General features: G+C 40.6%; 1 protein-coding gene across 1 annotated transcript; it reads left to right on the top strand.

The window, feature by feature from the left end:
* Positions 1-41,800: 41,800 nt before the first annotated feature.
* On the top strand, positions 41,801-102,299 carry COL2A1 (collagen type II alpha 1 chain). Its single transcript, XM_083169497.1, has 54 exons — positions 41,801-42,146; positions 45,055-45,264; positions 46,360-46,376; positions 47,792-47,824; positions 47,944-47,976; positions 48,067-48,120; positions 49,014-49,106; positions 55,344-55,421; positions 55,981-56,025; positions 56,111-56,164; positions 57,123-57,176; positions 57,921-57,974; positions 59,033-59,086; positions 59,406-59,459; positions 59,579-59,623; positions 60,234-60,287; positions 66,114-66,158; positions 66,530-66,583; positions 69,703-69,801; positions 71,138-71,182; positions 71,485-71,583; positions 71,954-72,007; positions 73,257-73,364; positions 74,630-74,683; positions 74,935-75,033; positions 76,634-76,687; positions 76,899-76,997; positions 77,760-77,813; positions 78,190-78,243; positions 78,723-78,776; positions 78,904-78,957; positions 80,397-80,441; positions 80,676-80,774; positions 80,864-80,971; positions 82,067-82,120; positions 83,930-83,983; positions 85,515-85,568; positions 86,039-86,092; positions 86,770-86,877; positions 87,210-87,263; positions 87,765-87,818; positions 89,192-89,353; positions 90,166-90,273; positions 91,317-91,424; positions 92,749-92,802; positions 93,141-93,248; positions 93,596-93,649; positions 94,966-95,073; positions 97,029-97,082; positions 97,176-97,283; positions 97,454-97,742; positions 99,103-99,290; positions 99,462-99,704; positions 100,417-102,299. The coding sequence occupies exons 1-54, from the start codon at positions 42,053-42,055 to the stop codon at positions 100,561-100,563; spliced, it is 4,467 nt and encodes a 1,488-aa protein (XP_083025623.1). The 5' UTR covers positions 41,801-42,052; the 3' UTR covers positions 100,564-102,299.
* Positions 102,300-105,966: the final 3,667 nt, after the last annotated feature.

Raw genomic sequence — 105,966 nt, forward strand, 5'->3', positions numbered from 1 at the left:
AAAGGGTTTTTTTTGCCAGCTGATAGCGGAGCCTCTGGGTTATGCTGCTGCACAGGATGGCTGCCAGGCCACGCCCCCTCGGAAGACGGATTATATCACAGTTGAGCTTTATTATGAGGGAGAGACAGAGACACCACTTAAATTAGCCTAAATTAGTCTTCTCTTCAGGCTGGGAAACGTGCTAGGCACCATTGATCAACAGGCAATTCTGAGAACCTGGTACACAACTATATGACCACTATCCCTTAAGCCATTGGGCACCGTAGCAACAGCATCCACTGCACTCTTATAGCTATGCCCATGGGTCTTCTTCTAAATGGAATTTCACCCCTACAATCAATTATTGCTGGACTCATTTTCCTAGCAAAGGTTCTTGTGCTGCTGCTGTGGCGGCGGCTGCTTTGTTCTGTCAGTCCCGACATTGGTTGCTTGTATTTTACATAGTCCGGCCCTTCAGACCATTGGCTTTTGACAGAACTACCACATGGTCCAGCCCTGATGATGGCTTTTGAGTAGGGAAAATCTTTATAGACAATTACAAAGCCCAGACATCACAGAGGGTATAAAAAAACTACCATTAAATTCAGCTGGAAGACCAGAATAATGTATAATACATTGTTTATTTATATAGTATACAGTTTACAGAAAGTCAGTGGCCTTGTATTATATATGCAAAATATAAGTATTGATTTTACCAGGGGAAAAAAAAATATTTTTATCTCTTTTAATAGCAATACAATAGCATTCATTTTATATACAGTATTTAATCAGTACCATGGACAGAGGAACAATATTCAATTAAAAACAAATGTTATACAGCTGCAGTATGCTGTACCATATACATGCTTGTGCATTTATGGCAATGTGTAGCCTATGCAGTATGAAGCTCAATTATTAATATGGTTAAAATGATTAACATGTATTTATATAGTCCAACCATATTCCTTTATGCTTTACAATTAAAGCACTTTGCACTATACAAGTATACTATATACTATAATTCTGTCACCAAAAAAAAAAGTACTTGTGCCCAGCAGTATTTCCGCAGCAAGAATAGATCAGGTGCCCATATTGACACCCAACCAGAGGCAAAACTACCATCGGTGCAGTGCACCAGGGCCCCTGAGGATTAAGGGGACCACTACTGCTCCTGTTACCCTATTCCATGTATCCCAGTGTTTTTACCTGTCACTCTCTGCCTCCCCCTGCCTCTACCTGTCACCCTTTGCCTCTCCCTGTTACCCACTGCAATGTTACATATTGTGAACTTGGGTTGGGGAGGAGGAGGGGAGCCCAAATTAAATTTTGGCATCTGGGCTCACCGCCCACAAGTTCCGCCACTGCACCCAACAATAGCTTACAGATGTGGGTTGACAGTACTAGTATATGTGAAAGTCTAACACAATAAAAGTAATGAAGTGCTACACAAGGGGGGAAGAAAGTCATAATATATAATATATAATATATTAAAGTTGCATTTTCTCTGTAAAAATGAATGTTCTTTCATGAAGCAGTCCAGTTACAAATTACAAATAAGTTATCCAAATGGTCGCTGTAACTTGACATACTGCACTGTAATACAGCTGAAGCTATATTCACTAATGAATAAGGTCAGATGTAGGGGTCACTATGTAAGCAATACACTAGAAGTGTTTTTTTTTTTCCAAAATATATTTTATTGAACCTCAAAAATCAGAGATATTAACAAATACATAATTTAAGAGCATAGTATATTGTGATTAAGGAACAATCCACCATTTTCCAATATTTTCCAATATTTCTCATCAATATACTGTAGAGTGATCAAGAAAAAATTAAATAAAGTGACTGCCGCTGTCAAACATTAATAAAGAAGTGAGTGCCCAAAAAGGTTAACTCCTATAGGGATTCGATTACATGGAGTAAAAGGGGGTTTAAATATCACAGCGAGACCACTACTAAACAGCAGCTATGAATAATAAAATCAAAGAGATAATCAGTAAATGGTATTGGTCAGAGCAGTAATGGGCACTAGATAGTTTTGTTAGTATCATTACTGTAAGTTGTCTTCCCATTTGTGACTTTACACTTATGTGAATAGCCCCTCTTTTCAAACAGTTTGCTCATCTTCCCAAATTCCACCTCCCAGCACAGTAGGACCTTCAATGACATGTACCAATGTAAACATAGACTCATTATCAAAGATTTAAAAATTGTAAAGATTATGAATAACAGAGAAATTTCAGTTCAAATGCAGTTTATTTTTTAAATGACTCTCCTTTTACTTAAATACACTTCTCCCATTGGGGCAGATGTATTAAGCCTTAACAAGAGATAAATGCAAGGCTGATAAAGAGAGATAAATGTCCAGCCAATCAGCTCTTTACTGACTTTTTTCAAACACAGGCTGTAACATGGCAGTTAGCAGGTGATTGGCTGGATGTTTATCTCTCTTTATCACTTCTGAATTTATCTCTTGTTAAGGCTTAATACATCTGCCCCATTGATAAACCAACCTATTGACTTCATACAGAAAATAGTATGCTGATTTGTCCTCAAACCAGTTCTGTACAGCATTCATGACATTGTCATCAGACACAATGGCCCTTATTCTGCATCGGACGGTACGGCCCGCGTGCGGCCGTACCGCCGATGTTTTTAGTCTGCACATGCGCAGAGGTCAATCTGCGCATGTGCAGCCCCATTCGCCGCAGACGTATTTCGTCCGCCGCAAAGGGGGCGTATAGGGGCGTGAGGGGCTTCATACCCTCATTTCCCTATGTATACGCCCCGCGTTTCATGGGCGTTCCCATGCAAACGCGGGGCGTATGCATGGTAATGAGGGTATGACGCCACTGATGGGGGCGGAAAGCTGACGTCGCCGGATGTCAGCTCTCAGCCCCCATACAAGCTATCACACGGACGATTGTCCGTGTGGTCTCAGCTTGCGGGAGCTGCTGTGGCGTGCGGCCCTGCCTTCGATGGTCGACGACCATCGAATGCAGGGGGCAGCTCCCACCATGGTGGAGGCGTACGCCCCACCATTTTTATGCGGATCGCCAGCCGTCCGTGTACGGACGGCCGTGGCGATCCGTCTCGTGGGCGGGGATTGGTTTGTGCGGCCGGAGCACCGTGTGCGGCTCCGGCCGCACCAACCAGAATAAGGGCCAATGTTTTGTCTTTTTATCTCTGGATCCAAATGGGGAATTCACATCTTGTCCATTGGCAAGAATTATTTCAAAATCCGGTTGAATTTGCACGATAGGTGGCCAAAAGACATTCACAAGTCATCATCTTTCGCTTCTAGAGTTAATTTTGTTGGGAGCCAATTAGCCTACCTGTATATTTTTGGATTGTGGGAGGAAACCGAAGTGCCCAGAGGAAACCCACGCAAGTAGGAGGAGAATATACAAACTCCGCACAGTTAGGGCCACGGTGGGAATTAAACCCATGACCTCAGTACTGTGAGGCAGTAATGCTAACCATTACACCATCCATACTGCCGTACTGACGTGCTGGGCAGCTCCAATTTTTCAATGTTCCATTCATTATTCTATATCTGCAAAAATAGAAAAAGAATTGTGCTATCATTTTCCACAATACTTAAATAAATAACAGTAACTAAGACATCTAGTACACACTGTAATAAGGTTAAAGGAACTGGTACCATCTCCTGGAGTAGATGGCAGGGCACAGAAGCAGATATATCACACAAGTCCAAGGTTTCTGTGCAAACCAGTTTTATTAAGCAGCAAAAATAAAATAAAAAGCAACACAAAATACCTTGCTGTCTGGTAATAACTAAACACAAGTCATTCCTATATCAGTACAAAAAACAAAACACAAAACGTTTCACTAAGCATAGCTTACTTGTTTCCAATAGCAGGTTTCTCTCTCAGGGGAAGATTAATTAAGCCTGTTAAAGTGATAAAATGGCTGGAACGTTATCACTGGCCATTCAGTGTTACCGCCTGGATTTTAAAAATGTCAGTTAGGAGCCGATTGACCGGTGGTAAAGTAGCATCCACTTTATCACTTCAACAGGCTGAATAAATCTGCCCCTCAGAGACTCAGCAGTCTCCATTTTCCCAGGTAGTGTGAGAGAACTAGTGATGGTACTTGTTTAGTATCACGGCCACAGCATGGCTGCGTGTCTGAGTCCCCTTGCGGGGCTGGCTACGCCCGCCCAAGCTATGGGCTTGGTGGCTCTCTGCGCTCGCCACACTATCTAAAATCAACTCCATGCCAACGTGGTTAGTGGGGGTATGAACTATCCACGTTGGCATGGAGTTAATTTAGTTTATTTTAGACAGTTTGGCGAGCGTCGAACCTGGAAGTAGCGCGCGGCCATGCTGCCGCCGTGAAATGAAACAAGTACCCTAGTGATCATGCTGCCAGCCTTATAACGCTCTCATGCAGCTGACATCACTAATTATCGTCTGTGAAGATGGATACATTAGCTCAATGGGGGAAGATATAAGGGAGGAGAAGTGAGCCAGAGGAGAGGTGGCCCATGGCAACCAACCAGCTGCTCTGTATAATTTTATATTATGCAAATTATAGATGTTACTTCAGTGCTGATTGGTTGCCATGGGCCACTTCTCCTCCGGCTCACTTCTCCTCCCTTATCACTGCTGCATACATCTGCCCCTCAGTCATTGTACACAGTGGCTATGGAAAAATATGCTCATGTCACCGGAGACATTTGTGTAAATAGACCCTCTTTCTCGCTTCTGTGCTCCTCTGCTGCGTCAGAAGATGCAGCATTGGATCATTACTATGAACATAGAACATCTGAGTAATCCTGGTATTACACAGATGGCCAATGTTCTCCTTAAATGCAGCTTCACTGGCTCCAGCACAATTAGAAACTAAAGCTATGTACACACACTTCGTTTTGCTTTAGATTCGATGTTAGATTTGTTTTTCTATTAGATCTTCCCATTCAATTTGGCATTAGATCTGTCCTTTTGCATTTGATATCGATTTCGATATTGAATTCGATTTACATTCATTGTACATTGTACACATTCCATTTGCTGGATCGAATTCAGTATTTCCTTGGCTGCACAGTCTATTTTTCTTTTCGATTTTGAGAAAACGGAAGCGCGCATCGAATCGAATGCAGATCGAAAGTGGGGGCCGGCGCCACCACTAGGCAGCCTTAGGCATTTGCCTAGGGCGCCGACCACTAGAGGGCGGTACTGAGCAGAAGTAGCAGCAAAACTCCCGCGGAGGAGAGCAGGAAGAAGCAGCTGGGAGCAGGTGAGTGTTTGACTGGCCCACAGGGGTACAAGGAAACCCAGGGGGAAGGGGGGGGGGATCAACCTGCCTGGGAGCCTACCTTCTCTTTGGACTATAGTGTATTGTACATTTCCATTATTAATGTAGTAAATGATCATGCATGCATTAACAGCATTTATTATATATATATATATTTATCAAGAGTCTCAGACCATGCACTCACTAATGATTATCCTGGAGACTGGCTACACCCCTAAGTAAGGAGTGATGCCAGTCTCCAGAAGGGATGTGGTCATTCCTCGGTGGGCTCTTCATGCCCCAGCTAGACACTAATCTTACTACAGCCCCTTCCCCACCCCTGAATGGCCATAGCAAGTCAATTAGGTTGTGAGATCTATCTATATATACTTGCAAACTTCTTCAAATTGAATTTTAAGTATGTCTTTCCCTTTCATCCACAGTTCAGTGATCCTCAAGTAAATCCAAGAACAGAAAGAACAGAAGCTTCACAATGTCTTCAAAGAAAAAAGCAGAATCTATTCAGAGTGGGACTCATTGTGGAATGAGAGACATCAAGTAAGCGGAAATAGGACACATAATATGACATAAATAACTCCCCCACCTGTTACCTTATCAGATCATGGCATACAATGCTGTGCTTCATCTTACAGGAAATGATGATGAAGATAGGTTGTATGGATATAATAAAAAAAAAGTTTTTGTAGAATACTATTAAAACAAACTAGTGGGATGTATCAAATGTAGTAAAAACTGAAATTGTGTCTATTCACACATTCTATGGTTAATATATTTATATAATCATTATCAGTTATTTATATAGCAAACACATATTTTACACTGCGGTACAGAGAATACAGTATTTGCCCATTTACATCAATCACTGTTTATGTTTGGATTATAGGAGGAAACAGGAGTGCCTAAAGGAAACCCACTCAAGCATGTGGAGGACATAATTGCTACGGGCAACTTCTCTACTTATTCTGAATAATTAGAGAGCGCACTGGATTAAACAAACAATGGTATTTATTAAAAAATAACAATTAAAAATGTACTCAAATCACTTATTGGTATTGTATAATATAGTATCCAAATGGAGATAGATGAAATGATTGATAGTACAATCCTGGCAATGGCAGATGGAATCCTCAGGTGATACTGTATATATGGGCTCAACCGGCGTGGAGCTTAAAATACTCCACCACCGGGAGCAGGTTGATGGCAAGCAGCAGTGAGGCTATAGATTGATCGGATAGCGTCTCATCAACCGGCGTGGCACAGATGAAAGAATTTTTTTCAAACATTACACAATAGTGGCCAATATAAATCATATTATGATAGACACAAATATTAAAAATAACCTTTTTTTTGTGTCTGTCATAATACTGTATGATTAAACCTAGCCACCCAATTCACTTTCACAATCCACTGTGCATCTATTGAGACCAACATTCCAATAGGCTATATCTACATATTCGTTTTGTAGGTAAATAAAAACAAGTGTTATCAATATATTCTTATAAATGTTTAATGGAATTTGGCACACACAATAAAGTGTTTCTGATTGTTATGTCGACAGTGTCTACGTTGACAGTCAATAGATCAAACACTATTGGTTGACACGCAAAAGGTCGACATGGTCAACTGGTTGACGTGCACTAGGTCGAAATTGGCGAGTGGTAGACACAAGCAATAGGACTAACATGGCAATGGTCGAACATGAAAAGGTCGACATGAGTCGATATTTTATTGCAAATTGTGGTTGCACGTCTGTAATGCGAATGCTACACACACGCAGTTGTTTGATAATCGGATGGATGCAAATTCTCTAATTAGCAATCCATGCTGAATTAGCCTCATAATACGCAGCATCCTGCAAAATTCTGCAAAAGATATACACTGCATCCCACTGTAGATGAACACATTACTTTTAGATACATATAGGGGGGTATTCAATGTAGGGTCACAACTGCTGGGCTGGCCCGACTGCTGTGACCCTGTCCCGTTCTCGGTCTGCTCGACTGAATGTCCCGCCTGCCGAGCGCTGAGAAGGGGATGTGGTCGTGAGAAAAATATAGAACAAATAGCACTTTAAGCACCTCCCTCACCACACTGCAGCCCATAACAATACAGCATACAGTATGTTAGGGTAAGAAGAGATTCTGCCATTTTTGACATGTAATGGGGGCCCCTACATAAGACCTGGTCCTGGGTACCACTGGGGGCCCCCACTATGTATCTACAATCAGATCCATAAATATTGGGACATCAACACATTTCTCATATTTTGGACTCTATACAACACGGCAATGGATTTGAAATGAACCAAACAAGATGTGCTTTAACTGCAGACGTTCAACTTTAATTTTAGGGTATTTACATCCAAATCAGGTGAACAGTATAGGAATTACAATGGACCAAAAGTAATGGGACAATCGACTCAAAAGCTATTTCATGGACAGGTGTGGGCTATTCCCTTATTATTTCATCATCAATTAAGCAGGTAAAAGGTCTGGAGTTGATTCCAGGTGTGACATTTGCATTCGGAATCTGTTGCTGTCGACTCTCAATATGAGATCCAAAGAGCTGTCACTATCAGTGAAGCAAACCAACATTAGGCTGAAAAATCAAAACAAACCCATCAGAGTGATAGCAAGAACGTGGCCATATCAACTGTTTGGAACATTCGTAAAAAAGAAAGAATGTACCAGAGAGCTCAGCAACACCAAAAGACCCGGAAGACCATGGAAAGCAACCATGGTGGGTGACAGAAGAATTACTACCCTGGTGAAGAAAAACCCTTTCACAACAGTTGGCCAGATCCAGATCCAGGATGTAGGATGTTACACCAAAAGGTGATACACAAATGGAGTAATACAGTTACCACCTTGAGGGGTTAATTTTCATATAATATTTGCTTGTCCAGTAGCTCTATAAATGTAAAAGAGAGCAAGAATAGTGCAGCATGTCTTAAACATATAACAATTTAATGAGATTTTGCACTTACAAACATGGACACAAATAAAGCATTCAAAAGGTTTCTCCAAGGCAAAGCAGCAACAATCCAGTGAGTCCCAGATGAAATTAGGGCAGCAGTTCTCGGTCCGGACCAAGGGGTTGCTGTCACCAGGAAGCAGCAGAGTCACCAAGGAGTCCAACAAATAAAAAACGGAGGCACACTTAACGCGTTTCTGAACTTCAGTTCCTTCATCAGAAGTGTGCTGGATTAGCCTCCTAAACATGTATATATAGCTAAAATACATCTGTGTGTAATTAGCGTTAACTTCCTGGCCAGGTCTCCGTGGCCGGAAGTTGTAAAATGAACTTTCACATAGACAAAGAACCTGATAGGGTAGAATCCGGTCATGTGGTCGCACTGCCGCGTCATCTGACATGGCCGTGCGTTCCACGCAGCCGGAAAGCTTACAGACCATATGCTGAACAAATCAAGTGTAGATTTCCGATCATATGACCGCGCGATGTGTCATCACTAATGGCTGTGCGTTCCACACAGCCCGGACACAGCGCGGAGGGGGGCAGATTTTAATGGCTGTGCGTTCCACAGCATTACGCTGTGTGACACGCACAGTCATAACTACAACCCATCGGAGCCGGCCAAACGATCTGCAAATACAAAGAAGATATAATCATACAGAATTGGATATATTACAGAGCTTTTTATCCCTTCATATGATGGTGATTATCCATTCTTAAAGTGCACTGAGTCATTGTGCAAATTCATGCATTAATGTGCAAAAAACGCTACATATCACAAAAGTGCATATTGTTTACAAAAAACAGATTCACCAAATACTGTACAAAAAGGAGATTCACCATATACAAAAAAGAAAACACCCAAACAGTAAATTTAATAAAAACAAGGTATTATTAAATTTACTGTTTGGGTGTTTTCTTTTTTGTATATGGTGAATCTCCTTTTTGTACAGTACGGTATTTGGTGAATCTGTTTTTTTGTAAACAATATGCACTTTTGTGATATGTAGCGTTGTTTGCACATTAATCCATGAATTTGCACAATGACTCAGTGCACTTTAAGAATGGATAATCACCATCATATGAAGGGCTAAAAAGCTCTGTAATATATCCAATTCTGTATGATTATATCTTCTTTGTATTTGCAGATCGTTTGGCCGGCTCCGATGGGTTGTAGTTATGACTGTGCGTGTCACACAGCGTAATGCTGTGGAACGCACAGCCATTAAAATCTGCCCCCCTCCGCGCTGTGTCCGGGCTGTGTGGAACGCACAGCCATTAGTGATGACACATCGCGCGGTCATATGATCGGAAATCTACACTTGATTTGTTCAGCATATGGTCTGTAAGCTTTCCGGCTGCGTGGAACGCACGGCCATGTCAGATGACGCGGCGGTGCGACCACATGACCGGATTCTACCCTATCAGGTTCTTTGTCTATGTGAAAGTTCATTTTACAACTTCCGGCCACGGAGACCTGGCCAGGAAGTTAACGCTAATTACACACAGATGTATTTTAGCTATATATACATGTTTAGGAGGCTAATCCAGCACACTTCTGATGAAGGAACTGAAGTTCAGAAACGCGTTAAGTGTGCCTCCGTTTTTTATTTGTTGGACTCCTTGGTGACTCTGCTGCTTCCTGGTGACAGCAACCCCTTGGTCCGGACCGAGAACTGCTGCCCTAATTTTATCTGGGACTCACTGGATTGTTGCTGCTTTGCCTTGGAGAAACCTTTTGAATGCCTTATTTGTGTCCATGTTTGTAAGTGCAAAATCTCATTAAATTGTTATATGTTTAAGACATGCTGCACTATTCTTGCTCTCTTTTACATTTATAGAGCTACTGGACAAGCAAATATTATATGAAAATTAACCCTTCAAGGTGGTAACTGTATTACTCCTTTTGGTGTAACATTTGTCTGACAAACACCATTTAGCGCTTAGAGCCATATTTTTTCTTCAATCTGTATACAATTTAAGTGAAAGTGGGAGTTCACTTTATATGTTGCACTGAGCTGCTTGTGGTTATATAATTTGCGCACTAAACCCTAAGATATCTTCCGTCTCCAGGATGTAGGATGTGTCAAAGTCAACAATCAAGAGAAAACTTCACAAGAGGGAATATAGAGGGTTCACCACAAGATGAAAACCATTGGTGAGCCTCAAAAACAGGCAGACCAGATTAGAGTTTGCCAAACACCTAAAAAAAGCCTTTATAGTTCTGGAACAGCATCCTATGGACAGTGCAACTGGAAAAGAACAGTGTTGATGGTGCTTGACTCCGTGCTCATAAAGGGGATGTTGAATGTTGTTCAAGTGTTTGACGTAATGTTCAGAAAAAATTACCATAAACAAAGTGTAAGAATATTGAAAATATATAATGTGAATGAACAAAGAAAAGGGGGTTACTGCGTACCGAACTCACACTCTTAGATGTGAGATCCCGTGCATAAAGGTATCTTTTAAGGATACACCACCAGTGTCGATTGAAAAAATGTGTACGTGCAGCTGCGTACCAACTCACAGCAATAGCAATGAGTGGAATCCTATAACGGTTTCTTTAAAAACTTGTGACGGATCTATATTCTGTATCTGTGATTTAAAATCACTGTGCCCATAGCGTGGCAAGCACAGCGAGCCCACAAGGGGCTTAGTTGCACTCCCCCCGTTGTCTGAGTCCAGGCAGTCGTGAATCGGACACTGGGCTAATGACTGTTGGAATTACAACTGTCGTAGTGTTATACCACACCCTTCCAAAACATACCACCTCTTCAGTGAAGCATGGTGGTGGTGGTAGTGTGTATGGGCATGTATGGCTGCCAATGGAACTGGTTCCCTTGTATTTATTGATAATGTGACTGCTGACAAAAGCAGCAGGATAAATTCTGGTGTTCAGGCAATATTATCTGTTCATATTCAGTCAAATGCTTCAGAAGTCATTGGACGACTCTTCACAGTGAAGATGGACAATAACCCGAAGTATACTGAACAGCAACCAAAGAGTTTTTTAAGGCAAATAAGTGGAACGTTATGCAATGGGCAAGTCAATCACCTGACCTGAATCCAATTGAGCATCCATTTCACTTGAAAAGGACAAAACTGAAGTTTTCTTGAAATGCCCCAAGAACAAACAGGAACTGAAGACATTTGAAGTAGAGGCCTGGCATCACCAGGGATGAAACCCAGCCTCTGGTGATGTCTATGCGTTCCAGACTTCAGGCTGTAATTGACTGCAAAGGACTTGCAACAAAGTATTAAAAAGTGAAAGTTTGAAAAAAAAAAAAGTGGGAGGCACATAGAACATAGAAACCTTTGTAATTCCTACACCGTTCACCTGATATGGATGTAAATACCCTCAAATTAAAGCTGAAAGTCTGCAGTTTAATCACATATTGTTTGGTTCTTTTCAAATCCATTGTGGTGGTGCATAGAGCCCAAAATATGAGAATTGTGTTGAAGTCCCAGTATTTATGGACCTTCCTGTAATTCATCCAGCCCTGACCACCTGATTTACCTAGTTGGCGATACACTGACCCATCTACTTACTGTGTCCACATACAACTTTGCTATTTTTCTCAATTTGGCACAACATGCAAAACAAGGCTTAGCTGTTTTTCCAAATGTAGCAAGTAGACGGATTCTAATTATTTTTTGAAGTATTAGAAATTGTATAAAGTATTAGATAAGAAGCACATTTTTAGAAAAATCACAAAGCCTGACTTTTGCAGAGTCCAAGGTGTGCCAAATTGTGCCATACTGTACATGGCACAATAAAACAAAGATGTATGTGGACACATCTTTATCAGCTCTTTTGTGTGAACTGTGCAATGTTTTATTTGATTTGAAAATGTGTCATTTTCAGCTTTATAGAAGTGTTTATATTTCCAGAAATTGCATTCGATGTTCTTTATATGTGGCTTCCATATTAGGTGCCTTATTATTTGTGTCTATCATGTTTAATGTTGAGATAATTTTCATTTATTTTGAAAAAGTTATTGCATGTTTTAGAAATTGCAAAAAGAATGAACAAATCTCTACAAATAAATCACATCAACTTTTACAATTCTATTTACAACTACAGGCCAGATTAACGTGTGGGGACCTCAGACGGAGAACCTTGTGCTGCTGAAGGAGAAGCTGACCGCGACACCCTGTGTCATCGCACCTGTCAGTGTGTGTCCCACACCAGTGTGTACACCTGCCTGTGACAGTGCTGTCTACAAGGTTGCTTGAGCTAGTGGATCACCAGTGCCAGTTGGAGGGGGTGGGGCACCTTAGCTCTTTCTGGCACCGAGCTGCCAATTACATTTTTTTTCCACGAATAGGTTGGAAGGGGCCCCAGAGCATTGCTTTGCCTGGGGGCCTGCACTTCTGTTAACACGGCCCTGGGGAAATGTGAACCTTTCGCTAATCTGTGACTGAGACAGGCTGAACAAGGCCAGAAATGATGTCAGAGACCCTCACTGGGAAAACATGTGTTTTTTGCGACACTCCCAGAAAACGGCAAGTTACCACCCCTTGTGCAAGCCTGGTGCTATAAATAGGCAGTTTAATGCAATGTCATCAAATTCAAGGGTAGGAGAATGGGATAACATTGGCACCAGCTGATTCTTAATATTCAAAGAGTACCCAGATTTCCTACAATGCCTATAAATTCCATATCATGTCATAGACAATAATATTTTAATGACCTTCTAGTGCAGCAGAAAAGAGACAGTCATTTCCCTCTTCTTCTTGCAGTTGTAGTAATGCAGTGTCGACATGGTTCAAACTATCCTATCTTCACTGGGGAAAGAATTAGGGGCCTTGTGGTGAATTCCATAATTAGGAGCCACGTCCAGAATTTTGATCATCTCCGTCCCTCTCCTGGGAATTGATGTTGTGTGCAAGCACTTCAGGACACAGCACACTGCATGTGGGACAGTGGGACACAGACCAAAAGAATGGGAATGTCCTGCTGAAATCGGGACGGTTGGGAGATATGATGTACAGTATGGGCCTGAGCATTAAACAGCCATCTCTTTTGCAATGGGCCAGTCTAACAAAGATTAGTCTGTTCAGCGTGGGGTACATTTATAAACTTTTCTGAAAATAAAATGTTGAGGGGCACATCACAACCAATCAGAGACTATCTATCATTTTCTAAATGTATTAAAAACCTAGAAACAATGGGTCTGATTCAGAGTTGATGGCAAATGCAAAATCTTTCTTAAATGGGCAAACCAGGTGAGGCAGATGTAACATGTGCAGAGAGAGTTAGATTTATGTAAGTTATTTTGTTTCTGTGCAGGGCAAATACTGGCTGCTTTATTTTACACTGCAATTTAGATTTCAGTTTGAACACACCCCACCCACATGTACCTTTCTCTTTTTGCACATGGCGCCCGATTCAGACCGGATTGCTGGACTGCGAGTCTTTGCAGCCCAGGGATCATGTAAACACCACTTGCGAATTCCCGTCCATGTGTACGACTGCGAATTCATATGCAGCCGTGCACATGAGGGGAAAACCATTTGCAATCACTCACTAACAAATGCTTTTCCCCTCTGTTCGTAGCGCCAAGTAAGCCAGGACGCTGTGATGGCTGTGGGGAAAAGGAGCCATCGCTGACTGTCTTCACGCGGTTGGCTCACGCATGCGCACAGTGTACCATGCACATGCGCCGCCCATTGATAATCTTTGACCTGTAAATTCACAGCTCAGCGAGCTGGTCTGAATCAGGCTCTTGTTACATCTGCCCCACCTGCAGTGCAACATTGTTTTGCCCATTGAGAAAGATTTTGTATTTGTATCAGGTCTGAATCCGGCCCAAAAACTTTCCTTGGTATCACACATTTATCTGCAGTCCTTATAAACTCATGAAACATTTTATTGGTCATTGGTAACAATCATACTGTAGGTGCTGATTCTGTGGGTGCTCAAGGGCCCGAGCACCCAGGGAAATTGTTGAGCACCCACAGGCCCGAGTCCCGCTGCTGGGCCGCCATATTAACTTGCTAATTTGCAGCTCCAGCACCCACATTGCCGGACCTGCCACCTGGGAAACAGTATGCCGGGAAAAGTGTATTCTGTCCACGGAGTACCTGCATTGTGGGGGCATTTATGGATGTGGAACTCTGTTGCTGTAATTTGAATATTGGAGACAACTGTGCTCCGTAAAATATAAATTGGTATTATTTTGTGGTCACACCCCATCCCCATGAAGCCTCTCCTCTTTATTTTTGGCATGAGCACCCACCAGCAAAAATATAAATCGGCACCTATGGGAACAATACATTTGCTACAGTAGTTAATTGTTGGTGACAGTGAGAATGATATTATACTGGGTCATAGAGACAACTGCGAAAATAGACAGTAAACACTGAGAACACAACACAAAGTTGGGCAGAACACATGTGTGAGAGAGAGAGAGAGGTCTTTCAAACACTAGAAGAGGATATCTAAAATAGCTTGGGAAGAAAAGCTGGAGAATCATAACACAGACAGCAACATATGGTCAGCAAGCTTACACTACTGGTGGAATGTCAAATCTTCACAGGTGCCATCACTTTCAAATGTCACTTAGAAGAAGACTAACATTCCACGCAGCACTCCATCTGCACTTACCAGAGAGTTTGGGTGGACGTTGTATGACCTCCATGTGCCATCTTCCCATGGGGGGATTAAAGCATGCCATAAGCACAGTATGCAGAAGTTATGGGCAAGCAGCGCCTGTTTGTTTCCTCGTGCATAAGAGGATGTTTACGTTGTTTTTCAATGGAACCCATAGTGACATACTGCACGCCATTTTGTAGGTTTGTGTTTCTAAATCAGGAATATTCAACTTTTGGATTCCAACTGCTGTGGGGCTACACATCACAGAATGGGTTTGACTGTGTTCGGTGGTCGGGGGGGGAGGTTAGGATTAGGCTTCAGGGAAGTAGGGTTAGGCACTTAGCTGGGGGGTTAATGGGGGGGTTAATGTTAACAGTACGGATGGTGTAATGGTTAGCATTACTACCTCACAGCGCTCATAGGTTCAATACCCACCATGGCTCTAACTGTGCGGAGTTTGTATATTCTCCCCGTACTTGCGTGGGTTTCCTCCGGGTACTCCAGTTTCCTCCCACAATCCTCAAAAATATACTGGTAGGCTAATTGGCTCCCAGCAAATTAACCCTAGAATATTTGTGTGTGCGTGTACATGTGGTAAGGAATATAGATGGTAAGCTCCACTGGGGCAGGGACTGATGTGAATGTTCAAATATTCTTTGTAAATCGCTGTGGAATATGTGTGCACTATATAAGAAACTGTTAATAAAAAAATAAAATAAATAACCTACGGGCACTAGGGTAAGGATTAAGATGTGGGGTACAAAGGGTTCGACTGTGGGTTATGGGGTTAGAGTTAGGATGAAGGAAGGGAGGGTTAGAGTTAGTGGCAGGCAGGGAGAAGGTAAACATACTTTACATACAGGTATTCTTACTGCTGTCATCTCTCATCTCATCCACCCGTCATACAGATATTTTCCTTCCAAAGAATGTCAAAAAGGGAAAAAGGCTTGTTTTTACATAAAGGCACAAAATAAGGTCCAGTGGTCATTCACAAGTTCTTACTCTATTCATAAAAAAGGAAGCATTTGGAAAAACATGTATCTTATGTCTCAAAACATCAGTTGAGTTGTAGGTTTACATTATTTACATGGTCGCAAATCTACGCTTTGGAGTATTATCTAGGTCAGACAATATACTTCTCATACCCCTTTCACATAGGCCCTTATTCTGGTTGGTGCGGTCAGAGCCGCACACGGGGCTCCGACCGCACAAACCAAGGGCCGCCCACCCGACGGATCGCCACGGCCGTCCGTACACGGACGGCTGGCGATCCGCACAAAAATGGTGGAGGCTACGCCTCCACCATGGTGGGAGCTGCCCCCTGCCTTCGATGGTCGACGACCATCGAAGGCAGGCCCGCACGCCGCGGCAGCTCCCGCAAGCTCAGACCACACGGACAATCGTCCGTGTGGGAGCTTGAAAGGGGGCTGAAAGCTGACATCCGGCGACGTCAGCTTTCCGCCCCCATGTCATGGTAATGAGGGCGTCATGCCCTCATTACCATGCACACGCCCCGCGTTTGCATGGGAACGCCCATGAAACGCGGGGCGTACACATAGGGTAATGAGGGGCTGAAGCCCCTCACGCCCCTATACGCCCCCTTTGCGGCGGACGAAATCCGTCTGCGGCGAAGGGGGCTGCACATGCGCAGAATGACCTCTGCGCATGTGCAGAACAAAAACATCGGCGGTACGGCCGCACGCGGGCCGTACCGAGCCGATTAGAATAAGGGCCATTGCGAGGATGTAGTGATATCCTATAGATTGTAAGCTTGCAGCAGGGCCCTCCTACCTCCAAGTAGGGATGTGCACCGGCCACTTTTTGGGTTTTGGGTTTTGATTACCTTGAGGTTTTGGGTTCTAATGGGTTTTGCTAAAACACCACCTAAATGTTTTGTGTTTGGATTTTTAGGTTTAGGTTCTGATTTTTTTTTTTTTAAAGCATAAAAACAGCTAAAATCGCAGAATTTTTTTTTTTTTTTTTTGCTCCTACGCTATATTAACCTCAAGAACATTCATTTCCACTCATTTCCAGTCTATTCTGGACGCCTCACAATATTGTTTTTTTATTAAATTCTATATAGCAGCCTAGTATGTAGTTGTACTAGGTAGGTACACTTAGGCAGTAGCACTGCCAGTGGCAATTAATACTGGCAACCTCTATTCACAGTATTCAGTCAGTGAAGGCAGCACCAGTGGACTATATATAATTTAATTAATTAAATATTAATAATATAGCAGCCTAGTAGGTAGAGAAACTAAACTAATAGGTAGGTAGGCAGTAGCACTGCCAGTGGCCACCACAAAAGGTAGTTACACAGCACCAGTAGCAGACTATAATGCACCAGCAGAATTTATAATAATTAATTTTATAATTAGGTACTGCTTGGCACTCAGTGGCACACGTCAGTGCACCAGCAGCATGGAATTATTTTTTACAGTCACAATCAGCACAGGTATTATTTTTTAATTAAATTATATATAGCAGCCTAGTATGTACTAGGTAGGTACACTAGGTAGGCAGTAGCACTGCCAGTGGCAACAGTACAGGCAGCACCAGTGGACTATATATAATATAATTAATTATGAATATAATATATAATATCACAGCACAGCACCAGAGGTAGGCCCCAGCACAGAGGAGACAGTAGTACTACAAGTACACAGTTAGACTGTTCTCCTTGCTAGGGAGATCCCACCCTAAGCCAAAAGGAGAACAGAGTACACAGCAGCACTGAGACAGCCCCAGCGAATAAAATATTGCGTTCAAGGTCAAGCTCAAGTTTAAGCCCCAGCAGCAGCACCAACACACCCTCTCCCAACCCACTACTAGACTGGAGTGAAGATGGCAGGTGCGGCAGCCGCTATTAAAAGCCGCGCAAAATCCGGCGCCAGGCGATGACGTTCTGCCCACACAGACGGACCCGAGTCAGGCGGGATTCTCAGAGCGCTGCTCGGAACCGGGCTCGGAATGATGACGTCCGTGGGGGCTCGGATCTCTGGAATCCGAGTCTGCACATCTCTACCTCCAAGTCTGTCTGTTGTTACCCAGTTTGTTTTATCGCTGTCTACAATTGTAAAGCGCAACGGAATCTCCTGCGCTATATAAGAAACTGTAAATAAATAAATATCACCGATGACATCTGCATGTGTGTATTCAATTTTTTTTTTATTTGCTTGGATTTGTTCCAATAAATGTAATAAAACAATGTGTTATGCGGATATTTAATCACTCACAGGAGATAATTGTTCTTGTGTGCAGTACATGTTTATTTGACAACCCCTTTTGTTGGGTAGAAGGGTTCAGCATTGCATGTACATATTTTGTAATACATCACACTTAGGGGTTTATTTACTAAGATGGGAGTTCTATTGAAGATGGGATGTTACAATGGACAACCAATTAAATTCTATCTATTATCTTCTAGAAGGTGCTAAACAGGGCCGTTGCTAGGGTGTCCGGCGCCCTCCTGCAAACCATACATTTTGCGCCCTTTCACATTGCCATTGCAACAAGCTGCAGTCCGATTGTGGGAGTGTATGCAACATGCGATCCTATGGAGGATCTCGGGTGCATGTACATGTATGCATACACCATCTCAGTGCTGTGTCCGCAAAATATTGCAAGCATAAAGGTGCCCATACACACTGCGAGAATCGCATACGTTATGGGCTAGATCGCATTGCATGCATGCAATGTGTGTGCGATGTGATGCGAAAGCAGTACAAAAAGTATGTGCAGCACTCGTGACTGAGGGGGAAAGGAGGGGAGAGAAGGAGGAGATGGAAAAAGAGGGGAGGAGATAGAGGGCAGGCGGAGTGTTGAGGACTGGCAACGGCACTGGCACAGCACACTGAGAAGAGGGAAGGAAGGGGAGGCAGCACTGCTGCCTTTTGGTCATTTGATTGACAGCTGACAGGCGCAGGGAGCAATGGGTAGGGGGCAGATCCGGACATGACATGTCAACCAGGCATTCACAGACAGCACTAGATGCCTCAGCGCAAGTGTCTGTGAGGAAGAGGGGGCAGGTCACAGGAGGAGGACAGTGTGTGCGCGGTGCAGTGAGCTGCTCAGCCTCTCTATACTGTCACCCCCGCTGTCATACAGGCACTGAGGGCGGCATGCAGGCTGTGTGCACTCGCAGTGCAGGGAGCAGCTCTTTATACTGCCACCCGCCGGCTGTCAGACAGGCGCTGCGGGCGGCGTGCAGGAGGCAGTGACAGTGGGGGCTGAGGCAGCTTTAGCAGAGCAGGGAGGGAGACAGCGCCTTTTCAGCATGGCACCTCCCTGCTTTGCAGGAGCTGCTGAGTGGGTAGCGCCGGCCCTGGTGCTAAATAAACAAGAAGTGGATTCTGATTGGTTGTTATCGGCAACATGCCATCTTAAATAGAACTCTCATGTTAGTAAATAAACCCCTTTTAACTCATGCCAGAGGTAGGGATTTTGACATTAACTCATATGTTCAGAGACCTTATATCATCATCATTATAATCATCATCATTATCATCATCATCATCATACAGAGAGAACAGAATAGAACAAGGTCAAATATGGGTGAGACATATTAATGTTATTCAATAATTGTAGCGTGACAAATTATTATTAATTTGTATTCAGAATTTAAGATAATTATAATTTTTAGGCAAATCTGAGCCTTAAGTCTTTCATGACCCACTGCATTCATGCACCACTCAAATCATCTTATCTAAAATAACGACTCGGACAACTGAAATGTGGTGAATGGGGTCGTCTTTTTATTTTTCTGAAAGAGGGCGGCCTATTTGATCTAACTATGATATTTAAATTTAACTATCTATGGTGGCGAGGTCAGAACAGCTTTAAATAAAGATTTCTTGGGCCGACTGCCCAAAGGACAAGAACTGGCCTCCTGCCACATCCCTGTCCTTAAAATACAATTTAAAATTATTCAAAAATAAAATTCAGGCCACCTGCCTGAACGATCTAAATATTCCCCATCAGGTCACAACTCAACTAAAGTGACATCAGGGGCCCACCTGGATCGGTGATGCCCCTGAAGGAAAAACTGTTGCCATGCCAAAGTCACTTTCTCCAAAGGAGTTGCCCCTCAAGGGAAATGAATCCCAAAAGGTGTTAATGTACAAAATAACCTAGCCACCGTTCTGAGACCGGCCTCTCACTAAAAGACGACAAATACAACTAAAACTGACTTACTACCTTACACTAAGGGCGGGAGGGCGGGCAACGTTTGAAATCAAAGAGGCAGAATATTCTAGAATCTCCCATGATCCTAACCTTAATCCCCACCCATAACAAATCCTAACCAATAACAGCCTGATATAAAGCAGCCAATCCGACCTTCAGAAAAACAAAACACCCCATCCCCTGTTGCCGAGAGCTCCTGGAATACATTTCATGCATAGGCCATAAAACTTATGTCACTTCATGCGCACAAGGTGCACTCCATGATCTTAAGTCTTTCATGACCCACTGCATTCATGCACCACTCAAATCATCTTATCTAAAATAACGACTCGGACAACTGAAATGTGGTGAATGGGGTCGTCTTTTTATTTTTCTGAAAGAGGGCGGCCTATTTGATCTAACTATGATATTTAAATTTAACTATCTATGGTGGCGAGGTCAGAACAGCTTTAAATAAAGATTTCTTGGGCCGACTGCCCAAAGGACAAGAACTGGCCTCCTGCCACATCCCTGTCCTTAAAATACAATTTAAAATGATTCAAAAATAAAATTCAGGCCACCTGCCTGAACGATCTAAATATTCCCCATCAGGTCACAACTCAACTAAAGTGACATCAGGGGCCCACCTGGATCGGTGATGCCCCTGAAGGAAAAACTGTTGCCATGCCAAAGTCACTTTCTCCAAAGGAGTTGCCCCTCAAGGGAAATGAATCCCAAAAGGTGTTAATGTACAAAATAACCTAGCCACCGTTCTGAGACCGGCCTCTCACTAAAAGACGACAAATACAACTAAAACTGACTTACTACCTTACACTAAGGGCGGGAGGGCGGGCAACGTTTGAAATCAAAGAGGCAGAATATTCTAGAATCTCCCATGATCCTAACCTTAATCCCCACCCATAACAAATCCTAACCAATAACAGCCTGATATAAAGCAGCCAATCCGACCTTCAGAAAAACAAAACACCCCATCCCCTGTTGCCGAGAGCTCCTGGAATACATTTCATGCATAGGCCATAAAACTTATGTCACTTCATGCACACAAGGTGCACTCCATGATCTTAAGTCTTTCATGACCCACTGCATTCATGCACCACTCAAATCATCTTATCTAAAATAACGACTCGGACAACTGAAATGTGGTGAATGGGGTCGTCTTTTTATTTTTCTGAAAGAGGGCGGCCTATTTGATCTAACTATGATATTTAAATTTAACTATCTATGGTGGCGAGGTCAGAACAGCTTTAAATAAAGATTTCTTGGGCCGACTGCCCAAAGGACAAGAACTGGCCTCCTGCCACATCCCTGTCCTTAAAATACAATTTAAAATTATTCAAAAATAAAATTCAGGCCACCTGCCTGAACGATCTAAATATTCCCCATCAGGTCACAACTCAACTAAAGTGACATCAGGGGCCCACCTGGATCGGTGATGCCCCTGAAGGAAAAACTGTTGCCATGCCAAAGTCACTTTCTCCAAAGGAGTTGCCCCTCAAGGGAAATGAATCCCAAAAGGTGTTAATGTACAAAATAACCTAGCCACCGTTCTGAGACCGGCCACCTGCCGAGATCTCCCGATCCGGCACCGCCACCATAGACTAAAACTACATAGCCCTCAAACTCTCTAAAATATCCCTAAGGAACAGGGCCATACCCTCCTCTGAAAGGTGTACTCCGTCACTCCTGTAAATCTCTGATCGCGGAAGGTGATACCCGCATGCGGTATCGAGTATCCGCCATGCTGACAGACAGCTCGACCCACTACTGAGTTCACCCTCCGTCTTACCAGGTCAATTGCACCAGGGTTAAGAGCACCCCTCCAATTCTGCCTTGGTATAATGTCCGACCAAAAGACTCTGCAAAAGGGGAAACGCTGCAATATATCTAATAATTCATTTCTGATCTCGAATCTAACCTCCAGACAGGTTCTGGATGTTAAATCATTACCCCCCAAGTGTACTATTAAAAATAGCGGGTAACCGAACCTATCCACTGCCTCTTCAAATGTCCGCCTAAATTGTGAAAACCTTAACCCACGATGCCCTAGCCATCTAAACAGATTCAGTTCTGGATACTGTGAGTAATCCAGAGCATTTGGGGATACTGATAGCCAGTAAACGAAGGAATGACCCAACAACCAGATAAATTGCGGATCAATCCGCATGCCTGAAAAAAAGAATTTTAGAAAAATTAGTAGGATTTTTGAATTAGTTTAATTTTAAGATAGAATAATTCCTGACATTGGGCTTGGGGGGGGGGGGAGGGGATTTGGGTCGCCCCAATTTGACTTGAGGCAAAAAACACACCCACCAGCCGGCAGAAGCCGTAATTAAAACTGATGGCAATAAAAAATTCCTCAAGGCCCCCCAAACACTAAAGCGTGTTTGAGCGAGCGGCTAATCCTCAAAGGGGGCGCACTGACAGATCAAGGTCTGATGTAACGTCTAAACGCACCAGACCTCCATCTACCCAGTGCTCGAATAGATCTATCGGACCAACCCGCCGAAGCGGCGCCGATGCGAAAAGAGTGTGTCCCATACATCTCCGGTGAAAGACCCAGATGCAGAATGCCCCGTTTTAAAACCAAATTAAATTGATAACGAGTCAGGGGAGACCCATCAATGTGAATTAGCCATCCCCCAGGCATATTAGGACGCAAGGACGAATAAGCCCCTGCCACAACCAACGGACAAATCCGCCGATCCGGACAGGAACCCATACGAACCCAACGCCCCTTGCCAACTACATCAGTTTTGGACCGTTGTACTCTGCACCATAACCCGTCGGGGGCAACGACGACATGGGTTGCCAGCATAGGTGAAGCCGATGACCGAGATGGTGCCACCAGTTCACCTACCCTGAACGCTTTATGAAAGGCCATCACGAAGGCCATAGCAAACAGTTTGGCCTCATACTGAGACGTGCAAACTGTTTTCAAGGCGCGTACCAACTTCCCCAACAGGTGACCATCAATCGGCCGTCGCCTATCGGGGATAGGTGGTTCTAATCTCGCCCAGCCCTTAAGCATTCTCTGCAGGAAAAAGGACTTTGTAATGTCCTTTTTCCCTTTCAACGCAGGAAGTAAGAAATGCCAGCTAAGGCCTTACCCACTGCGCCACGAGACTTCCCGGCTACATAGAAACGCCAAGCAAAGGCAAGAATTAATGATTTTAAACTCTTACCTCTGTTGCCCCTTTCCAATAAGAATTGGCTCCAACCAGGGACGGATTTAAGTGACTGGCCGCCCCTAGGCACCCCATTATTTGCTCCCCCCCCCCCACGCACGCACCTATTATAGGGAGATAGGGAGAAAGGGTGGGAGTGAGAGGTGGGGTAGCCACCCACAGGGTGCTTACCTAGGCTCAATAGATGGCTGTCTGAGAGGCCCCTCCGCGGACTGCTCCCATCCTCCAGCGGGTCCTGGCATCTTCAGCGGCACTTCTCCCCGACATCCACCGCTGTCTTCAACTGCAGGAGGGTTCACTGCAGCCGTCTCCCTCTCTGTCAGCGGCTCACAGCGTCTTCAGTGTAGCGCGCAGCCTGGAAGCTACACCCGTGGCCGGCTGCCATCTTCACTTAATCTCTCGGGTATGTCGGCAGGTCCCAGGATCCCTCCTCCATCAGCCACTGGTGTCTCTCTTCCGCCAGCCACCTGGAAGCTGCAGCTGTGGCCGTCGCCATCTTTGCTGGTCTCTCAGAGCCTAGGGACATCAGCAGCTACGGTATCTCTTCTCCGCTAGCCACCAGGTCTGTCACTCTACCAGGGGCAGATGTAGACCCCCTGTTTATGTCCCTGGTCTTCAGCAGCTGTCAAACCCGCAACAGGGTTTTAAAAGAAAAAAAAAATAACGGCACTGCTTGCCGCCCCCAGCAGGTGCCGCCCATAGACCCGTGCCTCACGGGCCTAGTGGGAAATCCGGCCCTGGCTCCAACTCTGCCACGCCGTCAAATATGCGGCAAACGTAGCCGGTGCTAAAGAGCTAAGAGCTAGCCCCTCCATTCCGGGTGTATTACCTGCCATACATAAAAAGGGCAAATGTCACCCGTTAAACGTGCAGTAGGTGCCAGATGTCTAAAACGCTGCCATTCAAAGCGCGAAAGGGCATCAGCTATTCCGTTATGTACGCCGGGGACGTGTTTGGCTCTCAACGTTATATTGTTAACCAGACATGTAAGCACAATCTGACCAATTACCCTGAGAACCTCTAAGGAAGTAGATTTTTGTCTGTTAATAGCGTAAACAACCCCTAGGTTGTCACACCAAAAAAAACACTTCCTTATTTTTTAAGAATTCATGCCAGAGCTCAATAGCGACCATTATGGAAACACTTCTAATAGAAGCATGTTCCTCGTGAACCCCTTCTCAACCCAGTCTGCAGGCCAGGGTTCCGAACACCATCTACCGGCAAAGAAAGCGCCAAAGCCAGTGGCACCCGCTGCGTCGGTATATAGCTCCAGAACAGAATTACAAATGGGCGCCTCCTGCCATATGCAAATTCCATTAAATTGGGACAAAAAGGCATCCCAAATCCCCAGGTCACGCCGCATTTCACTTGTGAGCCTCAGGAAATGATGAGGCCTCCTTATTCCCACAGTAGCCCTTTCTAATTTCCTCATGAAAAACCTACCCATGGGTATCACTCGGCAGGCGAAGTTAAACACACCCAACAACGATTGGTCCTGTTTAAGCGTCAACTTTCCTGCTGCACGGACAAACAAGATTTCATCATGTAAGCGATTAATCTTGTCTCTTGGGAGCCTACATTGACCCTGTACTGTGTCCACTTCAATACCTAGAAAAGTTAATACTGTAGTTGAGCCCTCAGTTTTATCATCCGCTATCGGTACTCCAAACGACTTAAAAAGTGTCTGGGTACTAACTAATAGGGCCAAACATCTATCCGAGTTGGATGGACCAACTAACAGAAAATCACCTAGATAATGCGCTATTCCGGACTCCCCAGAAACCTCATGCAAACACCATTGCAAAAAGGTGCTGAAACGCTCGAAATATGCGCAGGAAATGGAACAACCCATGGGAAGGCATCTATCAAAGTAAAACCCATCATCCAATTTAAAACCCATATATTTAAAAGCTGATGGGTGCAGGGGCAATAACCTGAAAGCTGACTCAACATCTATCTTGCACAGCAAAGCCCCTTTTCCAAATGACCTCACTAATGCAATGGCCTCATCAAAAGATTGATAAACCACGCTACATAATTCATCAGGGATGGCATCATTCACTGATGCACCCTTTGGGCTGGATAGATGCTGAATCAGCCTAAATTTTCCCTCTGCTTTTTTAGGGACTACTCCTACCGGAGAAAGGATCATGCCCTGAATTGGAGGCTCTTCAAAAGGACCCACCATCCTTCCTAAATTCACCTCGGCAATAACCTTCTGCTTAACAATTAAAGGAAACTGATATGCCGAACGCAAATTCCTCACAGACCCTTGATTAATGTTACCCGAGATTGGTAAGGCAAACCCCCCAGAGAATCCGTTTTTTAATGAATTCTGCCTCCTCTCTAAAGGGGTACCTATCCAACCACGGCAACATAGCCTGCAGCTGGACAGGGGATGGCGCTTTAAGCATGATTTGGTTCCGCTGGACCGCGGATTTGCTTGTTGCCAGAGGCTCCACCCTGTCCCTGAGCTGGTTTGCTGCATTCCTTAATGGGATGATTGCCTCCACACCTGATACAGGAGTGCCGAAAACGACACTTCTGTCCCAGGGTACACGTGTTGTTGTTGTAAGCAAAACATTTCCCATGACCTACTCTGTTAGCACGGCCCCCTGAAGCCTGTCCCCCTTGTTTCTTATTCCAAGGTTTCAAAGAAGCCTCACCCATTGGCACAGCAGAATTCGTGACCTCGACATAAAGCTCAATGTCTTTTCTGCCGAAGTCATAAACCTCCTTCCCGTGTTGCTTGCGCCAGAATTCCTCATCATACGTGCGCCATCCGTAACCGCGGTATGATGTGTATAAGTTGTGAATTAGATACTGATATCGTATCAAACTCATGTACTCATCAGACCTAGACTCCATATAACAAGCCGCGAAGACCAGCATTCCTCGCACCCAGTTATTGTAAGTCATTAACGCTTCCTCACTGTCTGCACCTTTCTTTCGCGCAGCAATCAGCGCTTTCTGGCTTTTGCTAGTAAGAGCAAATATGTTAACATACTTGCCCTTTCTAATCCTATCCCGCATCCTTGGACGCAAACCCCGCATTACGGCGGTGTTTGCACACTGGACAGAGTCGGATTCAACTGTAAGTATTGAATCCTCACTGGGAGATCGCCTAGTTCGTCTCCTCTTCTTCCTGGATCTCCGCACCCCGTCATCCGACGAGGAGGGTGATTCCGAAGAAGTGGAGGCCAATGAACTGTCAGAGTGCCTGCGCCTACGCTTCTTCCCTGATCGCTTACCGTGCTTAGCTTTTGTATGCCTCCCCCCTCCTGATGAGCTAGACCCATCGGTGTCAGAGTTACCCGTACCTGACCCGCATGAATTAACCCAATCAGGGTCAGAAGGCAGCTCACCCCCGGAATGCGAAGATCCTCCGGACCTGCTGCCACCACCTCGCCGGCGTCCCGCTGTTGTTCTGTCCATGATTCCCGAAGTGCCTGCTACTGCGGGCACAAAAGGGACATTTGTCTCAGCCAACGAATCATTTGTCACAGCTGACCCTGCCGACATATTGCTGGTGGCACCCAGGGCAGAGGAAATGGCTGGCACCATGACCTGAGTCAGTGCTGCAGCGTCTAATGGACGCTGACCGCCAGCACCCTGTCCACCTGGACCGGTGGTTAACAGGGGCACGATGGCGGATACCACTGCTGCACAGATCGTGGATAGCGAGGCCATGTTCCCTGTGGGGGCACCCCCCCGAACCACCTCCGCATAGGTACGGTGGGACCCAGCACGATTACCCCTACCTCCAGTTGGAACCAAAGCCAGAACATTTTGCTCTCCCACGGACCCAGAGGATGAGCCTCCATCCTCTGTTCCATCAGCTGGCACAACAAACTGCTGTGCCCTCCTATTTCTCCTCCTTGTTCTGGCATTGCCCCCAACTGGAGCATAGCTATCCACATCCCCCTCATATTGCCGGGGAGTTATATTATCCTCCCCAGCATCTATTAAAACACCGCCAGAGGGCAGCCCTGCGCGGCTTCTGACACGCGCAGGCCTGCCCCCCCTATCAGAAGCAGGGCGCCTGGGCTGACGCTGCCGCCCTGCATTGCCACCAGGAACCCCTGATGCCACATTTACTGCAGTGCGTTCCCCACGCTGCCGTAGCGCAGCTCCCGGCACCCCAGCTGACCCCTGACCCCCGCCAGCCCGACGCGAACGTACAGCGCCGGGCGGGCGGTGCAGGGATTCCTCCGCCACCTGAGCGCGGCTTCTCCTATTACCCGGAGCCTCGTTCACCTCCGGCCGCCCGCGAGCTGTACTAGCCGTGGGCTGCCATGCTCCTGAGCGACGCCCGCGAGCTGACTGAGCGCCAGCCGCGGGCGTCCCCCTGCTACCCCGGCGCCCGCGAGCAGGTTGAATCACAACTGCGGGCGCCATTACCATTCGCCCATCAGCAGACCGCCTGTCTGCTTCAGGGCCAGTCTCCCTCCGCCGCCCGCGCGCTGACTGGGAATCAGCAGCGGGTGACAGGAGACCACCGGATGGAGCGGGAGAGCCGGACAGGCCTCTCACCGCGTCCCTACCTGGTGGTCGGGTCCGTACGCGGGCGGGGGCAGTGGCAGGACCGGAACCTGCTGGCTCCCTAGCCCTCGCCCTCCCTCTCGCCCCTGAGGTTGCAGGCATCCCTGCTCTCTGAAGGAAGCGAGCAGGGACACCAGCCTCCCTCCTTGGCCTGACCCCAGACATATTTAGTGACAGAAAATAGAAGCAAGAAAAAGATAGACTAGCTATTTAAGAGATGACAGGAAGGATTGAAAACAGGTGAAGTAGATTAGCAGAATGAAAAGAATAATAAAAGAAAGAGTAGAAAGTAAAAACCGGGTATAAATCTCTGAATTCAACCACAGTACTTATCAGTCCAACGTTTGAAATTAAAGAGGCAGAATATTCTAGAATCTCCCATGATCCTAACCTTAATCCCCACCCATAACAAATCCTAACCAATAACAGCCTGATATAAAGCAGCCAATCCGACCTTCAGAAAAACAAAACACCCCATCCCCTGTTGCCGAGAGCTCCTGGAATACATTTCATGCATAGGCCATAAAACTTATGTCACTTCATGCACACAAGGTGCACTCCATGATCTTTCTTTGATCTATCCAATGCAATAATTTCATTGGATAGATCAATTGTTCTATAAAGTCAACTATAAAGTCAAGAGCAGCGGAATACCCTGTAATTGCATTTTATATCACATGTATTCAACTCCAATGGTGCCCAAGTCTTTAACAAAGACATTTTGTCTGAGCTACGTAATTCTCTATGTATTCTCATTTTGTGTTCTTCAACACAGCTATAGTTACAGATTACTTGACATTTATATTTTTTATATAAAATGTATCCGAATGGAAATGAAAATGTGTTGTAGGTCATTTAATTGGAAAATGACATAACCACAATGACATTACCATTTGTTATAAGACAATGTACCAGCTGTGTGTGCTGGTTCTGTTCCCTCATGCTCATTGGTAGAGGTAGACAATACAGTGAATTGTCTGGGTAACGGTGACCTGGGAATGGCATTATGGTGTGGGCACTTTGTACCATTTAACTTACACTTGAGACTTTTGTAGAGCTGAATGTCTAGGAGATGACATCAGAGAGCAGTTATAGTAAGCATGCTCCCAAAGCTTAACAGGCAAAAGAAAAGTACAAAGTATGATGATAAAACACTTATTAAACAAAACATAGACGTAAGAACAGAATCACTTTCAGATATTGCGAGCACCTGGACAAAGACCTATCAATAGATGTCACTTATAAGCAGTACTATTTTTCTGGAAAAATAGGTCCAGGAACTCCAGGTCTGGGGGCGGATCAATTAAATTAAAAAAATATATATATAATAGAGAGAGGGAGAGAGATAGATCTATATATTGTATTTAGAAACAAAGGCACTCACAGGTGACTCTAAAATACAACTTATCTTATGGAAAGTAGATTTTCAGTTCCTGATGATGTCATATTTAATTAGAGGTTCAGGAACTGAGTTCCTGCTGGTTCCTGCTGAAAAATAGCACTGCTTATAAGGGTATCACATAAGCAATGTACTGGATCTGCAGCTAATTTGGTTGTGAAGGTGGACCCAAGTGAATAGACACTGTGGGCGAAATGTAATGGGAGGCGTTTTTTTTTTGTTGTTTTCCACAAAACATGCCGTTTTCGGGCATTTCCCGAAAATCGCATATTTTATAGGGTGCGATTTGCGGCAAAAATCGCATTTTTTAAATGTGCGATTTTTAGTTAGACTACAAATCGCATCCAGATGTTTTCCCATTAAAAAGGATAGAACTCGCATATTTAATCGGTTGCGATTTTTAGTAAAGGTTACTAAAAATCGCAAAAAAAATAGACTAGGTTCTGCCTGGCGATTTTTATCAGAAACATGCACAGATCATTGAGATCTGTGCATGGTTCTGTTGTAAAACAATAGTAAAAACAAAAAAAAACAAAAAAAAACGGCGTGCGGTCCCCCCTCCTAAGCATAACCAGCCCCGGGCTCAAAAAGCCGGTGCTGGTATCATAAAATCAGAGGGACAAACAAATAGGGGTTCCCTTGATTTAATGAAACCAGCACCAGGCTCAAGGTCCAGCGCTGGTTCCCAAAATACGGGGGACAAAATGACTAGGGGTCCCCCGTATTTTAAGAACCAGCACCAGGCCCAACCAGCCAGAAGGGTAATGCCACAGCCGGGGGACACTTATTATATAAGGTCCCGCGGCCAAAGCATTATCCCCGTGGCTGGTCAGCATAGGCAGGGGTCCTGGGGAAGTGGGGACCCCCCCCAATGAAGGGGTCCCCCCCCTCCAGGACTTACCAGCCCATGCTGAAAGTCCAGGGCTGTCCCTGATGCCCCTGGGCGGTGGGCATCGGGCTGATGGAAAGTGTAAAAAAAAGAATACTTAACTGCGTGGGAGATCTGGGAAGTGGGTTCCGGCATGGGCACAGCACTTCAGGTCCCTCCCTGTGGCTGATGGATGCAGGGCAGTGGGGAGGCAGCGGGGTGGGGTCCATTTGGGATCCGGGCAGTCCCTGGGGCTGATGGTAACTAGTAGTTCCCACTATGCGCATGTATAATGAGCGCCGTGCATATAAATGAGCCGCTCATTACATATGCGCATATGTAATGAGTTGCTCATTTAAATGCACAGCGCTCATTACATATGCGCATAGTGGGAACTACTAGTTACCATCAGCCCCAGGGACTGCCCGGATCCCAAATGGACCCCACCCCGCTGCCTCCCCAGTGCCCTGCATCCATCAGCCACAGAGAGGGACCTGAAGTGCTGTGCCCATGCCGGACCCCGCTGCCCGGATCCCCCCGCAAGTAAGTGCCAGGGGAGGGGGTGGGTGCAGTGCAGGTACCAGGGGAGGGAGGGGGGTCCAGGAAAGGTACCAGAGGAGGCGGAAGTAGTGTGGGATTTTAAATACCGTTTAAGAGGCATTCCCACTGCCTTAAAAACGGTATTTAAACGTGTAGGACTTTTTAAACGGTTTGAAATACCGGTTAACTTTACCGGTATTTCAACTCTGGCGCTTTCCCACTGCAGACTTAAACGGTAAATTGCATACAGTATGTTGAGACAGAATAATGTGTACTTAAATATACCAGGTGTCATACATGAGGGTGTCCACATAGAGTCAGCACCAGGGATGGTACTTACATGTTACCAAGCACTAGTATACATTCCCATGCGCATACTAAAATGCGCAATGAATGCAAGGGGGTGTGTCTTGTTGGATAGGGCGTGACTTTTTACAAGACTATGTGGCATGTGCGTGACTTTGCAGGATGCCTCTGGGCGGGAGGGGGATGGGGGTGACTGGCATTTTGTTTTCACCCTCTGGAGGGGTGACACCATTGTAGGGTCAGATGAAGCCTTGAGACCTTCCAACAAATCACATTTCAGAAAGGACAAAATGCTCTCTACCTGGACTGCTCAAATTCTGGGGCCTCTTACTGTGCTGGGTATTAGTCTCCAGACTATTGTGGTAGCGAGAGTGTGCGTATGCATCAAGTGTGATCATGCAAAAACATTGCAGGCCTAGATGCAGGGGGATTAATGTGTAAATTACCTCATCTGTTGTGAACCTAAAAATCCTAGCATGTCTTGTCAAGGTTTGGAAAACCCTAGGTTCCTTTCTCAATCTGTAGTGGAACCATAGACTCCAGTATGTCCTGCTATACAAACACCCCCACCCCAGGTTCCCAGCTCCCATTATCTTCAGGTTGGAAGTTATCTGCAGAGCCTACTCCTTGGTGGTCACTTACCAGCAGAGCAGCACCAGCAGGGGCCTGTGCAGTGGGTCCCTGGTCAGGGATTTAGAACCGCTAGTGGCCAACCAGCATACACTCCTCCCCTTTGTGAGCTATTGGCTGGCTCCTCTGCATGCATATTACCTTTTGATTTTGCATTATTTGGAGAATTATGCAAGACTCTAATCAAGTTGGAACTAACCCACAGCAGGATTAATCCTAACTCACTAACACCCAATGTGATGTTTATGTTTTTATTTTAATCTCTGGGTTTATTCCCAGTACCCCAGTAGAATTTATTTTATTTACATTATTAATGTTTGGTATCGGCCGGTACCATATGAGATCCATTTCTGATATTTTACTGTATAATAATATTTCTTGTGTGTTTATTTTTGTGTGTTTATAAATATTATATGTTTAAAAAATTTAAACTGGCTACTTTTGACTGTTGACTTAAGCACTGTCGACCTAATGACCCGAAGCCCCTTAACATTGCAAACATTTCTGACTAAATCCATCAATTAAAGGATTTTAATATGCCTGTGGTCCCCAAAATGTCTTGAATCAATGTGCTCTATAGCAGTGGTTCTCAACCTAGGTCCTCAGTGCACATATTCAGGTGCAGGTGCCCAGGAGCACTCATTAGTCACTGACATATTTTAAAAGATCACAGGTGGAGCTAATTATTTCACCTGTGATTCTGTGTGGAGACATGGAAAACATGCACTGTTGGGAGTCCTTGACGACAGAGGTTGAGAACCACTATTCTATAGTATCAGCATCTTGTTCATAGCACTAACTAGACTCAAATGCTATACTCAAATGCGGACAATCACACATCCTTCCTCCTAAGAGGATGTGTGGTTGTCCGGTAGCATTTGAGTTGCACAATTCCTGATGATGGTCCATTGAGGACCGAAACATCACGTCGACCATGCCTTTTTTGATTAGCCATGAAAATACCTGATTAACGGCGACTTTGGGGAGTGCCCATCTTTTTTATTTTTCAATATTCTATGGATGGATCTTCATCTTATGGAGCACCCTATGCTATAATATTTCTTTAGAGTGCGGACAGTCTGGATATATATAAATATAAATATATATATATTCTAAGAAAAGCACATGAGGAGAGCGGGCCCTGCTCGTGAGAGCTGACTATAATTAGATTTAGTTATAGTCCACCACCTGCAAGTGCCCTGTGGTACTGTACCATTGCCCTCATTTTGGGAACTACTCCCATATGCTATTGATACTGCATGAGTACCCTAAGGGGGTATGCAATCTGGGGTCACGGCTCTCGATCCCCGCCGACAGCCGTGATCCTTGCCCGTTTGCGGTCAGATCCACCCAATGTCCCGCCTGCCGATGGGCGCAAAGGGGGCATGGCCGCAAAAACGGCCATGGATTGTCGATCTGCGGCCCAGATAATGACAATCCACGGCCGTTATCGGCAGAATGGGCCCGACAGCTTCTGAAGTCGGGCCCGTGCTGCCGTGATCCCGCATCAATGCTGTCGTTAATGACAGCATTGAATAGGGAGCCGCCGCTATTTCCCACGTCAGAAATAGCGGCGGCACATTGCATAGCCCCCTATATGTACTAAAATCAGTATACAGTATATGCTTTAAAAGTCAGAAAACTGGGCATGAGAATATTTGTAACACTTGTGAGTCATTGCTTTTAATGATGAGGGAAATACAGAACAAATGTGTGCATTCATTGCTAAATGCAGGAACTCTCCAGTAGCCGCCATAAAAAAAATATAGAAAATGCCCTAAAAATGTATGTCTGCTTCAGAACGTACCAAACTATGCTTCTGTTTCTTCAGACATTGGCTGTGTATGCTTCCCACCAAATGTGCACCACTTATGAATGACACTGTAGTTATAATATAATGCAGCATACAATTATGCTACATACTGTAATGTGAGGGGTCTTTTTTTCTTAATATACATTTAGAGGAGTAAGATTAAAAAACAAATTATTTATTGGAAATACCAAAAAAATTTTAGACTTTATTTTATTATATATTTTATTGTGGTTACAAGGTGTGTTATAACCAAACATCCTATTTAAGTTCATATGATTAGTGTTAGTAAATTAAATTCATTCTTCAAAACTAGATACTAACAATAGCATAGATGTCATGGAAAGAGAGTAACCCTTTAATTGCCAACATCTCTGTGAGAGTTAAACACTTAAAATGCCGGCGTCGTTCACATTTATTATACAAATTCAAATAAAAAATGTAGCGCAAAAATATTATATTTCCCATATAAGGTAAACATTACAGGTCATTATGATGAAAAAAAAAAAAGTTTACTTGCCAATTTTAACACCTATTTTGACAGATTCACTTGGCACTCAAGGGTTAAGTATCAGTCAGCCTGCTGCTGTCATGTCATAGGCTCTGTTTGAAAAATAACTGGAGCTTATTGGTTGGTAATTTATCTCTGTTTTGATTGTACTTTGGTCATACAATTGGACCTCCATTCATGTGTCTCACATGCTTTATATTGTCAAGGGACCCCTGTCCGGAGCACATTGACATCACTAGCTTTCCCTCTTATGCAGCAGCAGAATCAGAAAGACAGGATGTGAGCAGGACAGTATGCAGTGCAGGCAGAGACACAGAAGTGAGTAGAGGGTTTTTTTGTTCACTAGAGAGAAGTGAACTAAAGAGAGAAAGAAGCTTTGTGGGCGCACTCTTATTGTTAGTAAATATGATATTAATTTAAAATTTAACTTTTATTGAGATCCTTGTTAAGATAGAGTAACAAAAGTCGTTACATAGAATAGAGAGACAGATAGATTAAATGGAGAGAAGATTACTTTATTATATAATGTAGTGTGCTAGCGCTAATTGCTTATTCACACGTTAATCTCCATTCAGCGCATTAGTTCCTTGTCATCATTGGTATATATACACAATGTGATTTGTAGGCGAAGTTGAATGGTTTGTATCCCTCAATTGGATGGCTGGAATTGCCTTGTGGGATATTAGTTGCCCCAGCAGCAGAGCTTTTAAGGTATTTATAGCTTGTATTGCTCATGCAGTAGGCGTATCCAGTGCAATCAAATTTAGGAATCAAACTTGTCCAAATTTTAGATACCACACCAGTGTTTCTTCAGGGGTCTCCCACTTAAATACTGAACTGGCCCTTCACTGCTTTGCTTCCAAGTTCGGGAAGTTTTTGGGCAGTTCCAGTGAGGTATGGTGGTACACTTAGGACCGAATTCCAATTCAGCAATTGCCTGGTTAACTGCAGTTAGAGCATTTATAGCTATCTATATACCATGTATTTTTCTGAAATCATGAGGACCAGTAATGGTAAATTACAGCTGTATAAAGAGACAGGGATTTACCTTTGTTGTAAACCGTAGGTGCCCTTAACGCCACAGAAATAATTAACAAGTAGAGAAAAAAATGTATAAACGTGGAAGAGATAAGGTGGGGGTGGGGGGGGGGGGGGGTTGCGAGAGATGAAGAGGAGGATGAAGATTTGAGGAAGAGGGGAGGAAAGAGGTTGAGTGAGAAACAAAAAAAAGGGGAGAGGGGGGAAGTAAATCAAGACGTTTAGAGTTTAGTCACTAAACTCTAAACGTCTTGATTTACTTCCCCCCTCTCCCCTTTTTTTTTAAATTAATATCATATTTACTAACAATAAGAGTGCGCCCACAAAAGCTTCTTTCTCTCTTTAGTTCACTTCTCTCTAGTGAACAAAAAAACCCTCTACTCAGTTATAATACTGAATTTTGGGGCGCACCACCAATCAATGACTATCAGAATCCACTATAGATAGTCCTCCATATTGGTTTCTTGATTACACCCTCCCATATCTTTCAGTCTGTGCGGGTTCAACCACACCCTTCCTACAGAGACACAGAAGTAACAGGTTTCATGAGCTTCCACTGAGTTTTTTGACCAGATGACAGATAGGAGGGTACAGCTGCTATGGGGCCCAGAACTGAGAGGGGCCCACCTTCCCTGTCAACGTGAAATGTGCTAAATACATTTTTCACCATTGGAATATACATGGGGCCCTTACAAACTTTTGCTATAGAGCCTACAAGTCTGGAACAGCCGGAGAGTAGACTGTCTGCAGCAGTTCCAGTGGCGAGGCCGAAGCTTGACATCATTAAACTGCACAGTGAGTAGCATGATTTGCGGCTCTTTGAGGAGGAGGTGCTAAAATGACACGGTTTGCCGGGATTTGACCGATGGATGCTGTGGGTGGCAGCTTCAACGTAAATGAGTGAGGCTTGCCCACACTCCCTAGGGGCCGGTAGGGGGTCCCAAATTTCATGAGCCTCCCGGCCATTCTGAGAGGGTAGGCAAGTATGCTACAAGTATCTAGTTGAGCATCTAGTTCCCTTAGCTAGCGTCAGAGAGCGCTTCATCTGATGGGGACATGCGAACATCTCACAGGCACGTCCCCATAAACATGGCAACGGGGAGCGCTTTCCCTGCCAGTTTCCGCTTCAGGGCGATGGTCAGGGGTCGAGGGGGGTTGGGGGCAACTTGGGGGTTGCAGGGGGCAGGAGCTGCAGCGTGTGGCGGAGGGTTCCATCGGAACGAGGTGTGCACGCCTCTCATGCGCGAACGCCCCCTTCCGGCAGCTGGCTGTGGTTGCCAATTTAAACATCAGGAGGAGCTCCGACGGCAGCTGCTCCATTTGTATACTTCCCAACACGACCCACTCCCGGAGGGACAAAATGCTGTCTACCTGGATTTACTTCTTATGATTGCCATTCCCTGTGCTGCACCACCTTTCTTTCAAATAAATAGTTCAACAAAGATGTTTCCAATCATATACATACAAACATATATATGAGGGAAGTCAAGGCAGAGAGCATTTTGTCTCTCCTGGAATGGGTCATGTTGGGAGGTATGCAAAATTTAATCTTCAGCTCCCCCTTTAACTGAGGCCCCCTGTATACAGTGCCATGGGCACCCCAATGCTTAATTCAGTACAAGATGGCCATGGCTACAGACAGCGCTAATTAACAGTGAAGGAGCTGAGATTCAATACTTTAATTAATGACATAGAATAAAGGCCCCCATACACTATGCAATTTGGGCCTGATTTCACACCCCCGCCCCCTTCTCCGCCCCCCTCACGCCGCCATGGGTGCGTGCACCCTACGTCTGCACATGCGCAGAAACGCACCTGCGCAGACACGCAACATCGGTCCTCCATGCGTTTGCACGGAGGACCAAACAAATGTGAATAACCCCCAAGATCTCTTGGTCGGACCCCCTCCCAGTGGCAGATTAGATTACTTGGTATGAAACACCAATTTCAATGTTTTGAATAATAATAATAAATTTCCCCATTGATTATCAATGAAAATTGTTCCATAAATGGATTAATGTTTTATTTTTGTGGGTCAGACATCAAACTCACTATGCACAATGCTTAAAATTAAATGTATAATATACCTAACATAATGTAGCATGTGTCTTAGTATATATACCTAAGTAGGCTCCATGGAATAATGTAGCATTAGGAAAGTCTTCTCATCCATCAGAGTAACATCATGTATATACATCTTGTGTCTATTACTTAAGGAAATGTTTCAATTAATAAAAGTTTTTTTCACATCTTTAGAAAAGACAGTTTGCCCATTGATGTCACTGCTGGACTGCTGCTGCTGCTGCTGCGTCGGCTGCTGCTGCTGGAAATCTGGCTGCAGATCATTCACTCCTGTTAGCTGAGCACAGTGCTGCATTGTTTGGGCACATTCCAGGAAGCGTTTGCCAGACTGCATTTGGTAGGGAGCAGAATGTGACATCATGCTGCATGAATAGCCAATAGAATACCAATAATTAAGCCAATACAGACCAATAAATTACCTATGGTTGCAAATCGAAAAGTGCTTATGCAGCAGCCGTGGTTTTCCTACCATGACCAGTATATTTTATTTCAAATAACTGAAGGTGTAAAATCATCTGAAAATAAGACACAATTGTACAGTTCCTTATGCACATCACAAGGGCCAACTCAGCAGTGTTTTATCTGTTTATTTGTAACCTGGGCTATCATCATGAGCTCAGACAGACCTGGGTAATTTCGGGGTATGTGACCAAACCCAGAAGGCATGGCCATACCTCTTACCCCCAAAATACTATAGGTCACCATGCACATGGACGGATCCAGGGGGGAGGGCGATCAGTGTGATTGCCCTCACCTGTAACAATTCTCCTATGCTTACTGCCACTGTATAGCAGTGAGACAGAGGAGACAGCTGCTTCTCCTTGGACCCTCTGCAGCCTGCCAGTCGTGTCTCTCACACGGCTCAATGTGCCACTGCAGCTGCGCTGCAATATGGTGGCTGGCTGTAGTAAGCAGAGTAAAAGTGGTACAAGTGGTTGCAATCCCCTGATCACTCCAGCCTTGCCTCTGCAGTGCTGCCAGTGGGGACAATGTCCAACTCAGCAGCTTACCCGGGCCCCCACCAGGCCCCCCTACTGGGCCAGTAAGGTAGTACCCAACCCCTCAGACACTGCTTGACAGTAAACCATAAGATCACATTACCCATTTGTACACAATATAATACTGAAGTGTCATAAACATAACATAGAAAAGAGTATTGACATACAGTTCCAGTCATAATCAGCTAATCCAGGGCACTGTCCAATGGCACCTGCAATTGGCCTATGGTGCTGTCCGGAGCATCCTAAAGGCACTCTTGCTCCCTAGGTGTGATGTCATGACCTTGGGAGCATCACAGGGCAGAAAAGAGCCCTGCTCCACCCCTTTTATGTTAATTATCCCTAGTGTACTCTGCCTACAAATATCATCCATTCCTACCTTTATTCCACCTCTCTTATCATAGGCAGTCATTAAATAAGTGTAACATGTGACCAAATCTGCATACAAATGCATTCTCAAGGCTTTATGTGTGCATGCCCAGTATAGAGATGCATATTAATTATGCTTCCCTCTAGAGTAGAGGTCCCATACTGTAAAATAACAAAAACCAGAGCCAATATGACCAGTCCTATGATAGTAGAGAGGGTAAACAAATAAGGGACTCTATTCCCACTAATCTGATAACAAAGGCCCTTATTCTGATCGGTGCGGCCCGATCAGAATATGCGGCCAGGACCGTGCAGGCGAATCCCCGCCTTCCATACGGATCGCCACCTCCGTCCGTACGCGGATATGTGGCGGTCCTCATGAAAGTGGACGGGGATACGCCTCCTCCATCTTGGCAGCAGCCCCTGCATTCGATGGTCGCCGACCATCGAATGCAGGGCCGCACGCTCCACCAGCGCCCGCCACCCTAGACCACACGGACACTTGTCCGTATGAAATCATGTATGGGGGCGGGCAGCTGACATCCGGCGATGTCAGATGCCCGCCCCCTACACATGCGTCACGGCTTCATTACCATGCATACGCCCTGCGTTTGCATGGGAACGCCCATGAAACGCGGGGCGTATGCATAGGGTAATGAGGCTAAGTAGCCCTTCACGCCCCTCTCCGCCCCCTGTGCGGCGTCGAAAGAATCCGTTCGGCGAAACCGCTTGCACATGCGCAGAGTGACCTCTGCACATGCGCAGTAGAAAACCATCGGCGGTACGACCGCATGCGGAAAAATCCGCACCGATCAGAATAAGGGCCAAAGCCCGGAAACGGGTGTAAATTCATAGAAAATAAAAGCTTACATTTTTGAGGCAAACTAGAACTTGTGGCACTAAATACACACTTACAGTACACTCATGCAGAAGTAAAGGTTAGGGCAATACAACCACCTGTAACTTGTGCCCTGTTATATACTTTATGCATACCTCCCAACTGTCCGGGAAGCAGTGTCCCGCGGTGAGGGGGGCGGTTGGGAGCCGCTGGACATGCCCCCACAACGGCGAAAACGGGGGTGTTATCTCACAGGAGTGTCATTAATATAGGCCATGCCCACTTGCTGCTAGGCCATGCCCCCAAATTTCTGACGCACGCCAAAGGCTTCCCATCCCTCACATGATGGGAGGTATGTTTTTTGGGGTAAATTTACAAAGATGAGAGTTCATTTGAAGATGGGATGTTGCCCATAGCAACCAATCAATCAGATTCTACTTATTTATTGAGCACCTTTTAGAAGATAATAGACAGAATCTGATTGGTTGCCTATAGCAACATCCCATCTCCAATAGAACTTAGTTAATTAAACCTGTATGATACCTTTCCTTGGACAAAACCTTTGCCCATAATCAAAGAATTAACCTATAGGTTGTAAGCTTGCGAATAGGGCCCTCCTACCATTTTGACTGCCTGTAACTACACTGTATGTTTTAATTAATGGAAGTGTATCCAATCCTCACTGGTTATGACATGCCATGTATTAATGCCATACAGAGGAGGGGAAATAGTTTTGCACACCTAGTAATTGTCACCTAGCATAAATACACCCATTATTTAATAACTCATTCAGCCAACCAACCCAATTTTCCCTGCATATACAACTACATATTTCATAAATAACTTGCAGGGCTCAGAGCAAACAATGACTGCTGGTTTAAGACCATGAATAAATGCTCTAAAAGTGGATATGTGAAACACTTTAATAAAAATAGAATAATTTTGTACTAAACGATTTAACAACACTATTATCCTCTAAATGGAAGAGTACAGAGATTGGCTAAGCAACTCTTATTGTGATTGGTTATCCCTAGTTACACCCATATGATCTCTTTCATCCAATCAAAAGCTTCAAGGAAATAAATTGCTATTGGTTGCATATGTATCTTTTGGGGTACTGCATATGCTAATATCTACTTCAGCTTGAACTCCGCCTTTGTAATGAAGGTGCCGGAGCATAATTAGAACACTGAGCAAAATTGTCAATGCAAATAAATGTGTAATTCATTTTTGGGTGAGGTGGGTGTGGGCGGATATACAGGTTTTTTAAATGTCAATTATTTTTTTTCTTACAATAGGAAATGTAGTAAGGAACAGGACATTGAACATGTAGATAATATGGTTTTAGGGACTAGCAAAAATTCTAGATCAAATTAATTTTCATGTTGCTGTGAAACAAACGTAACAGCTGATGTAAAGTGATCAGATATCAATCTGATGCCAAATGAGGGCTCTTTCAATCAAGCACATCACACAGATATTGTCACTGGGATCTGAAGGGAAAAACCAGCATGTTGTGAGAATTGTAATAAAATGAAATATTGATTCATTTATTAGCCCAGGCAGACACATAAATAAACCCCTGTCTTATGGAACATCTAACTTTTACCTGGTACTTAAATTGCAACTTCTGACCCTCCCTTACAGCACTTAGAGCCCAAAAGTCAGACAGACATAGATCCCATTCAACAGGACCACCTGGTCAGACCCTGCCTCAACCTGGAAACCAATTCCCAGCTTTAGCACGAGGTTGCAATAGACAGATCATTCATGATTCACTTACACACTCCTTGTCACACTAGACATTCTGTGTAATAGTAATACAATATACAATGTGGACAGTTAAATGATGCTAAAATAAGCTGTACTTCTTGCAATCACATAGAAAAATAAAGATCAGGCAGATGAGAGAGAGAGAGAGAGAGAGAGAGAGAGAGAGAGAGAGAGAGAGAGAGAGAGAGAGAGAGAGAGAGAGAGAGAAAGAGAGAGAGATATGCAAATTCACAAATTACATTTAAATAAAGCAAGTATACTTATTTCATTAAAGGTGACACTGCAGCTGCAGGTAGCTGGCTCCTTAGCAGACAGAGGTGCATTCCTGACATTAGTAGATGGATGGATTTATTAGGTAAAGCAGTAACTTGTAGGAAAAGAGGTTTGAGGAAGTTAGAAAATATTTAGAAGTAAAGGATCAGAGATAGAGTACATTCCAAACCCCATACACTGTGCCCTGAGCCTTATACATTTGTTCTATACCAGGAGCCACCTCAGAGACTTGGAACCATCCACAGCCAGAAACTCTCAAGCACCGTAAGAACCTGCGAGACCTCCCCAGACCTGCTCTCACATAACTTTCTCCTGTACCATTGCTCCCTAGTAAAACTTTGCAGCTCACTCAGGAGTCCTGCTTTAGCAAATTGGGATTTTTTTCTCTCTCCTGCCTCTTTCTAAATGGTGCTACTTTTTTTTTTCTTTGACAGAGGAATGAAAGAGTTTAGGTGATGGGGGAGGCAGGGCAGAGGGAAGGGGAGGCTGGGACAGTGAGAGGGGTGGGAGAGAGGGGACAGAATGTGGCAAGCCTAGCACAGGGGACCCTGCAGGAGAAGGAGGGGTCTGCTGTGATGGGGAGAGGGCAGAGAGGAGTGGAGGGGCTCAGATTTCAGCACTGCTGGGGGCAGGGGAGGACTAAGATGTGGGCATATACGTTGACTTCAACTCAGTGAGGACTATAACTTCAGTACCTTGGCCCAGAGCAGGTAGTACTAAGTTTCTGCTGGGGCCTGGTACTGGATTCTCCTTCTTTTCCCAAGACATCGGCTGCATGAAGACAAGATAACTTTTGGGGACAGCCAACCTCCTCTCCTCCCCTCCTCTTCTTCATTTATTCCCACAAAGATTCTGCATGTCTAATATTTAGACATGTTCAGCTTTGTGGATTCAAGGACACTAGTGCTGTTCGCAGCCACCCAAGTCATATTATTAGCGCTTGTACGATGCCAAGATCAAGATATTCGTAAGTTACAACTTTTTTTTTATGACTTTACATATATATATATATATATATATATATATATATATATATATATATATATATATATATATATATATATATATATATAACTGACATACACAGGTATTGCACTTGTTATAGGACGGGAGCTGGCTTGATAACTTTAGTGACAGTTACTAGCCAGCCTTGAGTGGGTTAATGCAATCAGACCTTTCAATCAAACTGTTATTCATTGTGATCATTTGTTATCATTGTAATTAGTTGCATCCCAAGTGCACTAGACCAACGTGGTTGTGTGCATCCTTATGACAGCAGCCAGAGTCTGCGCTGAACTTGGCAGCTGCAGCGCAGCTACAGTATTACTGGTGCATGTGCGATTACCTTGCGTTACCCAAATCTCAGCGTCCTGAATGGCCAGCACTGAAATACTCATAGCTTTGTCATACAAACACAACAGTTTTTTTTTTATTGTAAGTTGATTTAATAGGGCTTAGCTAGTTTACACTTACACAGTGCTTAATGAGAGCTAGAGCAGCAGAGCTCACTACTGTATCAGAAAATCAGTAGCTTTCTGGTGAGAATATGACACTGTATCCAGCGAGAAGCAGCTGAAATAGCAACAGAATAGAATAGAATAGGCTTATAATGACAGGGAGACGTGGAATTCCAGTGAGCAGCACATTTCAGCCTGTGATTGATAGTGAAGCACTACTCTAGGCTGTAGTACTAGGCTGTAGTGGTGTCAGTCTGGACAGAACACATGCAATCATGTGAAGGCTGCTATTAAGGAGCGATATTCTGAACATGGGACCTGCATTCATTCACCAGCTCATTTCTCACACTATTTAATGATCACTAAAACAAACTTTCACCCCAGAAAGCCATGTGAGTGCTGAAAAGCATTCCTGGGATTATATTACAAGGGACCCCATATAGGATCAGTGCCATACAAATCCTTGCTTGTATGCCCAACTGCACACAGTGTATATGCAAGGTGTACTGCAAAATAACATTAGCTGTCATATATCCTTACAATTTGGGGCAATATAATATTTGCCATCAAGGATTACTATAACAGAATGATCTTATCACTCTAGCTATAAATACATAATATTATATCACACATTATTCCTGTATTGTTATGAGCACTGGCAGATAATAATGGAATCTATGAGAAGACACCTGGTCAGGACACAGCCTGGGCAATCCTTCTAGATAAATGCTGGAAGGTTTGTTTCTTCGCAGACATTTTTTAACTTGCTTGGGCAGGTCCCCAATGGTCCAAAAAAAATTCCTTTATGAGGCTTTTAAGTCTTTTGTATACTACAGATTGTAAAACCATTGCAGTGCTAGTATGGGAAAGGCATGTTTTCTTGATGATTTGCCATTTTTTCTGTTGAAATCATTCTTCCATTCCTTATTTCACCTGATATTGACATCTGCAGAAAGGGAAATGAGTGTATAAGTGTTACAGAGAAGCCGGCTAGAAAGACTGTGTGTGGATTGTACTAAGTTATCTGTATTAAGGTGTATGTACAAATATTGTTATGCAGAAATATGAAAATTGTTAGTGCAATGAGCTATCAGGTAACATGTAGCCTTATAGAATAGAATAGATTGTATATTGTTTGAGGTCTGTGCAGGAGAAAGGCCCTGTATACTGTAGACATGTGTAGCGCTAATTAACCCTTCGTGTGAGCAGAGGTACATATAAAGATGGTGCATTATGTGGGTAAGTTAGTGGCTAAGAATGACATTTGAGTCCATATTTGTCTTACATTTAAGATCTGGGCTGGATTGAAGAGGATCCCAGTGCAGAAAACTCTGAACTACTGTTTGTTTAAGGTCAAGGACCTTTTGAGACATGTCAATATGGTTTCAAGCTGGTAGATGTGGCCTTATTTGAAGATCCCAATTGACTATTGTGATTGTTTATTTGCACTAGCAGGAATGGCAGAAATGGTTTCCAGATGGAGTTGAAATGCTGCCCATATTTATTTAAACTGGCCCCTGACAGTGAAATGTGAATTGAAACCTCTGTGTATTCTACAGAAAGGCCCATTCATGAAGGGTCCTCTGGGCTACCCAAGCGTAGGCACAGGACCCAAAGGGAGCTAGACTGAGAATATAGAAGTGTAGTTCATGATTCGCAATGTCCCATAATATCCCCTTTGTCATTTATCCAGTTTATCATTATTTTATTTGCTTTTCTTAATCTCAATTATGCAGATAGGCATCATGATTTCCAGGTTTATTTTATGACATTTAGACCTTATAGCCATCACTTATTTGCATAAAAAAAAAGATTATTTGCTGTTTAATGATGCTTTTTATTTGCAGTTTAAGATGACAACCAAATATTTATTCGGAATCATGACAGCAGAGCTCAATGGATACTAATTTCAAACAATCTTCTAAGGCTCCTGAATGACCTTAGAGAACCCTTCTGTTATTAACAATTCTACATGGATCTTGTTGTAATATTATATTACAACTTCCTATAACTGGAGCCAGCCAATATTGCACTAGGGCGTTCTCCTCCCTCTTACCCCAAGCAGCCTCTATTATTTGAACTTGCATCACCTTCCTCTGTTTGGTTCAACACTGCCCCCATCTGGAGAAGTTTAACATTACACCCATTATTGTACTTTACCTGCTGCAACTAATAAAAAGCACCTGGAGTTTATAATATTTTATACTAAAATAGGAAGAGTCGTATGGGTATAGTAATCATTTAGAGAATATCAACATTTTTCGAGCAGTTCTCTAAATAGGTCATATATATCTGAATACTGCAATATATGACAATACTAATGTATGATTGATTTATTTTTTGCTTTTATTTTATTTCTGCTTATTCTCCTTTGCTGCCTCTTTCTACATTTATAACACTCCTTGCCCTTTGGCACAGTGGACGCGGGGAGCTGCGTGCAGGATGGGCAGAAGTATAGTGACAAAGATGTGTGGAAACCAGAACCCTGCCAAATCTGTGTCTGTGACACTGGGACTATTCTCTGCGACGAGATAATCTGCGAGGACACTAAAGACTGCCCTAATGCTGAGATCCCCTTTGGAGAGTGCTGTCCCATCTGCCCAAATGAACAGTCCTCCACCACCAGTGGTCGTAATTTATTTAATTGTGTTTCATAAATAAATTACTTGTGCAAACCTATGGACTGCATGCTTCCACTAACAGGCCGGTCAACCATAGGTCCCTGCTGCAGTTAAAAAGGACACCTTCTGTGTATACTTCTGCCTGTATAATACATAGGTTCAGTGGAACGCCTATTCAATAACACTGCATCTCTCCAATTGGAGACTTTATATATAATATTTGAATAGTACAGTTATGAATGATTAAAGCTTTGCTGCTACTCAATTATACTCATCACAAGAGTAGGAGAGGCTATGTGTCCTTTTTTTGCCTTGTGTTGAAACCACAGGACTAACCTCCTGTGGTTCCCCTTGGCAGTCAGATTGGAAGTACTTACTTGAATGAACCACATGCTATAAATATAAAATCGCTTTAACCTGTTCATGGTTCATCTGGTAGATTAAATATGACATTGTTCAGTAAGAGGCAGAAGCGATCAGTAAGGTGCCCTTTTTAATGACTTATACTGCACAGTCAGCACTGTAACCATAAACAGCATTTAGGTTAGATTACACCTCCAACAGCTAATGAGCTCTGCAATTTTCCTTTGATGCAGGATGTATGTTTGCAGTGCTATGTGCAGTCTTATATAGCATCTATCATAACTCATGTGTGTATTAAACGTTTCCTGTAACTAATCATTGTCTAGCAACCTCTAGTTTAACTACTCATGTACAAAATGAAAGGCTTAGCTAACTAAAAGCTTTTTCATTTTGCCTAATCAAACACTTTTTTCATTCATTGATCTTTTGACCGGTGTGTACTGAACTGTTATTGAGCACCCCGGGTATAGGAACCTCCAGTAGTCATTTAATAGATCCAACCGAAATCATAGAACCTGTTAGAGCACTGTGTTAAGTAGAGGGTTTCATGTCATGTGATTTAACATTTAACTTCTTCAAGGGAAGAAGGCCTTCAGTGTGTCCAGCCTTTGTCTGTACTGTGGTCTGTCTGTTTCAGCAGAGTCCCTTTGTTTACTTTAAGTGTTTATGGAACTGAAATAAGAAATACCCCGAACTAACATTTTGTCTTCTTGTTTTGTACTTTTTCTTCCATGAACAGGGCAAGGTGGGCCAAAGGTAATCTATTTTTCATTACCTCTATTGAATAGCCGTGTACTGTACATTGTTTGAGTAATCAACAAAACATCATATAGGACAGGGACGGGGAAACTTCGGCCCTACAGCTGTTGTTAAACCACACATCCCAGCATGCCCTGCAACAGTTTTAGAATGGACAAATAGCAAAACTGTAGCAGGGCATGCTGGGATGTGTAGTTCAACAACAGCTGGAGGGCCGAAGGTTCCCCATCACTGATACAGGGGGAGATGTATCATACCTTTTATCGGGAATAAGTGGATAATTTGTCCATATCAACCTATCAGCTTCTTATTATATAATATGTAGTCTATAAATTAAAGCCGGAAGTCAATTGGTTGCTATGAGAAGCTTCTCCTCTTGTCTTCTTGAGAAGGTTTGATGCATCTCTCTATGAATATGACTCAAAGGAACAGAACAACTGTGCAACTATGTATCAATCATTACAATGTCTCAAGTAACTATTGTTGTAACTATTGTACTAGATATGTACTCAGTGGCGTAACTAGATACATGTGGGCCCCATAGCAAAAGTTTGGAAGGGCTCCTATTTATCACCTAATGCTGAAAAATATATACAGCACATGTAACTTTGAAAGGCAAAATGGGCCCCTCTCAGCTCTGGGCCCCATAACAGCTGCACCCCCTGCACCAATGTTAGTTACGCCCTTGTATGTACTAACAATATGAAGGAATTATATATGGCATGCTTTCTATTCTAAATTTACAGGAGAGGAGCTAGGAAGAATACATTTACGTTTATGGAGATCATGCTCAGTGACACATATGATACAGATACAGTGGGTTACATCTAAAGCTATCAGCAAAATAAATATAATGGAAAATAATATTCTAAACTGGCACTTTATTTAAACATGTTAACTCTATAACTTAGGGCTGGACAAATCCAAGGATTCCGGTAGCCAGTGCAACAACAGCAACAAATGCATCTGGTCACATACATTTTAGGACTCATTTCTATTTATATGCATGGGATGTCTCCTAAATTTAACATTATTTTGTCCATCTCTACCATAACATAAAGTGGCATATGTATCAAGCCTCTGAAAGTGTAGAGAGTCAAAGGGGTAGATTTAACGAGTTTATAGTCTTCTTATCACACATTACGAATGGTAAATGGTGCTCCAACCAATCAGCTCCTGTAAATTTTCAAGCAGATGTCAGTTAGGAGGTGATTGGCTCCAGCATTATTTATCATTCATAAGGACTGATAACATCACTCCTGTTAAATCTGACCCAAAGAACAAACAAATCAGCTTCTGTTGTTTTTTAAAACAGTCTGTAACATGACAGTTAGGAGCTGAGTGGTTGGTAGTTTTTCTCTCTCCGAGATCTTTTCACAATTAATTTGACTTTCTTTTTGTTTCATCTCTAGGGACAAAAAGGCGAACCTGGTGATATTAAAGATGTAAGTTTTTTGTTACCATGAAAACAACATAAGTTACTGAAACAGCTATGCAGAGCAATTCCAATATTAGTAGTAGTAATAATATTGTACAATAATTAATGTTATGTGTTATATTACAGGTTTTAGGACCAAGAGGACCTCCGGGACCACAGGTATATCATACATGGAAACATTAGATGTCTTTGTCATGTTTATAATCATTGATCAATATGTCTGAAATACAAATTATTGTTGTTTATCAGGGACCATCTGGTGAACAAGGGCCAAGAGGTGATCGTGGAGATAAAGGCGAGAAAGTAAGTAATCGCTATATTATGGTAACATTACAATTGTGTAGTAACTCAGCCTGCAACCAGCACTTGGCTTTGAGTGAGTTAGATGCTGAAAGGAAATGTCTGATTGGTCGCTTTGCCTTTGTGCATTTAATAATTTGTCAAACATTTCCGTGTTGTATGAATGAAAATACTGTATATTTTATACATGACTATATAGATAATGAAGGATTTTGCGGCAAACTGTTCCATAGGTAATTGGGTGAGTAAAGAGGGGTTGCTTATAGCAATTCTGGGGTCTGTGTACTAAGCCTTGGGGAGAGATAAAGTGGACAGAAATAAAGTACCAGCCAATTAGCTCCTAACTGTCAAGCTGCATGCTTTGTTTGAAAATGGCAGTTATGAGCTGATTGGATGGTACTTTATCGCTATTCGCTTTATCTATCTCCAAGTCTTAGTACATAGACCCCTCTGTCTACTATACTTGAGAAAATGTAACAAAAATCTTACTATTACCAATGGACAATAACATCCCCACATTTACCTGTCAAGAGTTTTTAGAAATCACCTCCACTGTGTCCTTTTGTGGTAGAATATAATGTCCGGACCATATATGATTGCTGTATACAGTGTTCATCTCAGATGACTGGGAATAATAAAGTTATGTGTTGATATATAAATGTACCATCTTGTAGGACTTGGGTATAGTGTATATATCTAGTATGCTGGCAATTAACGGCCATTTTGTGTAAGTGAGAACTCTTGTGTCCATCTTCTATGACAGAGAGAAAGGTCTATCATTTACATGGCCAGTATATCATTTAGCAAAGCTGTCAGACTATAAAGATGCATGTGTGAGAAATAGTGTAGCCAACTTGTATGAATAAGGAGTAATGTGCCCATCTTGTGCCACATAGGGTGCTATCGGACCCCGTGGAAGAGATGGTGAACCTGGCACACCTGGAAACCCAGGACCCCCTGGCCCACCTGGACCTCCCGGCCTTGGCGGAGTAAGTACAGTTGTTTAAATTCTGGCACCCAACCTTTGCCACAGATACGCAGAGTTCACATCCCCAGCTCATATCAACCACGGACATGTTCCCTCCATCTCTAAATGAAGCTGACAGGGTTGAAAGACCTCACTGTTACAAATGACCGAGTAACAGTCACTCTTTGTGATCCCTCGATCTGTGTGCATTCCTCTGACACAAAATCTTCTCTGCCCAGAAAGTTTTTTTCTTATTCTGCTGGATACTGCACAAGCAGAGGATTGTCCGACTTCACAGCCATACACGGGGATCCCATTGCTTCATCCTCAGCATGAAAACTCTCAGCGGGATGTTCCTATTCTAACATGATTACCTGAATCATTTATACTAGAGATGTGCTGTTCAGATTTGGTTCGGATTTGCTCGTATTTCAAAGCAATATTTTATTGGCTATCCACAACACATGACAGCTGATAGCGAATGAGATCCGGAATTGAAATCCAAATAAATCCGAGCAAATCCGAACCAAATCCGAACCGCACATCTCTAATTTATACTACTAAGTATACCACTACTTAGTTTCCTATATTATGTTGCTCGAACACTCACAACTGATAAAAAAAATAACTATTTTATTATACTAGCAGATAGCTTCAGAGAACCTTACCACCATCCCTAACATAACGGCAAATGCATCTTATTCACCACAGTGCGAACTACATTAAGTGCAAGCAAATTAATAAATGATTAATCTAGACCTGATCAAATTAGAAGATAGGAAAATGCTGAATGTAATATTCTGCCTATAACAAAACTAAGGATGTCTATGAGTAAGACAATTTTGCACCTATAGAAGTCATGCCCTTGATGAGAAGCCTTGCATCGGCCCTGACTTCATGATTAATACCTGTGAGGCCTGAGAAATATTTATGGGTAACTAATTACTAGTCAATTACTAGACTCCATTTTATTAATATTTACTTGCCTCTAAAATGGCTGCATCCATTGCTTTTACATAGCCACAAAAAACTAGAGGGAAAACTAGTACTGATAATGTAAGTTTTCAAAGTGAACCCCATTTGTGGAAACTGACACTGAAACTGAATGTACCATCACATCCATGTAGGATAATAGGAAAATTGGCAAAAATTATTAAAAATTAAGTTAAATGATAAAAACTTACTTAATAAAGTTACTGTAGTGCAAACACTGTATGGTGAAAAGCTACAAAAATCTTTGTTTTGTTGCTTAATTTTACAGTTTCAATGATAATTATCAATTTTGCCCTATGCTAAATAAAGTTCTGAGATTCAAAAATATAAACAATGCTAGGATTTTCAAGTATGCAGTATTGCTCTGGATCAAAGTCATCAAGATAATTACTAACTGGCCCTATCTTCTTCTGAATTGTTAAAGCTATAACGAAAGATGTAGGATAGCCATCAAATACATTGGATATTAACAAATGAAAACACAACATAAAAGGCTCTAAATGCTCAGAGTGACATTGATGTTGAGAGACATGTTGAAAACCTTTGTTTAAATTCTCAAATCAGGTCTGTGTGACCTTGGTGACCTTTGTGACCTTTAATAAATCATTCTGTCACCTTTCCTGCCACCAAAATCAGATATGCCATGCACAAAATGAAAATATGACCATTGCAAGATACATTTTGGTAAATGAACACTAAGAATGAAGACTCTTCATTTTAAATGAACAATAGAGTACAATAATTTTGCAATCATTTAAAAAAAATCAAATATATAAGCTATTAAAATGATGCAAGAAAAAAAATAGATGTTAATAACACAAATGCAATCAGTGTAATTCTTGGATAAAAAGTATGCACTAAATTAGCTTCAGTCTTCAGACATCCCAGAAAAAATAAGTCTTTTTTTGTAATTTGCAATTAATATTGATTCACCAGGCTGATACAAGATGTGTCAAAACTAGATAAATGTTCTAAAACTAGGTAAATTCAACAAAATTGGAATTGATTCATTGCTTTTGTCTCTTCTCAGTTAGCTCCCACGTAAGAGACAGCAATATTTCAAACCTAAGATGACCAATGTGAAATTATTTCTGAATAGAGTGGTTCCACATTGGCCATCTTGGATTCATAAAAAGGCAGCCTCTTTCCTTGGAGCTGGGTGAGATGCAGAGAGAGGACATGTTTTAGGTAGAGTTTGGAGCTATATAAGTGGTTTATGGGTGTATACACAGCATGCCCAGGGAGAAATTAAACCTTAAATTTCATGTATCATGTAGTTGTTAGCAGGGCCGGTGCAAGGCATCTTAGCACCCTAGGCAAAACTTCAAACTACTCTCCCCCCCCCCCCCTTTCCTGGAGGTCCTCTGCACCCACAACAGAGTACAAGGAGAAGGGGCAGCAATGTAGGAAGTATGACTCAAGGGAAAGTAAAGAGGTGAGGTCTTAGAAGTTCCACAGCCGCCACCTGCATTAAATACTACAAGGATCCTCATAGACATCCTTGATTTTTTGATTTGCAGACTTGGTGGCGCCCCCCAGATCCCGGCGCCCTAGGCAGATGCCTAAAGCTGCCTAGTGGTAGAGCCGGCCCTGGTTGTTAGCCAATAATATTAATTAACTAATACTGCATTTAGAGGTATGCACTGCACTAATCTAAAGTTTACCAAATAGATAGATGCTTTAGTTATCTAGCTTGCACTAAACAAATATAAGCTAATTACTGATTACTGTTGTAGTTCAGTTTAAATCTCACCCAAATGCAGATCTAATGAATCCACCCCAATAAAATAAATCCCCCCCCCAAAAAACTTCTCAAGAGAAATTAAAATCCTCTTTATATATAAATAGATGGCTTACTTAAACTGAGATTTCATTAAATTGTGCCCAGTGATTGTGATTTTAATACTGATATCTCAAAGCGCAGAGAAAATCAATTTAAAAAGATAAAAGTTAGACATAGATTTATGTTATCTTTCTGATCAGTCAATAAGCAGATATAGTGGGATGCATCCGTGTGAAAAGTATGGACAAACCTCTGAAAAAGCAATTTTTGGAGGTTTGGGCGCAAATACGGTAAGTATTTGCACCAAGAATCGGAATGCAATAGTGTCATTGCCCTGTAGAAGCCTATGGGCTTCCATCACATTTTCCCTCACAGCACCCCCTTCCCATGGTGCAAGCGTCATCTGACACATGTGAAGACAGGATTCTGGTTCAAAAACCCCATCATCAAAAAGGATATCTTTTGTTAAGAATTAAGTAATTGATGATCCTTGAACCTTATGTCGTTAATAAATGCCAATATGCACGTGGTGGGTGGTGGTATGCATCGCATGCAAAATGTGACGCTTGATGTATCCCGCCCATAGTAAGTTGTGCCTGCTGCTTCATTCCCTGCTTTCTAAAACACTTTTGGTGATTTTTGGATCTATAAATAAAACATAATTATCATCATCACACACTCTCAAATCACCCACATTTATTGATGCATATTGTTATAAGGCCACACCCTCAAAATAATTTTGATCAGAGAATTATTACACAGTAGTTAGATTGAGAGTATGGCAAGAAAAGTTTTATGCCGGTATCCAATTATAACCATTTTTTCCCCACCAAAAGATGACCTATTTTCAAGTGATTACACATGGGATACGGGATAAGCTCCCAAACCCATGTGTTATTGCGACTCCAAGGCTTGACTTTTTGTGGATTATGATCCAGATGGCTGAGGCATAATCCCCAATAAGTGCCGGTTATCGGGACTAATTGGATAGCCCATGTGGACCTATGAGCAGTGGTAAATTATTGCTGCCAATAGGATACTAGCCATTAAGATATTTTCTGGCACAGGGTACAAAATGCATATAAAGGCATGAGGGTGCAGGTTACAGAGGTATGTCTATAATTGTAGCCGGGTGTGCTGGGTATTTGGGCCCCGCAGTCAGTACAAGGCCTGACTAGGTGGCAACCAGCACATACAGTGCTTCGCACAATTTATGATGATAGATAGCACTGTACCAGGGCCTGCGCTCTTATCTACACAAACATAAGTGCCATATTGCAGAGAAGTATGGTTCCCTCCAAAAACTTAATCACAGCCACTCTAATTTTTTAAAACGCCTCTGACATGAAGAATGCTTTACCACAAAGATATTGAATAGTTCCCAGGGCGCTGGATGAAGAGTGCTTTGTTACTGGGTCATTTCATGTGTTTCATCACATAAAATTACTTATCTGAAGAGGCTTTATTTATCCACTAGGGGGAGATGTTTGAGGTTCTATCTATTTTTACATACAGTATAATTGGATACCAGCTATTGAAGATCAATAAAGGTGCAGGTGTACTAAGCCTTGGAGAGATATACAGTGGATAGAGATAAACTTCCAAACAACCAGCCCCCAATTGTAATTTTTCAAACATAGTCTTTAACTTGGAAGTTAGGAGCTATTTGGCTGGTACTTTATGAACCCCAAAGGTAGTTGATGCCAATTTTTTCCAAGATCAAATGTTATTCTAGCATAAAGATACACAAACTTCTATATGGGGTTATATTTCCAATTACATTATGAGAGATATAGTAAAGTCCAATTTATGTTGGATTCATGTTGCTACATAGGTATGTTGGAGGTTACTTATGCTTGGAAGATATGGCAAATAAATAAGAAAGGAAATAAGTCACAGAAAGGCTAAATGATTCACTTTACTCTTCTGCTCATTGCATGTTTCTAGAGCAGCGGTTCTCAAACTGTGGGTCCTGACCCCCAAAGTGGGTGCCGACCTTCTTAGCATGGGGTCAGGACTCCATGTTGCTGGCCATCAGGCTGATGACTTCTCTAATCTCAGTCAGTGATTCAAGGAGTCTGAAAAATCTGTTGAATTGTCTCATAGTTTGACTCCTCCCATCATTTTGTGCCTTTACAATGCTGCTGGTAAAGCAGATGAATGAGGCCTTAAGTAACCCCAAAACACATAGAGCTAGGTCATTTTAGTGATTTCAGTATGTAGTACATATAGCTTGCACACAAAAACTTTGTAATTTGTTCTAATTACAGTAAAGTCTACGCAATTAATTAATACATTTAATAATGTCCACTTAAATAGACAAGGGACCATCATTAGGGTTAACCACTGGAGTGCTAAGGATGAATCTGGATTTGTACATCAAAATTGATAAGGAAGAATCCTACAATACTACTTAGTGGTGCTTATGGAGGGAAGGCAATGTATAGCTTTTATTTGGTTAAGTTTTAAAAATTTAGGGGTAGAGCTACAATTGTAAAGGAATAAAAAGCAGCTCTATAAATAGGCTGCTCAAATGTTGGGTAAGAAATTTGTTTTCCACAAACTTAAACATTGGGGTCAATGCAATTGCAATTGATGCCCATGATCCGAGGAGATCATATGCTGCGTTCCCAGCCTCTAAGGCAGCAAAAAAAAAAATGCTATTCCTAGGAAAAATTGGGCATAATTGAGGGCAATTTACTGTGCTAATGCTTGTATTTCAATGCTTTTGTCAAGCACATCATAAGCATTGCTTCAATTTGCCCAATTGATATTTTCAATTGCAGTTTGCAGTCAAACTTTAAATAGCTAAGTAAATGGTCTCACAAACAATATTACCAATATCTAACAGTAAACATTATAGGGAGATTCAGACAGGGTCCAAAAAAATTTGGGAGGTTAAATTCAACTTTACCACAATTTATTTTCCATGCAATCCAAGACCTTGTTTTTACCACCCAAAAAAATTACCTGTTTTTAGGCAAAATTACATCAGACCCGTTATATGGTACGGGATCTATGAGTTCTTGCTCTTGCAATCCATGAAAACAGGGCACTTTCGGGAATTTTTTAAGGACCACCGCGTGTCCTCCCAAAAAAGAAGTGCTAGTGGCGGGCTGAGTTTGGGGCTAATTGGATAGCTTTGAGGGATCAATTAGTCTGTGGCAATTGAACTCCAACCTTAATATATTTCCCACGTTTTCACTGGTAACTACTAACTTGGAGAAGCGGGTACCGATGTCATCGCAGTACCCTATGATGATGTCACTGAGGGGGCAGGGCTTCGCTATAATATAGGGAAAAAATAGAGAGAACCCTCTTTTAATATATGCGTACCTTTGTAAGTTACTTTCTGTGGTCAGTGTGCTCAAGGATAAATGTCAAACAAAACTTTGTATTAACATTCACATGTAGAAACTTATTGTTTGTTTGTATGTTAAATCAGTACATCTGTCATTACTAATGGGGATTTTTGGTTCACAGAACTTTGCTGCTCAGATGACTGGAGGTTTTGATGAGAAAGCTGGCGGTGCACAAATGGGTGTTATGCAAGGACCAATGGTAAGAATGTTTCTATATTCCAATTAAACTCAAATTAATTATAGAGCCACCTAGAGGACATGATCAGTAATACATCATACAGTGATTTTCATAGTACCCCAATAAAGGTGTAAGCAAGATTGCAATCAATAATAATATTTACTCAACTGCTTAAAGTAGTTACACAAAATGACTGTGATTTTTTTCCCCCTGTTCCTTACCATTCTGTGCAGTGAAAACGCCAAACTTGTAAATATAATGCAGGATTTTTTATAGAATTTAGTTGATCTTGGACTGGAAGTCTTAAACCTGCAGACATCAGCTACTGCATTATAGTATTCGTCTAGGAAATGTCTGCGCTCCAGCCTTTCTTGGCATGTAGTAAATGAAATCTAGGGCTGGTAAACATGGCAGCCTTCCAAGCTTTGAGCTGCTCTAAGTAAATATAGATGTGTTACTTAGCTCCAACAAAAAGCACACAGTTACGCACCAGCCCTGCTGTACAGAAGCCCATTGATTCCATTTCAATAATGTTTTACTATTTAACTTGTATTTTAATCATGTTTTATTTATATTCTAGGGCCCTATGGGACCCAGAGGACCTCCTGGACCATCAGGCTCCCCAGTAAGTGCTAACTTCCTGTCTCAGGATGGCATTCTGCATATAGTTTCAAGGTTATTTTTATTAATATTATTGGTTTGAATTTTAGGGACCTCAAGGTTTTCAAGGAAATCCCGGTGAGCCCGGAGAACCTGGTGCTGCTGTAAGTAAATTATTTATTTTGATATACTGTATTGTCATTAGCAAACTGTTAAGCAGTTGGAGCAGTATGCATTTCACAATGCATTACTAAGTGCATTATGCTGACACTGAGCATCTACAGATGGAGCCACCTTCATTCAGCAGGGGTCTGGCGGTCGGACCGCCAACCGCCAGCCCCGCCAGCCACCGGAAGGGGACGTGCACGCATGAGATGCTCGCACGTCCCCATCCGATGGAGCTCCCTGCCAGCCCTGTTGATCGCCACTGTCTCCCCGTACCCCCCCTCTAACCCTGCCCGTCTCCCTGAAGCGGAGACAGGCAGGGTTCGCATCCCCCACCACCTGGTAAACTGGGACGCGCATGCGTGTGAGAATCTTATGCATCCCAATAAAATGGCGCGCCTCTCCGCCGGCTATCGCCAGCAGGGACATTCTGGCGAGCCCCAGCGCTGGTTGCGAGGTGCTTCATCTGTACATTTTTATTACATAAAATGCAATAGAAAGTAACAGGTTAACGTAAATGATGAAAACCAACTGGGTAAGCCTAGAGCGCTGCCAAAGTCATTTTGAGTATACTTGATCGAGATTTTCATACAAAATTTAAACCACCCTTAATGTTGACAATATTATATGTTTTTACTTTAATATAGACTTTACTGCAGTCTAAAATAATGCAATTTTATACCCTAGTGCACAAGTGAGAGGTGAAGGTGTTTACACCTAACCGGGGAGAATAACTTAAAATTACTATTTACCTGTATTCTACTAGGAGACACATGACATGACTGCTCACTATTTCCAGTTCTTCTCACAATATTCTATAAGTGGCCATTTTAAAATGGACAGTAACTTAAACTTAAATGAAATTTCAACCTCCATACTCTCACACAAATGCTCATTATGATTGTCATTAGAACTGTATGGGATTTTAACATATGTTAATTTTTGCTTTGTTTCTAGGGCCCTCTAGGTCCTCGTGGTCCTCCTGGCCCTGCTGGCAAGCCTGGCGATGATGTAAGTTTATATATTTATATACCTATATATATGTATAATTTGGTATGGTTTTATAAATCCATAAATACAAGTAAATCCGTAAATGTTAGTAAATACAGAAACTGATATATAAGTACAGGGGTTATTCAGAGTCAATCACTGTTGTACAAATATCTGTGAGTTTTTTCATTGAAACTCAAACACACTTTAATTGACAGGAAGTCGCCATATGTGGGTGGTAACTGACCCTTTTCAGGTAGTGTCAGTAAAAATGCAGGTGTGCCCAGGCATTTTCAGGGCATTTCACGTCAGCTCCGGCCTTGATCAGAATGTTTCTATCACAGAGTTGTGGGAAGGTCATGGTTACGCACAGACTGAACAGACTGGAAAAATAATTTGATGGCGAGTGAGCTGCGCATGTATTTGCACCGGGCGGCATTTCACTCTGTGTGGGCATTGGCTATCTGATCGCACGGCTTTGCAATATCGGCCATCAGCGATCATGTTTAGATCAGTATGCCCAGTTATATGATGGGTAAAAGTGGCACCAGTGGCACTTTATTTGGTAGAGCATTGCAAAACTGAGTTTAATTCAAAGAGTTCACTTTATAGAAAGTCATATTTAGTAAATACAGTTTATAAAGGTGTTATACGATAGCACAAGTTTATATTTATAGTTAGAACAGGATATATATCATGATAGAGAGGGCAGCTAGTTCTAGCAATACTTGTTTAAACCAATTGTTTTTTCACTAATTATTTTAGGGTGAAGCTGGAAAACCTGGTAAATCTGGTGAACGTGGACCCCCAGGACCACAGGTAAGTTTTAATGGACACAATAATATGTATTAACACAGCTTAGTTACCCAACACAATTTGTAAACTAAAATAAGAGCTACTCTCCTCCAAGTAGAGATGAGGGCTCACAAGTGTACTGTATCACTATTGCTGTACAGTGCTCTAATCCACAACACTGCAATGTATATATATGTATATATATATATATATATATATATACATATATATATATACCCCCACTGTTGGAAAGTAGCACTATTGATGGAAAACGCTGTGGTCATTGGTGTCACTGGTGGAATAATGACACTATTTGCAGAGGGCTTCATCTTCATGTACCCTTGGTGGAACATTTATACGATTAAAGGAAGACATCTTGTCCCATTGATGAAACAATTATCTATCACTATCATTGGAATACTGCATGGAACATGGATACTGGGACAATATTAATGGAAGCTATTATGCCCCTCTTGTGGAATAATGACATTATCAATGGAAGTACTGCTGGATGTGCACTAACCCTGATCATGAAAAACATTATGTCCTACTAGTGGAACATTGCCAAAGTTAATGGAGAGCATCACACTGGCGGAACAGTTGATCACTAACACTACTTATGGGAGACAACATGCCATACCAGTGGAACAACTTTTGGAGAATATCCTATCCTGTTGGTTGAACACTGAGAGTATTCATGGGTGACATCATGAACTCTTTGTGACTCAGTGATACTATGATGTACTGGTGGAACACTGGCACAATGCATTGAGACTATACATTTTCTGCTTGTGGATCACAGAACTTGTTCGAGGAAATCATGTCCTATGATGGGTGGAAATTTTAACACTTCACCAAGCAATGACCTATAACATTAAAACTTTTAAAAATAATTATTGTGCATATTAGGAACAGTTATGGCATCAAGGCAACATGTTAATATGATAGACCCAATTGTTCATGACTTCTATGGAAAAAAAATCAATAGTGAGCATAAATCATTTTAATACAATGATTATTTAAAGGTAAATGTTCTATTCTATACTATCCTTTTATTTACTTTTTTTACATTTTTTTTTTAGGGTGCTCGAGGATTTCCCGGAACTCCTGGACTACCTGGAGTAAAAGGACACAGGGTTTGTATAAAAATATACTAAGCTGCCTTACAATCTTGACATCTGAGTACGTATCTTATCACATGTAATATCACTTATATTCCAGAAATAATATTGAAGGGAAAAGGATAATTATAAGTTGGGATCCCAGTGTCTCTTGTTAAAAAAATATGTTTTAGCAAGATTAAAAACATTTTCAAACAGAAACTTACAGCATTCAATAATTCATCTTCCATTTCCTTACAAATGTATAGACTCTATCCTTTTTTAATATATATAATTATACAAGGTAGGCAATCTACATTTACAAAAAAATAACATGAAATATCTCTGTTTGTAGGGTTACCCAGGTCTTGATGGCACAAAGGGAGAGGCTGGTGCTGCTGGTGCCAAGGTGAGGGTCTACATTCGATATTACTTAACCATTTTATATTAAAGATGATGTCCAAAACTCCACTGCTAGGTGGGATAAGGTGCCTTATAATATTTTCAATTTGCTCTCTGCTCCATTAGGGTGAAAGTGGTACTTCTGGTGAGGCTGGTGCTCCTGGGCCAATGGTAAGTAATCATCAGAAATAATTGTATGGCCTTTATACCTTCTTTATAAATATATTTATTATATGAATATAGGACTTGATTGAAAAAAATTGAGCTGTATCTAAAACTTTCCCCCATTTACTTATTAAAATAGATTTATAAAACACACTCTTAATTGATTTACTGGTTATATTATCTTTTGTGTAATGCTTTCAGACTCTTGCCTTTGATAACCTCACTGGATAGTAATATCAGATATATAGTAGGGTATTTACTTACGTAAGCCAAACTTCCATACTACAGTAGTAATCACCATTAGCAGTTATGCTTGAATAGTCTAGAGAAAGATAGACACAGAAGAAAATACAGCCGTGTTAATAAACAGGCCTAGTGTGCACATAACAGTCTGTACACTTTTAGTTGTGTATACTTTTTGTCAAAAAAAATTAAGCTCAGTTAAATGATCACTTGGAACACTTTGATAGAAATCAGGAATATGCTAATAGTGATTTGCATATCTTAAACTCCTCTGATCCTCCATAAGCTAATAGCTGTACATCATAATGATAAGGTTCTACAAAAGACATAAATTATACTGTAAACTAATCCTTACTTTACCTTTATATTTTAGGGTCCCCGTGGTCTCCCTGGTGAGAGAGGACGTCCTGGTGCTTCTGGTTCTGCTGTAAGTAATAAATATGATGAACACGATACAATTTTAAGACTGTAATTCATTCCTGTGATGTTATTAACACCCATTTAGAAGAATGAAAATCCTCAAGTAGAAGAAATAATAGAAATATTTAAAGATTAAAATGAGACATTATTATGTCATGAATAACGTTTATTTATTGTGGACATCATCAAAGAAACACTGGTACATTGACAGTGGGGGGTTTCGAATACCCTACAAATCATTATCTAGTATCTATTGTACCTTATATAAGTGTCCTTAAATCAGTTTCAATTCCTGCCTCTCATTTTAGCAAATACCCCAAAACTAGCATATATTCTTAGAAAGCCCTGTAAATACTTCATAACACTTTAATGTACTGATGAAAGTCAGTTTTAGAAAGTACAGGTTTAGAAAGTGAAGATTTTGTTCATAGTAACTAACCAAATTCTAGATGTCATTTTCTAGAATGTACCTGATAAGTGAAAATCATTTGATTGGTTGCTATGGACAACACCTCTATTGCATAAATCACTGTGGCAAACTCTAAAGGTGCCCATACACTAGTAAAATTTATCTTCAGATCTGGTTGGTTGGAACAAAAAACATGGTTATGGATGAGTGACCCTGGAGCTGGTTTCTAGAATATTTTGGAAACCAGGACTGGTCCTAGAGCCCGGGGCTGGTCAAGCTCGTGGGGGGGGGCTCCAAGCCATTTTTTATGTATTATTTTAATGCTAGGATTTTATAATGACCCATGAGATTTGAAATCTCCCATACTGAATCTCCCATTATGAATCTCTGACCCAAATCTCTCTGTATGTGACTCATTATCTGAGAGAGTGAAATCTCCTATGCTGAATCTCCCGTTATGAATCTCTGGTATGTAGGGCCCATAATAGTTAAAGCAAGAAATGCCTGCTTTTTAATTTAATAATCTCCCAGAGATCTTATCCAAACTAGTCCCAGTTCAGATCTTCCCACGGCTCATAATTCAGATTTTAAATCTGAATTTTGGATTACAAAAATGACATGAGGGTGGTTTTGCCAAAACCGAAACAAAAACATGGTGGTGAATTAGAACCAAAACCATATCTACAGTTTTAACATTTATGGGGAAAATTCAAAACCGCAAAGACTTGACAACTTGGAGAAGCTGCTGCTTAGTAAATCCAGCCCCGTGCAGACATGTATCTTTTACTGTACATTCAGCAAGATTTTGAATCTGATTAGTATAAGAACTTCTAGGAAAAAATCTTTATCAGATTCACATTCAAAACGTCCTAGACTTTCTATTTGAAAAACAAAATTAAAATCCTTTCGTATGTGATTGCTGCTGTTACATAAAACATTATTTTCCTTAATTCTTTTTATGTGCCCAGTAATCCTGCAAACTGCATTTGTTGGCACAGGGTCTCAGTTACCTCTGACAAAGTCTGTAGGCAGCGTTTAGATTACAAGTAGCAGCTCTTTTGAAGTCACATCTGTGGTAGAAACCTGACATGACTTGTATAGAAGAAAACAATTAAGCGTGTGAATACGGATTATGTTTTTCATTGAAGGCACATCCTACATGTACAGACTAGCAGCTTGTCAATGGCCCAGGAACATGTATTAAAATTAACTTCTGTAAACTTCCGAGATTTATCCAAGACTGCAACAAATAATTGTACTTACTCTATAGAGCAAAACCGCACTAAATAAACAGGATTACTTATGTAAATATACATGAAGGGGGATATATATAACTGATCACTATTTGTCCAAATCCCCCCCTTCATCTTGTAGGTGACAGCAGAACATGTTTTTACCCTGTGTCTGTAAATCTATGGATGTCTATGTTTGGGCTTGTCTCCAACATTCCTTATTCTTAGCTTACCTTGGCTCACAGATGCCCTGCCATAACCTTGTTAGTTCACGTTTAATCTCATATCCATGGTGCTTGGTGTCTACAATTTTAGTTTTTGAGGTGCTCCTACCAAATAACAGCAAAATACTCATATAACATATATTGGCCCTTATTCAGATCTGAACGCAGTACAAATTTGTTCTCAAATGGGCAAAACCATGTGCTCTGCAGGTGGGGCAGATGTAACATGTATAGAGAGAGTTAGATTTGTGTGGGGTGTGTGAAAATGAAATCTAAATTGCAGTGTAAAAATAATGCAGCCAGTATTTACCCTGCACAGAAACAAAATAACTCACACAAATCTAACTCTCTCTGCACATGTTACATCTGCCCCACCTGCAGTACACATGTTTTTGTCCATTTTGAGAACATTGCAGAATATTTTAAATGCACAAAAGACATGAGCAATGGAACAAGTGATGCTAAATATAATTCTGAATCCACATGGACTAATATCTGTGGTATTAGCAGCTCACAGTCACCAAGGCCTGGATATGTTATAACAAAGCAGAGTATAGTTGGCATATAAAGTAAAGGTGCTGATACATGCAATTGTATTTTAATGAATCATTGCAGTTTGATTGTATCTATGGATAAACAATTGACACAGATTTAAATTGATTGCAATGATCTAATAAAATAACATTGCAATGGAAAATAGTTGTACAACCTACTACATAAGGGTCTGCTGATAACTTCACTCTGAGAAATGACATCCAATCCATGCTAAATGTTTAGTGCAGAACCACACACTGTACAGTGATTGGTGTGTTTGGTCTCATTTAAGAGACTGACCAACCATATCTTAGGGTTTCATGCTTAAAGTGCATGAAAAGAGGTGCAGGCTTGTTGTAATTGTACATATACTGTACGAGAAATTAGGCCATATGCCAATAAATTGTCTCAGACTCTGTCTATACTTTTGAGGATTAGTAGAGTTTAGCTCCTATACTCAGTGTCTATAAACTACTTATTATGAGAAGTAAAGCTCAGACTCTATACTCAGCCTCTATACCAGGCATGTCCAAACTGTGGACCTCCAGCTGTTGTGAAACTATACCATCACACCATGCCTTGCCATAGTTTTAGCATTCCCTAATAGCAAAAATGTGGCAAGGTATGATGGGACTTGTAGTTTCACAACATCTGGAGGGCCAACATTGGACATGCATGCTCTATACTCTACTTCTTAGAATAAGTAGAACATTAGACTCTATAGACAGTCTCTATACATAACTTACACTCAGCCTATATATGCTACTCATTAGGATAAGTATAGCTCAGTCTTTATACTCAGACTCTATACAGTACTTACTAAAACAAGTAAATCCCAGCCCCTAATCTCAGCCTTTATACTGTACGTATTAGGATAAGTAGCATCTAGCCTCTATACTTAACTTTTTTGGATAAGTAGCACCCAGCCTCTATACTCAGCTTCTATAGTCTAAGTAAAGCCCAGCCTCTATTCAGCTTCTATACTCATCTTATAACATAAGTAGTGCCCAACCTCTAAACTCAGTTTCTATACTCTATGTAAAGTCCAGCCGCTATACTGTACTTATAGGATAAGTAGCACCCAGCCTCTATACTCAGCTTCTATACTCTACTTAATATGATAAGTAAAGCCCATACTCTATACTCAGCTTCTATACTCAACTTATAACATAAGTAGTGCCCAACCTCTATACTCAGTTTCTATACGCTATGCAAAGTCTAGCCCCTATACTCTACTTATAGTATAAGTATAACCCAGCCCCTATACTCAGCTTCTATACTCTACTTAATCTGATAAGTAAAGCCCAGCCTCTATACTCAGCTTCTATGCCTAGACTCTATACTTGCATAAAGTAGAAATAGGGAGAGGAACATTACAGGGCAGACTAGATGGGCCAAGTGGTTCTTATCTGCCGTCAAATTCTATGTTTCTATGTTTCTAGAATAATTCAATGCAGTTTGTATGACTAACATTCCACAATTGGTGAAGATGTTTACAAATATGAATTTTATTATTAACCAGTTCTATAATATAATTTTAGGCGTGATCCTTATGGAGGCTATTATAAAGCATTTTATTTGCATATGGGGGGGGGGGGGGATTTATCAAGCCTTGGAGAGAAATAAAGGGATGTCCAATTTAACAAAACAGCAGCTATGAAATGACAGTTGTAACTTGATTGGTTGTTTTTGGGCAACTTCTCAAAAGCTTAATACATCTCCCCAAAGATTTATTCTCTAATACCCAGATTCTCTTTAAAAAAAAGGCCTAGCCAATACCTAGATAACATAAAATATTGATTCTGTATAGTTAGAATTCTAAATGTAGAGCTAATGATTGAGCAATACAAAACTAAAATAATTGTAAAATTAAATATGTCTTTGCAAAATAGCTCTATTAAATAACATTATTAATTTTGTAAATCTAATCTGCATGTCTGACGTTTTCTTACTTTACGTTCACCATGACCAGGTTCGGTTTTACTTGGATTTACTTGGATCTTAAAACGGGATCTTACTGGCTATCCAAAACATGTGACAACCGATAGCCAATTGGAAAAAGATGAATTTGCAATAATTAGACCGTAAGAACCGAGTAAATCCGTGTAAAACCGAATCCACTCATGACTACTTTACATTAAATCTAAATACATCTAAAGTTAAAGTAACAACACAAAAAATGATGATTTGTCATAGTTAAATAAGTACCAGATAGCACTAAATAAAACATGGACATGAGGACAACATATATGTGATAATATGTAATGTATTCCTAAAATATACACATTTTTCGTGTAGTGGAAAAACATGGTGAAATGACACACTCTGTAACTGAAATGCGGTCTCTTTAGCTTTAAACTTTGGATTCAGCTATGTCCAAAGCAGTTCTGCAATGATCTATGTGACCTTCACATTCTTTCCAGTCGCCTGAATACCTCTCTGTAAAGGCAGGTGTTAAATATTTGCAGTGTTACATTTCATCCACTGAGTGGCACTATAGAGATTTTTTATAAATATGCATTAATGTATACAGGTGTCAAACAAACACATGTAATGCAACATTTTCACCACTAAGTGGCTCTATAGAGATAACAATATGTTTAGTTTTCAGCAATTTAAAATTCATCCCAGCCAATCTTCTTCATTTCATTGAAATGGAAGCATTAGTCTATGGAACAAGAACATGTTATATTAAATCTATTTCTTAAAAATATCTATTCAACCATTGTTTTAACAGATTAAACTAGGCTCCTTAAATCATTTGGTGTGCAAGGATTCACATATATCAATGAAACAGCTGGATCAAGAATTTAGTGTCAGACTACAGAAATACCCCTCTGTCCCTCTTATTAAATAATCACTCAGAATGTCTGTGGTTCTCAAGAGAATGCAGACACTCATTTAATGACGAACTAACGGCATCACAGGAGTTACTACATTGTGCAGTGTAACATATCCCCCACCAGGTGTCACTATAGAGGCACCGTGATTAGTTGCAGAATGTAAATTCCAACTTGTATATTACATTACAAGTTATCTGATATCACATGATTTATTGGTTTGCAGGATTAACATGATTTATGGTAATATAAACACTGTATAAACCCCATTATCTAAAGCGTTTATCTGTAAGCATTTTAATTCTGATTTATACATGTAGAGTGTATTATATTAATATTTTGCTATATTATTTGTGTATACTTATATATATAGTCCTCATTTATAAATCACCATTCTTATATGTGACCTACTCTACCTATCACAGATCAAACTTAATTACTTAATTTAACTTGATTCTCACCACGGATGTATTTTTCTTACTTACAATCTTCGTTTAAGTTCGGGATTATAGTTTTCAAAATGTAACCAATATAATCTACATTATATATTTCATACTGCTTTTCTGACTGTTATATTGTGCTTTTTTTTTACAGGGTGCTCGTGGTAATGATGGTCTTCCAGGCCCAGCTGGTCCTCCAGTAAGTAATATAATACATGGCTTATTTCTATACACATTTCATACTCTATTACTACAGCACTACTAAGTAAATAGGTACTATATGAACTCCAGGCGAGATAGAATTCAGTAAGAGCTGAAGCGCTGAACATTTAAAGTAAATAAATAGCTATGTCTTCTTCATAATGCTATTTTCCAGTAAACTAGTGGCTAACTGAAAGAAAAGAGATTTCCGTGTATTTATTTGGAGAATACACAACATAATTGTATTTATGTGTACTGCAATAGCAGCAGCCTCATTTCCTATACAGCTGTAAAAACACTTAGGGCTAAACTGCTTTATAAACCAAGATTTCTGAATGTCTTTAAATGACTATTTTCTTTTGTCTACAGGGACCTGTTGGCCCAGCTGGCGCTCCTGGTTTCCCTGGTTCCCCTGGCTCTAAGGTATGTGTTACGTTACAGCGATCTGTCAACAACGTGAAGTCAACCTACTACTGGATTTAGCCAAAAGTGACAGGATGTTACACAGTTTAGATGCATAAGCTAGAGGACCAGTGGTTCACAAATAAATACATAGATACATACATAATTATTATCGATTATTTATTTGGCACCACAAAGGTTCCGCAGCACCTAACATTACATAAATGCATATATATATATATATATATATATATATATATTCTAAGAAAAGCACATGAGGAGAGAGGGCCCTGCTCGTGAGAGCTTACATTCTAAAAGGGAGGGGTAGACAGACAGGAGAGGCACAGAAGGGGTAGAAGTGAGCATAAACAGAAGGTTAGGATGAGAGATGGCTGGGTTTAATGAAGAAGTGGGTACATACATACATACATAAAACTAATAATAATAAGTGGAACACATCTACCACAGAAAGTAAAAAAGGATTGTAATGACCATATTGATATAGGTACAGAAACATTCATATGAAATATTTATTGTTATCAGTGTTAAACATTGAATTCTCTAAATAAAGCACAGTTGAAGTTCATTTTTATTTTATAATATTAAGAGGGTATTTATCATAGTTTGGAGAGAGATACATTTGTGAGGGATGAAGTACCAAGCAATCAGTTAGTGTCATTTTTCAAACACAGCCTGTAACATGTAAAGTCGGAAGCTGATTGGTTGGTACTTTTTCGCTCAACATTTCATCTCTCTCTTTGAGAAGTCACCCCCTAAGGAGAAATACCCCTGCCCTGAAATTGATACTATAAGTAACTGACATATACAAATCTAAGTAAATATTAGTGTGAAAATGTCACATAATGATAATAAATAATGTCATATTTTCATTTATTTATAATAAATACATTAATAATGATAAACCAAGAGAAGATCATACAAAATCATGTGAGTGGCAATACAGGTTTTCACCACCAGGGGGGTAAAACTACAAAGAGGCATCTAGCAAAGGGTTTATCTTTCAGGGGGTCATTTAACAATAATCATTGCATTTCCCAGGATGTTAAACCCTTTATTCAAGTCTATATAACATTAATTTGTTTAAAAGAACTACAGAAAAAAAATAATACTAGTTAGGGCCAAATTCATCTAAAGCTTTTATAAATGATTGATATTAATCATTGCTGCATGAAGTTGTGCAGCAGGAAATGAAAAAAAAAACCTAATTGATAAATGACTGAAATACTGTTTCCATGGCATTTGCCTAAACTTACACCTGTCTGGTTTCATTGTGGACCTGAATGGATTAGTACAGATCTGTGAACAGCAGGGGGCAAAGCATGAAGTCTACAAATCCCTTTAAGGCTTCAGAGGAAGCTCAATAAGAAGCTCTGTTGTATACTTGGTCTATAGTTCTTATTCCCAGCCGTCTAGCTGCAGGAATCGCTATAGCAACCAAACAGTACAGGGGTCCACTCAGGAATTTGAAGATACAAGGATCTTTGTGAGAATAAGACAGGGATGAATGCATCAGTGCATTAATAACACAATAGCCATACATAGAACAAGAACATAAAATAACACTAGAACATTAGCAGTTTCAGGAGACATAATAGAAAGCACATAAACCTGTCATTCAAACAATACAAATTATATTATCAAGGCTTACTTTACGCTGAATAACTTCTTATATGTCATAAGCTTTGAGTTCCTCTGATGTGTTATGTAAATTAAGTTAAGCTTCCCCTTTATCTCCAAATTTAGCACTGATTATTATCATAAGCACGGTATTTGGCAACTGCTTGACAGAGTTATTGCAAATACTTTAAAGGCGAATGCTGCTCCTTACCTCTATGGGGGGATTCAAGTGTTCTGCGTGCTGGCAGCGACTAAAGGCGCCTGACGGAGCAATTAAAGTGTTGCGCCGTTTGGCTGCGCACAGCTGACATTAGTTTTATATTGTTCCATAACTTTGAAGGCCTGGTAACTAGTGCTTTATAAAACTACATAGATCAAAAACTATTCTACATGGCCTAGAAGTATATATAGTAGTATAGAGTGTAGAAGTAGATAGACATGTATAATTGATATTTTTAGTATAAACAAATTGACTTCTACAAAGTAGTATTTTAAGATTATCATGCATTTCTTTTTAAGCAATCTATTGGAAATAAGATGTGAAAAGTCCCTTAAATGGTCATTGTTACATTAAATTGCATTAAATGTTTTAGGTACTTTAAAACAGCAAATAGAGTAGGAAACAAAAATTTAACTAGCTTATCTTCTAGAACTATTTTTATTTCGAAGTGAAAAATACCAATTTAGCCACTAGATGGCAGTAGTTCGGAATTAGAGTACACCCATTCCCATGAAGCCCATGGTCTTCTACTATCAGTTAACATAATACATGTAAGTAAGTGTTACTATCATAAAAAAACAACCTCAAGTATTTATTGCATTAATAATTTTATTTATATTTTCAATATTTAGGTTGCTATCCGCTTTCAATGAACTATTAACAGCAACTATGAGTTTAAAAATAATAATAATTATTATTTAAATGAACTTCATATATATGAACTTTGTTAAATTCATTCAACAAATAATTTCTAGGACAAGATTATAATACTAAAGAATAATCAGCAAGTTATACAAACTTGTGAACCACAATTGTTAATTTACCTTCATTTAATACATCCCAGTTTCTGAAGGAATAATAGTAGATATATAATGATCAATATAATGATCAATTATGATCAATTATATTAACTTGTACAATGTTATTGTTTCATTATACATCAGAATGAAAGCAACGATCAATAAAACATAGTCAAATTCATTAATCTCTGTGCTAGGTGTTGCACTAATGTCATCCATAAAAAATGTTGGTACTTCCTCGTCTTACTCTACGGAACTTATGTAGCATCATCATCCCTTCGTGGGCTCACTTTGCTCGCCACGCTTCGGGCTCGGTGGCTCGATCCGCTTCACTCGTAAGTGGCCGCAAAGATGAGGAAGTACCAACATTTTTATACTAGCATTCTTTTTATCATACTAATTATATTATTATTAATGCGTGTGATATAGCCACTAACATTTAATCAAGTGATAATGACCTTTCTATGATCTCTCTTCATCAGGGTGAAGCTGGTCCCACTGGTGCTCGTGGTCCTGAGGGTGCTCAGGGGTCTAGAGGAGAATCTGGAACACCCGGGTCACCTGGACCTTCCGGCGCTTCTGTAAGTTTCCTTTAAGACTACTGTTAATTTAATTTATTGAAATGGTAAATAGCGAATTTGAGTCTGTCTCTAGTTTGCTATAGGCTTGCAGTGTCTTCAGTATTAATATAATAAAAACATATATCATTATATAAAGGGATAAGGGCGCGTTTTTCATATGGGGGGGGGGGGGGGTCTTTCAACAACCTTTCTCAAGTGAAACTGTAAAATAACACAATTTTTATGCATCTTACCTTCAGGTGTTGCTACTGTGTACAATTGTTTATATATACCTAATTGGTACACATATGCACAATTCCCTTCACCCCAGGCCATAGCAGATTGCCGTTACACATTACCAAATGTAATGAACGACATAACGACACCTTGTTCCATCCATGATCACACTGCATTGGGGTATGTGTGACATCTTCTGGTTGGCTGCCCTGCATGGCTGACCACTAGATGTTGCATACGACCGGTGGCTGCACACAATTGAGCACACACAGGCGATAAGCACATTAAGTTTTTCAGTTACTGCAAATTGTGCGAATATCGGCTTTAGCCTGGGTATACACTTGGACAACCGTCAATCAGGTAGATGATCAAATCGGTTTCCCTTTCCGTGCACCGTGCCACACTGCCGTCACACACTAATCGATGTAATGAGTGATATCTCATCCTGTCCTTCATTACACTGTACCGGGTCACACACAATATCTTTCGGTTGGCTGTGCAGCATGGCTGATTGGAAGATGTCGCATGTGACCTGCGTGACCACGGGTACACAGTAGATGATTAATATGATTCAATATTGTCTACTTGGGTACCCAGCCTTAGATATTACTGTTCCCAAGTGGGACTGCAGCTAAATTCCTTACCTATAGAGAATCTCCACCAAGCACCTGGATTTCACTCACCTGAATTGCCTGTAATGTATACTACATATTTTGATACTGGACAAGCAGTCATCAGTGGTCTTAATTGTAAAAAGATCACATTGTCTAATAACAAATATTCCCTGATATATGGCCCATGTATATGTAAACCATTACCACTGTTAATGCATCCTAACTTCTTTATTAATATGCCAAATAAATAAAGGTCAGTCCACGACATATGTCATATATCAGGATATATTCATATAGATTGTGATTTTAGGATCGACAGCCAGTGTTGCCTATACAAACCAATCAGATTGTGTCTTTTCTTGAATACAGTTTATAAAATGAAAACAAATGTTTGATTTGTTACTACATCTCCTCTCAGTTATTTGTGGAGTATCTACTTTTTCTTACATCTATTTTGGTTTCTTTTCAAGTATCTGATAGTTATTAATTATGTTCTTCCCTTTTAGGGTAATCCTGGTACTGATGGTATTCCTGGAGCTAAAGGTTCAAGTGTAAGTAGCATATACCTTTGTTATATTGAGATAATATAAATAATAGTATTTACTGTAGGTGCATTTCTAACAGTGTTTTAGGGTTTTTTCTACTGATGAACTTCCAAATATTTTTTCTTTTAAAGTTCTTGATTGTTTTTTAGTTACATAGATTATTTTATTATTATTATTATTATTATTATTATTATTATAATAGATAATTATCGCTACATCTATATATAACTTTGCATGTATATAACTTTGGTGCTATGTGAAGCAGCTCATTACCAATGGCAATAACACATTATTCTTTCTTCCTGTAGGGTGCTCCTGGTATTGCTGGCGCTCCTGGTTTCCCTGGCCCACGTGGCCCACCCGGTCCACAGGGCGCCACTGGTCCTCTTGGTCCCAAGGGTCAGACTGTAAGTCATTTATCCCCAGTCTACATTAATGTACATGCAGTAGCACTATCGCAATAATGGACGTTACAATTTGTGGACATTACAGTATGTACTATTCATAGATTACGCTTTAAACAGGTGGAAAGATGAAGCAGGCAGTACTTGTATAGAGTATATGCCCTTGCCATGCAGCTGTATAATGCATCTGCCATGTGTGACTATTTGGCAATGCTATAGCCATTGTATTTTGTTTAAGCTACCTTGGCAGAGTTGCAATCTTCTGCAGTAATTTGTATGATAGAACATTTATATGATAGGCAATACATTTACTACAGGTGACCGATAGATCTTACACGTATAATAACAAATGTATTGTCTGTGTTTGTTTTAGGGTGACCCAGGTATTGCAGGTTTCAAGGGAGAACAAGGTCCCAAGGGTGAAATTGTAAGTATGAATTATTTTAATACCTTAAGAATTAATTTTAATATATTACACTTTCCTCTGGTAGTTGCACAATAACAGGTAACACAACTTGGTTAGAAATATACAATACAAACTGTATCTGCACTTTTTTACACAAACTAATGTATTTTTAATTGGGGTTGCCTTTACATTGTTCCAGAAAATTATTGATTTAGTATTGACTAAAACCCAGTTTTACATTTATTGTAAATGAAGTTTTTCAACATAATATTCAAGTTAAATGATGGTTAAATTAAAAAGTGTGTTCGATTAAGTAGAATTTAAGCACAATTTCCATCCATAACAAATACTTGGGTGGACAATTCCATACCTTGACAGAATGTAATACACATAACATTGGTGTTTGCGGTTCTCAATCTACAATAAGAAAAAGAGAACAAAATGAGCCTTTTGTACTTTTCACTATTGATTTCACATTAGCTGAAGAAGACATTTACATTCCGACCTCCTAGACTACCAATATTCCAGCGGTATTAAATAATTTTTGGTACTTATGTAGTATCTGGGCGTCCGATTTAGAAATCGGATCGGATCGCATCGCATCGCATCGCATGCGACCAAATCGTATGCGATGCGATGGTCAAGATTTTTCCATAGGATTCAATGTTAAAATGGTCTGAGTCCATTTTAACATAGAATTCAATGGGAAAAAGGGGTCCTTTTCCTTTCCCCACTATCCAAGTGGGGATGGAGTTGGATATAAACCTGTGGCGAGCGTAGCGAGCCACCGAGCCCGAAACGTGGCGAGCGTAGCGAGCCCCGCGAGGGGACACAGAATACTTTTTAAGAAATATGCGTCCCCTCGCGGGGCTCGCTTCGCTCGCCACGCTTCGGGCTCGGTGGCTCGCTGCGCTCGCCACGCTATATAAAATCAACTCTATGCCCACTTGGATAGTGAGGAAATGAACAGGACCTTCTTAACATTGAATCCTATGCAAAATCGCATCGAATCGCATCGCATCTGATTGTATGCCTTAAGGTAAGGCATACAATCACAAAATCGGCAGCCCAGATACTACATAAGTACCTAATTTTTTGATAAGTTTCAGTGCTCTTAAAATACATATAATGCTATTTTAGTAAAGTAACTATATGAATCGTGGTGCATTAATCTCAACAATGTAAACAAAAGACTATCTGCAACCTTGGTGACAACTTTAACTGACCAGCAAGCATGTTACTCATAGATTTCAACATTTTGTTTTTCTAGGGACCTTCAGGTCCTCAGGGAGCTCCTGGCCCAGCTGGTGAAGAAGGTAAAAGAGGTGCCCGTGGTGAGCCTGGCGCTGCTGGTCCACTTGGTCCTCCTGGTGAAAGAGTAAGTCTAGAACCCTCAAGTTATATTACATATATTCAACACATTCAAAGCTACTAGAGAGACTGGCTTGTTGGTCACAAGCCCAACACACAACACACACACTCACCAATGCAATTTCAGAATTATCAGTACAACAAGTTATAAAATAAATAAAAAAAAATGGTTGCAATCACTGTTATACAACAGTAGCTTTTCATTAATAGGTTACAATACAAAAAGATGTCCACTGTAACATCTTGTGTGTTGCTTAGACATATGAGCTCGAGAACACCTCAGCTAGGTCGGCCAGTGCTAAAAACATCCCTGGCTCCACCAGTGCTTTCCATGTGATTGTGAATCAAGACTGCATGAAGGCAGACACAAGCTGGGTGCCCAGAACCACTAATAATTTCAAGCACACCAGCCCTTCTGGCAGACTCAAACATTGCCAAGTTCCAGTCTACTATAATTTTGCTTTTCAACTTCATGTGTTTGTTCCATATAGAAATTATTAGTGTAAGGGGGGTATTCAATGTCAGGGTCACGGCAGTCGAGCTTGCTCGACCGCCGTGACCCAGTCCCGTTCTCGGTCAGCTCGACCGAGAACACGCAGGCGGGATTCAATGTCCCACCTGCCGGGGAGCGAAAAGGGGGCGTGGCCGCGAATTGCGGCCGGGAAGAGGCGAGCTGCAGCCGGCAGCTCATCACTTCCCGGCTGTTCTCGGCAGAACGAGCCCGACAGCTAGTGATGTCGGGCTCGTTCTGCCGAGATACCCTGCTCAATGCTGTCGGGGAAGACAGCATTGAATAGGGTTCGGCGGGCATCTCCCCGATGGGAGGTGCTCGCCGGAGATTGAATACCCCCCTTAGTCTGAGAACAGTGATATAAGGAGATTTTGTAGCCTCTATTTTGAGAAGTCCTCTAAACATGTCTCCTTCCAAATCCCTTCCTTCCATTGTTCTAATTTTGATGCTAGTATTCTAAACTTTCTGTTATCAGTAAAAAAAGATTGTGCCCCACTGAATAATCAGAAGAGTCTTCATATTATATTGTATGTGCATCAATGTCACCAAGCTTTGTTTCACTGCTACACCATACCAGCACAGTAGTAATATAATATATGGTTTTCATTCAGACAGTGGTATCTCTTGTGAGATACTGAACCTAATAACACTTGACTGAATAGGATCATACTTACTGATTGTGAGCACACACTGCCTGAAATAATTATCTGTTTAACTTCAGCCTGGAAGTAGTGACCATTGTAATATTTTTCTGTCATTAGGGTGCTCCTGGTAACCGTGGTTTCCCTGGTCAAGATGGTCTTGCCGGACCAAAGGTGAGTGGAAATGTTCTACCTTGTCAACTGTATGAATGTACAGTGCATGTGATAGTATGGTGTCTAATGCCTCATTATTGCAATATACTGTATAAGGCAGTAATAAGCTTATGAAATGGTTTAATAAATGTATCATCTACTTTTTATTTAATTTTATATTAACATTTATGATATCATTATAGTTAATTTATTTTAATTAAAAGTTGGATATTTTTTTAAAGGACAATTAAATATAGACTTTCTTCTTTTAGGGAGCTCCTGGTGATCGTGGTGTTCCCGGTCTTGGTGGTCCAAAAGGTGGTAATGGTGATCCTGGCCGTCCTGGCGAACCTGGTCTCCCTGGTGCTAGAGTAAGTTATATCAGACAGTCCATGCTGTCTTGTTCACTGCAGCATACAGTCAGGTTGTAAGCAAAGTGCCGGATTCACAGTTGCACACAGCTAATGAGAGATAATATGCTAGTGCCACTTCCACCTAGGAAAGTACTAAGACTCCACCAGTGGCTTCTCAGATCCAGGCTTCTGTAAATCATACAAACACACAGTGGAGGTCACAGATCCTTCCATAATCGGCCATCTGAGAAACTAATAGTCGTGCAGTATGGCCGCAGGAACTGAGACGCTGGCACCATGTTTTGTGCAAATGGAATCGCAGTTGTAGGCAGCGGCGCCATGAAAATGGTTGTGACATGCCAGCATTTTACTGCCACTGTTCGGTACTGCCCCCACATGGCCCAGGACAGTCAGTCACTGTTTGTGAAGAGCAGTGAGCAGTATCGGTAAGGTTCCTTGGTATGTGTACATTGAGAATATGATGCATGTGCACTCGGCAGATAATTGCTTTACACTATAAATATTGGCACAGTGTATATCTATGAATCAGGCCTACTAATTCCCAGGATGTATCATTTCTTGCCACAGAAACATATTTTTTAGAGTTAAAATATGAAAAGAAGACAGTGATGGAGATCACTTCTATACTTCAATAATAAAGAGTGAAAAAACTAAATGCCTGCAGTCCTGAGATATGAAGTAGAACAAAATATAAACATTAGAGTTTACAGAAAAAATCAAACTTAAAGGGGGATTAAATGTGTCAGGAAACCCCAAACCCTAACACAGCAATATTGAATGGACTTCTAAATTATGAAAATAATCCATTTGGTGGTCATTTATAAAACTGGATGTGCCCTTGGAAAAACCGTACTATCAACTAAGCAGAGATCAAGGGCCCCATTTATCAATGAATATTAGCTATTGAAAACTGATTGCATATGATAAATGGGGCTCCAACAAATCAGCCTTTAACTGTCATCTTTCAAATACATGACAGGTAGGAGCTGATTGGCTATAGCACTATTTATCATACATAAAGAGTTTTAGCTAAAACTCATGGATAAATGGGCCCCCAAATCAAATGTTTGTTAATTTTGTTCCTCTCTGTAAAGTCCCAACTTTTACCATATGCGCATAGTGACATTGATTATTTTTATGCTAGCAGGCATGTGTGGATAAACACCTGTACTTCCCCCAGAACAAGCGGATACATATAAAAGAAATATCAATTAAATACAATACTTGCATGCTGCATGTGGCAATATGCCACCCCTGAAATTGTGCTGGCTTGAGACATACAGTACTCATGGTGGCAGAGCAGGGTGACTATAGACTTGTGCAGGGCAGGAAAAATATTACATCTGTGAGCATGTGCAATGTGCAATTAGATGACATATAAGTGAAATCTCTCTTGTTAAATTTGCTGTTACCTATAGTACAGGCTGTTGATAAGCCATATACATTTTTATACATTATTCTTTTTCAAGAAAGTGCATTTAGATTTTTTTTTTAAGATTAGTGTAATAAGCTATGAAATCTCATATATATTGGCCTATTTTAACTGAAATTTAGGTTAATGTATCTTGTTTCTTAATTAATGTCTTATTTCATTTAGGGTCTCACTGGTCGCCCTGGTGATGCTGGTGCTCAAGGAAAAGTTGGTCCAACTGTAAGTTTTATTTGAACATTTATATTATTATTGTCTATTATAAATATATGATATAAATGTTATTATACTATTTATGTTTTATATAGATGGTCAAATATATTTATTATGTTAAATTTTCCAATAAATAGCTGGTAAAAGTAATACAGTGAACATATGGATCCTCTTATAGTTTCAATAGAGCACAATCATGAGTTGGTGTTATCCTTTCTAGGGTGCTGCTGGTGAAGATGGTCGTCCTGGACCTCCTGGTCCTCAGGGTGCTCGTGGTCAACCTGGAGTCATGGGATTCCCCGGGCCTAAGGGTGCCAATGTAAGAAACTTTAATATCTGACAATTTTACAGCGCACATATATATACTTATATTGTCTATATATACACTATTGTCATTGTAACCAAGCAATGTAAGTTAGAGAGAGTCTGTAACTTTGTTATAGACTTTGATTTGAATAGTGCTAAGCAATTCACTGTTACTTTACATAGCAGAAAATACATAAGGGAAATGTAATATGGTCTGAGTTTGCAGAGACCTGGGATTTCAGCTGAGATTGGCCGTGTTTTTAAAGCAGCAATTATTTACAAGGCAAAACCAACCTGGTTTTGTCCAGTAAATGATTGCCCCTTTAAATTAGGGCAAACTTGGACAAAATACCAGACCTCTGCAAACTCGGACCCTGTTACATTTACCCAAGTGTATCTACGCTCCACTACTAGTTAGCTAACAGTATTGCTTCCTGATTGATGTTTAATGAATGAAAAAAATGACAAATGTACCTAATTTAAATATTAGCACATGCAATGGTCAGAGTTAAATTATTAGTATAATGTAATTTTAATAAGTCACATATTTGGCTTATAAATAAGCCAACAGTATCAACAATTCAATGTCACAAACATGACTAAATTCTACTTTGTATAATACATCAGTACAAATTGGCCTTATCTCAGAATTGTACTATGTATCTCTGGTTGACTTTATTGAATGTTTCTCAGTTAATAGTAGTAGATTAAAAAACGCAAAAGCACATAACGTGTACTGATGATAACATTCCATCCTTGTACTGGTTTCTCTAAGGGTGAAGCTGGCAAGCCTGGTGAGAAAGGATTGGTTGGTGCTCCTGGTCTGAGAGTAAGTACTATTACCTGGAAATGTATGTATAAATAGCTTCATTTTACATAATTAAATAAAATCTAAGTTCCATACAAATAATACATCAGTGGATCTAGTTTACATACATAGTTATTTCTGTTCCACTATCGGAGAATATAAACTGGATAAATCATAATATGATACTACAAGATTCCTGTTATAAAATGGGAAGAATATTGTTACGAATTTTATAATTATTTTCTGTAGGTTATTTTATGAAAAGATTGTAACAATAATATCAAATAACTGTACATTTTTAAGTTCTGCTCTTCCCAATTGTCTTCACATCAGTTTTGTTCTGTGGCTATTAGAAAAGCTTGTGTGGTAGTAACAAGAACAAAAATCTCTGTCCTAGGGTCTGCCTGGAAAAGATGGTGAAACTGGTGCTCAAGGTCCCAACGGCCCCGCTGTAAGTATTTTTCACTCTAGTGACCTTACAAGGAACATGGTATAATAGAGACCAGATTCATTAATAGTAAATATTACTCCATTATTTGCTCCATTACAATTTTATGGAAAAAATTCTACAGTATTAGGAGGAATCATTTGCAATTGAGCAATATCTTCACATAAGATGGATAGAAATGTAAGCCCCTGAGATCAGCCATATAAAAGTTCTTCAAGATGTTTTTCCGTTAGAATTTAATTTTTGAAGGTTGATGCTGCTCTAGTATCACATTCATTACAGGTTCATAGATAGATACTGTGTAACCTATGTATCTGGTGACTAGGTATTAGGTTCAAATAAATGTAAACAACATACAGTTACTTGAACCAGAAGGAACTCATGAGCATCACTTTTTAATGTTGTCTGGTTAGACAACTCTTTTGTTTTGTCCAAGCCTTAACCTTATGCTATTGATACTAATGATGATGTTTTTCTTGTAGGGTGTTGCTGGTGAGAGAGGTGAACAAGGACCTCCTGGTCCATCTGGCTTCCAGGTGAGTTATTGTAGACAATAACAAGGTATAGATAAGTGTATTCTATGTCTGTAGCATTACGTTGAAATGTTGTTACAGGAACTGTATTTGATGCAATGCTTAATGATTATCATTTTTAATTTACCAGGGTCTTCCCGGTCCTCCAGGTCCTCCCGGTGAGGGTGGCAAACCAGGTGACATGGTGAGTAAAAGGTTATATCTAAAACTAACTATTTCCATTAGTTTAGGAACCTCTACTAAACTTTTGAACCATTTACATGATACTAATTGACATAGCAAAGTATAAAGTTTTTGTTGCAGTATAACGATGGGTAATAGTAATATATACATTTCAGTATTTGACTGAAGAGCTCAAATAAGTTTGGGAGCACTGATTAGAAAGTACAAAAATATTTAGAAATTGGAGTTGTCACATTGTCTCTGATTTCAATAACTACTCATTACCTTGATTGAGTTTTTAGACACCTTACTACTAGTGGAATTGCCTATTTGCAAAATATGATAATTTGGACCAATAAGAGAATGGTAAGAGGAATGGAGGAAGAGTTAGAGAAAAAGGGAGCGAGATGTATACTTGCTTCAAATTGGTCTTAGGGGAAAATGTATCAAACACCTAAAGAGGTCAAGTTGAGAAGTTACACATGACAACCAAGTAGATTCTAGTTATAATGTGCCTAGTACATTATATATAATGATAGCTAGTTTCTGATTGGTCGGTTTGGGCATCTTCACATTTTAGAGGTTTGGTCCCTTTGGGCATCTTCATCCTCTTTAGAAGGACTGATAACACTAGAAAGTAGTCATCATCTTTATTATCATTTCCATTTTTTTTTCTCGCAGATAAAAATTCTGAAGGAATTAATTATCCAAATGGGCTTTACATCATTTAGTTTTAACATACAAAAATCTATTCAATCATGTATTCCACTGTAGCTCATAGCAGACGAAGGATTATATATGCCTAGCATAACTGACTGTGTCTTTAGTTGATTACAGTTACAGCATACTCCTAAATAAGTACATTTGGTCTCATCTAATTTCTGCAAATAATGATAAAAAAAAATAATCATTCAGATTTCAATCCCACACTGAAAGCAACTTACTTTGCCAGTGTGACCTCAAATCTTTCTGTATCGGACATTAAAATAAATGGTTCTAATGCCAAATAGTGTACAGTGAATCTAGTTACTCTTCTTACGCAATATATCAAACTTTGTGTTTTTTCTGGCTGCTATCATCTGTCTTGCTGACCAGGTGACATGATGATCACATGCTGAACACTTATTTCTATAGAATGCCAACACCTCTTCTTATATCAAGAAGACTGTACTCACCCATAGGTATATGTGAAGTGGCCCCAAAAGTTTGACTTAAAATGTAGTAATATAAGAATGGAGGTTTCTCATTAGGAAGGGTAAGCCAAGAAAAGTGCTTCTCATCTGGCAACCATTTAACAATATGAATGAATTCATTGTTTTTAGAAGGGCAGGAGATACAGGCAAAATAGCCGTTGACAACTTAAGAGTACTCTAAGTCTCCAACATTAATGTACAGTATTTTTGTAATTATTTAATTGTTCTTGAATAAAAAACTTAAACTGCCCTTTTATCATTTATCCAGGGTGTTCCAGGAGAAGCTGGTACTCCAGGTCTTGTTGGACCAAGAGTAAGTAATGATATTAAACATCGGCCATTATTTTATGTTCACAACACTATTACGTGAGGCTAGTATGTTTCAGCAATTATATTGTTTGAATATACACATATATTTTACATAAAAACACTTACTTTAAAACATTAAATTGAATCTCTATATAATTTTCCTAATTAACATAATAAACAGGTACATATTCCAAATGGTCTTATTGACTAAATGACCAATGCTATCACTACCTTGCAGGGTGAACGTGGTTTCCCAGGTGAACGTGGCTCATCAGGTCCTCAAGGTCTTCAAGGTGCACGTGGTCTTCCTGGTACTCCTGGTACTGATGGACCTAAGGTAAGAAAAGTTTAGACTGTTTTTGTGTATCTACTTTAAGAGATCAGTGTATTAACTGGTTCATTATGTATGATTAATGTTATCTCTAGGGTGCTACTGGCCCATCTGGTCCCAATGGTGCCCAAGGACCTCCTGGTCTTCAAGGCATGCCTGGTGAGAGAGGAACTTCTGGTATTCCTGGAGCTAAAGGTGACAGAGTAAGTAAACTACTGTAATTCTATGTAACTTTAATATCCATCTTTTGCCATGACACTATAAAGGATAAAACATTATTTTGTAATGTCCAATTTTAATGATAGCCATGGTACATACAGTACAATTCCATTTCCACATGTGCGGCATCGATAAGCATTCTGTAGCATATGTGGCTATAGTCTATCAGATGAGGAAGGTCAGTACCATTTTAGTCTCAAGAGATAGGGTTGGTCCATCCACGTAGATACTTGTTTATCTTGAATTTTTGCTAAGGGTGAAAGAAACTTTGAATACATTAATAAGTATATGTCAGTTTCATTATATTTTTCCTTAACTTTGTAAAATCACTAAAACATATGAAAACATATAACTTAAAGCATTATTACTTTGGGTACTTATATGTTAGTTGGGCGCCCACAATAGTTAGTACGCTAATACCCCCACTATCCATGATGACATGGAGTTGAACTTATATAGTGTGGCGAGCGCAGCGAGCCACCGAGCCCGAAGCGTGGCGAGTGTAGTGAGCCCCGCGAGGGGACGTGGAAAACTAAACAAATAGCTTAGTGGGCGCCCAACTAACATATAAGCACCTTACTTTGCATATACTCATTTACCAGTGAGTCAACATTATGTTGCTCCTGTGGAAGAAACCAAAAATATAATCTCTATATATGTCTAGTGTCCATGAGTCCCCAAAACAATGCCATCTGCTGGCAGAGAGTGAAACTAAATCTCTTTGTCACACATGCACAAACACAGAAGGTAGCAGACTAACTTTCAAAGATTTTGCTTCGATCGGGGCTTACTGGTTATTCATAACTAGCAAAACAACTGCGCTACATTGTTACATACAAATGCCTTCTTGGCACTACAGTTTGCGTCACAATAGTGCGAAGGTTCTAAAATCTAATAGCCTGGAATGAAGAATAATAAAATTAACTTTTTATTATGTAATTGATTGCTAGTGAATAATACATTTCTAATTTATGTGTTTAATTTTAACATAATGATTTCTTTATGCTACTGCTGAGAAATACCAAGTCAGCATACTAATATTTTATTTTGCTAATTTTTTAACTTTTTGTTGTAAATAGGGTGACTCTGGTGAAAAAGGACCAGAAGGTGCTCCCGGAAAAGATGGTGCAAGAGTAAGTATATGATATTAGTTGAAACCTGTTCTATGTATGGAAGGTTTGTGACATCTATCCTATCCATTTTGGATATAACTTTCACAGTAAGGAATCAGTATATTACAGGAACTCCTTATTGAGAAACTGCTGAATGAGATTGTATTTGTTCCTGGGGATTTTTGTCACAATATGGTTTTTAAAATTGTGAGGTAGATGTAGTGTCTTATGTTGGTATATAATTTTATAGATTTGTATTATAATAATGTTGAGTAGGTGTAGTGTCCGGAGTCTGCATACTTGGTTCTAGAATTTTAATATGATCATGTTGGGAAGGTGTAGTGTTCAGAGTCTGCATATGTTGTTCTAGAATTGTATTATGATCATGTTGGAAAGGTGTAGTGTCCGGAGACTGCATAGGTTGCTATAGAATTGGATTATGATCATGTTGGGAAGGTGGAATGTCCGGAGTCTGCGCAGGATGTTATAGAATTGAATTATGATCATATTTGGAAGGTGTAGTGTCCGGAGTCTCCATAGGTTGTTATAGAATTGTATTATGATCATGTTGGGGAGGTGTAGTGTCCAGATTCTGCATAGGTTGTTATAGAATTGGATTATGATCATGTTGGGAAGGTGGAATGTCCGGAGTCTGCGCACCATGCTTCAAAATGATCTTGCAATTCTAGATGAGTGGGCAAAAAAATGGAAGATGAGGTTCAATGTAGATAAATGTAAGGTTATGCACCTTGGGAGACACAACCAGTGTGCAAGTTACAACCTTAGTGGAGAGGAACTGGGTAATTCCATACTTGAAAAGGATCTAGGAGTCCAAATAGACAGCAATCTAGGATGTAGTGCCCATTGTAATGTAGCTTCAAAAAAGGCCAACAAAATTCTGGCATGTATTAAGAGGGGAATGGAAACTAGGGACTCAAGGGTAATTATGCCACTATATAAAGCATTGGTGAGACCTCACCTAAAGTACGGAGTACAGTTCTGGGCCCCACACTATAAAAAGGACATCATAGAATTAGAAAAAGTCCAAAGGCGAGCAACAAAGCTTATTAGGGGAATGGAGAATTTAAGCTACGGGGAGAGATTAAGCAATTTGGGACTATTTACATTAGAAAAGAGACGTTTAAGGGGGGACATGCTCAACATGTACAAGTATATCAAGGGCCAATATAAGGAACTGTCACACACCCTATTTTCTACTAGAAAGGAATCTAGGACGCGAGGGCATGAGTATAGATTAGAAGAAAAAAGATTTCATTCAGCTAGTAGAAAGAATTTCTTTACGGTCAGAACAGTCAAACTCTGGAACTCTCTTCCCAGAGAGGTGGTAACGGCTGGCTCATTAAATGCGTTCAAGGCAAAGTTGGACAAACATTTACTGGAGAAAAACATCCATGGGTACAAATAAGAAATATAATTTGTCTGTAAAATACCAGAACCAACCAAATCAGCAATGGATATCTATACTAGGTTGAACTAGATGGACGCAAGTCTTTTTTCAGCCTTACCTACTATGTAACTATGTAACTATGTTATAGAATTGGATTATGATCATATTGGGAAGGTGTAGTGTCCGGAGTCTCCATAGGTTGTTATAGAATTGTATTATGATCATGTTGGGGAGGTATAGTTTCCGGAGTCTGCATAGGTTGTTATAGAATTGTATTATGATCATGTTGGGAAGCCGTAGTGTCCAGAGTTTGCATAGGTTCTCATAGAACTGGATTAAGATCATGTCCAATGGTTGCTTAATTTTGGGAAGTATGGTATGAATGTGAATGCCTTAATGTAATATCTGTGTTTATTTTGCAGGGTTTGACTGGTCCTATTGGTCCACATGGTCCAAGTGGTCCTAATGGCGAGAAAGTAAGTATTATTTTATCTAAAAATGTGTCTCAAATGAAATAGAAATGCCTAATGATTTCCTCACTGTATAGTAATAATATGATTAAAATTCAAGCAGTTGTATGACCATTTGAGTATAATAAAAAATTGTCATAATCACATCAACATATTATTTGGAAGCTATCATGGAAATAAGCACTGCAACACTCTTTCTTAGAAAAACATATATGATAAAGTAATTTGATATGTCTTGTCTTGATGGGGCCATGACCCTGTCAGATTCCTCTGCTCATGGGTCAGTAGACCTCTAATACAAAATCTGAATTCACAGTTCCTGTCACAATCTTTGTAGGACATTGAGAACATCAGAGGGATAACAAGGCTTCTATATGTTATACTGTCTAAGGCAGGCTTTCCCAACCACGGTCCTCAAGGCACACCAACAGTGCAGGTTTTAGTGATATCTAGGCTTCAGCACAGATGGTTTAATCAGAATCCCTCAGATACTAATTAAGTCACCTGTGCTCAAGCCTGGATATCTACAAAACCTACGCTGGTGGTGTGCCTTGAGGACCGTGGTTGGGAAAGCCTGGTCTAAGGAAATACATTTGCATGATATATAGATTTTATACTACCCTGGGAATGTTCAAATCATAACCACATCCTAGTGGAAGACAAGTAAATAAAAAGATAGCAGATTATACATAATACTATTATGTACAGACTATTTCCTACATGAGCAAGAATCCAATTCACAGACACAATATGAGTTATAATAAGCAATATCTTTCTTACAACTACACGTGGGTGAAATCTGTAATGATGTAGATAAGGCTGAATCTCCATACCCAGTCGGTGTCTATTAGTCTGTACATACGGGCCGACATTTGCAGCTGCAGGAGTCCAGCAGGGTGCCAGCATCGGCTGGCAGGGAGGGAAGGATGGCGCATGGGAGGCGGGGAGCTCAATGCAGCATAGCCCACCTTCCTATATAGTAGAAATAGACAGTCTATTTCTACTTTCAATTCTGATGCCGCAGATCTGCGCATCGGGATCGGGATTGGATGCTGCAAAACACTAACTTGCACTAACTTGCTATCGATTTTGACTATATAGTCAAAATCAATAGCCCAAATTGCACCATGTGTACACAACTTGTGAGCAGGTTTATTTTAGTAAGCTTTCAAATGCATCCCTGAAATACATGCAAAGAGCTTACTTTAAATCAAAATTAGTGGTGAAATGCGTCATCTGTACTTTCAGTACTATTGATATGATTTCTAATTATAATAAAATATTAAATATAACAAAGTACAAACAAATATTGTTATATTTACTATTCATCAAGAATAAGAAGAAAGGCTAAATGTCCTAAACAAATAAAATACACTTTAACTGTATCTGCTTTAAATACTTTATATCGTTTAAATGGTTTTAAGAGAGGAAGTTAACATTTGCTCATTTGCATTCAATTTCTATGTGTTTATTGGCTTGTAATATTTCTGCATATTATGTGGTGTGTAATAATATGTTGTTCTCTTCTATCTTTTAGGGAGAATCTGGTCCTCCTGGTCCATCTGGCATTGTTGGCGCCCGTGGTGCTCCTGTAAGTGTATTATGCTTAATATATGTAATTTATGCATAGGGCCTTTATCATACTGTAAGTAGTTTACTTATTATTTCTGACAAATAGCCGGCTTCAAAACATATCTGAGCATATGATATGTACCGAGTAGCAGTAATTCACTTTAACATGTACTGTACCAAGGAACTAGCTGTATAAATATAGTAAATAAATAAATCTAACTATATACTTTATATATAAAAACACACACATACACATATATAAATAAATAAATAAATATATATATATATATATATATATATATATATATATCTTATTATAAAAGCAAAGTATTTAAATCGTTTTTCTTTACTTTGTGTATTTATTAACAATTGCCAATGCGGAACAACTTGACAGCAAAATATCAGAATTAATTTTTCTGATACTCTAACTGTAATGTTTCTACTAAATCTATGAATGAAAACACTAACTGAGAAATTGTCTTTTTCTAGGGTGATCGCGGTGAGACTGGTCCACCTGGTCCCGCTGGTTTTGCTGGTCCCCCTGTAAGTAAACTGCCAAAATAAACCCCACAGTTGATTATCTACTATATTCAACATACCAGAATCCCAATTCAATGTTCACTATAAATGATAGCTTGATCTTATTTTAATTTAAGTGAGTTCAATACAATCTCGATAGATTATGGATCTGAAAAACCTGCTCTTTAATTTATGGATTCTTCGCCAAGAAGATGTTTAATTTTGCTATAAGAGGAAGTTCCAGTCCTAGATATTTACTATGTATGTTATTACACACATGGTCATTTCCCCCAATGGTCTATAGAGATTTGTGGGGTGTCCCTACAGAATTACTCAATAACTCTTCTTTGGGATAAAGTTGATTTCCTGATAGTGGTCATTTATAACAAGACACAGGGATAGGCATTTTAGAAACTTGAGAACTTCATTGCTCACATCTGCTTATAAGAGATAGACACTTGTAGCAAGAAGATGAAAGAAATAACTGGAATAAAATCACTATACCTTTAGTAGGTTTATGTAGTACAATGGCCAATGGAGATTCATTTAATGGCTGTGTTGAGTCAGCCACCATACCATATAGTGTGTATCATCAACCAAATTTCAGCATTAACATTTGAAGCTATAGTGTGACCTGATAGTTCTTTACATCACTGTGTTCCTAGTATAGGTTCTGAGATATCTTTTGCTTTGTTTTTAAGGGTGCTGATGGTCAACCTGGCATTAAGGGTGAACAGGGTGAGTCTGGTCAGAAGGGTGATGCTGGTGCTCCTGGTCCACAAGGTTCATCTGGTGCTCCCGGTCCTCAGGTATGTTCATTAAATCCAACATAACCTACATGAAATACAAATAAAAATCTGAAATTTGTTGGCACTATCAGAATATACCAAGTCCACCTAGCAGTCACTGACAGTCATTGACCCCTATATGATCCTACGTTACCAGTGCATATAATTCTTGCACCAGTTTCAAATGTTACTTTAGATGAATAATAGATGTAAATTGCAATGATGTGTTTTGCAGTTGTAAACAGTTTCAGTAGCAGACAACAATACAACACAATAAAATATAGGGATTTATATGACCAATTAACTATACTTTATATGAACTTTTAACATGACCAACGTCCTTGTCATTCCAGGGCCCAACTGGTGTTACTGGTCCCAAAGGAACTCGTGGTGCCCAAGGTCCAGCTGTAAGTATAATGTTATTGTACTAATTTTACTGTTTTATAATCCTTAATTACTGTATTTAATACACAAGTCCCTTTTCAGAGAAGTGTAGCATAATACCAATATATACTTAATATATTCCTGAGCATAAGTATTAAACAGGAGGTCAAATCTGGGACTTTATGGAGCTATGGCTGAAATATATATATAAAAAAAGCAACTGTCCAGTAACTATATAATGTGGCTATAGCCCTAACAACAGAACAGCTAATCTGCTAACCAATCAGGTGAGCTGTCAGACATAACGTTCACAGGCCTCCAGGCAGATTAGAAATATTTTAGTGGACAACTGTGCTGATGTCTTACGATTAGGTAAAGAAATAATGATGTCAATATTACTATTTTTCCCTGTATTTGCTGATATGAAGATGTGAAGAAATATAGGGATTTTTGTTTTAACGAGATGATCAGTCTAGAAAAAATAATTGTCTTAATTTTTTATGCTTATTATCTTCTACCTGTAGGGTGCTACTGGATTCCCTGGTGCTGCCGGCAGAGTTGGCCCTCCTGGTCCCAATGTAAGTAACTTGCCTTTATTTACCACTTATTCCATCATAGAGGTGGCCAGATGTGAGGACAGTAATATGCTGCTTTACCTTACAGATTTTCAGGGGTACACCTGTACACAATAATATATGCAGTTCTCTAAAATATGCTATATTTATAACACAGGTCATGTTTCCCTAGGTTTCTCTAGGGCACATATAATCCCCAAAACCTTCAAATGTTTCCTATAAATTGTCCTTTGAAGCAAGCTTATCATTTCTCAAAAATAGCCTTTTAACCTTCCAATAAAACTGCCCCTCTACACAGTTCACACAAAATTGACATGTATTCTTTTTTTTTACACCCAATCAATCTCTGACTACCAAACCAGCATTGCTGTGTGGCTGGATAGCATAGCCCCAAGAAGAAGTTCTATCCTGTTTGTACAAATATGAACTATGTGACACATAAATGTTGTGCATCAAATCTTTTGCCATCTTATCCCACAATTTGTCAGTAAATAGCCACTCTCATTTCATTACTGTGGTTGTTCCCAGACTATTTATTAACAGTTTCTTATATAGTGCAGCACATTCCGTTGCGCTTTACAATTAAAAACAATAGTGATAAAACAAACTGGGTAGTTACAGACAGTCCTACAGGTAGGAGGGCCCTGCTTACAAATAAATGTAAATAAAAGAGATAAGGTGGAAATAGTGACACAAAATACTTTCTATCAGCTCTTTCTGTAATTGTTTTCTGACAAGTTGCTTGGGTCTGGTATAGTTGCCCGACAGTCAGGTATAGTTGCCTGACTGGCGGTACCCCAACAGGGGGTCAAATAGCCCCTGTAAGTCAGGATCCCGACTGTTGGGCATTGAACAGTTGGTGTCGGTATACTGACCATCAGATCCCGACTGGGGGGAGATCATCTGGCACCCAGATGTTTTATGTCCCTGTGTGTTACAGACACCATTCTAAAATTCAACTCCTTCAGTTCCACTTTAGATAACTGCTATAGTACATTACGTTGTAACAGCATAATTAATGATTAAATACATATTTGTCCAATAAATAAATTGATGAAAATACAAGGACCATTTCAACTCTGTAAATGTACCTACTTAAAGATTTACAGTACTTTTGGCAGACACTTCCATGTAATGATAAGTATTCTGTAAATATTATTTTTATTATTATTTTACTTTTTTAAATAATTATTCAATAAAAAACTCTAAAATTTAACTTATATAAAACACAGATCAAAAAATACATATCAAATGTCATCAACATTTTTTATTAATTAACATTTCGCATGAGAAATATACTGTACAATATATAAAGTATTTTTCATATTATTATTAGCAATAACTTTTGAATAACAACATTTTAATCTATTTTATAGGGAAACCCTGGGCCTGCTGGTCCTCCTGGATCTGCTGGTAAAGATGGACCAAAGGGTGTGCGTGGTGATAATGGTCCTGCTGGCCGTGCTGGTGACCCAGGTCTTCAAGGTCCTTCTGGTCCTCCTGGTGAGAAGGGAGAGCCTGGTGAAGATGGTACTTCTGTAAGTATTATACATATTATTCTTATTAATATGTGTTGGGGTCTACAATCACCTTTGAGTACAGGTTGCGTATCCTTTATCCAAAATTCTTGGGACCAGAAGAATTTTGGATAACGGATTATTCCGTATTTCAGAATATTTTTATATTTCAGTGATGTATTTTGAGGTACTGTATCTTGCATTTATGTTTTACCAATACATCAAACACATAAAATAAACACAAATATATTTTATTTGTGCATGAAACAAGGTTTTAAAACATGGAAAAAGTTTGTGTATAATCTCAGACACTGAATTTGAATGCCAAACAATCATTTTAGTGCACATATTTAGTACCAGCTACATATCATGTCCCCAGTAGTGCCAGTTACAGATGTCCCCAGTAGTGCCAGTTACATACCATGTCCCCAGTAGTGCCAGTTACAGATGTCCCCAGTAGTGCCAGTTATATGTCATGTCACCAGTAGTGCTAGTTACAGCTCATGTACTCAGTAGTGCTGTTGTTACAGATGTCCCCAATAATGCTTTCTGGGGAAAAAAAGGTACATTTTGTAAACTATAATTTTCGGAATTATTTGGATAACAGATATTTGGATGAGGGATACTCAATCTGTATAAGGAAACAAGAGGGGAGAAGTATTTATTACCATATTGCCCACGTTTTATACCTGTAGTGCCCTTGATGTCTCATAAATGTAATTGTTCTTCATGAGTTCAAACTACATATATAATTCTGTGTTATTACTGTGTTGCCAATTTTCTATCTTCCATAAGGAGTACTAATTATGAGCATTGGTCAAAATCTTTTTTAGGGTCCTGATGGTCCCCCTGGTCCTCAAGGTTTGTCTGGACAGCGTGGTATTGTTGGTCTTCCTGGTCAGCGTGGTGAGAGAGGTTTCCCTGGCCTTCCAGGACCCTCTGTAAGTATACATTTCTGCAAAGTGAAGTGAAAGTGTTACAATGCAATAACAACATGAGTAATAGTGTCCTTTCCTGTAAAATTAGTTCTTAGAAATAATAATGTGCTCTTGAAAAAAGTGACCTTTCTATGACTTTATTGAATTGATCATATATTAAAAAGAGTAATACAAAACTGTATAGTGTATATGACAATAATACATATTAAATACCTATACATTACACCAAAGAGAGGTATCATTTAAATATTGTTTTCACTATATTGTAGGCAGCAACTAATGTAATTCATGACACAGTACTCTGTACTCTAAACATAACAGTAACTGAAAAACTAAAACAAAGCACAGGTAACAATTAGCAGCACAATTCTCACAGCCGTACACAATACAGCTGTGATGTAGGGAAGCAAAGGAGTTGTCTGCATACTACCAGGGGCAGGGTGCCATTGAGATGAATGATTATGAATGTGAAGAGATGCAGGTTACATAGTTACATAGTAGTTAAGGCTGAATAAAAATGTGCAACCATCGAGTTAAACCTTTGGAATAGGTCACCAAGTAGAAGAGAGCTGTTATTGAAGTGCGAGAGAAGAGGGCTATGAGTACAAGAGGGAAGAGGGCCCTGCTCCAAGGAGCTTACAATCTAGAGGGTACCGCAATGGGTACCCTCAATATAGCCATAGTCCCTCCATACCTCTATGGGGACAAGAAAAAAGTAGTGATGTAGCTAACGACATTGTAATTTTTCAAAATTGCATATTGCAACCATTGTATTTAATTGAATCAACTCCTAAGGCTTAACATAGTCAATGACAGCAACGTATAAAGAAATAAAGGACATTCAAGCACAGTGTTACCATAGTAACACAATAATAGCATAATATATGCTATGAATAGATCAGAACTGATCTGAGTGGTCCTTAAAACACTGCATAGATAATATTATGTTGGAAATAAAAATATGAAAATGGCAAATCAAGATATGCCTATAATGTTTTTAGCATTCAGACATTCTATAAATCCTCAATCTCCACATTTTTCCTTAGGGTGAGCCTGGAAAACAAGGAAGCCCTGGAGGTGCTGGTGACCGTGGACCCCCTGGCCCTGTTGGCCCACCTGGTTTGACTGGACCTGCTGGAGAGCAAGGACGTGAAGTATGTACCTCATTTTGATCTAGAATAGCAGTATTGATCACAAACTAAATAACCATCATTAGACTCCTCCTGCGGCCACTACAGTATTTCACATGTTGTGTCTGGATTGTGACTAAAAAAATACCTAGATATATACAGATGGAACAGAGTTACTATAAACACATATCACATCCCCTCAGCCACTTAGACCATTCAGGTTAATCATACTAATATATGTATCTTATCCATATGATACCATCAATATATTCCACCTCAGATGTTTAGTTTTTCATTTATTACTTTTCTTTATTTTTTGTCTCCTCTTAGCTTGTTCTGCCTACTGTCTTCTTCTTTTTCTTCCTACTGTCTGAAGGCTTCAATATGCAAATAAGAAGGATTTAAAGTTAGATGCTTATGCTAGTGTAGCAAAGAATATTTGTGTTACTATGCTATGGCTAGAAACATATTACTATAAAAATAGAAGTTTCTATTGATAACTTATAAAGAGAAGATGTATTAAGCCTGGAGTGATAAAGTGGAGTCAGATAACTGGTTGGCTATCTTATCCCTCTCCGAGGCTTAATAGTACATCTGCCTCATAGTAATGTAAACACATCCTTATTTTATGTTTTAGATTTGCTAGTGGAGCTTATTATGGAGAATTAAGGCTACTTATCTAGATTGTAAAATAGTTTAAGAGCTCTCAGAAACCAGTTTGCATCATTTCGGTACAATAAAACATTGTGCTTTTCTAGAGAGAAAGCCTTAGCACCATGCACCTTAACTAAGAACACATACTGTACCTGTGAGTGTAACATTATGTTCCTAAGGATTGTGTGCCAGTACAAAAACTCCAGAAAGGTGTACTTTCCTGCCAGTAAAATGATCTATAATACCTGTGTGATGCCAGCCAAAGATCCAGAAAACCAAAGATCCACAGAATAATCTCAAAGGCCTAAAATAAGTCTCTCCAGAGAAGTTATCCATACTTTGGGGCAGCTATAACTATGAAGGATATTCTTGTTATACTTCATTGAGAATGTTACATACAAACTGTCATGTGTTTGAAAACTTGCAGGAGCTGATTGTCATAGCTGATTGCCCATAGTGGGACTGTAAAATGACTTACTTTAGATGCCTCTTGTGTCTTTTACATAATCTCAAACAGCTGCAGAAACACAGTGCCTGCACATGAGTGCCCAGCTCTGAGTCAGGTCTTAAGTCGGGTATTAAATCTTGGATTCCAACTGTTCCCACAGTCGGAATCCTTGACCGTAGGCAAGGGACAAAATAGGAAATTATTTTCAGACATATAATGTAAGTCTAAAATGTTATTTTCCTTTAGGGAACCCCTGGAAGTGATGGTCCTCCTGGTCGCGATGGTTCCACCGGTGTGAAGGTAAGATTGGCAAATGTTTTAATTGATGGAATGATCACAAGGACAGTTTTGTTCCCAATATGATGGAAATTTAGCATTTATTACATTAATTACTTTTTTAATCTAATTAAATAAACAAGAGTACCAGATAGTTTTGTTCTGCATGTTCTACATATTAAATAATATACATTTAGGATGTAATGTAATTGGATACCACGGAACATGCAATAATCAGGACAATAGCTGAAACCAATGACCAATGTAGCTCAGTATATTTTATATAACTCCAGTAAAAACTTCTTTATATCTTTGTCATAAGAAATCACATAGATATGCAACCATTTGATCTAACCCTACAGGGTGACCGTGGTGAGACTGGACCTCTTGGTGCACCTGGTGCCCCTGGCTCTCCTGGTGCTCCTGGCCCTGTTGGCCCAACTGGAAAACAAGGAGATAGAGGAGAAAATGTAAGTACATATATTTTATTTTTAAATAAACATTGCGGGATCCTGTTTTTAAATGGCCGACTCTTTACTACAATATATACAATAAGTAATTCAGAAATTTAGGAATGTACCAAGGAATGTGCAGTGCTCTTATGGAAGTATAGAATAATGCATAGAAAATGTTTCCGCCAGTTGCTATAGACTGTGTAGAGGATTTGCTATTACTTTTACACTGCAGTATTTAGTTTGAGAAAATAGCGAAGAAATAAGTGTTTAGTTTAATAGTCCTGAATCAGGCAAAAAGTCAATGTGTAGTTATTGTATTTTTTGAAGATATTTTTTAATACAAGATGTATGTTCATTTGTAGGGTCCACAAGGTCCTTTGGGTCCATCTGGTCCAGCTGGAGCTCGTGGTCTGGTGGTAAGTACAGTTCTCAATTTTGTTTATTATGGTCATTTTGTTCAACAATTCCATGTATACAATAGATTGGCTTAAATGCATAACCTAATTCTAAACATAATAAGAGGTGTAAATATAATACACTGTAATAAACATGGAATAAAATACAGGTTTTTAGTATAATTATGGGCAAAACTATGAGCCCACCTTCCACAACCAGGTGACCATGTATAAAGTCCTGGCTCCTGACACTAAAGGATAAAGGAGGTCATTCTGAATCATACACACCATTGAATTCGCAACAGTGAGCGATGTTTGGTGACTGCACATGTGCAGTCGCTTGGTGCAAGCAGACACGGCAAATTGCTTGTTTGCGTCCTATTCTCACCAAGCAGTGTGGGCGGGGGGTGTGGGCGAAGGGTTGCGTCCGTACGAACGGCCAGTGTATCATGGGCTTTCCCATGAAAATGGTGGCCGTTCCCATGTAAATGCAGCCATGACGTGGATGCATGCGGATGTCAGCTGCAGCCTGCTTCCTGCCCAGGGTGCTCGCAGATCTAAGACACCAGAGAGGTGTCTTAGATCTGTGAGCGCTTGTAAAACCATTCGATGGTTGGCGACCATCGAATGATTTTTGCCCCCGCACGCAAGACTGCAAATTAAGGTTTATGCAAAGCCTCCATTTGCATGCGTGCGTGCAGAGGTATTCAACGTGAAAGGGTGGGCAGGTGTTCCTTTTGGGCGGCGGGCGGCATTTAAAGCAGTGAATTTCACAGCTTTACGTGTGAACTAGAATGATATCCGAAAGCACATATTAAGTAATTACCTTTCTGAGTTGAATTTTTGTTCACATATTATAATGAAATTATATGCATACAGACATATCCTAATAGCTTATTATTGTGCATAATACGGAGACTAGACAAATGGTTGAGACAACTGAAGAATGAATATTATTTTTAGCTGCAATGGACTGTTAAAGACATTTTAAAATCAATGAAGATGAGGATCAATCTCAGTTTACCATAACAATATTGATCTTATTCTTGAAAGAATGTCAATTGGTAATAAATATCTCTATTATCCCATTAAGGTATATATTTAGTAAGAAGCACTATATGGAGATAAAAATATAAAATTATCACAAAATGATATGATCCAGGGTCAGAATGCTCCTCATTGATATGTCAGGTTTATAACTCACCAGAAATGTGTTACAATGTATTCTGATTGCACTTTGGTAATTGCAAATTGTTCACCTAATGGGTCGCTCTAGGAAGTATTGTTAGAACTGTATTATTTTTAAAGCTCTTTATTAAAATATTCCTGTATTTTAGGGTCCTCAAGGTCCACGTGGTGATAAGGGTGAGGCTGGTGAAGCTGGAGAGAGAGGACAGAAGGGACACAGAGGCTTCACTGGTCTTCAGGGTCTGCCCGGACCTCCAGTAAGTACATTTATTGAAAATATCTAAGCGTTATTGTTTTATTAAAGTAACTGATACTAATACACAACCAGTGGCGTAACTATAAATTTGGCTCCCCCCTGCCAAAAATGTTGGAGCCGCCCCTCCCATGGCAAGTATGGCCAGGTATCTGATTGCACCTAGAACTACAGAAACTTTAAGTATTCAGAAGAAATCACCAACATATCCCTATTCACAGGGGATTTGTGTGTATGTAAATGAGGCTGTAACATTGGAAGCTACGTAAAGTGCATACACGCACAGTATGATCGGGACTTTCCCAGCAGCCTTACCTCAGATGTGCTCCAACAGTGGGGTCTCTGTTGGCAGAACTAATCTGCAAAATGTAGTATGTACCTTAGGGCTGGAGTCAGCAGCTGTCTAATTACTCACAGCCTGCCAGGGCTATTCAACCAGCACCGCACTTGTAGATTTTCTGCGGGCAGATTCCTGCTCCATACAGCAGAGGTCCCGGACAGCAGCCGTCAGGTCAGGTCAGGAATCATTTATCAAAAGTGTAGGGGGTGATCATGGAGAGTCGGAGATAGCCAGAGACGGACAGTGCAGTAGGCAGCCAATCGCATCCTAGAGCAGGCAAGCATCCTGCTGTCATTTTCAAATGTATTGGCAGTGCCGCTCGGCCTGATTGGCTGCCGGTAAATGTACTCCGGCTCTGACACGCTGGCGCTGTTTGTTTAGATGGCTGCCCGGCGCCTTACTTATTTGCTTACCCTGCGGCCCGGCTCTGTGCAGGACGCTGCTGCCTCCCGATGTCCCGTCTGTCGGCAGCGAAGTGCACCATTGCTCAGCCCGAAGCTATATCATGCGCCCCGCAGACCCCGCTCCCCCAAGCCATCGCGGGGGCTGCCACACGATAGTTACGCCACTGTACACAACTCTATGACACTGGTATCAGTCCCTGCCTCAGGGAACTTACACTCTACTTTCCATACAATATAAACACAAATACACTAAAGAGGCCTACACACACAGAGATGTGCTGAACGTTCTGAGCGATACTAGATCACTCAGAACGCTCAGCAAGATCCCTCAGCACAGCGATGTGCCAGCACTGTGTGGTGAGCGATATGTCAGGGTTAGTGTTCTCCGGTGAGAACACTGGCTCTACCCGATAATATAACAACATTTATCCAGCATGCTGAATATTAATTGCTGGGTGATAGCGATGTGCGGGGCCATGCATCACTATCGCTATGGCCCCTACACATGGAGCAATGTAGGGGCATTTTCTAAGCCATCTAGTGAATTTGCTAAGAAAAATCCCCTTAATTATGTAGGCCCCATTAGTCTAAACTAGATATAACCAAATTACCCTTCTACTTTGCCCTTGGACTGCAAGAGTGAACATGGCAACCTAGATCAGAATAAAACCAACCAGAATGGCAAGGCAGCAATGCTAAACCCTGTGCCGCTTTCTCAATCCCGTGAAATTGTGGAGCGTACCTTTTTATTCTTTATCGCATTACAATTGTCAGCATTTTTGCATTAAACTAAAGCAAGAGTGAGTAGTATCTATATTTGGATTATTATATAACCGTGCCGATAATTTCTATTGACGCAATCCACTGCCCACATGATGATCAAGTATTTTAAGTATAGAAAATAGAGACCACATTCAAGTATTTAGCTTGCCAAAATGACTCCGCTATAATGGATCATTATTTTAAAATGTTTGCTGTTAATTTTACAAGCAAACATTGTTGATCATTACGTAAGCACTTCCAGTTGTTTACCTACAAGTATCTGTTTCAAATATGATGTTCCTAACATTTAGGTTTGCTAAGTAGACACTACTATACCCATAAACTAAAGGTAGGTGTTTTTCAATATTGTACTGTAAGGTGTATGTGTTATTGTAAAACAGGGATTAAATAGTATACATTTACTGTATATTAAAACTTTATTTCTTTTTTTAGGGTACTGCTGGTGATCAAGGTGCTACCGGTCCCGCTGGTCCTTCTGGCCCAAGAGTAAGTTCAAAAATATAACTTAGAATTATTATTTATTTTATTGTTCACATTAGACACAGTTAACTTACTGTACATCTTATTTACCTTGTTTAGGGTCCTCCTGGACCTGTTGGTCCTTCTGGCAAAGATGGTTCTAATGGTATCCCTGGTCCAATTGGTCCACCTGGTCCACGCGGTCGTGGTGGTGAAACTGGTCCAGCTGTAAGTATATGCACAGTTTTCCATTTATAGTCTTCTAACTATTCCAAATTATATGCATTACTTGTGCAAAATGCAGTTCCCACTCCATACATCATTAGGCAAAAGAAGGAATGTAATTATAAACTACTGTACTGGTTCACAGCTCATCTGGTTTTTGCTTCTTTTAAAAGGGTCCTCCTGGTCAACCTGGTCCACCCGGTCCCCCTGGTCCTCCTGGCCCTGGCATTGACATGTCTGCATTTGCTGGCCTATCCCAGCCCGAGAAAGGACCAGATCCTCTCCGTTACATGCGTGCTGATCAGGCTTCTGCAAACCTCCGCCAGCATGATGTTGAGGTTGATGCCACTTTGAAATCACTGAACAACCAGATTGAGAGCATCCGTAGCCCAGATGGAACCAAGAAAAACCCAGCTCGTACTTGCCGCGACCTGAAACTGTGCCATCCTGAATGGAAGAGTGGTATGTACAACATAATCACGTCTTCACAGACTATTGAATAAATAGCAATAGTTTGGTGTCTCTATTTCTTCCACCATACTTTTTTTACTTATTAGTATTTCATGTACACTTTCATATAAGGATATATGGATCAAATCTTCTAACTGTGACAGGTGAAGAAGTTGCCCAAAGCAACCAATATGCTTGGAGTTATCATTGTCTAAAATGTACTGTACTTGATAAATGGTAGAGAAAAGCTAATTTGTTGCTATGGGCAAATTCTTCACTTTATGCTCTTTAGAAAATTTGATATGCCTCCCCTTTATATTTTGCATCATATACTCTACATACTGTGGTGCATCAGTCTCCAAGTTTTTTGTTCCTCCATCTTCGCAATCCTGATCCTCCATCTTCGGAATAGTCTATATCTTAATCATCTCATCTTAAATGTAATATCTTTTTTTGTAAGGGGTCTATGTATTAAGCTATTTTTATGGGGCCCATACACTTGTGAGATATGTCGTGCAATCCATGCGATTTTGATAAATTACCACAGCAAATCTCATGGATCGCATGCAATTGCATGTGTTACCCGATGCGATGCTCGAGCCTGCCGGTTGTATGTTGCATTGATAGATATTATGTGCTGCACATAATATTTATTAAATTGCATGTGCGCTCGCACGTGGTTTGTAACCACATGCGATCGCTCATAATGCGATCAGCGGGTGGCAGGACGGTGGTGGGAGGCAGAATTTGAAAAACCATTTTAAAACACTGGGCGGTCCTCTGATTGGATGAGAGAGAGCTCTATCAGAGGGCCACCCAGTGTCTCAAATTTTTTTTTCAAATACTGCAGCCCTTCTGCCGCCCCCTCTGCTACACCGATGGCATGCAACATTGGGTGCTGGAAAAAAGCACTTACCATGTGATCGCATTCAATCGCACAAGTACATGGCCACCATTAGAGAGAGTGTCCAGAGATAAAGTACTAACCAACCAGCTCCTTAAGCTGGGCACGCATTGAGCGATATGTCATCCAATCTGGTGTTGGGACGACATAATGGCTTGGTACACATTGCTACAGTGTGTACCCATCTTAACGGCACAGCCCGTAACATGGCAGTTAGCTGATTGGCTGGTACTTTTTTGCTATCTAATGTATTTCTCTCCAAGGCTTAGTACATAGACCCCTTTGTATAATATGATAATGTGAAGAACCCCTTTGCACTTACTAGTTTGACATTATCAATATTTTATCTAGCTAATATATTTGATCTATTATTGTTAATACTGTTAATAAAAAGTTTAGGTTATCCTTCTTGCAAAGTATTGTCTGTGTATTATCCTACTAATTGAATTCTGGTCATTTTTTTTTCAGGTGACTACTGGATTGACCCTAACCAGGGCTGTACTGTGGATGCCATCAAAGTATTCTGCAACATGGAAACTGGAGAAACATGTGTATACCCCAACCCAAGCAAGATCCCCAGGAAGAACTGGTGGACAAGCAAGACCAAGGACAAGAAGCACATCTGGTTTGGAGAGACAATCAATGGTGGCTTCCAAGTAAGTACATTTCTTTCTAAAATTCTGTGAATTACATAACAATTAGTTTACGTAATCAATTCTTATGGTTCTTAAATAACTATATTTCCCCATAGTGTTATATAGCCATGTGATTATTGTGCCTTTGTGATTTAGCATCAAACTCCAATATGTTTGTTTTTACCATTGCAGTTCAGTTATGGTGATGACAGCTCTGCACCCAACACTGCCAGCATTCAGATGACCTTCCTCCGCCTGCTGTCTACGGATGCATCACAAAACATCACCTACCACTGCAAGAACAGCGTTGCTTTCATAGATGAGGCTTCAGGCAACCTGAAAAAGGCTCTCCTTCTCCAGGGCTCCAATGATGTTGAGATCAGAGCCGAAGGCAACAGCCGATTCACATACAATGCCTTGGAAGATGGCTGCAAGGTAAATATACATGTAGAAACATGCAGCAGAATATATGGTGTAAAGAGCAAACCCTGGGGTTATTTTGTATGTTTAAATGCATAACTGACCTAAACAAAAGTCCAATGAAGTCTACAATAATTTGGGACTAATTTGCCCTTTATCAAGTGGTACAAATATGTACTGTAAGTTATTGTACACTGACAATTTTATTTTTCTGCTTACTTAAATCAGCATGGTTGAGATATATGTGGTTTACGCTGATGTAGTAGAAAGGTTTGTCTGTCCCACTGGGGCACAGGGGCATATCCTGGTTGGAACAACTACCGAGGTCTCCACCCTTCATCTAATATCAGGTTCAAGACAGTGCACTCAATTCAGATATTGCTACTCCTCTGGAGGGTCAGTTACATAGTCTCTAATGGCTGTCCAAGCCTCTGTGTGGAGTGGTCTCACCCCATTGTAACTAGCCCTTAAGTGGGCACCTACCACTGCATTCCCCAGGGTGGGCCTTCATGCCCAGTCTGATTGCTTTGCAATAGAATGATATAATGTAGTAGGACATTGTTGTCTAGTTGACAGCATAATAGGTTGAATGGAGAAGATCTTTTGCTGGTCAAAGTGTTGGATCAGTAGTTGATACAATCAAAATATTAATTTGTAATACTGAATAAAAATTATGAATGATTACACATTTATTTCTGCTCTAATCATTGTGCATTTTTTATTCTAGAAACACACTGGCAAATGGGGAAAGACAGTTATTGAATACAGGACACAGAAAACTTCCCGCCTGCCCATCGTAGACATTGCACCTATGGATATTGGTGGAGCTGATCAGGAATTTGGCGTTGACATTGGCCCAGTTTGCTTCTTGTAAAAAACAAAAAAGTAAATAAAAATAAATAAAAACCCTAAGGACCTGAGTACTTTCCAATCACTTTTAGGACTTCTGCACTGAATGGCTGAACCGACCCCACATTTCCATTCATCCACGCGCTTACATTTTGGACATTTTCATTTTCTATTGCAAGACCAGAAATGGGCAGACTGCGGAATAAAATCATGGTATTATTTATTTATTGTCTTCCTGTAAGACCTATGGGTCAGGTGAAGGTGTGACACTAACTGGCATGATTGAAAGCCCCCCCTAACCGATGTACGAAGTGCAGTTTAAAGCATCCCTCCCCCCCTCACAGTGTATACCAGCAGACTACCAGACTGCGTGTCATTGAATGAAATGGTGCTATGTTGTAAAAAAGTTTGTATTTTGTAACATCAACTGATATAAAAATAACTTTTTTTGGAAAGTACAAGTTGATCTGAGCTTTGTTCTTTTTTGTTCTTTTTACTTTTTATTTTATTTTATTATACTGTAGATAGCAAAAATTTTAAAGTTCCCGGATTTAAAGTTTGTCTGCCCTTTGTTTTTTTTTGTTTTGTTTTTCATTTCCAATATGAGATGCAGGAAGTTTAGGGCAAAATCTAAAACTTCCCAGGTTTAAGCTACCTCACACTAAGTAAAAAAAAAAACTAGAAAGACACAAGTTTAATCTTGAAGCTGAACTAAACACATAGTAGGAACTGTGGATGGAGAGATCATGGGTCGTTGTGCCAGGCTAAGGTGCTTACCTTGCGCACCTTCTGTGTTCTCCACTTAGTAGAAGACTAAGAGATGGATCAAAGATCGAGGCTCATGGGGAATCAGTGGAGTAGATAATGGTGACTTAAGTGTTGCTGTTTTGTGGTGGAATGTGGATGATGCCAAAGTTTAGCAGCTAGAGTCAATAAAATCAGTATTGTTAGGCAAGTGGATGATTTATACAGGTCAAAGCCATTCAAAATAATTACTTTGTTCTCCCAGTTATGTATGTGAATTGTTCATCATTGAACTCTTTCTCCCTATAAATATAAGTATCTCTAACTTTTACTTTGCAGAGTTTTAAGGGAAAAAAACAGGTAAACATTTTTGGCCAGAGGGGGTGGGGGGGAAGCAAAACCATAACTGATTAAAAATAAATAAGAATATGTACTATTTTGTATATGTAAAATAGCTATTTTTTTTTTATTTTGCAATACTGATTTTCAGCATGGTATAGGCTAGTGAACATGTCCAACACCAACACTAATCTTTCTTGTGAAATATTTGTCTTACTGTATCTTTCTCTTTCATTTTCCCACCCCTCCTACTCTTCTGCAATAAAGATAGAAAGCTTTTTCTATAAAAAAATAAAACACGTTTTGTTTGATTTTTTTATTTGTATTAAAGTCCATCCTATGATGTAATCTTTGTTGAATGATGTTAATCTTATCTGGGATATTTCATGACAGAACGAACCAACACAAATAAAAATTTTAATTATAAAAAATTAACCACAAGGCTTTTTATTTTTTTTAATTTCATTATTTATGCCAGCTCAGATAAATAAAATATGTTTTGAGATTGGTAACAATGCACATTAACAAGACCATTCTTGATGAGATTTAATATTAAGAAAAAATTCTCATTAAAAAAATTATACTAAATCCCATAGTACCAATATGATGTATTAAGCAACACATTTTAACCTAAAAACATTGGTTTTCAGTGCCACTAACCATGACAATTTATCAGAAATCAGGATATTTAAATTTTAGTATGGTTTGTAAAATAAGTAATAAACTTTACAACTTATTTAATGAGATTAAATTGTGTGATTTTGTTGTATTTAACAAACTTTGTCTTCCAGTAACAACTACTCACACACACATTTGGACACATCTATTGAACTAGTACCCTTAGTGCAGTGTTTTTCAACCACTGTTCCGTGGCACACCAGTGTGCCTTGAGCTGTTCTCAAGTGTGCCCCCAGATCTAAAGATACCCAAACCAGTTTATAGCAATCACCAGTTCAACTGTTATTTACTGGTCTCTTCTTTTCATGTAAAGGGCCAACGTATTTTATTTTGTTACCATTGTGTTTGTTTTTTATATGGGGGCCAATAGGTTTGTTTTTTTCCTGTGGGGGCCAATGTGTTTTGCCCTGTGGGGATCTCATGGTGTGTCTTGGCAATTTTAAAATCGTATTTAGTGTGCCGCAAGGTAAAAAGGTTGAAAATCACTGCCTTAGTGAAATGACAGGCTGCAATTATGGTACATCGTACCAATCATTCCGTGTGTACCAGCAAAAATGCGCTCCTGCGAGTTGTTATTTATATTTTCTGGTTGGCTATGCTTTTAAGTCAATCAGAAGATATTGTTCATGTTTCTATATGTATAATGGCATGTTAAATTGTGCCGTCCTGCCACTGCATCGTGCAGTACTATATGTTGGCCCGTCGACCCGCATATCTGCTGGTAAAACATTGCTCAGTCTGTAACCTGGCAATTAGTAGCTGATTAGTTGGTGCTTTATCTCTGCCTACTTTCTCACTCCAAAACTTAAGGCCCCATACACTATTACATACACTATTCGATTTGGGCACCATTTCACTCGATTCCAGCAGATCGGGCCATTAAATGGCCCAAATTGCATGTGTATGATATGACATTCGTATGTACGGTCCCGTATGGTATGATGGGAAGGCGCATCGGAACGCGCATCGCACCGAGAGCCAGGTGGAGGGAGCATTTTTTTTTTTAAATCAGTGGCTACCCATTCATTTGTATGGGGTTTTTCTTGTATTCTCCTGCAGCCCGGCTCCAGGTTCCCTCCGCCTGCAGCTCCTTGGGAGTAGCATGCAATTTATCACATGTAAAAAATGGTACATCAAGTGCGAAATCACATGTGAGCCCGCCTGGGGAGCTGCCAGGGAAATCAAATATGGGGGCATTTAGCACTAATGGTACCCATAGACAATGTGACGAACTCCGTGCTTTTAGTACTAGATTGCATTATATCTACTACAAAAAACATACAATGCGCTACAGCAGCATGCATTTTGTACTAGATACGATGCAATCTAATATTAAAAGCATGGCCTGCACAGACTTTTTGTGCAGAGTTGGACATTATGAGTGGTGACACTTTGTAAAGTTTGGATCACATCACTGTCTTAATAGCAGAGGAGGCTCCTGCCATAGGGCTGCAGCACCTCCAGTCAAAATCCTAACACAAGAGACATAGGCCCTTATTCTGGTTGGTGCGGCCGGAGCCGCACACGGTGCTCCGGCCGCACAAACCAATCCCCGCCCACGAGACGGATCGCCACGGCCGTCCGTACACGGACGGCTGGCGATCCGCATAAAAATGGTGGAGGCGTACGCCTCCACCATGGTGGGAGCTGCCCCCTGCATTCGATGGTCGTCGACCATCGAAGGCAGGTCCGCACGCCCCAGCAGCTCCCGCAAGCTGAGACCACACGGACAATCGTCCGTGTGATAGCTTGTATGGGGGCTGAGAGCTGACATCCGGCGACGTCAGCTTTCCGCCCCCATGAGTTGCGTCATACCCTCATTACCATGCATACGCCCCGCGTTTGCATGGGAACGCCCATGAAACGCGGGGCGTACACATAGGGAAATGAGGGTATGAAGCCCCTCACGCCCCTATACGCCCCCTTTGCGGCAGACGAAATACGTCTGCGGCGAAGGGGGCTGCACATGCGCAGATTGACCTCTGCGCATGTGCAGACTGAAAACATCGGCGGTACGGCCGCACGCGGGCCGTACCGCACGATGCAGAATAAGGGCCATAGACAGACAGCACCAGCGCTCCGGTGCTTCCCCCTGCGGGCACCCCCCCCAACTCCAGAGCTCTGGTGCTTGCTGGCTGTGTCTCTGACATGCTGGTAACCTCCCCTCACCAGGCTCCATGAAGCAGCAGTGCAGGAACAGCAACAGCCCAACCCCGTGGGGAAAAGTTTAGCATGTAGTAGATTCCTACTAGGGATGGGGAATAATATGATGTTTCATCGGTAACATCAGATTTATGCTGTCAATGTTCGATTTAACCTTACAATGTTAAGGATCCAATGTTTCGCTAGATTTCTTCCCCAATGTTTTTTTCAATTTTCCAATGTTTTTTTCTTTTGTGTGTCACTGTGTGGTGCTGTCACTGATTTCGGCAGCCAGCTCACTCCTTCTTTTATATTCAAAGACAACTTAAAAAACATAGAAAGCAGTAACACTCACTGGGCCAGATGCACTAAGCTTCAAAAGTGATAAAATGGAGAGTGATAAACCTCCAGCCAATCAGCTCCTACCTGCCATTAAAACTACTGTATAGTGTACTCCTAATATTGCAACATATATTAAGGTACAGTATGTTCTGGTTTGCACTGTATGGACAGTTTCTTGTTATTTGCTATGTTCAACTTGATTTTTAACAGTAGCAACAGGCTAATAACTTAAGTTAAAAATGTCACTTCCTCATCTTTGCGGCCACCGCTTACGCTATGGAACTTACATAGAATATAGTGAGCCGCGAGGGTTATTTTCGGGGTCCACACCTCCATCTATTACCTTTAGTAATGTTGTGGCAAGAGAAGTACAGCGAGCCACCTAGCCCAAAACATGGTGGAGCGCAGTGGCGTAACTATAAGGCCGCAGCCCCCGCGGTGGCGGGGAGGCGCCGGGGGTCTGCGGGCGCTATTGTTTCTCTGCCAGCTCCCCATTGCTTGTGGGTGCAGCGGGGAGCTGGCAGGGGGGTCCGTGCGGCGCGGAGGTACCTGTATTCAGGGAGAGCCTGGAGGTCTCTGCGCCTGCGGCGCTGAGTATGATGTTGCCGGGGTCCCTGCTGTGAAGTGGAAATAACGCGCTATCTCTGCCGCCGGCGGTATATATAATGTTTTGTAACCAATGTTGAAAAACATCATTCAACTGATGTTTTCTTTCGATGTCCCATCCCTAATTCCTACTATTGGAAGCTGCTACTGCTCATCATACACAGAGCTGGAAACTTCTCCCCTTCTTGGGCTGTCAGTACATGGAGTGATGACAGCAATAGCTTTCCAGCAGGAAGCCATTCTGTGCAAATCTCCAGAGCTACAGTGCCTTTATGGGCTGCTGTCTGTGCAGCCCAGCAGAAGCAAATCCTCTGCAGTGAGCATGCCCAGACTTCAGTGAGTCACTCAGTGTGATGCAGCCGAAGGCAGGTATGCATTGCACCAGAGAGGTGCATGGAAGTTTATTTTATTTTAGTAATATTTGTGTGTAGATCTTTATTAAGAGTATCATTTTGTGTACTTTAATTAATATTAAAGTTATTAGAAGTGTGTATTTTGCTCTGTACCTGTGTTTATATGCATATGAGTACATACAAACACTAGTACAGCGCAAATCAAACTAATAACCTGCAAATAA

This window comes from Crinia signifera, chromosome 2 (genome assembly GCF_055691185.1).
Source record: "Crinia signifera chromosome 2, ASM5569118v1, whole genome shotgun sequence".
Classification (NCBI taxonomy): Eukaryota; Metazoa; Chordata; class Amphibia; order Anura; family Myobatrachidae; genus Crinia; species Crinia signifera.

Bases quoted from the DNA above. Each gene is read 5' to 3' on its own strand.
- COL2A1 (XM_083169497.1), top strand. From the start codon at position 42,053: ATGTTCAGCTTTGTGGATTCAAGGACACTAGTGCTGTTCGCAGCCACC. The intron at 69,802-71,137 runs GTAAGTTTCCTT...CTTCCCTTTTAG, and splicing joins CTGGACCTTCCGGCGCTTCT to GGTAATCCTGGTACTGATGG. The intron at 72,008-73,256 runs GTAAGTATGAAT...TTGTTTTTCTAG, and splicing joins AAGGTCCCAAGGGTGAAATT to GGACCTTCAGGTCCTCAGGG.